General features: G+C 43.2%; 1 protein-coding gene across 7 annotated transcripts; it reads left to right on the forward strand.

Moving 5' to 3' along the window:
- The first annotated feature begins 7,600 nt into the window (after positions 1-7,600).
- On the forward strand, positions 7,601-118,157 carry LOC123591990 (cationic amino acid transporter 3-like). Of its 7 annotated transcripts, none has more exons than XR_006709526.1 (2): positions 7,601-7,697; positions 32,874-33,633. XR_006709526.1 is itself a non-coding variant. In XM_045466771.1 (2 exons), exon 2 carries the CDS (start codon positions 29,321-29,323, stop codon positions 31,100-31,102), a length of 1,782 nt encoding a protein of 593 aa, XP_045322727.1. In that variant the 5' UTR covers positions 7,626-7,697; positions 29,134-29,320; the 3' UTR covers positions 31,103-31,414. The 7 variants fall into 7 exon arrangements, 2 of the variants coding, with proteins under 2 accessions (XP_045322727.1, XP_045322726.1); XR_006709528.1 differs by lacking the exon at positions 32,874-33,633 and adding an exon at positions 117,914-118,157 and having other exon boundaries at positions 7,609-7,697; XM_045466771.1 differs by lacking the exon at positions 32,874-33,633 and adding an exon at positions 29,134-31,414 and having other exon boundaries at positions 7,626-7,697.
- Positions 118,158-144,179: the final 26,022 nt, after the last annotated feature.

Here is a 144,179-nt window from a genome sequence, read left to right on the forward strand (position 1 = left end):
GACAGAGAGGTGCACCCGTCTGGGTGCTCCCTCAGCAAATGTAGGTGATCTGAGTTGATTCAGAGCAATGGGACCAGGCCCCATACCTCAGATGATTGGAACTGGCAATGACCAAAGGAGGGAAGATGGAGGAAGACAGAAGTCTAGAAGTTTTCCATGAAGATAAGGAGACTGATATCCATTTAGTTAGCAAGGAGTGGGAAAATGGAGAGGAGAGGATCAGCTAAGCCAGAGCTCTCAGCAAGCACATGATCTTGGGACCGGAGATGTGAACCTTGGAGACAGGTGAGGAGGAAATGTGTAGGTGTGCATTTGTGTGAGTGTGTGTGTTGGGGGATGTGTGCTAGGGAAGCAGAAGGATGGAGGAAGCAGGGTCCGCTGGAGAGAGGGGGCAGAGAGCTTGGGTTGGCCCTCCAGGGGTGGCATGTGACGGGGTGGCAGTGGTGGTGGGGATGTGAGGCAGCCATGTAAGATGTATCATGGTTGTAGCTCCACGGTGACCCTGGGCTGGGCCAGCAAGATGCTGGGAAGCTAGGCTGACTTCCCTGGCCTTGATGTGTCCTCGTATGCCGCGAGGATGAATGAGCCTGGATTTCATAGGCTAGTGAGCCATGGCTGGGTGGAGACAGCTGCTCAGGCCATGAAACGTGGGGAAGAGGCCTCTGGGGGTCAGTAGACAGAAAAAGGGAGAGGAGACAGGGATAGGGATAGGGAAGGGTAATGAGAAGACTGAAGGCTTTGAGACCTTTATCCTATCTTCCTTACCTACCCCTTCCGTGGATTGAATGATGTGTTTTAAAGCTAAAAAAATCTTCAGTAAAGGATCTGGTTTCGCCTTTCGTCTTCGGAGGGGAAGATACTACATCCACTTCACAGATAAGGCCTAAACTTGGCAAAGCTTCCCTGGGCAGAATATGTTGGAAAGGGTACTAGGGAGGCACGTCTTTTGCCCTCTGGGGAGTAATGTCTCCCTTACACAACTAGGCCTCAAGCTTGGCTGCTTCCCAGGGCAGAAGCTGCAGGGGGGAGGCGCCACGATGCAGTTGTTTGATTCTTTGCTCTGCCCCTGACCAGCTCTGTGACTTGAGGCAAGTTGCTGAACCTCTCTGTGCCTTAGTTTCATGATCTGTAAAACAGCAATACCAACACCTGCTTCTGTAGTTACTTATTGAGGATAAAATGAGATTTCTGCAAAAGAACTGTGTACAGTTGTAAAGATTTGTAAATTCAAATATACTTTGCTATCTTCTCAACTTGTTCTCCACATATCCACTGAGCACGTCAGCCTCCTGTCTCCCAAGCCCTTTGTACCCCGCCCCCCCCGCCCCCCCGCCTCTGAATCTGGCATCTCCTTCCCTCTGATCTTGCTTTATATTTTCAATCTCTGTTTCCAGTCTCCTTTCCGTAGGTCCCTCAGCACTTGAAGGATGGGGCTACACTCTATTACCTTATATGCAGTTTTCCCCCCTCTGCCAGGGTTTCTTGTCTTGTGTGTGTGTCTCTCTCTCGTCTCACATCCCAGAGAACAGGGCCCTCTTCTTCTCCTCCCTTGGGATGCCTTCTTTTCCCCCTATGGTGCGTTCACAGGGCAATTCCAAAGAATGGACAGTGAGAGGTGCAGAGAGGTTGAGATCAAACCGGAGAGGGAGGCCTCAGGGGATAGGACAGCAAACGAGGTGTCTACTTGTGGGGCTCTTACCCTGTGTAATTCTTCTTCAGAATGTTTGCCATGACTGGGGGAGGGAAACAATCGTCTCCTTCCTGGAGCTAAGGGTTAGCAGGGAATTATTTTCCTAATGTTTAGAGAGACTATATTTCGTTCCCTGGCGTGGGGATACATCATCTGGAGGTCAATCCCACATGAAAAGAAATTGCAGTCAAGAGACGGCTTTCCTTTTCCTGTTTGGGGTGTGTGTGTGTGTGTGTGTGTGTGTGTGTGTGTGTGTGTGTGTTTCTCTTGTTCTAGTATTTACCAACCCTAGCTCTAAGGAAATCCTTCCCAAGGTGTATTCTAAATTTCTTTTGCTTAAATTAAGCCCATCTCTTTAGTGGGGGCAATTTCTAAAATCCAGGATCTTGTTCAATGTCTTTCATAAGAGATGTGTATACATGGGGGAGGAGGAGAGTAAAGGGTAGAACTTGGAGAAGAAATGTAATTACGCAGCTCCTGGCTTTAATTACATGTAAGCCCTGGACATTCTGAACTTTATTAAACTTCTAAGTGTCCATGGGGGTGGGATCGATCTGGTGGGTTTTATTCCCTGGTCTTCTCTGCAGGACTTCACTGGAGGGTTCTCTTTCTACCCTCACTCTCCATCCCCAGCCTTTGGCTACACATGTTTCGCCGTGCTACAGGTGGCGCTCGAATTAGCTCTTCCAGAAAGAAGGCCATCTATCACCTGTCCAGTCCAGGTGTCTCACTGGCTCTCTTTATCTTTCTCGGATTCCTTCTCCCTAAGCCCAAATGCTCTCCCCTGACACCAGGTTTTCTGATAACCCACTTAACTGTTTTGGAGAGAGGGGCTTTTTCGGCAGGGAACCCTGTCTCCTCCTAAGCTGCTTACTAATTACAAACAGAAAGCCTGGTCTGTGAGGTTAGTCCCTCCCAAGCTCCCTGGCTTGGTGGAGGGAGCCAGGAGCTGGGGGATTTAAAGTGCAATTTCCTGTACCTTTTTCATTTCCTGCTGGGGGTTGTGGAGAGCAATAAGCAAGGTGGGTGGGCAGGCCAGAATGACTGGGCAGGTGGGGGATGGGCTGGGGAAGCATCCCTCCATCCACTCTTCTGCCATCTGCCATCTCCCCCTTTCCAGCTCTCAAGGTGAGTTCCTTGGGGGAGAGGCGCTTGAGAAACCAGTACCTGGCATTCCTTCCCACCCCCATCTTCCCTCCCTGAAATAGAGAAACTGAGTAGAGAGGACTGGGAGATGATCCAGGTCCCATGATTAGTATAATAGATGACAGGACAGGAAGGAGTCATAGCTATCAGTTGGAGCTCCTCAGGTAACAGATGGGGAAACTGAGGCCTCGGAGAGGGCATGCAACCTGCTCCAAGTCACGTGTCTGAGGGTGGGCTGGTGTGACTGGGATTTACCTGACTCCCATGACTCTCACTTCAGTGCTCTTTACTCCATCAGGGTAGGCTGTGGGTGGCTGATGTGTCTGCGTGTGCATGTGCACCGGGGTGGGGATGAGATGGGATAAGGAGTAGGGGGGTATGGGGAGGTACCTAGACAGCTAGGGCTCCAGGTTCTAGAATATTCACTCTTTGGTGGGTTTTGTAGAAGAGCACCAGGGAAGTCCAATCTTGCTGAAGGCTTTTGTGAGTTGGTCCAGGAAACAGACAAGTGGATATAAAAGAGAGAGGGAGGCCCCGTGGCCCTTGGAAACGATTAGCACCGCATCTCATCTTACCCTCTCCACAGTCAGAGGTGGACGGGGTGGGGGAGGGGGCACGGCAGAGGACAAAGGAGCCAATTATTGAGTGAGTGGATTAATTGATTAATTGTCCAGAAGCTTCCAATGCTCCCCCAACAATGACATCCCCTCCCCTCCCCCCTCCCCGACCCCAGTCAGGCATGGCCTCGGTTGGCCCGGATTATTAATTAGGGCTTGAAGTCATTTAACGATGATTTCATTATCGACGTGCTGTCTGTCTCGGGCTCAGCCCGGTTGCCAGGGCGACTCTGATCGATTGTCTTCCGGTCTCCTACAAGTCAGCCTACCCCTGCCTCTCCGGAGCCTGGCTGTTGGCGAGCACTCCCTAGCGGTCCCCTCTGGTACTGCAGGGCTTCCTAGTTGCCGGCTTTTTGTGTGACCCAGCCAACAAAATAGGTGTAGAGCTGCCTCGGGGGTCCTTTGGCCGGCCTGGAGCCTGGGCTGCCCAACTTTGGTCCCTATTCCAGATATACTGGCCTACCGAGCTATTGCCAGGGACTCTGGGAATCGAGTCCTCTTTTTTCCCTGGTTTGTGGAGTCCTTCTGACTCTGTTCCCTGGTGGCCATCTGGCTATCTACCCATACCGCTTTGGAACGGGTGTAGGAAGAGGAAAGTGACCTCAGTTCTTGTCCTGAAGCCTCTGAGCTTAGCTCTGGGAGGCCCAAACCAGCTGTGATAGGTTCTTCCTGCTGCTAAAGAGACTCCTTAGGCTCTACCTATAACCAGACATCTGGCCTCTGGGACCTGAAAATGTGGCTGGCAGGGAAGGGGGTGAGTAGAACAATTCCTCTTTAGATCGCTTGAGTTAATGTTCTTAGGGTCTCCCTTGCCCCTCAGGGGAGCTAGGGGAGCTGGGCTTTGCAGAGCCCCGAGGAAGCTTGGGGGCAAAGGGCAGGGTCCTACTTGCCATGCTGTGTTAGGTCTTCAGAAATTTGGCTGGTTGCTTTCTCACTGGTCCCTTAACACCTAGATTCACTCATGTACACTGGCCTCAAGGTTTCTGCTCTCTGTCTCAGTTTCTCCTTTTGTGGATTTCATATGTATATTCGTGGGGCCCTTTAGTGAAGAGCTGCCTAAAGGCATTGATCGTGACTGCTCAGAATGTGTCTACGTTGTTGATTCCAAATTAACGGACAGTCACCAGCATCTTATTTTGCTTCTACGTTGCATGGTGCTTATGTAGCTCTCAATGCAGACACTGTCCCCGTCCTCACCCTCTCCTCACTCTTCTCCAAGTGATCCCTAACCCCAGTCTGTCCCCAACACTTTCTCCAGACCTTGTCTGCCTCCCTTGTCTGCCTGCCTCTGTTTCACTTTCTCCTTGGCCCCCACTCCCCCTGCACGCTGGTCGTGCTAGGCTGCATTCACTCTCAAAAATTTAGGGCCGAGCTTCAGGCCTCCTTTGATTGCAGCATTTTGGGGAGGAGGGCAAGGGAGGCAGTTTTTATATCCGAGTAGCGGTCTCTGGGATCCCCAGGTTGGCACTGGGAGGGAGCCTGGGGCAGTGATGGCAGCGGCTTCACCCTATCAGCTTTCTGGGCACATCCGCCACCCAGCAGCACCTGAGAGGAGAACCGGCTCAGCAGCGAGCCGAGTGAGATTGAAGAGAATCATAAAGAAAATATATATCCCCCTCCCCGGCCTCGCTCCCTCCTCCTGCTCCACACTTGCCTCCTTCTCTCTCTTTGTCTTGCTCCCTCCCCCCTCCTCACTGCCTCCCTGTTTTCTTTGTTCCTACTTTGCCTCCTTCACCTTTATCTCCGTCATGCAGGCAGATCTGTCTGTCTATCCGTCTCTCTGTCTGTCTGACTCCAAATATATTTTGGTCGGCGATTTTCCAGGACTGCGCCTGCCCTCAGCTTTTCCTTCTCCCTGTCTCCCTCCCTGCTTCCCTCCCTCAGTCTCTGAGGGTCTCTCTTCCCATCACATCTTTATGAGGTTCACCGTGTGTGCCTTTTAGTTTCTCCATCCACATCTCCTCCGGTCTCTCTAATTTTGCTGCCTCCCCCATCCTCATTCCCTCTCTGGCCCTCCCTTCCTTCTCTCTTCCTTGCTTCTCTTATCTCTGTCTCTTTCCCTGCCTCTAGCTCACATCCCTGCCTCCTCTCCACTTCCCTCCTCCCGCCCCTCAAGGTGCAGATACTTCGTGTGAAATCACCTGGATGGGCTCCAACTGCCAGGTCCCCCCATTCTGTACCCCCTCCTCTGGGAGAGATTTATGGCCCCAACCTCGCATCCTCTGCATTCCCCCCCAGCCCTGGGCCAGTTCTTTTCATTACCTGGTGATTATCTGGGGGCCCTGGCATTTCCCCCAGCCTCCCACCCTCTACCCAGCAGGCAGTGAATAGCACAGGGAGAAAGGGGAAGGGATTGCTCTTGGGACCAGATGCAAGGACACGGAGACCCTCCCCCTTCACCCGCCCTTCTTTCCCTCAAGCAGATGCACATCTGGGAAAATCCCAGCTTGAGGCAGGGGAAGACAGCCTAGGACTGTTGGAACAGACATAAATCAAACACCCAGATGCCCCTCCCCTACTGTTCTGTCATTACAGCCATCCTTCCAATTCCTGCCTGTCTCCTTTGCCCCTAGGAATTTTGGCTCCGTAGTCCTGGCTGGGCCACTCATCCACTACTGAGCATAGTGCCTGGAACAAAGGAGGTGCTCAATTAATACCTTTGGTCCATGCCTAATGGAGATGTGTTGGGCAGGGTCCATGCGGTTTTAAGGTTTTCCTCAGTTGGAGGTTCTCTCTGGGATCTGGGGCAATGCTTTCTACTCCAATTTCAATTCTCTGTCTTAGTATAGTTAGTATAGACTCCATCCCTTGACGGTCCTGCCGCTATCCTCCTCTCCCCTCCCTCCACCTCCACCCCAGTCTTTACCACACCTGATTTAGGGTGTAGAAGAATCTCAGCACCACCAAGTAAAGGCAGTGGTGCTCCCTTTCCCTGACACTGATGGCTTCTTGGGCCACTCACTTGTGCATTTAGCCCTCGGTCTCTAAATAGGCCCCACCTTCTCCATCTCTGAGAATTCTTGCTTCTGTTTAAAGACTAAGGCTCAGGGAAGGAGGAGGCACCTTCCTCTGGTCGCTCTTTCAGCATGTTGGAAGCCCTACGTTTTGAATGTCTAGAGCAGGAAGCTCTCCGGGCGGGGACTGTATCTGTTTCTTTATTTCTTGCAGCACAATGCTCAATGCACATTCTGTTAGAATATGCTATGAACGCTGAATGACTGTCTCAGGAAATCCCTCGTGGTGAACTTGTGCCAGTTCCCTTTTAGTTTTATTTCTGGAGTGATTTGAAATGCGGGTGAGGGGGTAGGGATGGATGGTGGTAGTAGAGGAACCTAGTAGGATAACCGGGCGAGGTGGCTGGTGGGTGCTTCTATCTTTGTTTAAAGGACTCTTGAGTGGGTTCCTTAGCTGGATCTGGGATCCCAACTCACCACAGGCTGGGCTCCACTGGCTCCCCACACTCTCCGGTCAACTGGGACCTCCTCCATGCCCAGGACCCTGGAAAGAGTGTTTACTTCTTCTTTTTTTTTAGTGTTTATTTTTGAGAAGCAGAGAGAGAGGGCAAGTTGGGGAGGGGCAGAGAGAGAGGGAGACAGAGGATCCGGACGCTGATAGCAGTGAGCCCAATGCAGGGCTCCAACTCACGAACCTGAGATCATGACCTGAGTGGATGTCAGATGCTTAACTGACTGAGCCACCCAGGCACCCCAAGAGTGTTTCCTTCTAAGTTCACACCTAGGGGTGCCTGGGTGGCTCAGTCGTTTAAGCATCTGACTCTTGGTTTCAGCTCAGGTCATGATCTTGCGGTTTCGTAAGTTCAAGACCCACATCAGGCTCTGTGCTGGTGGCTGGGACCCTGCTTGGGATTCTCTCTCTCCCTCTTTCTCTGCCCCTCCCCCACTCGCGCTGTCTCTGTCTCTCTCAAAATAAAGAAATAAACTTAAAAAAAATTTAAATTCACATCTTGCTGCCCAGACCGGGCCCCGCTAGTCTTCCCTTGCCCGCCTCTAGCTTTCCTCCTAGAAGGGGGCTGAGCCACCTTCTTCACACTTTTCACTCTTCCCAAAGCACCCCACCCCGCCCCGCCTGCCCGAGCCCCGCCCCCATACCCCCTCCAGGGCCCGCCCACCCCTAAACTCAGCTCCATATCCTGACTCTGCTTGGCCAAGCTTCTTACCTCTCCCTGGGTTTAGCTTGCACTTTCTTTTCAGGTGTCTCACCTCTGAGGTAGAGAAAACCCATGGGTAAGTGATTTCTCATGTTTATGGAGTTGGCAAGAACACTGGGACTGAGCCAGAGAGGAAGAAGTCTGGGCTTGGAGTGCCACTGGCTGTCCAGGCCCTGTGGGGTGTGAGCAGATGTTATTTGCTGGTGCCCAAGCTAGACTTGGACTGGGGGGTGCAGACCAGTGGCCTTGCAAGTTTGGGAAGGGCAGGTGACTTCGCTGGGGTCAGAGTGATGGGGAGGCCAAGACTCTGTTGTCTAGACCAGAAAGGTTCTTAGCTCTGCTGAAGAAAACGAGTTAGGGGAGGTTAGTCCCTGGCGCTTCTCCTTCAGCGTCCCTTCCCACCTCTTTGCCCTGCCCTCCTTCCTGGCCTTTCCTTCCTGACCTGGTCCAGAACTTGTTTTGTTCATCTTTGTCTTTCCCACAGGGCCCAGCACATAGTATGCTTAGATGTGTTCTTTGAGGGAATGAAGGTTCTTCCACCTGGCTCTGCTGCCTCTGTCATGTTTTGTCATGCTTTTTCACTGGAGATTCTGAAAGCCTCTGTGTCACATCTTCGTGGGGCGGGGGTGTTGCCGTGGGCTTCGCAGAAGAGCAGGTCCTGTTTGGTAAGGTGGCCCACCATAAAGAGAGAGGGTCTGTGGGTCTTCTTCCTCCATGCTCAAGCAGCTAGATATCTATTTTGACAGCTGTTGAAGGTATCTCCCTGCCTTTCTTATCTAATGTAAACAAGCTGTGGTGGGGATTGATTATAAGCCAAGTCAGGCTATAGGAGGAAAGATTGCTGAGTTCCACTGGGGTGTGGCTGCCTAGTGGTCTTTAAAACACTGTATGGAGTCTTGTCTGAGGTCCCAAATATATTGTAAATGAGCCAGTGCTAAATAAACCTTGCAACTTGATGGCTGTGTTCTCTCTCTTGGAATCTATCAATTTTATGTACATGATAGGCATATTTATTGATTGATAAAGGCTTGGAGGAGAAGCCTGAAATAGGACTGGCTTCCTGGGTCGCCAAGAGACATTTTGCTGTTATTGCAAAACATATTTGCACCTCTTTAATTTCTAAGGCTCTTGGAATCTTATACTGTTCTCCACCCAGGCTCCCCCTACCCCAGTCATGTACCCTGTGGGCAGTACCCCTTCGCCAGAAGCCCAGACAACACTTATCTATGCATGACGCCGGTTTTATTGATTATATGTGGCAAGTGTTTCTTTCTAGCTTGTCTTTATCTTCCCCTCTAGCAGTTTTTGGGCACCTTTTCTCCATTATCAATTGATATGTGTTATGTGCCTCCAGAAGGCAGGCTCATTTTAACCTTAGTTTAAGCAAAATCATGTGGAAAAGTGAATTTCCTTTCCAAGCATATTCCAAATTGATAAAAAATGATTTTTGGATTATATTCTCTTGGTTTATCTTTGTCCCTTTTTATTTTGTTATTGCAGAAATCACAAAGCAGACTGGGGATTAGAAACAACAAGGAAATAGGGATAAAGAGCGTCCCTTAAAAAAGTGGTGGCGGAGGCTCTTTGTTGTACATTATGATGCATGAGCTGGGGTGAGGCAGGTGGGTCTTTTTTGTTTAATTAAAAATTTTTTTTTACTCTTTATTTATTTTTGAGAGAGAAAGAGAGAGAGAGAGAGAGCACAAGTGGGGGAGGAACAGAGAGAGACACACACACACAGAATCCAAAGCAGGCTCCAGGCTCTGAGCTGTCAGCACAGAGCCCAACACGGGGCTCGAACTTACCAGCTGCGAGATTATGACTTGAGCTGAAGTCGGATGCTTAACCGACTGAGCCACCCAGGCGTCCCTTTTTTGTTTAATTTTTAAAAAAGCGTCTTTAAGTAATCTCTATGCCCAATGTGGAGCTCAAACTCATGACTCCGAAATCAAGAGTCTCATGCTCTACTGACTGAGCCAGCCAGGCACCCTGAGGTGGGCCTTGATGGAGGAGTCATATTGATCTATATTTGGATAAGAACTCAGGACTTTGAGACATGGTACAACTTTCATATGACTCAGACAATCTGGTATCTTTCCTACAGCAAAACAACACAAAACAAATTGACTGAACAAGGGAGACGGTGAGAGTGTGGGGCAGCTATGTGGGGCTATGACAGGAATCCAGCACAGTCTGGTGAGAGAGGACAAAGAGAAGGAGACAGTCAAGTACTTACATGGGAGGACAGAAGGATACATTTAAAGATATGAAGGGAGGGGCGCTTGGGTGGCTCAGTTGGTGAAGCATCTGACTTCGGCTCAGGTCATGATCTCATGGCTCGGGAGTTTCAGCCCCGCATCAGGCTCTGTGCTGATGGCTTGGAGCCTGGAGCCCGCTTCAGATTCTGCATTTCCCTCTCTCTCTGCTCCTTCCCTGCTTGTGCTTTCTCTCTCTCTCTCTCAAAAATAAATAAACAATAAAAATTAAAAAAAAAAAAAAGATATGAGGGAAGATAACCAGAGAGATAGCCCGCCTTTCCTATGCCACCTTGTGTGAAGTGTATGTATTGCTGAGGGTGTATATTGGGAGGAGGTACATGGAAGAAGGAGCCGTGTGCTATGACCACTCACAACTGCTCGTCTCAAAGAGGAGACAGGGTATAGGGATAGATGGGACCACTGGCTGGATTTCTAGATTCTGTACTTACCAGGAAAGGAAGGATTTGGGGGGGAACCAGCTGTTTAGCAAAGCATCTTGGAAAAAATGAGTGTGACTCAGTACTCATTGTAGATAAAGGCTATCCCACCCTTACAGTTGTAGTTTGGAAAATAGGTAGATAGGCAGATGGATTTCCTTCTACTGTTTTTTTCCTGAGGACTTTTATTAGGTGTTCTGGATTGACAGGATTTGGGGTTGAGAGAGGTTGGGAGTAGAGAATCTTAGGAAGAAGTAGAGAAGAAATTAATTTTCACTGTTAACATCAATGTATCCCATCACTTTGAATCCCTTAATTGTGCCTCTTTGGTGGCTTCCCCCAGCTTTCTTTCTGATTCTTGTTTGGAAAATCTGTTTTTTTTTAAAGTTTATCTATTTATTTTTTTGAGAGAGAGACAGAGAGGCAGAGAGAGAATCCTGGTCAGGCTTCATGTCCGCATGGAGTCCACCATGGGGCTCAATCTCACGACCATTAGTTCATGACCGTGAGATCGTGACGTGAGCCAAAATCAAGAGTTGGTCACTTAACCGACTGAGGCACCCAGGTGCCCCTGGAAAATCTAATTGTGATTCTTCCTGTAGCCCATGTAGTTTCTGAAGACCTCTAGGAGCAGCAGCTCAGGCTTGTCTGATTTGTCGAAGTTGATCATTTTGTTTTGGTGTGACAGAAGTGTTAAGAATTTCCAAAACTGGATTCTGACAGAAACGAAACCTGTAACTGAGGTCAGATTATGAATGAGGAACACCAGTTTTACCTCTGTCTTCGCAGAAGACACCTTGTTCATAACCATCTCAGAATGGTACTAGATGATATGGAGTCTATACAGCCTCTAGAGAAAGCCTGGCTGTCTGCTTGTTTACCTGAATAATGGTACAATATTACTAGTATCATGTCTGCATGTAGCAGGGAGTCCATAGATATTGAGGGAAGGAAGCAAAAATGTCTTAGTCTACATCTACATAGATTTTGGTCTGCATTTGGGTGGGTGGATTTTGTCTACATACATTTGGTCTGGAGTGTGTTAGTCTATGTCAGGATGGGTTTTTGCTGACTCGGAATTCAGCTTCTGCCAGAGTAGGATGGGATGGGAGAGGTGCAGTACTGGGGGCGGTAGGGTAGGTAGATGAGTTGGAGGAGGTGGCTGTGTCTCCTCTTGGTCTAATGAGAAGACAGTTTGGGGCTGCCATGCCTTCAAGTTCAAGTCTTAGTTGCCCCTAGTAATATTTACTTGCAGAATAAGGGTTTCTAGCCTCATTGAGAGAACATGAAGCAGGTTCTACCCTAAGGAGTTTTTATTTTACAAAGGATTCTTCTCTCTCTTTTAAAAAGAAATTTAACGTTTATTTTATTTTGGGAGAGGAGGAGGGCCAGAGAGAGAGGGAGACACAGAATCCGAAGCAGGCTCCAGGCTCTGAGCTGTCGGCACAGAGCCCAAAATGGGGCCCCAACTCATGGACCATGAGATCACTACCTGAGCTGGTCAGACTCTTAACTGACTGAGCCACCCAGGCACCCCTAGAAAGGATTCTTCTAAGTAACGTTCAAACAGAATATAGTACAAAGTAAGATCATAGGTGGGAAGATGACTGGTAAGTGATCCATTTGGTGAGGTTGTTCTCAGAAGACTCCTGGGAGATAAGTTTGGATATTTATTTTCTTTAGTATGAGCTGAATTTGGTTACTTCAGCTTTCTTTCCAACCTTTCAGGGAAGCTGCCTGACCTTAACTTCTCTTTTCCCAGGGGAGAAGTAACACATTTATTACTACTGAAATGGTTTCTTTCTCTTTTCCTTTTCTGCACAGACCAAGACTGAGAATTATTATTATTATTATTATTATTATTATTATTATTATTATATTTTAGTATCTAGATCTGTATTAATCTCTATAGCAAATATTTAACTGGATCTGTATAATTGAGCAAACTGGATTTGCTGTTTCAAGGTGTGGTGGATTTGTGTGTGTGTGTATGCGTGTGTGTGTGTGTGTGTGTGTGTGTGTGTGTGTGTGTGTTTGGGGGCATGGAAGGAAGTCCTAAAAGATGCTCTATTAATTGGACCATGGCCCAAGGTGAAGATGTAGCTTGAACTGGGAAACAGTCATACAAAATGCCAAGAAGAGACAATTTTCCCAGGCTGACTGACGGTGTACAGAAGATATTCCCTAATCTTGCCAACACTGGAAAATGAGGTCTTTTCTACTCTAACTTTCTGTCAACTATGAAGCCATCTGGGATCTTGACATCCCCTTGCTATGACAGTTCATTTCTGATTTAGGAATAGCCTTACCGATTCATAGTTTATGTATTTTTTACTTATTTTGGCAGGTGGGGAAATATGCACAACATGCCCTTCATTGTGAATTTCCAGAGAGGGGCGTTCTCTATTTGCCACCATTGTCTTGCACTGTGTGTAAATGAATGCATGGTGATTTGGGGGTGTGGTGGTGGTGTTAATAATTTATGGGGGAAATGTTGCTTTTGCTTAAATTCTTTTGCACAAAGAGTCTCTGTGGCGCCTAAATTTTCCAATTTGGAATTTGCCTTTGTGTTCATTTACACTTAGTTGAAATCTGATCTTCAATAGACTGAATCCAGTCTTTCTCACTTAGAAACTTTGTGTGGTTTCCATTTGCGGGACCATCCAGTTTCTCGCTTTAGACCCAACCCAAGCTATAGAGAATCCATCTGTGTAGTGATTTCGACAGTACAGGGAAAATGATAGCAAATACAGCACATTCCTTTCTCTGGGAGCTTATAGTACAAGGGCATTTCATGGATCCTTCCCCATCCTCCTGAGACAAGTGAAGTCCTGGTGTACACACCATTCTGTCCTTTGACTATTGTCCCACTCCTCCATTTTGCAGGCCAGCCTTAAATGTAGTTATTGCAGTTTGAGTATCGTGTCATGGTGCCTACTGCCAAAGCATTAGATGACTTATTTTCCAAATTCAGTAAAGCAGTGGAAGTAATAAAACTCTGTGTTGTCTGTCTGTTCAGATGTCACACATCAAGGGGATGATGCTGGAGCAAATTGTAAATGTCACAGATCATGCACTTGGTCTCAGTCGACGTGGGTTACTTCCTTTATACTTTCACTTTGTTGTGGTGAAAGAGATTTGGACCACAGTTCTTATTTCATATCTCTGACATTGCCAAGCTGGGCTGTATACCCTGGGGTACTTCCTTGGTTGTGGCCAGGTACCTCAGGCTTCAGCTGGGGAAAGAGAGGCAAGCCAAAAGCATCACCAGGCAGAAGCTGTGCTTCTCTGCTCCACCTCACCACACAACTACTCTTACCCTCTTTCCTAAAGGGGTGTTCTCCCAGTGCGAAGTTCTAGGCCACTGAGTTATGCCACTGGATAGTAATGAGGAGAGAGCAGGGGCAAGGAAGAGCATGCTGGAGAGACCAGATATCTATCTATAAGTGTGGCCAGAGAAGCTTCTGGAAGGAGGGTCATGCTGAACAGGGTTTGGAAAGAGCGTGTTCTAGGCAGAGGGGGAGAGTCTGTGTGAGGGCTGATGTTAATGCCAGCAAGATGTGCATGTGTGGGGAAAGATTTGTCCTGGTCAAGCAGAGAGACACAGAAGGTTAGTAGTAACAGTAAATGGTAGAAGAACACTGAAAAGGAAGCCTTGGAAATACAATCTTAGAAGTTTGGATTTAACAGAGAGCAGGATACTGCAGGTCTAGTTGTGGTGGTGGTGGGGAGGGGAGGGGGGAAGACAGAGAGAGAGAGAGAGAGAGAGAGAGAGAGAATCTTTGTAAGACTTGAAGAAAGTGTCATTTTCCAGAAGGAGGGTAGAGGGCACTCACACTTCAGTTATCTGCTGCAATGCAGTAGTCAGGAAGAATGTGATTTAGGGCTTTATCCTGCTTCAAGGAAGGGCAGCACTCTCTGATGGCTGCTGGGTGAATCTGAGTGAGAGCCCAGAGGATGTGATTGTTCAGAGTTACCAATTCTATGGACCAGAAGGGAGGACCAGAGACTATGGCAGGAGGCTGGCCCTGGATATACAGTACTCGTGAACTGTAGGAAACTAGTAGGTGGAGGTCTAGTGTAGACAAGGTGTGCTAAGTGTCTAAGTGAGTTCATGTCAGCTGAATTGAATTGAAGGCTGGTTGGTGATCCCCAAATATCTGAAACCAATGATTTCAGTTGGAATTCCTTAGATTTAATCCAAATTTTTATGCAATTTCCCCCAATAAAGTCAGAATCCTTAGAGGCTGCTTTGTCAATGGTCTTGTTTTTGGACATATTCAGGGTTTTCCTCCTTTTGAAACTAAAATAGAAAGGCAATCCTTTACCTTCTTTTTTTGATCTTCCTATACTAATAGCATGTTCAGAATACCCATTATTCCTTATCTTAAGTCCATATTCTTAAACAACTTGAAAAAATAATGAGGAGATACAAAAATAGACAAAGAGGTCCATATCGATGTCTGATGTCCATCAGTCTTCGTGCTTATTTCCAAGGATGATTTAATAAATACTAACAATGCTCTAGGTGCTGTGAGCTCAGGGCTGGTCACAGACATGGGTCACAATGGGGAAGGCTGGTGCTCATTTTTTATATTCTACTCGGTCAGGTGTCTGGTTATCAACAACCACCAAACCAGAATATCAACCTGACACAGCTGAAGTCTTTTTCCCCAGCATCACCGTGAAGTTTTAGCTCTGGAATGGGGGGAATCGTATTTTGGAAGTGCCTGGTGAGCTGAAACTTTTCTGGTACTGAAAAGTATCTGGGTTCCTCTGGGTTAAGGATAAAGAGGAGATTGCCATTTTCTGGCAACCATTCCCAGTCTGCTCCTGACTGGGGGCCAAGTCTGGGGAGCAAATGGCCAAGTGAATTAGGGAGCTTGAAAAGATGTTTTGTTAAACCATCCTCATTAAATTGGCACCGTCTGCCTTACTACTCTCTTTTGTCCCAGTTGGGGCTGTCCTTTGTGACAGATGTTTCCTAACGGTGTGTGCCAGCAACATCTGGAAGCCTTGGGTGATGGCTGAGGTTTGGGAAGGCCAAAACTGGAGGTTTTTAGGCTTTCAGGGAAATTGCAACCATCTTCCTGCTATTGGGTTCCCATTTTAAAAAATACCTGCTCCCCACCCCCTTCTTCCTTTATGCGATGAGAATGAAAGTTTCATTACCTTCTCTAGCATTTCCTAACCTCACTGAATATGTTTTTTTTATTCTCAAGAATGAGGTAGTGACTAGAAAATATTTGGAATAGGACAATGAAAGAGTAAAACGATGAAAGAAGTCTCAGGAGGGTGACTTATATTTGGCATCTAGAGATCTATTATCCTATATTTCTACTAAAAGCCAAGCTAAAGGAGGTGGGTTAAAGTTGTGGGTAGGAACTATAATTAGCTGTAAAATTATATCTGGGAACTATTGGGATGGCTATGGGGATGTTTGGAATCTTTCCTGACATCTAAAAATATAGTCTGGAGACATTTTGGCGCTAGATTGGGTTAGGATTTTCCTTTTTTTTTTTTTTCTAAAGTAATCTCTACACCCAATGTGGGGCTTGAACTCAAGACCCTGAGATTAAGAGTTGGATGCTGTACTGACTGAGCCAGCCAGGTACCTGCCCCTTCCCCAGTCGCTTGGATTAGGATTTTAGCAGGACATGGTTTAGATGGAGCTTTCAGATTTAATGATTCCTCCACTTCTAGCTCTGGCCCATCAGTATCTATTTGAGATGAAAGGGAAGACATTGACAGAGGGTGACCTAGACACAAAGATAAGAACTGGCTCAAACACTCCTTTAAAAGCCATGCTGCAGTCTTGACCCTTTATGGAGGCAAGGTGCCACGGTAGAAAGAACATGGTCTTTGAAGTAACGAGGAACCAAGTTAAAGTTCCAGCTCTTCTTTTTACTGGCTGTATGAGCTTAGGATAGTTGTCTCACCTCTCAGTCTTTAAAGTTGGAATAATAACACTTATTTCATTGGGTTGTTATGGGGGTTAAATGAAGGAACATATGTGCATTACAGCTTAACAAATTCTGATTCTCCTTCACCCCTTTCTCCATGTATCCCTAATTCTTTCATATATATCTGGTCCCCCTATTTGCCTGATATAATTTTTCTCTGCTTCCAGCCTCTGCACATGTTCCCCCCATGCCTCTTACAGTTCAAGCCTAGGGCCCTGATTTATTAATTTGTGTTAGTCCCACAAAATGACAATAACAGTATGTAGTTTTTATAACCGTACTAACATGAGCCAAGGTTGTGGTTTCTTTCCAGGCATTTTTGCTTGCTGACAATTTTGGTTGTAAATCAAAGACAAAGGAGTTCTATCTTCCCACCCACTCCTCTGATCTAAAGTTCCTGATTTGGGCTAGATCATTCTGGGTGGGATTTTGTTGCAACCAAAAGTGATGGCAAGCTTGTTTATAAAGGCCATTCAGGGAATAAGAATCCGTAACCTTTACTACTGGGACATTCTTGTTTTCTTCCTAACTTTTTCGTTTGAAAAATATCCAACCTATAGAGAGTTGCAGGAATAGTGCAATTAACACCCATTTATCTTTCACCAGGATTGATTGTTAATATTTTTCTACATTTGCATGCTCTCTCCAGTGCTCCTGTGTGTGTGTGTGTGTGTATGTGTGTGTGTGTATGAAATATGGTCCATAGTTTACTAACTGTCCAACTTTTTTAATAGTAAAATGTTTCTCCCTGATCCAGGTCCAATCCAAGGTTTTGCATTGCATCTCATTGTTGTGTCTCTCTCTTTTTAAAAAAATATTTTATTTATTTTTGAGATAGAGAGAGACAGAGTGTGAGCAGGAGAGGGGCAGAGAAAAAGGGAGACACATAATCTGAAGCGGACTCCACGGTCTGAGCTGTCAGTATAGATCCTGACATGGGGTTTGAACTGTGAACCACGAGATTGTGACCTGAGCTGAAGTCGGACACTCAACCCACTGAGCCACCCAGGCACCCCTGTGTCTCTTTATTCTCCATTAATCTGCAACAGTTCCTCAGGCTGTCATTCCTGACATTGACAGTTTTGAACAGTTTTATAGAAAGTTAACTTTCTGTAGAAGGTTGTTTTGTAGACTGATCATTAAAATTTTTTTTTTTTAATTTTTATTTGTTTTTGAGAGAGAGAGTGTGCATGAGCAGAGGAGAAGGAAGGGGCAGAAAGAGAGGGGGAGAGAGGACCTGAAGCAGGAACTGCACTGATAGCAGAGAGCCCGAGGCAGGGCTCGAACTCATGAACCATGAGATCATGACCTGAGCCAAAGTCAGCCACTTAAATGACTGAGCCACCCAGGTGCCCCTAGACTGATCATTTTTATCATTAGATTCAGGTTACACATTTTGGGCAGTAATATTATATAAGAACATTCTTAAAGACAAGGGGTGCCATGTAAGCAGGGAGCATGTTTTCTTCCTTCCCATTTTGTTTGTAAGATCAAGCACAAGGACTTAGAAGGTGTCCTTCTAAGAAGGTGCTTACTGTTGAATGAATGAATGAATGAATGAATGAATGAATGAATGACCAAAGACTTTTACTGCTACCTAGGTCTATTATTTTTCTACTTGAGGAGAGGAGGAAGAGCAGCCTTCTCCTATATCCTGTTCCCATTTTTATTAGACATGTTTGAAGGCTTAAAGGGAAACTAAGACCTCTGTAATGAGCCCATAGAGAAGGGAAATGAGGTGGGGACTATGATGTGAGGCAAACTGTGGAGTCTCTTTACCCTGGGGGTGGGTGGTGATCATACTATGTTGAGACTGGACGGTGAATAAGGTGGTCCTCAGATGGAAAGAAACACAGCATGCAGAACCTAAGAGTACATGGTCTGTTTCCTTGCTGAGAGAAATTAGTTATTTAGGGTTCCAGATTTTATTATACTTCCCTCCCCTAACTCCCATTTGAATCCTAAGAATGGCCTGGTGAAAATTGATTTCTGTCCCTCCTCCTTTCGCAGTGGGGACATATTTCTCTCCTTCTCTACCCTCCATCTCCCCCCTCCCCACCCACACAAGTGTGTATTTTCTAACATTTATAAACGGTGGTTGGGCGGCCATTCTCTCCGGATTATTTATTGTTGAGAAAATCTATAACTCCTTGGACTTCTCATTTTGATGTAGAAGCTTTCATCCCTGTCGCCTGGGGGAAGTGAGGTTATGAGAGGTACTCTTTGCCTCTCAGAAATGTGTTTTCAGGCTTCCCTTTGGGGCCCTTTCTCTCTCCAGCTCTGATCATCTCAGACATTTCTGACAGTCCTTCCTGAGGCATCTGGGGCTTGGGACTGGATTCATCTATTTAATTCTGCAAGGCTTCCGAGTGCCTGATGCACATGGTTCCTGCCCCCTTTCTGAGAGTCTGCCTACCCCTGTCTTTGCAGCCCCTTATTTCACCAGGTTCCAGAAAAAGGGCCCTTTGTATCCATGTCAGCTCTTGATTATCCAGTCATGGTGGGAATAACCTAAAATAGTGAATGATACTAAAATGACTTTTGTTTGATTTTTAAGTGATCAAATCCTGCTTAGAGATAATCCATAAAGTGAACAGCTTCAATGAAAGCAATCCATCATGTTATGCTCCCATGGTTGACTCTATGGCATCTCTTCTTTGGCATCTCGAGAGGGAAGCAGATTCAAGAACGCAGCTTGTTCAGCCCTCACTGTGTTGTTAGACGCGCTGGACATCTAACAACGTCTATTGAGAGTTCTGCAGAAACCGTCTCCATGTCTTGTTTTCGAACTCTGGAGGAGGCCTTTCCTTAGTTTGAGAACCAAATGCTTAGTTCAAAGAACATGAAAATAAGTAGCCAACATATAAAACTATCACTTTTTCTAGGGTTTCCATCACACCCAGAGTAAAAGCCAAAGTCCTCACAGTGACCCTCAGACCCTAAGTGAAGAATCTGGCTTCCTACTTTCTCTCTGACCTCATTCCCTACCTCTTCCCACTCACTCACTCCATCTTGGCCCCACAGGCCTCCTTGTTATTCCCCCCAGATCGCCAAGTATCACTTCACACCCATGAGGATGCCTGCTATTAAAGAAACAGAAAATAATGAGTGTTGGCGAGGATGTGGAGATATTGGGACGCTTGTGCACTGTTGGTGGGAATGTAGAATGGCGCAGCCGCTGTGGAACACAGCATGATGGTTTCTCAAAAAATTAGATATACAATTACATGGGGCACCTGGGTGGCGCAGTCGGTTAAGCGTCCGACTTCAGCCAGGTCACGATCTCGCGGTCTGTGAGTTCGAGCCCCGCGTCAGGCTCTGGGCTGATGGCTCAGAGCCTGGAGCCTGTTTCCGATTCTGTGTCTCCCTCTCTTTCTGCCCCTCCCCTGTTCATGCTCTGTCTCTCTCTGTCCCAAAAATAAATAAACGTTAAAAAAAAAAAAAGTTAAAAAAAAAACAAAAAACAATTACAGTATGATCCAGCAATCCCACTTCTGGGTATATATCCCAAAGAATTGAAAGCAGAGACTCAAAAAGATATCTGTACTCCCATATTCATAACAGCATTATTCACAATAGCCAAAAGGTGAAACCCACATACTCATCAATGGATGAACAGATAAACAAGATGTAGTATATACATACAACAGAATATTATTCAGCCTTAAAAAGGAAGGACAATTGGATACATGCTACAACATGGATGAACCTTGAAGGACTTAGGCTAAGTGAACTAAGCTGGTCACAAAAGGACACTATTGTATGATTCCACTTATATGAGGTACCTAGAATAGTTGAATTCATAGAGACAGAAAGTAGCATGGTGGTTGCCAGGGTCTGGGGGGAGGGAAGGATGGGGAGTTACTGTTTAATGGGTATAGAGTTTCAGCTTAGGAAGATGAACACGTTCTGGAGATGGATGGTGGTGATAGTTGCACAACAGTGTGAATGTGAGGCTGTCTTGGACCACCCTTTTCATTTTATTTATTTATAAAAGTTTATTTATTTATTAGTAATCTCTACATCCAGAGTGGGGCTCAATTCACAACCCTGAGACCAAGAGTCACGTGCTCCTCCGATACTCCCCTGACTGAGCCAGCCAGGAGCCCCTGGACCACCCATTAATTTTTTTTATGTTTATTTTTGAGAGAGAGACAGAGTGTGGGTGGGGGAGGGGAAAAGAGAGAGGGAGACACAGAATCCAAAGCAGGCTCCAGGCTCCGAGCTGTCAGCAGAGACCCTGATGCAGGGCTCGAACCCATGAACCATGAGATCCTGACCTGAGCCAAAGTTGGATGCTTAATGGACTGAGCCACCCAGGTGCCCTAAGGATCACCCATTTTATTTTATTTTTTTTTAATTTTTTTAACGTTTATTTATTTTTGAGACAGGGAGAGACAGCACGAATGGGGGAGGGTCAGAGAGAGAGGGAGACACAGAATCTGAAACAGGCTCCAGGCTCTGAGCTGTCAGCACAGAGCCTGATGCAGGGCTCGAACTCACAGACCGCGAGATCATGACCTGAGCCAAAGTCGGAGGCCTAATGGACTGAGCCACCCAGGCGCCCCAAGGATCACCCATTTTAAAATCCCAACACACGTCCTGAGCACATCTGAACTTTTTCTTGCTTTACTTTTCTCTGCAGCACTGATCACAAATCCAACACAATATATATTCTTATTACTTATTTGTTTATTGTCTGCTTCCTCCTACAGAAATGTAAGCATCTTGAGTGGAGGGATTTTTGTGTTTTTCTTTGCTTTATAGCAGTGTTGAATAACTGGGGACCAGTATATTTGTTGATGAATAAATGAATGACCATGGTTAGACATACACTTCTAGAGAAGGCACAGACAGAAAGAGAAAATGGGAAAATCCCATTTTTCATTTCATTTTGTTAACTAAGTTCTACATTTGGCTATGAGACTCGCCCGTGTTCATGGTGGCTTTTGCTCTGTTTACTTTTTCGTATGTATTCTGAACTGTTTCCACTTTGGAAGTGTTTGTGTTCCGCATACACCACACTTACTATTCTTTAAGGTTGTTGCCCTGAACTCAGAGCCTCTACTCTTGTATTCCTGACTGCTCCCCAGAGTTGCAGGGCTGCTTGAATTAGGACTTGGGAAACTCTGGGAAGCTTAGCTATCCAGGAGACTTTACACTTGTTTGTTTCAGAGCCACTGGTTTGAATGGCTCGGGACTTTTCATTCTCCTGAAATTTTAAGGTGGAGGAGAGAATTTATAAAATTTGGGTTCAGGAAGAAGCTATGCTTGGATGGAAAAAGATTAATATCATCTCTGGAGATGTTGTGTTTCAAGTCCACTTCTCTGAAATTTTGAGAACCTTTGAGAAAATAATTATTTAATAGCCTCATTAGCCTTCCTCCCAAGTCTTTATCAAACTTCTATCCAAACTGTGTTTGAAACTCTACAGGAGGAGCCACAGGGCCAGCTTCCTGATTGGTAGGGGTAGTAACACCCAACAATAGGCAGTGGAACTTAACTGCCTTGGAAAAATGTTTTGAAAAGGAAAGGTCCAGAGTGAGGGCAGTACCCTTCTTAGAGACAGAGGAGTGAACACAGTGACCTCCAGGATGGAGGAGAGTGGGTGGGGCTGGCTGGGAAAGCAAGACAGCCTGCAATTTAGTGGGTGGATTGTTGGATTTGACAGGAGTTCTTCTTGGCGACTTGGGATGGAACTTTTGTTTTGGAGTTTGGAATGAGCTCAGAGACTGAGAGAAACACAGGGAGGAGGAGGGAGAGAAGCAGGGAGCCGGGGGGCATTATGGAATTCATACAAGCTGGCTTCATGTTCCCTGGCCTCTCTCTGCATTTCTTTAAGTACCTCCCCTGCGCCAAGCACCTCCTTTGGGAGAGACTGTTTCCTAATTAAACTGAGATTCACAGGCCCAGGGCCCTCATTAGGAAATGTCCTCAGGAAATGCTCTTGAAATAGATGAGTTTGCATGTTCTAGTTGTTCTAGTCTCCTGTTTCCACCTCTGTTTGGCCCTTTCTCTCTTTCCAAAAAAGAAAAAAAAAATGAAAAAAACCTTACTTCTAGGAATCTCAAGATATAGCAATCAATCAATACACTATATGTACATTTCCTCTGTCTTAAATGCCTCTTTTGGTTTCTTGGTACAATTATGAGCAGATCCTTGTCCTGGGTAGTGATGGCTGGGGATAGGAGTGTGGAATTCAGAAGGAGGAGGTATATGAATCCTGGCCCTGCCCTCTGGAAGCTTTTGGACTGTAAAAGAATTTAACTGACACACCCAGGACTCCACCAGAAAGGGGAAATTAGTTTCAGCTGAACATCAGGATTGGCTGTAAGTGCTGGTGACAAGGGGAGGAAGGTTGGAAATGGGGGATTAGTCAGAATGGCTTAGGAATGGCTTCCTAGATGTGGGGGGAAAAGTTGTAGAATAGAGTTAAAAAGAGCTGGAGGGTCAAGACTGGAAGAAAGGAGTGAGGAGGGCATCCCTGGCAGGGCAGGTAACTTACCCAGGCCAAAGGCTCATCCCAGGAAGGGTAAATCAGGATGTGAGGAGCTGAGTGAGGAAGGAGGTGATGGGCCTGAGGGTAGGGGGAGAATTTGGGCAGAGCTCTGGCAGCTGGGTCAGAGAGTCTGGACTGAATATAAACTTTTGGAATGATTGAAGATTATTACAAGAGAAAGGGTATTTCCCAATCATGGGTTTGCTTCTTCTTCTACAAGTTTGGTTGTTCATTTATTTGTTCTGCTTGCTTCTGTTTGAGTCATAAGATATGATTATTTAACTTCCATGTGTTTGGTTCTTTGGGTTGCTTCTCTGGTATCTTCGTACTTCGTCTGTAGCCCACTTTCACTCATCTTCAGTAAAAGTGGGAAGAGCCCAAGGACCATCCTGCATAACAAAGTGGAGGGAAACAGAAATGATCAAAAGCATGTATGACCCTGCCATTCAGGTGGTCCTCCTTTGGGATTCTTGCTCGGGGCCCATGGCTGAACTTCAGGAGAGTGTAGGACATTTTTTTGAGAAGGGCAACGTCAAGGGAGTCTGTGATTCAACAAACGTTAAGAACCACTGTTGTGTCTTTGTTGGGAGGTAGGTGGCTGAGGATGGTTCCCCAGAGAGAGAAACATGGTACAAGCATCCCTAGGGCCAACCACAGGAACGTCCAGAGACAGTTGAAGGAGCTGAGGGAGAAAGAGAAATTGGGAAAAGAGACATGGGTTCAGGGGAACTGGTAAGAAGAGTGCCCCATCCTCCCCTGTTCTCCACCCTCTTTCTAGCAGGTATTCCTTCCCTATTTTCTCCATGTTCTGACGATGGCAGGACTCTGGTTCCCCTTCAGTTTAAGTATGTTGAGTGTCTGCTGTTTATCAATCTATGTACCAAGTCCTCTCACAATAGTACGTCATGCATTTCCTTTGTTGAACCTGAACTGCACAGAGTGGAATCAATCCCTTCCTCCATCATGGCATGTTGGCTCTATCCCTTTCTGTAAGACCCCTTTTTGATTCATTTTCTTCTTTCCTTTCTCTGTTCCCATCTCCCCTCCTCACTGGGGGCACTTGTGTAGTGTCTTTAACAAATGCTCCTCGGGGCGCCTGGGTGGCGCAGTCGGTTGAGCGTCCGACTTCAGCCAGGTCACGATCTCGCGGTCCGTGAGTTCGAGCCCCGCGTCGGGCTCTGGGCTGATGGCTCAGAGCCTGGAGCCTGTTTCCGATTCTGTGTCTCCCTCTCTCTCTGCCCCTCCCCCGTTCATGCTCTGTCTCTCTCTGTCCCAAAAATAAATAAACGTTGAAAAAAAAAATTAAAAAAAAAAAACAAAAAAAACCAAATGCTCCTCCAATCCATGCTCTATATGTGTATTTAGATACATTCATCCACTCAACAACCACACAGTGCCAACTGTGTCAGGCACAGTCGTAGGTGCAGGGAATGCAACCAGGAGCAAAATAATAAAAAAAGTCCAGTTTTCATGGAGCTTACATTCTTTTGGAGTGAGACAAATCATGAACAAATAAATAAGTAAAACATGTAGTACCTCAAATAGTGATAAGCCCTGTGGAAAAAAAAAAGCAGGGCAAGGGGATAAGATATGTTGAGGGGGATCAGGAGCCGACTGCAGTTTTATATGGGGTGATTAAGGAAGGCGTTGCAACAAAGGTGCTATTTCAACAAACACAGTTAAGGAAGAAACTGTGTGGATATCTGGGGTAGAAGTGGTCCAGTTAGAGGGGACAGCAAGTACAAAGGCCCTGAGGTAGGGTCTTGTCTGGTATGTTAGGAGACCAGAATGGTTAGAAGGTCAGTGGCTAGAGAGAAATGAGTGGGAAGAGAGAGAGACAGAAGGCTGAGAGGTAGCTGGGTGAGTGATAAATACTGTAGGACTTTGTGATGAACATGCTCACATGGGTCTCCTCATGGACTCAGCAGAGTTTCCTTGGGGTATGTACCTAGGAGAGGGATTGTGGGGTTGGAGGGGGTGTGCACTCTTAATTCCACTAAGATTATGCCTCAAGATGGTGGCACCAGTTATACTCCCACCAGCAGTGTGTGGTAGTCTGTATCTTCTCATAGAATTCTCATGATGATCCAGTAAGAGAAGTCAAGTAAAGTTCCTTATGGAGGAGGAAACTAAGGCTTAGAGAGATTAAGCAAATTACTCTAGTTACATAGCCAAGCGGAAGAGCCAGGGCTCAAATTCAAAAGTTTTGACATAATGTTCTTTGCTCTTACCACTACTGTATCCAGCACTGACTCTTTCAGAAATAAGATGAGGCATCTGTAGACAAAGATATTATTATTATTATTAATTAAAAAATATTATTATTATTAATTAAAATTAATTAAAAAAATTAACTTATTTATTTGTTCATGAGGAGTGTTTTTGAGAGAGTGCAAGAGAGCATGTGAATGGAGGAGGGGCAGAGAGAGAGAGAGAGGGAGAGATAATCCTAAGCAGGCTCTGAGTTGCCAGTGCTCTATTCGGGGCTCGAACTCGTGAACTGAGAGATCATGGACCTGAGCCAAAATGAAGAGTCAGCTTAACCAACTGAGCCACTCAAGGGCCTTCCAGAGATATTATTGTTATTATTATTATTATTATTTTAATTTTTAATTTTTATTATTATTTTGCATTTTTCTTTTCTTTCTTTTTTTATTTTTATTTATTTTTAATTTTTTTTTCAACGTTTATTTATTTTTGGGACAGAGAGAGACAGAGCATGAACGGGGGAGGGGCAGAGAGAGAGGGAGACACAGAATCGGAAGCAGGCTCCAGGCTCTGAGCCATCAGCCCAGAGCCCGACACGGGGCTTGAACTCACAGATCGCGAGATCGTGACCTGGCTGAAGTCGGACGCTTAACCAACTGCGCCACCCAGGCGCCCCACTTTCTTTTTTTTTTAAACTCTACTCTATTTTTCTAATTAAAATAAAAAAAAAAATTTAAGTAGGCTCCACACTCAACATGGAGCTTGAACTCATGACCCCAAGTTCAAGAATCATACACTCTACCCATTGAGCCAGCCAGGTGCCCCAAGACTTGCATTTTTCAATGCCTGGTCTAACTCAGTCAGCCTAGGACCCCAAAGTGTTTAGCACTAGCATGTATGTGGGTGTCTAATTAGAGTCCTTAGAATTTCAAGGTGAAATATATGGATTAAGACTGTTTTCATTTTATCATGAAGGCTAGCTAACAGCTTGAATTTTAGTGCATGATTTTGAGGCTGGACATTTATAAAGATTAATTGATTTTCAAAGTTGGCTAGGCACCGAGATAAGTACTTTCCAAGCATCATGTCACTTACTCCTGACAACAACTCTGTGAGGTGATTACTTTTACTCCCACTGAGGGGTGAACTCATTTGTCCAGAGTCACCCAGCTATGAGGTTGAGTTGAGTTTTGAACCTGAACAATTTACCTGCAGAGCCTTTATTCTTAACTACTAAACTGTGCTGCCTTCCTGTGAAGGAAGCTTTTAGAATCTCTTCCCTTTCAACTCTTAAAAACTGAGAATGAACTGAAGGTTGATGGGGGGTGGGAGGGAGGGGAAAGTGGGTGATGGGCATTGAGGAGGGCACCTGTTGGGATGAGCACTGGGTGTTGTATGGAAACCAACTTGACAATAAATTTCATATTAAAAAAAATAAAAAAATAAAAAGGAAATGCTATGTATACTAACAGTGAAAAATTTAAAAAAATCTGTGAGGCTAATAAAAGGCGGGATGACTATTTAAATAAATTACTATTACACACTTGGAAAAAAAAAAAGAATCTCTTCCCTTTGAAACTGAGGACAACTTCCTGTCAAGTGGGGTGGTTTAGAGCAGTCATGGGAAGTGAGGGGTTAGGTGGACAGGAATATCCAGAGGGAGAGGATCTGAAGTTTGAAAATGTTCCCCAGTTGTCTTCATTATGTCTCCCTCTGTCCCTGAAGTGAGAACCTCTGCCCTAGGCATCCTACCTGGATTAGAGATTCTGAACGTGATGCCTTCAAAAAAAAGGAGGACTTCTCTAACTGGGTGTGGGTGGTTCATTGCCTGTAACCCAAGGCAGCCTGATATTTTTAAAACAAGTGTCCTCAAAGGCAGACAATGTTTTATCACCTATGTATGGCTTATACCTGCCATGAATGATCTGTGGTCAAGGTTTTATCACAGTTGGTTTTCCCTTCACACTTTTCATTTTGATTGCCTTCTACAAGGAGGGTAATGCCATTTATATATTTACCTGAGCCAGGTTTATAAGGTTGCTTGGTTGCAAGGTATGTATCTCAAAGTCAAGTAGATAGGATATTCTGGATTATGTGCTCTTGCAGGTTTCTCTTCTCCGTGTGTACATTTGTTCAACAAATATTTATTAAGCACCTAACTCACAGTTAGGAGGAGGAGGAGAAGGAGGAGGAGGAGGAGGAGGAGAAGGAGGAGGAGGAGGAGGAGGAGAAGGAGACAGGTAGTTGAACTGGAATTTTGATATATTAGGATAAATGACAAATGAGGTAAGCCCGTGTGCTATGACAGTACACAGAGAGGGCAGCATAAGGGTCAGGGAAGCCTTCCTGGGGAAGCAACTTCTGAGCTGGGAATTGAAAGATAAGGAGGGCTTAGCTAATGAATGGGGCAAAGAGGGCATTAGAAGCAAGGGAACATAATGAGTGTAGAATTTCGCAGCTGGAACATGAACTGCGCAGGGGATGAGGCTAGAGGAATAAACACAGGTCAGGTTATGAAGGAAGGGCAGTAGGGAATCACTGAAGGGTTTGAAGCCTGGGGGTGGGGTGGGGACACCTCAATCACATTTATAGTGTGTAAAGGTTCCGTGAGTTAAGAATGGACCTCCTTGTCTATCTCGTGTGCTTGTTAGTAAATCAGAACATCGGAACTGGTGGGTGGCAAATAAGGAATCTTGATGGATTTGTAGATGGAAGGGCTGACCCAATAATCTAAGGGTTCCTTTTGATAATCTTTAGAGAAGAATTTTCAAATTTGACTTGATCCTTCTGTCTTTGAAACCTCCTGACAATACTCCCTAAAATTCTTTCAAAACCAAAGCCTGAGTAGGGAGGAGAATGGGGGCTGTGTGACTTTGTTTTCTCTGTTCTCCACTACTCATTTCCGGGGCATTGCTGTGAATTGTTCATCCAAAGCCTTGCTCCCCATGAGGAGGGGACCATTTGAATAGCAGCAGGGGAGTAGAGGAAGGAGGAACCACACGCCGGCTTCGTTCATTAAGAAAATATATTTGGCATATTCAGACAATGGTTTGAGCGAGTTAAAAATAACTCCTCGTGAAAAATTAATAGGGAGTTATAAGTGAGTGTTTTAATACAAGCTCACAGAGCAGGGCAGATTCTCCAGGTGGCTGGCGGCTGACATCATGGATGTGTTTATAGAGCACGGGGTGGCCAGAGAGGAGAGTTGTCTGCAGAAGTGAGCTCACCTTCTCTCCCGGAACCCAGAGAGGGAGGAGACAGAAAGAATTGTTTTGGTTGTGAGCTACTGAGCTAGGTGACTTATTTCTTTCTCCTTACCCATCACACTCTCATAACTGTGGACATAAAAATTGTAGTGAATTTTGCCTGGTTGCTTTGGGTGAAGTATATTGAATGTCAGAATTCATAAAATGGCCTTTCTGGTTCTTCTCCTTTCTTAGTAATGGACCCTTGTTGGCTGCTACACTCATTTCTCCAGTGTTTCTTCGCCCGACAGACTGCTCCTCTCATTCTTACAGGTAGTTATAAAGGCCCTGCTCCTTTCTCCCACTTCCTCTCTTCTCACAGCGCCTCTGTGGGCCTAGGTAGGTAAAGCCAAGGGTTGGACTGTACTTTCTTTTCCATCAGTACAGCTAAATGGATGATGCAGAATGAGGAGAAAGGAAACCAAAGTGATGTCTGACCTTGGGTAGCTGATTTTGGGGCTAAGGGTGTTAAGACTGGGGGACCAATATTTGTATTTTAAACTCAGATGATATTTAAAAAATGGTTCTGTAATTGCAATGAGGCCCTCTAGGCCGTGAATTAATGTGTCATAACTCACGCCCAAGCACTGCGCAAACATCCCGCGTGTGAATTATTGCACAATAAATTCATGCCCTGTTGTGTCTTACAGCTTAATTAGTACATGAAGCTACATGAGTTAGACGAACCCAAATGGGATTATGTCATGTGGTGCGTAAAAAAGCAGAATGTTGGGAGGTATTTGGCACTTTTTCTGGGGGGAAAGCAGGGCTGATTTTTCTGGAGTGTCCTCTGGTGTCAATTTCTGTGATTTGGGGCTGCAACAGGTGACATGTGACTTCTGAGCTTTGGTTGGTTGGTTGAATATGGGTTCAGTAAATATCTATTGTTTACTATGTCTTAGGCATTATGGAGGGATAGCACATATAAGATGAAATACGAAGCAGCAGCTTTGAAACCTGAGCACCCGAACTCGGCAGCCTCAACTCAACTCGGCTTAACTCAGCCTCACTGAACCCAATCTGAGACTCTCTGCTCACTGGGCTTGCTACAGCACTCCGATCCTAGAACCCTCTTCAATTCCAGCTAGAATGTTTTATCAGGCACTTCGCAGATTTGGTCAAAAGCTGGTACGGAGACATACACTGGAGCAATACGTGGCTAAGATTTCCACTGCCGGAAGGCTGAGCACTCTGGATATAGTGGCCTTGGGTGTGGTCAACACAGTGGGTGCAGGTGTGTATGTCCTGGCTGGTGAGGTAGCCAATGATAAAGCAGGACCATCCATTGTGATCTGCTTTTTGGTGGCCGCCCTGTCTTCTGTGTTGGCTGCTCTGTGCTATGCAGAGTTTAGCGCCCGGGTTCCCCATTCTGCTTCTGCATATCTGTACAACTATGTCACTGTAGGTGAACTCTGGGCTTTCATCACTGGCTGGAACCTCATCCTCTCCTATGTTACTGGTGCAGCCAGTGTGGCCCGGGCCTGGAGCTTAGCTTTTGACAACCTGATTGGGAACCAGATCTCTCAGACCTTGCATGAGAGCATCCCACTGAATATTCCCCATGTCTTTGCAGAATATCCAGACTTCTTTGCCATGGGCCTGATGTTGTTGTTCACCGGACTGCTGGCTGTCAGGGCTAGTGAGTTTGTCTTGGTTACTACAGTGTTCACAGTGGTGAATGTTTTGGTTCTTGGTTTTGTCATCATCTCTGGCTTCCTTAAGGGGAAACTGCACAACTGGCAGCTTACGGAAGAGGACTACATAATGACCATGTTTAGACTCAATGACACTTCTCCCTTGGGCCCTCTGGGCTATGGAGGATTTGTGCCTTTCGGTTTCCAGGGGATTCTCCGTGGAGCAGCGACCTGTTTCTATGCATTTACTGGTTTCGACAGTGTTGTTACCATTGCCGAAGAAGCCCAAAATCTCCAGCGTTCTGTCCCCATGGGCATTGTGATTTCAGTGTTCATCTGCTTTTTGGTGTATTTTGGGGTCTCTTCAGCACTTACGCTTATGGTGCCTTACTACCAGCTTCAACCTGGGAGCCCTTTGCCTGAGGCATTTCTCCATATTGGCTGGGCCCCTGCCCGCTATGTCGTGGCTATTGGAGCCCTCTGTGCTCTTTCTACCAGCATCTTGGACTCTATGTTTCTCCTTCGTTGGATGACCTTCGTGATGGCAGATGATGGCCTCCTGTTCGGTGTCCTTGCCAGGATAGACTCCAAAACAAGCATCCCCATTGTGGCCACTGTGGTCTCGGGCATTATCACAGCATTGATGACATCCTTCTTTAGACTCACTGATCTTGTGGACCTCATGTCATTTGGGACCCTGCTTACTTACTCCCTGGTGGCTATTTGTATTCTCATTGTCAGGTATCAGCCTGAATTGAATGATGAAGAAAATGAAGCAGAGGCACAGGAGGAGAATGGGCCTGAAGCAGAGAAGCTGACTCTGTGGAGACTATTTTGTCCAGGAAGCTCCACCCCCACTCCACTCTCTGGCCGGGTTGTCTATGTTTGCTTCTCACTGCTTGCTCTGCTCCTCCTTCTTCTTTGCTTGGTGCTGGTCCAGTGGCCAGTTCTACTGCTTTTTGAAAACCCACTGTTGATTATAGTAGTTGTGCTACTCCTGATTCTCATCACTGGGATCACTGGGGTCATCTGGAGACAGCCACAGAGCCCCACTCTCCTTTACTTTAAGGTCCCTGCTCTGCCTTTCCTCCCAATAATGAGCGTCTTTATGAATGTTTACCTTATGATGCAGCTGACACTTGGCACCTGGGCCCTCTTTGGTGTCTGGATGCTGATTGGGTTTGCTATCTACTTTGGCTATGGGATCCACCATGCATGCAGGATTAACCCCACTTGAGTTAGGACCAGAATTGTGGACCTTGAACTCTGCAGTGCCTGTACATATTTGATTTTACATCATCACACCTGGATGCTGTCTGGTTTCCTTGCACAATAATGGAGGGTACTTTGGAGCACAACATCAATGAGATATTGATGGGGAAACACTAATAGAGCTCTGTATGTATTGTGAAGGATGTGTCTTTGCTCTTTCTCATCTTTAAAAAAAGTGTTTTTTTTTTTTTTTGTTTTTTAACTTATCTGCTTTTCAATTGTGTCTGTAACTATTTACTGGTTTTAAAAACTTATTATTAAAAGAAACTAGAAAAAGTGTTTTTGTTTTCTTTGGGTAAATACCCAGTAGTGGAATTACTGGATCATATGGTAATTCTATTTTTAATTTTTTAAGGAACCTCCATACTGGCTCAATAGTGGCTGCACCAACAGCCACCAACAGCACATGATGGTTCCTTTTCTCCACATCCTCACCAACACTTGTTATTTTTTTGTCTTTTTGGTTTTAGCCATTCTGACAGGTGTAAAGTGATAACTCATTGTAGTTTTAAATTGCATTTCCCTGATAATTAGTGATGCTGAGCATCTTTTCATGTGTCTGTTGGCCATCTGTATGTCTTCTTTGGAGAAATGTCAATTCAGGTCCTCTCCCCACTTTTAAATTGGATTATTTGTTTTTTGTGTGTGTTGAATTGTGTAAGTTCTTTATGTATTTTAGATATTAACCCCTTATTGGATATATCATTTGTGAATATCTTCTCCCATTCAATAGGTTGCCTTTTTGTTTTGTTGATGGTTTCCTTTGCTATGCAAAAGCTTTTCACTTTCACTAATTTGAAAAGATACATGCACCCCTATTTTTATTGCAGTGCTATTGACAATAGCCTGGATATGGAAGCAACCCATCCATTGATAGATGAAAGAATAAAGTTGTGACACACACACACACACACACACACACACACACACACACACAATGGGATACTACTCATCCATAAAAGAGAATGAAATCTTGCCATTTGCAATGACGTGGATGGAGCTAGAGCTTATTATTATTATTATTATTATTATTAGAGTGCATGAGGTGGGGAGAGAGGCAGAGGGAAAGAGAGAGAGAGAATCTTAAGCAGTCTCCATGCTCAGTGTGGAGCCATGCACAGGTGGATTGGAGCCAGAGCCTTCCTCTGAGCACAAAGCACTTTGGCTTTGAATCCACCACCCATGCTGAGAATCCCTGGGGTTGGTTTTTCCTACTTGCTAATATCTGTATCCCTGGATTTTAAAGTTTCTCTACTATTGTCTGCTTTGGTCCACTTGTTCAGAAAGTGCGTAGTTGAGAGCCAGGTGTCCTGGGTTTTGTCTTGTTTCCACCACTAACTAGCAACATGGCCTCAAGCAAGCCACTCAGTTCCTTCAACACTCTGCTTATTTATCTGTAACACAAGAGGTCACAACTGATCATTTCTTTTAAAAAAATTTTTTTAATGTTTTTATTTTCTTTTTGAGAGAGAAAGAGAGACAGAGATCGAGCAGGGGAGGGGCAGAGAGAGAAGGAGACACAGAATCCGAAATAGGCTGCAGGCTCTGAGCTGTCAGCACAGAGCCTGACATGGGGTTGCAACTCACGGACCATGAGATCATGACCTGAGCCCAAGTCAGATGCTTAACCGACTGAGCCACCCAGGTCCCCAGAACAGGACATTTCTAAAGTTCCACTTAGTTAAAAAATTCAAGGATTTCCTCTGTTTTTTCTGTCCTGTTATTCTCTCAACTAGGTCTGTCTACTGCACGAAATCTAAACCTGTATCCTGCCCACTTTTCACAATGACCCACTGTTGGAGCAATAGAGGTACAGTAAATAACATCCCATGTCCCCCCTCCTATGTTTGGAACCAATCGATAATCAAGATACAGAGACAGGTGGTTAAACCGTCAACTTTAGACAGACTTACTCATCACGAGTAGTACTGAGCACCCCTGGCCATCCATCACAGTAGAGAGCCTGCTTTTATTAGATTTTTCTCATGTATGAGCAGGTTGAATGCATGTGTCCTGTGGGCAGGTCAGCCCTGGATAAAAAAAGAAAACCAACAAATAACTGGAAGAGGCTGAGCTGGGCATGCTCAGTGCTGTCTCTTCAGCTCACTAATCAGGTACAGTGAGAGAGGGGGTGTGGAGAGAGGCCAGGAATAGTACTCTGCTCAGTGGTTCTCAAACTTCAGTGAGTGTCTGTCACCTCACCTGAAGGGCTTGTGAAAACAAGCTTGTAACAGGTTCCAGGTGATGCTGACACTGCTGGTCCAGGGACCACACTTTAAAAACCAAAGCTCCTGCTGAAGCCCTTCCACATGTAAAGATGAAGTGAGGGGAACAAAGGTGCCCTTTTAACATTTACCTTCATTTAATGAAACATTTAGATTAAAATACCATTGTTAAATCTTTCACAGTGGGGAAATCATAGTGAATCATTTCATAATGTATGTGTATATCAAATCACCACAATGTCCACTTTACATAGCTTTACAATTTTATATGTCAGTTATACTTCCTCACTAAAGCTGAAATAAAAAAATAAAATACTATGGTTATCTGTGTGTCTTTATTTTTTCTACTAGATTGTAGGTCATAGGTAAGGAGTGTATCTTGTTCACTCCCCCAGAGCATCCAGCTGGGGGCCAGGCACATAATGAACATTTAATCAATTTATGTTAAATTGAATTAAGCCTTACATGTGTCTTTGGTGTAGAAAATTCTCTCTCTTCTCATGCTAGCACTGTGCTACTCCTTTAAAACTATCTCCTAGGACAGTCTCCTTGACAAATGGCATTTCTCTCCATTTAGAACCCAGCGTCTAGAACTGTACCCAGGCACTTCTACTTTTGCCTTTGTTTGGCTATGCCTGAGTTCTGGTGACTATCCTATCCTGTCTGTTCCATCACAGTGGAATCTTGCTCAGGGCAAGAGGGGAGGTTCTCTCCTTCCTCTAGACCTAGCAGAAAGAACAGTGTTGTTCATTCAAAGAGCAACAGGGAAAATACAGCCCTGGGGCAGGAGAATGCCTGAACCTACCTCCTCTGGTCCCTCTCCATCTATTCCCATGGGATTTGGGGAGGAGCAGGAAGTAGTGAAATTGATAGAAGACCCAACCCATTCTACCTGACTCCACAGAATCCCTGAAGTCTAGACTGTCTCCAGCGTGGGCACAACAGACATCTTTCTTGAAGCAGTCAGAGTTCTATGTTTTGGCATAGAAGGACCAGTGTCTTTCTATTTATGTATGGGGCCTGCCCTGAGAGAGGGGGATAGGAAGCTACCATCTTACTTGTGGAATTTCTCATATTTGCAACAGGGAGCAGTTGACTCCAGAGAAACCTGCTGGAGGGAGAATTACCATATACTTACCCACTCCTTTAGACGATTTTTGAGAGACTGCTGAAAAAAACTTGTGAGATCATCTAAGATTCTTTGGGGAGAGAGAATTTATACTGCATGGGGAGGAAAACTGGACTGAAATAAAAGGAATTAGGAACTGGTTAAGGATTGAGACATCATGACTTTGGAAGGGAAGGTATGAGTAGAAACTGAGAAAGAGGTATTGGCCAAGAGAAACTTCCTGGAGGAGGATGCCTATGGAGAAATTTGGGAAATAAAAGAAGGATAGGTGAGCTGGAAAAGAAATGGGACAGTAATTCTAGGCTACACAGACCTTTAAGAGTCATGAAAGAATAAGTCTTGTAAGGGATGTGTTTTTTCACATTTGAAGGGAATTTATGAGCCAGGTTTGTATTGTGTATTTGTGCCATGGAGTGAGATTTCTGAATCAGGAAGATGAGATATGATTCTTATTGCAATCTGGAAGATAGGATATAGATAGATAGACTCTTCCTGGGAGACAGTTGTAGAAACTACTACAGTCATCTATCTAGATCCTTGCTCTTCAAAGTATGGTCCATGGACCACCAGCATGAGTGCCACCTGAGAGCTTGTTAAAAATGCAGAATCTTAGACCTCATGAATCCGACCCAGACCTCATGAATCCAAATCTGCATTTTTAATAAGCTCCCAGGTGATTTGTATGCTCTTTTTGGCTTGAGAAGCACTGGCCTTAAATGATCGATAATACATGTCTGTCCTCACATGAGCACTATAGAAGGCCTCAAAACTTTGGAATTGGGAGTCTAAGAGGAGGGGCCTAGGCTGGAGAAATTGAGTTTGGGGAAGAGGGAGAAGTGTGGGCCCTGGCTCCTCTTCTGTCTCCAGGCCTCCCACGCCAGTCACTATGCCAGGGTTTGGCACTCTGCCCACTTTGGGAAAATACCTTGCCATGCCCACGCTGGAGTCTGCCTGGTCCTCAGGGGCTCCCCTGGGGCAAGCATTGCGTGGGTCATGACTGCTGCCAATTTTGTTTCCCCTACTTCATATGATGGACTGGAAGGGACTGGGGAGGTCATATTAGTCATGCTCCGCCTCAGGGTTGTACTGTCCCTTAGTCAAATGAGTGATAATTTGGTGATACTAATTGAAGAGACTATGGGGGTTGGAGGGACTGAAATAGGAGTTCTTAACTGTCCTGGCAGTTAAGATATTATCATGATATTTTCATGTCTCAAAGATATTTATTTTCATCTTTCAAAAGTTTAAGGAGAGACCGGATGACTGGATAAGGGGTTACACCCTGGTAGGGACCAAATTAATGCTTTTAGAGGGATCTTTTGATGATTTTTAATGGGTTAATAGCAAAATACATGGGACCTAAAATTTCAGAGACCTAGGGTGATAAGCAATAGAACAATGTTATCATGTGGATGTTGGAGAATTTTCTTAAGCTTTTGAGGGTTTGTGTACCTCACTCCCAATCAGATGAGTCATAAGGAGAGGCCAATGTTGAAAGAAAACAGATTGAGATTGAACATAAGGAAGAATATTCTGAGATTAAAGGGTGGCCAGGGGAGATGGGAAGGTGCAGTCTCTGGCCATGTGTATGGCTGTCTCACTTGGGTTTGGAATGCTTCAGATGGTCTCTTGCCCAGAATGAGGGAAATGCACAGAATGAACTCTCATTATCTTTTTTATCCCCAGAATTCTCCAGTCAATGCCTTAAATGAGAGGCTGAGGTGGATGTGTGGAGTACGTAAGACAGTGAGGCATGGGAATGATGAATGACGGAAGAGAAAAGCAATCTTATTAGAACATTGAAATCTGCTAAAAATTTTAAAACAGGGCTTGGATTTAAGAGAATAAATTGCATTTTAGGGCTTGAATGAGAGTTTTAGGTTTCTATGTCTTTCCATTCTCCAGGTACTTATCTTGTTCCATTGATGAGATTTTAAAAACTCATAAGGAAAAAGAGCAACTCTTTTATGTATAACTTCTTTTAAAAAAAATCACTTATTTTGGGGCGCCTGGGTTGCTCAGTTGGTTGGGTGATCGACTTCAACTCAGGTCATGTTCTCGCAGTTTGTGGGTTCGAGCCCTGCGTCGGGCTCTGTGCTGACAGCTCAGAGCCTGGAGCCTGCTTCAGATTCTGTGTCTCCCCCTGTCTCTACCCCTCCCCTGCTCATGCTCTGTGTCTCTCTGTCTCTCAATAATAAATAAACGTTAAAAAATTAAAAAATTAAAAAATATATTTATTTAAATTCAAGTTAGTTAACATACAGTGTAGTATCAGTTTCAGGAGTAGAACCCAGTGATTCATCACTTACATATACTACCCAGTGCTCATCCCAACAAGTGCCTTCCGTAATGCCCATCTCCCATTTAGCCCACCCCTCCCAACCTCCCTTCCAGCAACCCTCAGTTTGTTCTCTGTATTTAAGAATCTCTTATGATTTGCCTCCCTCTCTATTTTTATTTTATTTCTCCTTCCTTTCCCCTATGTTCATCTGTTGTGTTTCTTAAATTCCACATATGAGTGAAATCATATGATATTTGTCTTTCTCTGACTTATTTCTCTTAGCATAATACTTCTTTCTATCTCCAATGCCCATAGAGTGATGATGAAAATATAGCTATCATATGTGAATACTTTGTCCTATACTTTGTTCCAAACACTTTCCATCATCACCTATTTAGTACAGAAGTTCAGTGAGGTGAGTATTGTTATCCTCATTTTACAAAAGTTGAATCTAAGGCTCAGAGAGGTTAAGGTATTTGTGCAAAGTGAGTTGTAAAGCTAGGGTTTGTACCAAGTTTGAGCAAAGCTTTTGCTGCTAACCCCTAAGCTGTAGTCTGCATGGAATAGCGGCTTAGTAAGGGATAGATGGCCATTGAAACTTGATGGCATAGAGGTAATTGAAAGACAGCGGATAATTCCAAATAGTGAATAATGAAAACACAATTTCTATTTGTTTTGTGGCATGTAGTCAGAGACACACTTGGTGACACATGCAAGCTTCTACTCAGACATTCTCTCATTCACCTTCACCGTGCCCCACCCTGCAGTCAGGAGCTTGGGAAGGGGGAGAGGCTGCGTATATTATGTTCATAAAGCAACTCATTGAAAGTCATGTGTATGTGCCTACTATATGGACATAAATGTTTGAATTTGAGTGGAAATATGAACCAAGGAGTGGGGTACGTTTATCTCAGTAGGTCTATAAACAGGAACAAATTTTTAGACTTTTTGGGTATGAGGTGTGTGTGTGTACAAATCCTGAAGGAGTTAAACCAGCTATAAGGAACTGGCTGCCTTCCACCCCTGGCCCTGGTTGATGTGTTTGTACCAAACCCTGATATTTATTTTCATCACCTCTCAAGGGAACCTCAATGAGTTTTCTTTCTGGGAAGTTTATGGCTAAGATGCTGGGCTGCTTTGGGGCCCCTATAAATCTGCTATAATCAGAGGAGGTTTGTAGAGAAAGAGAAACAGCAGCCGCAAGGCAATCCCCTCCTGTCTTTTACTTTCTAGCCTAATACACAGCCGCCCTTGTATGTACACCACCCACGTAACCACCTCCCCTCTCCTAGAACCCCCTCATGGGAGGTACTAAGAGGAGTCATTTCATTTACTTCTTTGCTTCCAAGTAGGACTCTATTTGAGCCATCCCAGAAAAAAGAGAACTAAAAATTATATAATTAAGGAATCTAGGGTTGAGATTGTGAGAAACTGGTCATTTGTGAAACTAATTTCATAGACAGCAATGAGCTTTGACAGAAGCAGCAATGGTAAGAGGAGTTGAACGTCTCTGTTTACTTCTTTTTTTTTATTTTTTACATTTTTTATTTATTTTTGAGAGACGGAGTGAGACAAAGTGAGAGTGGGGGAGGGGCAGAGACAGAGGGAGACACAGGATCGGAAAGCAGGCTCCAGGCTCTGAGCTGTCAGCACAGAGCCCGACGCGGGGCTCGAACCCACAGACCGTGAGATCATGACCTGAGCCGAAGTCGGACGCTCAACCAGCTAGCCACCCAGGTGCCCCTCTGTTTACTTCTTTAGAAAACTTGAAGCAAAGCTTCTGGAAGCAGGAGGCAGGACACATGGTTCAAAGGCAAACACAGCACAGGAACTCCCCTCCTCCAGCTTCCAATGCTGGTAGTTGGGAGATTTTTTTATGAGGGATATTTATGACAAACTTTACTTTACATTTGACATTTAACAGCATCTCTTGTCCAGAGAAGGAGGAAATATAGATATCTATTGACGTAGAGTGTCAGAAGATCGAGGAAAATTGACTATGGAGATAGAAGGAGGAGGAGGGGGTTTCTCTCTTTCTCCAGGTATGCAAATTACCTAACTTAATTTGTGTAGCATATGCTTTTCTGTGCTTTGTGCTCTTCTCGGTAATGAGATTAAGGAATCATTTCATTGTTAATAAAGAACTCAGTGGGGGGAGAGACACATAGATGGAGGCATAATGGGTACCCTGTCCCATTTGAACCATATACCCCTTAAATAAGATCAGATGCAAGACAAGTGGGGATAAATGGAACCCAAGGTGGGGCCCAGGTCCTGGCTCCTATCTTTTCTGTTCAAAGCCTCTGGCTTCTGCAGTTTTATTTTGAGTTTTGCTGGTCCTTGCATTTCACTCTCTAATGATAAACAGAATTCAATATCAAATGATGCCCAAAGTCAAGAAATCCTTCCCAGTAGCTGTGTCTTTTCCTTGGAATTCCATCCTCCCAATCTCTGACTACTGAATCCTACATAATCATCATGGTCCAGTTTAAACTTTTTAAAAAATGTTTTATTTATTTGTTTTTGGAGAAAGACAGAGCATGAATGGAGGTGGGACAGAGAGAGAGAGACACAGACTCTGAGATAGGCTCCAGACTTTGAGCCATCAGCACAGAGCCTGATGCAGGGCTCAAACCCATGAACCATGAGATCATGACCTGAGCCGAAGTCAGATACTCAACTGACTGAGCCACCCAGGATGCCCCCATCATAGTCTGGTTTATTAAAAAAATTTTTTTTTAACATTTATTTATTTTTGAGAGACAGAGAGAGGCAGAGCATGAGCAGGGGAGGGAGGGAGGGAGGGAGGGAGAGAGAGAGAGAGATACAGAATCTGAAGCAGGCTCCAGGCTCTGAGCTGTTTGTTAGCACAGAGCCCGACGTGGGCTCGAACTCATGAACTGCAAGACAGTGACCTGAGCCGAAGTCAGATGCTCAACCGACTGAGCCAACCAGGCGCCCCCATCATAGTCCAGTTTAAATGTTACCTCCTGCCCAAGCCTTCCTGGATAATCTGCATCAGAAACAATTTATTTCCCTTGACCTCCTCCAGTCTTTGTGTCAGTCTTTCTGCACACTGTCTTCAGTGGTAGTTACCGTGTGTCTTCCCTTTCTCCCTTACTCAACTGTAAGCTACTAGAATGGGGAGACTGTACCCTGTATATTTTTATATTCTCTCTGTAGTGCTTAACACAGAGCTAAAGAATTGTTAAATAACTTTTGTGCATGGCATACAGTTGTAGGGAAAGAGGCTATGGGTAGAGATGTAGAATAGGGGCATTATGAGTATTGATTAAGGGTATTATTGTTAATAAATGGACATGATACTTTCAGATATATCATATTATTAGGAAATTTTTATCCCACCAGTAGATTTATTCCCATATAGTCGATTTATTCATCATTAATCCTTTCTCTCATTCAAATATAGAGTTTTCCTCGTGGGAAATAGACAATAAGCAAGAAAACAAATGTTCAAATAATTACAGATTGTGTTAAACACTCAAAGGAAATAAACAGGATCTTGTGATAAAGAATAACAGGGAATTTTCTTTAGGCATGGAGGTTAGGACAAAGACCTTTGTGGTCGCTGTAATATATATATCCTACTATTATTATGAGTTAATTCAATTTGTAACCTGAAGAGAAGTAATAATAAAATCAGTAACAGAATAAGAATAGCAGCCTTCCCACCAGGGGGCGTTTTTGTCAACCCAACCTTAGGTTTAGTTTCTTTGGTCCAACTTCCCAGCCTCCCCTCTGCCTTGGGAAGTGGGGAAGTCAAGGCCCTCCCCTTGCCTCGGGATGGACCCTGCCCCCTCTTCTCTAGCCTAAGAGTCGGCAAGCAAAACAGGTGTTAGGAGCTTTGATCTTATTAGAGACTTGGAGACAGATCAAGGTACAGGCCTCTGAAATAATGCCCCAGGATGTGAGAAGCTGGGGAAGAGATGGAGACAGAAGTACACAGAGAGGCAAATTGCTGTCACAGAGACTCCCTTTTACCTCCCGTCTCAGTGTCAGTGGGTTCTGGGCTCTGTACTTCATGGGGGAGCTGGTCATGGCTTTCGGCTTTTGGGGAGTGGGAAGATATCCCCTGAGTGACTTTTGAGACCTGCCCTGGTCACTCTTGGATCCATGCTCCAAAGTTGAAGACAACCAAGGCTGTGAGGAGCACAGAGTCTGCCAATCTCCCGGCAGGCTCAGGTAGTTCTTTAATTACCAGGATCTCCTTTGACTACTTTTCTGCTCCCCTTCTCATGGCACAAGTTGGTAGCATTAGTTTCTGCCTCTTGTAGAGGAGTGGTCACATTAAGAAAGGCTTGGGAGTGGGTAAGAAGAATAGGAGACTGGTGCCTGGAGCTTTTATACCCACTAACCCTTTCCTGAGCCCTGTCTCCTGTTGGGATAACACATTTTGGTTGCTGGCTCAAGAGTAATGGTTTCCTCCTCACAAAGATCCTGACCTCCTTGGTCATGCTGAGGGACACCTCAGACTGTTGAGAACGTCTTACTGAGATTACCAGAAGTTTCTCTCATTGAAATTGTAGCCCTAACCTCTCTTCAGCCTTCACCCACCCCAGCTTCTCTGCAAGTGGTATCCTGCACAAGGGTAAAGGCTGTACTTCTTTCTGCTTCAAGAGGAACCCTACCTCTCTGCTCCATAGTCCAGAATTGTGCCTAGAGGACTCGACTCACATTGCTTGGTTTGAAGAGATACTTGTTGGAAGAGGAAGAATTATACCTCGTTTGAGTTGCTCAGGGCATACACAAGACACACTTCTGAACATCGGAGATGGACAGGCACTTTGGAATTGTGGTACCCACATAGCCCTTGAAGTCAAACAGCCAAGTCCTTGTCCAAGCTGGGCTTGCTGTGCCTGAAGCAGGAGGTACATCTTCTAACATTTGCACTAAGGCCAGCACCAGAGATGAGCTGAAGTGGATTTTACATCTGGCAGGGGACTTCATGCTATGGGTGCAGGGAAATGGGGTAGGATAGAATGAACATTGCTTGAAGAGGAAAAGGGAGAGTGTGGCCAGAACATACATGGAGGCAGGGGAATGGGGAAGCTGATTCCTGAACCCAAGGTGCCCAGATTTATATACGGGGCAGAGTTCATAATCTGTAAGCTGTACTAATACTCTAGTTTCTAGCTGAAGGTCCTTTCTGGAGTCTCTCCCTCAGTGGGCAGCAGCATTATTGGCTCCCTTCTGAGGCAGACAGGATAGGGCATGTAGCTCAGGGCAGGCCAGGGCAGATTCTGGTGCCAGAGCCGACATTAATGCGGGTGAATATGGACATATTTTCTCAAGGAGCTTTGTTCAAAAGATAGAGGACAAGGGGATGGCAGATAGAGGAAGGAAAGGGCCCAATTATCTTTTCTGGGTCCATTGGATTAGGGGATGAGAGAGAAGGGGAGGCTTCAGCCTGAATCACAGTCTCCATTAACCCTTTTCTACCACAATCCAACTGATTGAAAATAGATTGCTAATAACTTCCTTGGTCCTCCGTTCCACATCATGTGAGTATATCTTGTCAAGTTTCCCTTCAGCAGATACTCCTATGACCCATCTCTTCTAGGAAACAGCTTTAAGTCCCAAGTCCTTTCCAGAATAAGGCTCTGCAACACCGAAGCAGTATGTGTATTGGGAAATTTCCCCTTAGACCTAAACTCATGTTGTTTTCCTACAGAAAAGCTGTCTGCCTTCCTCTCCATTCCTCTCCCTTCTTCCTCTTTCCCTCCTCACCAGGCCTGTTTCTTTCTATAACCACCGAGTAGAGTTGGGGATAATGTTCTATACATTTTATTCCTGCTACTCTTGCTTCTTCAGTCTTTTGATTCTCCCCCTGCAATGTCTCCCTCCTCACCTCCTATCCTGGTAACTCTGTTGTATTTACTAGTCAGTTATTTGTGCCTTCTTTTTCTCTCCTTTCCACTTCTCTTTCCCTCTCAACTTTCTTAATCTATGATTCCAACTTTGAAGAGATGGGAAGGTAAGTTTTAAGGACTGCATCTGTGAGGGAGTGGGCTTTGGGCACAGTAAGAGGCATGGTGATCAGATATCAAGAAGAAGCTGATAAGCGCTGACTTGTGTGGCCTTTGGGGCAGGTGCCTTCTCACCCATCTTCCCTAGTAGATGGGGCTGAGGTGCAAGTGACAGAGACTTAAATAAAGTTGGTTAGATTAAGGGATCAAAGCAAAGGTTCCCTTTGGTCCTATAGAACATATTCCTTTATCCATTCGTTCTTCTCAGTTTCTTAATTCAGACTTCTGTTTTGTGGGCTTATAACGTAATTGGGGATCCTTAAGAAGATAGTATGGGCCAAGGTTATGGCCTCAATTGCAGCTTGATCCCAGCTTCAATGGAGGTTACCCTCTTTGGCCCATATGGTTCCTTAGATATGTATATTCAGCCTTCTGGCTTCACTTCATTGGTAATTAGCTCAGGTTTGAAAGTTGGGTGGCCACATAAACTTCGGGTTTTTTGATGAGTTGTTCCCTATTTTGATTTATCCATTGCCTAATTTTGAGTAGACCAGAATCATCATAATAGGGATGATGGTAATAATGGCAGCAACTATTTATTGAGCACTTATGTTAAGACACTATACATATCATTTCACAATATATACAAATATTAAATAATATCCCACCTTCTGTAATTCTACAAGAATTCTACAAAATAGGTGATATTATTTTCATTTTATAGATGAGAAATGGAAGCTTAGAGAGGTGAAGTTCTTTGCTCAAGAAATTATGTCTATCTGACTTTAAAGCCTTGCTTTTACCCACCACGGCGCTATACTGTACAACTGTATTTTGGAAATCTTTAAAACTTTTTTTTTAAATTTTATTTATTTATTTTGAGGGAAAGAGAGAGGGAAAGGGGAGGGGCATACAGAAAGGAAGAGAGAGAATCCCAAGCAGGCTCTGCCTTGTCAACATAGAGCCTGACATGGGGCTCGAACTCACAAACCATGAGATCATGACCCGAGACAAAATCAAGAGTGGGATGCTTAACCCACAGAGTCACCCAGGCACCCCTGGAAATCTTTAGATAAAAAGACTTCTTATCCTTAGTGTTGCTGATCAGCCTGAAAGCAGCATCAGGAAAATTTAAGATGTATTTACTCTTGGGAGTAGAAAACTGGCAGATTCTGAAGGAGACTGTGGAATACGTTTTCCTCAGTAATGACAGGAGGACAACTGAGAGACCCTTCTGACCAAAGACAGGGGATGCTTTTGGCCATCCTGAGAACAATATCTGGCATATGATAGGAGCTGTGGGTCTAGTGAAGAGAATGCCCTTAGTCGATTTAGCCATGGAGATACTTATGAGAGCCCACGGTAATGCCCAAGTTCCCCTGAACTAGCCTCAGAGGGATGGTGACTCTGAGGTTACTTGTGAGTTTTGGCAGAAGAATGATTATCTGCCTTCTGGATTATTTGTGGCAGAATTTGAATTCTAGACTGGCTTTCCTCAGTGATACTCTCCCTGTTTACCCCTTCAGTTTTTTCTGCTGTATACATCTTCTACTCCCTTTGCAGGGATGTAAACTCCTATTTATTTGAGTCAAATGGAATTAATAAGGTAAATTTGTTATAAAATATTATGTAGTGCTATCTGGTCTATCTGCCTCAACTGAGTGCACAGTCATGAATAATCCTAATCAGCAAATCTTCTGAATTTTGAACAATTAAAATATCATTTTAGTTTGGAAATGATCCTGATGTAGGAATAGGACATATCTTCTGTTCTACAAATTTGCAGAATTTCAGATCAAATGATGGAGCTTCCCTGAGGGGTTTGGATCCTCTCAGGGAGCTGGACACAGTTTGGCTCTACACCTGGCCACCAGGTCCACCCTCTGAACTCAGACCATGACAAATAACCTGCCTAAGCAGATGGGATTTTTCTTTTTGTTAATGAAATTAAAACATTTTAATAATTTGTTTTTAACTGCGTCCTCTGAACCACACATGAGTGCCCATGATGACCAGCCCTGGGCTGGGAATGGGAGATTCTCAGTCACTGGAATCTGCAGCCCTCCACCTGAACAGCTGAGGAAATAGCTCTGCAGCTGGTGAAGGTGACAGAATCAAGCTGCTTTATAGACCTGAGAGAACTTAAGTGAGGGGAGGATGAAGAAGGGGGGAGGTTGGAATAAGCAGGCAGCTTGGGATGCTCCTTGGTACTGGCTCCTTGGCAACGGTTACTTAGCAACCCTCATTCACCTCTCTTGGTTGCCTTCTCCCTCACCAACCCCCCCCCCCCGCAGCCCTCTCCCCCACCCCCTCTTAGCTGCTGCAAGGAGCTAGAGAGCTTGGAGTGAATGACAATTTGGAGAAACAGCCGCAGCCTGAAGATCTAAGAGGCTCTAAAGAAGATGGATAAGAAAATCGATGCATAATAAAAACTGCAGGCAAAGCCACCTTGACGGAGGGCGGGTGGTTCTCTCCTCCCGCCCTCGTTAGTCTCTCTGGGCTCAAGGCTTCCATCTTAGCCCAGTGTCCTCTCCTTCCTTTCCATCTACCTTTTACTGGTTTAGGGAGGGTTGTTTGCCTTTGGGGTGGAAATAGGGAGCAAGGAACCGAGAAGAGAAGAAAATAAAGTATATGCAGGGTATATGCAGGGATGTGGGGTTAAGAGAGGGAGAAGGATAAGGTAGGGATTATAAGAAAGAAACTTTGAATGGAAATGAGTTTAAATTGCACCATAAAGTACTGCCTTTAGTCAAAAGGAAAACCTTAATAATGGAAGTAGGAAGACCCCATGTAAAATGTGTGAAGTTACCTTCTCTGCAAGATATTAAAGGAAAAAGTATAAGCACTTTTCTGGAAGGGCTGGGTTGGAATATGGCTTGCATAAATGAAATACTATATTTATAAACATGCCTACTACTGGCACATACTGGGGAGATACCAAGTGTCACCTTCCTTCTTTCTTAGAAGTGAGGGATGGAGGAAAAGACATTTGAGAGGTCTGTGTTGGCCTGATTATCTGTGGAACAATTCTGTGCCCATGAATATTTTTGGCTTTTACTATTTTCCCATCCACACAGGTAGGAAGTCATTTCTGATATCAAATTTCACCCCGTTCTGTTGAAATTAAAACATTTGATCAGTTATCGACCCTTTATTCTTTGGTGTTTACTGAGCACCAGCTATCTGCCAGACATATGAAATAGGAACTAGGAGCACTGTGTCTATTTTGTGATACAGGGTCTAACTATTATGCATAGAGGGTAGAATAGAAATTCAGTAGTGAGTGGGGGTCTCAAATGAGAAGAGACTTATGAGAGTGCTTTGAAAATTGTGAAGTATGCCACAGTTGTAAACGCTATTGGTGAACAGATTTATTTCAGGATTTGAAGTTTTGCACTCCACAAGGGAAGAGAAGGGGTACTAAGGGGTGGAACTCATTCACAGCAGGCCAGTCTTGCTGGGAACAGTGCTCTGTTCCAGGGAGCTATGGGGACCTGGGATTATAGTGCGACCAGTGTAGGATTGAGATGGGAACAGAACACGGCCCCCAACTTGCCTCCCACTCAGGCTTATATGCTATAATCCTCTTCTACTTGTTTACGTTTCACCTTCTCTCAAACAGGGTCTGTGCTCTTTAGCAAACCATCCCTTTCCTATCCTTCAAACCATTCCAAAATTTCCTTCATTTCAAGGATGTCTTCTTGGATTAGAGGAGAGCTGGTGACTTCCTTGGGCTCACAATGGCTGGACTTGGGCCCCTGACCCCAACCTCATGTTATATCCCTGCCCCACTCCCTTTCTCAAACCCTGTCCTTCCCTCTCATTTTGTATACATCTTGGTCTCTATTCGCAATTACACTTACTTCTAATTTCTGTGGGATATTATTATTATTTCATATTTCAACCTTCTGATTTTTCCTTTTTGATATTTTTGGGTTCATCTGTCCTCTATTTATTATATCATTGTGACTATATTATGAAACTTGAACGTGCAGGAAGCCTATCTATATCATTTCTTTCTGTATAACTCAGCCCAGAAATAAGTGTAGACAGATGATGGAGAAAAGCTTAATGATTGTGCTCTTATGTCGGGTTGTCTCCTACATCAATTCTACATCCCATATTCCCACCTTCATGATCTTCCACCCATCACTGCCTGCCTCCTCCCTCCCCAGGTTGCCCATTCTGGTTTTTATAACTCTGTAACTTGGGTTCTTTTTATGCTTGATTCCAAACATAAAACTCTCAAAATTATTGAGGGGGAGGAGGAGCATCAGGCTATACAAGTTCAAGTCTGACAGCTACATACACATGAAATTGCAAACGGAGTACCAGATACTAACTGTACATAGTGTAAAAGAGAGCTTGGAATGGGACATTTGGCTTACTTAAGGAAGCCTTCCTGGAGGAGGAGGACACTGAGCAGGACTTGAAAGAAAGGAAGGGATAGATTTAGGTAAAAAAGAGAAAAGGATGTGCTATGCAGAAGTCAGTGTGAAGGTTGGGAGGCAGAAAGAATAGAAACAAGTTTGCTTTGCTTAAAGCAAAGAAGGCATTGTGGAATTGCAGCCTGAAGCTTATGCTCTAAAGCTTAAGCTGAGAAATAGTAATTTATAATTTTTAAAAAATGTTCATTTATTTTTGACAGAGACAGAGACAGAGCATGAGCGGGGGAGGGACAGAGAGAGAGGGAGACACAGAATCCCAAGTAGGCTCCAGGCTCTGAGTTGTCAGCACAGAGCCCAATGCGGGGCTTGAACTCACAGACCGCGAGATCACGACCTGAGCCGAGGTCGGACGCTCAACCGACTGAGCCACCCAGGCGCCCTGAGAAATAATAATTTAAAATGAGCGAGGATTATGAGCTACCTCCAGCCCATGAGAAAAGGAAAGATCAGGATGATGGTGAAAGTCATGGTTGATGAGTGTGGAATGGTTAGACCTTAGCCAGAGGCTCTTAGGAAGCGTCTCCTGTTGTCCTGATTCTGACCAAAGACCTGGTCAATGACCTGTCTGGGGCGTGGGGAGAGGAGGTGGACGGGAGGGGGTGAAGATACAGGGAACACATTGTTTCCCCAGAGCTTGCATCATAGACATATTCCTCTTGAACAAAACCCTCTGTTTCCAGCTCCTGCTGACTCATCCCTCCCTTTCCCCTTCTCCCCATTAGAGGAGCTCTCCTGGCCCCGGTGGAGACCTGCCATGGCTGCTCAAGGTAGCAGTGATGGGAGAGGATGCCTCTGCCTCTACTGGGCCGGGACCCCTGGGTTTTATCCTTTTGTGTTTTGTTTGTTTGTTTGTTTGTATTTTGATCCTCACTTGAATCTAAAGAAAAATGGAAGGAATGTTTTAGTCATATCCCCTCCTTCTGGGATGGATGACCCTTGATTTATTTCAGTGGCATGGGGAGGTGCTAGACTTTCCTGAGCCTTCTATGGCCACTTTATTACTCAGGTCAGTGTCTTAAGATTTTTGACAGTATCTGTGAGATTCTGGGAGAGATGGGGGTTGAGGTTGATGAGGAGATTGGACTCCTTGAAGGGAAGTTAAGACCCTGTGGCCTAATACCCTAGAAGGCCTAAGCATTTTCAGAAAAGATTAATAGATGATGTCAGGTCTAGGAAATGGTAAGATGGAGAAAATAAATTCTCCAGACTTGGAGTTCTGGGATTAATTTTATAGCTTGGGGAATCCCAGGTAAAAGTAGAGTGGGAAGCTTCCTAGAAAATAGGGGTTGGGATATGTAATTATAAAACATAGGCTGAATACTGAGGATTTTAACAATAAAGATGGAGAGAAAGCCAGCAGTGATTGAATAAGGTAGTGCTTCTCTCTCTGTTAGCTTCCTGAGACCTGCACAGGCTGAAGCTGGAAGATCCAGGGAGGTTATTCCATCCAACCTGCTTTCTTACCACAACCAAACTGAAATAAATAAAGGAAACAAATATTTACTGAGCATTTATTTGTAGGTGGTAAGCACTGATCTACTCTTTCCATATGTTTTCTCATGAAGTTAAATCCTCATAAAACCTGGCACAGTAGGCTCAGAATTTAAGGTCTCTAATAACTGGTGGAGCTAGAAAGCAAACTCACTTCTGGGTTGAGAACCATTGTTTTTTCCATAACTCTACAGTGCATTTCCATCCTGGAAGTCTGTTTCTTCAGTTGGCCAGTATGGTGTCTCCAATCATATTATATGCACAATCATGTGCTTAAGGCACTGTACTAAATGCCTGGGGGTGACAATAAGAAAGGCAGAGTCCCGGGGCGCCTGGGTGGCTCAGTAGGTTAAGTGTCTGACTTTGGCTCAGATCCTGATCTCATGGTTCGTGGGTTCGAGCTCCGCATCAGGCTCTGTGCTGACAGCTCAGAGCCTGGAGCCTGCTTTGGATCCTGTGTCTCCCTCTCTCTTTGCCCCTCCCCAGCTCACGCTCTGTCTCTCTCTCTCTCTCTCAAAAATAAAATAAACATTAAAAAAAGAGAAAGCCAGAGTCCCTACCCTTTGGTGCTTGAAGTCATTTGGGGTGATTATATGTATATCATATATAGTGTATATAAGCAATATATAAAACTTATAGTGTATATTTAAGTATAGCATTGGCAAACTATACATCAAGGCAGTAAGACAATGACTAGTGAGTGATACAGACAATTAAGTGCTACTAGAATTCTGAAAAAGGAGGGGAAATCATGATGGGATGGCTAGGGAAGGCTGCATGGAAGTGGTAGGATTTTAAAGACAAAATTTAAGACTAGACAGAACTTTCTGCATGAATGGAATGGCACAAAGTTATGGAAGCAGGAAAGCCAAAGATATATTCTGGGGATAGTAAATAGAGCCTTCTCTGAGCTTCTTAAGGTCAAGGATGATATATATTCACATTTGCTTTCTCAACACACCAAAGATATAGTGGCTAGATGTTAAATGCATATTTGTGGAAGGAATGAATGACCCATTTATCTAGCACAGAACATTCACGTGAGGATCTTTTAAGAGATACGAATTGAATGGTAGGCTGTAGTGGAGCCGATGAAATGACATGCAAAGTGGTTTAAATGAGATTATTCTTGAGGCAGTGGGAAGATAGCTTGGAGAAGAGACAGAGGCAGAGAGACCAGTTAGTATGCTAATGAAGTCTAGATGAGAGGCACTACAAGACTAAACTAGGCCAATGGCGTGGGAATAGACATGAAAGGGTGGAGGTACCAGCATTGTGAAAGCATGATGGACAGACCTGGTCATTGAGGGACTTTGATGGGCTAGTGGTGGGGAGGGTGTGTAAGATGGGAGAAGAGGGAAGAAGAAAGAGGAGTCAAAGATGAAGCTAGAGGTTCTCAGCTTTGGCGATTAGTAGAATAGTGGTGATTCTAACAGAAAAAGAAGAAGTTAGAAGAAGAGGCTGGTTTTGGAATATGAATTCTGTTTTAGATTAAATTGCTGGTAGAACCTCCCCACCACCAGGAAAATTCATCATACATTGGAAGTGGAAGGCTAGAGAGAATGGGGTCAGGTTTGGAAGGACGGATTCAGAATTCACCCACATAGAAATAATCATTGAAGCTGTGAAAATAGATGGATGAGATAATTGAAAAAAAAAAAGGTGTCTAGAGGGAAAAGTAGAAAGTTGGAGGTGTCATCACAAAGGAGAGAGTATATTATAGGACCACCTCTAATGTCTTCCGGTGTTGTCACCAGCTCTTTACTTGTCTTGTTCTTGAGAGGTGAGGTTAAATAACTCTCTGGAAACATAAAAGACCCTAAGCTCAGCCCTCTGTAAGAGTTCTCTTCTCCACTGAATTCTGGATCTTGACCAGGACAATAATAGGCTGGATTTTCATGGAAAATTTTTAGCTCATCTGGCTGAAACAGAGTCTATCCTAAATAAATGTGTCTGTCTTCCCAATTTTCAACTCCCTAGAGAAGAAGTAAATACTTGGGCAGTTCTGTTTAGGTTAGCTTAAAGTACTCATGCTTCAATGCAAACCTGTCTTGCACCCATTTATGAAAGACTAAAAACCTCAGTCTGGGAAGTGGGTGGGTGGGGTGGACAGTGATTTGCTCCTGAGCCCCAGACGCTTCAGTTTACTTTTTCACAATTCCCCACCCTTTTTACTTTTCATCCAGAGATCTCAAAGCTCTAAACAAGCCTTGATCCTCCCTGACCCCCTGAGTCATCTTCTGCTTCCATTTTCCCAGATGGGGGCGGGCAGTGAGATACTATGTTTGGGGATGGGTACATGGTGGGTGGGTAGGAAGGTTGGGGGACAGCAGTGGGGATCTAGGTGCCCCTTCCCAATCACAGGGTGGGGCTGAGGGCAGGCATCAAGGTGGTTCTATGCAGTTTGGTTTCAGCTTGTCCTTTTGAGGTTGTTTTATGACTGAAGAGACTCGGATAAAGAGTCCGAGCTGAAGAAATTGAAGAACAAACAAAGCCATAAAAGACGCCGATAAAATTCCTGCCAGCTCAGTATAGTCTTTGGATCTTCTCTCAAAAATCTCAGGGTAATCTGGGAAGGCTAATTAAGTCTCACAGCCCCCACTGGGGGCCAGGGCTGGACCAGGGCAGAACCAAGGTTAGGAGAAGGGAGCACCGAGAGATTTCTCTTCTCTCCCTCTTCTCTCAAGGGACCCCGCTGTTCAAACATCCAGTTTGGAGGTTGAAATAGGGCCATGAGGCAAAAGGGGAATGGATAATGGGAAATATTGATATTTTCTAAGAACTCTTTATTACAGAGTGCTTGAGAATCTGGGGGCAGGATACGTGATGAGGAATCTGAATTGGAGGATATTAAGAATGGAGGCTCTGGAACATGAAAATGGGGGTAGTAAAATGGGGGTGGTATGAAAAAAGGGCCTAGATGGGGGTGAAGGCACATGGCCTCAGAGAATGGCAGTCTGAGGGTGAGTGGGTCTGCGCTGGGGGGCTTATGAAGCTAAAGGATCTGTATTTTGGGACCAATAGAACAGGGAGTTCTAGATGGGGACAACTGTGTGAGAATAGGGAGGAGGGCTCAGAGGTGTGGTAAGAGAGCAGAAGAGGAATGATGATCCGGGAGGGAACCTCAGCTCAGGTGAGAGGTTAGAAAGCCAGAGGTCAGCCTTTCCCCTGCAAACCAGTGATTTTTCTGTTCTTTGTTTCAGATGAATTGGTGTATTGGCCACAAAGAAACCTTATGAACTGATGTGACATAAAGGTGGGAGGGAAGGAGGTGCTGGGGGAGTGAGTGTGTAAGGAGGAGACAGAGAGACTGCCTGTTTCCATGGTGATGGCCAAAATCTTCATTTCTATTCTCCTGGTTTCTGCAGTAGGTCAGGAAAAGCTATAAGGGAGAATGCTACCTTTTCACCTCCCCAAAAGAATCAAGATCTAGGGCTGGGGAGGTTGGTGAGAGTAGGGGTTTTTGGTGGGGGTAGAGTCTCTAGTTCCAAGATTAATTGAGTTATCTCCTTATATCTCTAGTTATATTTAAAAAGTCTGTGGATAGAAGGAAGCAGCAGAATCCAGAGACCCTTCTTGCCAGTGGAGTGGTCTGGGGTTTCAGGGAGTCCTTCAAGTAGTGCCATCTGGTCTGAGTGTAGCCAGCTGGACCTCTCCTCTGAAACCAGAGACTAAGTTTGGGTACTCATAGTCCAATGATCCCTCCTGAAATTGCCTTCGTGGCAGTAGGAACCTTTTTCTGAGTCTCTTCAAGAACCCTCAACACAGTCTGACTGCTGTTAGGCATTGGGCATTGAATCATGGGAGAAGAGGTTGATGATAGTGGGTGGGTAAGAAAGGCCAGTGAAGAAGCTGTAGCTGCAACAGCTCAAGTGTCACATGTGTAAGGCCTGGATATTGTAAAACTCCTGGCTATAGAATTGTTCACCCTCTCTGTGAGGACCAGAGAACTTGAGTGACTTACCAAAAGATATACCCAGCATACTAAGGATTCAAACTCACTTCCTGTCCCAGAGTACCCTGACTTTTGCTCCAGTTATACCCCTTCATAATCAGCTCTGAATTTAAGTGGGTGCCCAGGTCCCCAGCATAATGAGATCATGTCTTAGGCACAGTAGACTCTGTGTGCTCCCCAAATTCCTTCCACCTGCCTGACTTGTCTAGTGACTTCAGACAAGGCAGCTGCCAAAGCTGGCTCTTCCATTCTCAGAGATTTGCTACAGGGATGTTTGCTGAAAAAATATCTGTCTCCTGCTTGTCTGTCCTGTGCTCAGTTTTTCTTAGTCATCATGTCTTTGGCACCTAACTTACAGGGTCCCTGAGAAGGTACCTCCTCCAACAGTAGGCACCAACTGTGAGGCTATAAGGGAATGCCCCTTGTGCAGATATTTCCCCCCACCTTCTTTTTTTCCTGTGACCCTGCCACATTCTGGTTCCACTAGTATCATGGTGGCCCCTAGGTCTCTTGCTTCTATGCCCCCCAATGCCTATTTCTTCTCCACCGGTAGTTCCTGCACCTTTTCCTATGTCCCCTTAGCTTTTGTCTCCTTCCCCTAGTTTCCTGTCAACCTCTGCTCATGTCCCTACAATGTCCTTAGCCCTGTTTACGCTCCTTTTCCCTCGCTCTTTCCCCTTCCTTCATCAAACATTTACCGAGTACCTATTATGTGCCAGGTCCCCTTGTTGGTTCTGAGGGCACACAGGCTCTAAGCAATTTGAGAAAGCACAAAGAACTCACTCAATTTTGATATAATGTGACAAGCGAAGCCCCTTGGCCTTTTTCCAGAGTCCTCTTTCAGCTGTGACAAGTTGGATTGACTCACATCCCTTAGTAGTGCATTCCAAAGTTTCACAATTCCTACAGATGGTAAGTTCTTCTCAATGTCTGGCCTTAGTTTGTCCTGCAGGTAAGATCATTTCCTGGGCTTCCATTTACTCACCTATACTTTTGTTTCCAAAGATTTATTTTATTTTTAGGGACAGAAAGAGAGGAGAGAGGAGAGAGGAGAGAGAGAGAGAGACAGAGACAGAGACAGAGAGAGACAGAGAGAGAGGTCTTAAGCAGGCTTCATGCTCAGACTGGAGCCCAGTGTGGGGCTTGATACCATGACCCTGGGATCATGACCTGAGCCAAAATCAAGAGTTGGACACTCAACCTACTGAGCCACCCAGGCACCCTTACTCACCCACACTTTTTAATTAAAATGGGCATCATAATACTGATGCCTACTTTTCCCAGCCCCATATGGGATGTTTGTGAAGGTTGGTTGAAATAATGGGTGTAAAAGTTCTCTAAAAACTTTGTGAATGTTAGATTGTGATTCCCTCTTCTCAGTGGAAATAGAGGACAGTCTTTTCCTCTTACAAACAGTACAGCTCAAAAGATAATTTTAAATAATTATGAGTTGCGTCAACCTTTAGTCTCTTTTCTACTTACTCATTATTTGCAAATGGAAATTCTTTGACCTCTGATGCCAATAAGATCCATGTCCCAGAGAAAGACAAAAATCATATGACTTCACTCATATGAAGACTTTAAAAGACAAAACAGATGAACATAAGGGAAGGGAAACAAAAAAAATATAAAAACAGGGAGGGGGACAAAACAGAAGAGACTCATAAATATGGAGAACAAACTGAGGGTTGTTGGAGGGGTTGTGGGAGGGGGGATGGGCTAAATGGGTAAGGGGCATTAAGGAATCTACTCCTGAAATCATTGTTTCACTATATGCTAACTAATTTGGATGTAAATTTAAAAAAACAAAAAATAAAATTAAAAAAATTTTTTTGCCTTGAAGAGAACAAATGCTTTTCAATGTAGTACTAGGGATTGAGGGCAGACTTCAGAAAGGAGTCCTTAACCACCTACATATGAGGACATAAATAACAGAAGAAATCCTCCCCATCACAGTGCAATTCCTTTGCGTTATCGTTGGAGACAGGGGATCGCTATGATGACTGGGGAGGAGCCCGAGGATTACATGGGAGAGTGGTATGACGCTTGATCCCAGATGATGGATTTCCAAAAAGAAATTAAGGGTCTGACGAGGCTGCCCTGAGTCAGAAAATATCATCAAGCTCTGCTCCTATTAATGACTTAAGAGCAGCTGCTGGATTCACCCCATTACCTACAGAGGGTGGAGGCAGAGAGCAGGGACAGAAGCTGCTTAGGGGCAGAGAACTTCCCTGAATCCTAGGGTGGGAAGCCAGACTCTTCCCAGCTCGGTGGAGCCCTTGCTGACGGGGGCTCACCCTTATGGATAGGGTGCAGTGGGGGATCATTCTGATGCTTCCACACTGGATGGGTCAGCCTAACTGGCTTCAGGGCAACTACCTGACTTCTCTAGAGTTGCCTTTCTCCTCTGTCTACCTCCAGACTGACCCAAAAAAATGTTTTTGGTTTTCCAAACTCCCTTCTCTGTCCCCCACCCCCCAATAATCCTGTCAGGAATTTCTTCCTATTGTCTGACTTGAGGCTTATCCTGTATTTTCAGGCCAGCGTACCTCACAGCCTGTGCCTGGTAGAAACGTTTGCACATTGTGCTGGCATTTTGTTGTGTGGTACCTTTGCTAACCTAAGTGGCACTTTTGGGTTTTTTCCACTCTTGTTGGTCTGCGTCTCCCATGTCTCTGACTTGAGGCAGAGCGGTTTCTTTGCTTCTCTGGCTTCTTAGGGCAGACACCACCATTTTCTTCTTGGGAATGTTTCCAATTTTGATGGTTGGTGGGTTCTTTTCAGTTTATTTTCATTCTCCACCAGTTCAGCTTATCCCTTTTCTCCCCAAGTCCCTTATGAAACCAGAAAACAGCTGTGTGTTCCCCGGGACTCCAAGCTTGGGCATTTGCAGAGCTCACCTTTCCTCTTCATAAGCCTGCTTCTGCTGGCTGCTGGGCAAGGAGATGCACACATGGCACCCGCAGAGCAGTGCCCGGTGACTCAAGCCGAGCAGGTCTAGCTCAGAGTCACAACAGAAAACCATTTGTAATGTGGTTGTTTCTTTCAAATCCTCAAGAACATAAGTGACCTATCTTACGGTGGAACAGTGAAATGGAGGTGGGAGTTTGGGGGCTGAGAGGTGGTTCCAGATTTTATTTTGACTTCAGGAGGCCCATTTTTCAGCATCTCCTTAGCCTAGAGGGAGCTTGGATCTTAGTCATATTTAGATTATAGCACCAACTTCTTATGGCCCCTGCCTCCACTATGATTTTTCAAAAAAGTTTATTTATTTTTAGGGGGGGGAGGGGCAGAAAGAGAGGGAGAGAGAATCCCAAGCAGGCTCCGTGCTCTCAGCGCAGAGTGTGACGTGGGGCTCAAACCCATGAACCTCGAGACTATGACCTGAGCCAAAATCAAGAGTCAGACACTTAATAGACTGAGCCACCCAGGCGCCCCATCCACTATGATTTTTTATTTTGGTATGACATACATAACATAAAACTGACCATTTTAAACATTTTTAGGTGTGCAGTTCAGTGGCACTAAGTACATTCACATTGTTGTACAACCATCACTACCATCCACCTCCAGAATGTCTTCATTTTCCCAGATTGAAACTCTGTGCCAGCAACTCCCCATTCCCCTGTTGCCCCCAGCCCCTGGCATGCCTGCACAACTACGATTTTACTCAGTTTCTTAAAGTGCCATTCTCATCACAGAGGCTCTATTTTATCTTCTATTAAATCTCAGCTCCTCTGACAGAATTTCAAGACCCTTCTCCACTGTCCCCTATGGACTCACTCCGATGAGCTCCTATCATTTCTTGGCCCAGAATCTCACTCTGAGAGGCAAATTTAGGCTCATGCCCTTGTGTGAATATCCTTCTTTCCTACCTGACCCTTTGCACATGTTGCCCCTGAGTCTTCCCCTCATTCCCACTGGCCCTTATCTTCATATTTCTGTTTTAAGACATCCTCCCTGATGTTCTAAGATGTACCAGCCTCTATTATATGCCTCCTATTCTTTTTTTTTTTTAATTTAATGTTTATTTATTTTTTTTGAGAGAGAGGGAGGGGCAGAGAGAGAGAGAGAGAGAGAGAGAGAATGGCAGAGAGAGAGGGAGACAAAAAATCTGAAGCAAGCTCCAGGCTCCATACTGTCATCATGGAGCTCGACATGGGGCTCGAACCCACGAACCGTGAAATCATGACCAGAGCCAAAGTCAGACGCTTAACCGACTGAGCCACCCAGGAACCCCATATGACTCCCCTTCTTAATCTCTGTAGTATTCTGCCTGGTTGCTCTTACCCTGTTCTTGCCTTTTTATCTCTGTCTATGTTCCCTCTCAGACTGGAGGCCACCTCAAGGCAGGAGGTGAAATCCATTCTGGGTTCAGGTACTCTGTTCTAGGTCCTCAACACTCACAGCGTGCTCTGGGCTCTAGGGACATTAGTCTAACTCAGGACCTTGCTAGAAATGCAGGATCTCAGCACCCCCCACCCCCCACCCCCGCCAGACCTACTGAACCAGAATGTGCATTTTAACAGGATCCCAGATTACTGACATGTACATTAAGTGAGAGACGCACCTCTGTAGGAGGGGGGAACAAGTAATTTATATTGCAGGTAAGTGTGAGTGAAAGCTACCTAAGTAAAGCTTCTAGGCTAGATTCAAACTGTGTGGCTATTTTCGAGGAGGAGGAAGGAGGATATTTTGTGTCTTTTGAATTTATGAGTCTCTATCAGAATTGCCTAGAAAGCTGAAAAGGAACAGGAGTCAGTGTCCTCAAGGTTAAGGGCCTCAAGGGGAAGAACCTCCCTAGGTGTCTGTCTCATGGTTAGGCAGACCAGGGGCAAAGTTTCCCATGATTCACTTTGAGATTCGCTGGTGGTGTTCCTCTAGAATTAAGCACTTGTTCCCCAGCAGATATTTGTCATCGAGCGCTAGGGGAAGCAGAGCTTCAGCCTTCAAGATAGCCTTCCTTGTTTCTGTCTCCATGGCTGGTGCTGATTCATATTTTGTGGGAGGTTTGACCATAGCCCAGAATGGCTGAGGAGCTGGTGTAATTCTCTCCTTCCTCACCCCATGGAGAGGGAGTGAGGAGAGTCATGAAGAACAGAGACAGGGTGTGGGAGTCAAACCTGTTCTTCACATAGCAAACGCCTCATCTCACTCTTTGCTCTCACTCCAAGAAGTGGAGTCCACAGCCCGGAAAACTAGGAGCCAGTCTCTGAGTCTGCTTGGTTCTTATTCAGCTTCCCTCTTTTTCTGTTCCTTCTCCCTACTGGAATTAAAGGGAATGGGTAACATCTCCCCCTGCTCTCCCACTTCCAGATGTAGGACAGCTGTAAGGCACAGAAGCATAGGCCAGAGGCAGGAGTTTGAAATTCTTTAGGCTAGTGCCTTGCCCTCCTTGCTTATCTCCAGAAGAGGATGGCAGGATCCATTGGCCCTGCTGCTTACTCTTTAGGGCATGAAGGGATTATAAAGGAGCTGGAGGGCAAAGCAGCTTAGGGGAATTGGGAAGACATGGTATGTTGTGTGGGAAAATAATGTAATGAGAGGTTTTTCCCCCAGAGTTATGGAAAAGATTACTCTGAATCTTTCCCCAATTTTTCTAGGTCTCTGGATTTTGCTGTACTGGTGGAGACATGTATTTCTTGGTCTTCTCCTAGAAGTGATTTCTAGAACAGAGGCCTTCAGATCACATCCAACCTGAGCAAAGAACTCATGTGTGTCTCTTGTCATCTCTGCAAAAGCATTTACCCTCAGAAGCAGTGTCCTTTTACCACATGCTATAATCTAGTCCTTGAGTGTCATTGCAAAACTGGGGGTGGCAGGGTGAGGCCCTGGGCCTGGTGTCTAGGACCAGGAGGAGAGTGTAGCCCAGACCTTTCAGAATACAGTTAGTTTCCAGCATTTCAGTAAATAATAATACCTCCTCACTTCTCTCTTCTCGGGGGTGTGGGGAGCGGTGCAGCACGGGGTTGGTCATTTCATCTTTCACCAGGATAGCTCACTCTTGTACTTTGTACCAGATCTGGGAACTTAGAACCACTGCTCTAGCATTCAGTGCACTATTTCAGCGTTCTAAACGTGTCCATTTTCTCCATCAGACTGAACGCTTCCTTTAAGGGAATCCTACCTTCCTACTTGAAAAAGTACTTAAGATGTTGACTTGTTTACACATAGTTCCATTATGAGAGAGGTTACTGGCACTCTTAAAAAACCCCTCAACTTCTGGGTCAGGTCATGTTAGTTTAGTTGGGCAGAACTTGTGACAAGGCTGTAGTTTTGAGCCTGTATTCTATCTCTGACTTCTTTCTGGAGGAGACTCAGTGTTTTGAATATTCAGAGGTGGGGGGATATTGCTGATGACTGGGAAATGGAGAAGTCATGAAATTTTAGCTAGGAGAAATATCTCAAGAATCTTTAATGACTGTGTGTGTGTGTGTGTGTGTGTGTGTGTGTGTGTGTGTTGTTATTACTTTTCCAACAGGCTGCATAATTTTTATGACCAATTATTCCATTTGTAATGATGCTGAGATAACAGAGATCCCATCTCATGCTCCATGGCACATGCCAGGCACTCATGGGAGCTAGAAGACACCATCCCTTATACAATTGGATGACTGGAGTGCTATGAGCAAGACTCAGTTCTAGCAGGAGAGAGAGACAGGGGTTGCTAAGGGAAACTGTGACAGGAAGGGTGTGAAGTACTAGAAGGGGGGTGTGGAGAGGACTGTAGTTTTAAAACAAAAGAGATTTACTGGGGACAGATAAAAGACCTGTCTTCCAGCCTGAGAATTTTGTAATCCAACATAGCTTTGGTGGTGTTATTTATGCATAACAAATGGACAAGTGTCTTTGGCTGTGGAGATAGTGTCATCTCAAGCCACGAGGAACCAGATCTTTCCCAGAAAGGATTTGAGGGCTCAGTTGAAAAGGACTGATTTTAGGAGGTTTAGAAAAGACTTGGCTCAGACAGGGGGGAGGATGCTCCTTTTGGGGCTAGTGGTTCTCTTTTCCCTTCCACCCAACTTTTGAGTTAGGGCAGGGCTGATAATCTCCCTGACAGATCTGGTAATTGGTCTATCAGGCTTTAAGGAATGCAGGTTAAAGACTGACACCTAGTTGCTCCTACTGATTGGTCTGGAACACTTACTTACTCCTGCCTTCATAGTGTTTTCCAGGATCTTTCCCGTATACTTGCCCTCTTACTATTTTTATGCCTGTTTTTATCTTTTTTTCCTTGCCCATTAATTGTTAAGGGTTTGATATTGGAAGTCAGCAGGCGTAAGTTTGAATCCTGGCTCTACCACTTACTTAGAATCTTTGATCTTGTTTTCCCATCTGTAAAATGCGAATAATAAGACCTACTTCTTAGACTAGTTGTACGGATTAAGTAAGAGACTGTTAAGTGAGAGCTTGAGTACTCAGTAAAAGCCAGTGAACAATTTTCTTTAGAACTCCCTCTCTGTGCTCCCTGGCCACTTTTTGGTAGAGTGGAGATTCAGAGAAAGAGTGATGGCCAAGTAGATCAACGTAAGAGGATGACTGTAAAAAAAGAAAACCAGGAGGACAACAAGAGGGACAGACACCAGGGAGACAGGGACACAAATACAGTTAGAGTTTGAGGAACAGATAGTGAATACCAGGAGGAAGCAGAGAGACCATGATAGATATGCAGATGGACACGGAGAGAGGAGCAAGGAGAGGAAAGAGAAAGAAAAGGAGAGATAAAGTCAGGTGGAAAGGCAAGGACATGAGTGGAAGCCAGAGAAGACTGCCAGAGGACAGGGATGAACGATTCATTTGTGGAAGCTGGCATAAGATCCCTGGGCCAAAAGCATTCCTGCTTTCTTCTTGCCCCTTGCTATTGCGGGACACAAGTTCTAAGTCCCTGGTCCTCCTCCTATACTTCCCTGCAATCCGGTCACCAGAGATGGTTCTACCCTGAGGCTTGAGCAGCTTTGCCCCCTGTTCGTCTACGCACCTTGGCCCGCACCATCATAGTTACTCAAGTCCACAGGGATTTTTCATTTTGAACACAACTGTTTGGAGTGCAAAAGCATCATGGTGTCAGCCAGTCAGTGCAATAACCAGGTGTAGTTTTACAGTCAGTCCCCCCCGACTGTAACAGCGCTTTCATATATCTCTAGCTGCGACAGGCAATTTTCTTTCAAAGATTGTTTTTTCTGGAGCCTGTGATTTCTACTCTCGCCTCCAACCTCTGGGATATTAAAACGGGGTCAGTGGCTCTTGGCAGGCTGACCGATTTGTGGTCATTTCCCAGCTCCTCTGTTCACCCCCCTCCTTGTTGTCTTGTCTCCAATCTTGGCATCCCTCTGCCTCCGCACCCAGTCTAGTTGGGCTAGAGGGAAAAGGCTTCTGTGGCTCTCCATACTGAGTAGTTTTGTCATGTTGTCTCACCTGAAGAGCGGAGGCTGGGTGGGGTGCGGGTGAAGAGCCGGGAGAGGATTCACCTTCCAAGCCTCACCCCTGTTCTCCGTGGTCCCTACTCTTGCCATGCTGTTCTGGGATGGAGCTGTCGGTTCATTTCCATAAAAATATTGTGGCTTATTTTCCAGGGGGAACATTTGAAGAAATTGGTGAATTGAGCTAAGATTTAACATTAAGAAATTTTTCTCTGCTAGAGATTGAGGGTGGGGTGGAAAACATAGTGTAATCTCTCTCTCTTTTTTTTTTTTCTGGAAAACTCAGAGCGTCAGAGGAATTCCCATAGAGATTAAGGGCTGGGTTGGGGAAGATCTGGCATACGGGGAAGAGATACGGCAACCTTTGGATCCCTGCTGCCCTAAAGAGAGACTCTACGACTCTGCTCTTGCTACCAAAAGCAGTCTCTTCCATTGTTTGCTGGTATGGCAGTTGCTAGCCAGCAAAATCGCTTTCCTATTCCACCCAGGTAGGGGTTCTTTTCTTAGAAGAAAGATTTAAACCTGCTTTTGGGGTTGCCCATTTTAGGATTTCTCCATTCCCTTCCTTAGCCCCTGATCTGATGCAAAAATCCTTCCTGAAGTCTAACTCCTGCTCCTCTTGCTTTGCTAACAGATCAAATCCTCTTGAAAAACAACACGACACCACATACTCCCCCCTCCTCACTCATACCATCCCTTGTTTTTATTAAATAAAAGTAAGTGGAGCTATAAGATGTGACTGGCCTGGATCCCGGCTTCATAAAACAAAACTAACACCCTCTTTATCAAGGGGCTGAGGCATCCAGAGAAGATTTCTTAGGCCATTTTGCTGTCACGTAAATGGGAATCAATATTCAATAAGCCCTTGATGCACTACACTAGCGGTTCACTTAATACCGGCTTCCAGTACAGTAAGTGGCGTTGATATAGGGAGGGCTTGTTTGTAAAATAACACTGCAGCCCTCACCTTCTGGATATTGGATCTGGCTTCCCCTAGGAGAGAAGATTCAAGACTCTGAGCAAGCAGAAGAGTCATCTTGCCAGGCCTGCTGCCTCAGGACAGACTCTCTTATGACCTCGCTGGAAAAAGAAAACAGATTCTATGCTTTTAAAGCAACCAGTCTAGGATCCTAGAGGTTAATAGGCCTGCATTCCTGTTAGGAAATTTTCCACCGTGCCGGGTCTGATTGCCTCCCTGCTTCCAATAAATTAGTCAAATTGAAAACCAATTGAAGGATAGAATTGATTCCACCATTAACAGATGAGAGAAGACTCTTCAGTGCTCTCAGAGTCTGCTGTAGTTAGTAATAATACCTCATTTGCCTCAGCCCCTGTGTTGGCTGCAGGGGAACATTGCGGGCCGCCTGGCCCCCTGGTGGATGCATGGTACGTCTGGGTTTCTCCATGCTGAGTGATGGAGAGTTTGGTAGGAAATGACCATTTAAACGTGGTCAATTATTTCGTTTCCATTCTAGGACATTTTTGCAGGGAATTTGTAACCTTAGACTTACCTCTCCCACACAGCTCCAAGCAAGCATGTGTTAAGGAAAAGCAATCTCATGTCTGTCTAAATAACACAGATAAATCTTGTACAAAAATTTTGCATAATACATTTCAGGGCCAAATGGATTTTAGAAAATTTATCAAACATTTTTGGATTGCCTATGTTCTCCATTTCCAGTGTTTATAGAGTATATAGGATTCACAATCTGGGGTGGAAGTGGAAACTTACAGAGAGATTTATTCTGCATTATGGTCTTGGCTATTTCTTATCCCATTTAGGCGGTTTGACAGGAGGGAGCTGGGGACAGAAGACTTTTCCGTTCATTACTGTTTGGGGATACACTGGAGGAGGTCATATCTGCTCTCTGCAGTGACCCTGTAGGTGTCCCTACAGAGAGATGTCCTGGCTTAAGTCTCTCCTAGAGCCATTTGTTTATTTATTTATTTATTTATTTATTTATTTTTAAAGTTTATTTATTTCTTTTGAGAGAGAGAGTGAGTGCAATCAGGGGAGGGGCAGAGAGAGAGAGAGAGAGAGAGAGGGAGAGAGGGAGAGAGAGGGAGAATCCCAAGCAAGCTCCGCACTGCCAGCGCAGAGATCACGAACTGTGAGACCATGACCTGAGCTGAAACTAAGAGTCAGATGCTTAATGGACTGAGCCACCCAGGTGCCCCTCCTAGAGCTATTTATGTATTTACTAATTTATTGTCATGTTAGCTAACATATGGTGTATACAGTGTAGTCTTGGCTTCAAGAGTAGATTCTTGTGATTTATTACTTACATACAATACCCTGTACTCATCCCAACAAGTGCTCTCCTCAATGCCCATCACTCATTTTCTCTGTCCCCCAACCCCCCACCCCCATTAATCCTCAGTTTGTTCTCTGTATTTAAGAGTCTTTTATGGTTTGCCTCCTTCTCTGTTTGTAATTTATTTTTCCTTCCTTCCCCTATGGTTTCCTAGAACCATCTTATACCAGACCTTTAGAAAGTTCCCAACTTGTTGCAGACAGCTTTAGTGAATCCAGAGCAAGAGGCTGGCATCTGGCCTCTTTGCTTGGGCGCGAAGAGCAGGAGTGAGCTGTCCCACAGCATTTGCTTGTATAAAGTTGTTTTTATGGGGTGAGCCCTCCAAAGAGTAAGGGTTCATATTTTGAAGGAGAAGTGTAAATAAACTCTCGTGGGTTTCTTGTCTTCAGAGCTCCTTGCTTGGTATACCTGGTATTCTTGGGAAAAGCCCAGCAAAGAGTACCCAGGAGTGCTGAGTTTAGAACAGGTTCAGGGGTTTGATGACGTGGCTTGGGCTTTTACAAGTGGTTTCTGGGGTAGCTAAATGAAGGAGAAGGGTACTTTTCCAAATAAGAGGAAAAGAGATAATCTGAAGCTGGCTTAGCAAAGGACTTGCTGACAGTAAGCACAACATGACCAACTCATTTGGTGTAGAGGCCATTCTGGCCTTCCTCCCAGGCCTTATTTTCTGCTGCCCTGCATCTGGTGCAAGGCCCAAGTGTCATTATGGCATCTCTCACCACTTCAGTTTCCAGGGTTGACCAGATGGGAGTCCCTCCTTCACTCTCCCTTTCATGCCCATCCCTCTTGCAGCTGCATACTTTAAAAAAAAGGTGGGGGGGGGGATGTGCTTGTCTTTGGTTAGAAGTGTCTTCTTTGGTTATATGAGAGGAGTCTTCTCTGCTAAGCCTCCAAACAAGCTCTCTTGTTTTAGTGAGGTGCATGCACAGGATGAGGTCAGACCAAGAATATGGACTGAGAGCAAAGATTCTAGGGGATAGACGTCCTAGGGGATAGTGAACCTCAAGTTACTTTCCTAGGGAAAGAGGTCATGGACAAGACTTAAACTTTCATCACTCTCTGAGATGGTTGGGCTTCTCTCAGCAAAGGGATACATGGCCACATGTTTTCTTAAAGAGTCCTACCATGCCATATGCTAGACTTTTCCTTTGCAGTCTGCTTTATGCTAGTAATGGAGCAGTTATCATGGAGCAAGAACATCTCAACATAGGGTGTTACTGATGACCAAGCCCCTCTTCCCCTCTGGTTAAACTTCTAATCATTCGGTACCTCTGGTGGTTTGTTCTTGCCACAACTTGTGTTCTGGCATCAGTGTTCCCCCACGCAACAGCTGATGACATCTCTTGGCCTCCCCCATCCATTCAGCAACACCTCTCCCCCCAACCCGCCTCCTCTGCCTGCTGTTCCAGCCTGTAACCCTGATCTCATTTCCTCCTACCTCTCACACCATTCTAAGACCTCTTGCCTCAACCTGTGCTTGCACTCCTTTCTTGGGAGCCCCTCTCATTCTTTTGGAGAGCCTACTTCTCTCTGATCTAGAGTCTTCCCTGCAATTTTGCCTTCCCCAAGACTTTCAGGAACCAGAGGATTCTCCAGAGAGGAAAATGGCTCCTATCCTTGAAGTTCCAGCTCCTCAGTGGGATGGATTTCACGCCTGGGTTGTGTGTTGTTTGTCTGTCTCAGACTTTGCAGCCCCCGAGGCAATGGCTCTGTCTTTGCAGGCTCAGGGAAGCTTTGGCAGCCAACAAATAATAAATAATACCCTGGTAACACCACCTGCAACTTGCTAATGAGTGTCTTTACCCTGCCTCCCTCACTTCTTGGAGGTTGGGGGTGGGGACCCCCAATTTCTGGGCAAATGGATGCCTTCTTCTTTTTAAGGTCTGGGAGAATTGAGTTTGGAGGGTGGGGTCAGGTTCTTTCTTTGGGGCAGAAGAATGTAGAAATGACCTTGAGGAGTATACTAAATAAAAATAGTATACTCCTAATATTTCTTCCGACTGCAGAGTTTTGGAGATGGAAACCTTCAGGAGTGGGACAACAGGTCTGGGGCTCTTTGGATTTCCGGGGGCTTCTGGGCTTTGGTTCCAGAGGCAAGCTGGTGAGTTATCACTTGACCCCATCTCTTCCCTCAAGGCATATTTTCCTAAGTAATTGGTTCTCTGAGTTTGATACTCAGGGAGTCATCTTCCTCCAAGTCCTTAGGCCTCCTAAGGCCACTAAGTGACTACTGTCTTCCTTCATTTTTGGAGTACTAAAGTTAGCACACTGAAGGTAGTTTTCTTGAAGGCACCTATACCTGAAATTCCAGCAAGTGCCACCAGGTGAATCAGTTGTGATTTGGCTTTGGGTCATCTAAAGAAAGCAAGACAGGTATGCAATCTTGTCCATTTATGCATTTCCATATTGTCACCAAAAATGCCATTATTTTAAAGTATATTTTTGGATGTAGGTTTGACCCTACACAAGTCACATATGCCATCAGGCAAAAGCCCTTTCAATCTTTGGTTGTGGTAGGTGTAGTAGAAAAAGAAGTGAGGAGAGTATATGATTTGCTGAGATTGTCTAATGACCCAGCTAAATGGTTCATGGAATTAGTTTGTGGTCCATTTTTCTAAAGGCAAGCTTTGTGGTCTATATCAGAAAGAGCCATTCAAAATAATTTTGGCTTCACTCCAGTGTGGTGATCTCTCTGGAATTGGGCAGGTTTGTTGGGATGTTTTCATTTACTTGATCCATGTAGCTTTTGGCATTGTGTTACAGAGGCTGTAAAGTGGGGCAGGAGAACAGGAACACTGGTAAACAGAAATCATATTCTGATGTACAAACTGTGGGTTTGCATTCAGTGTTTGTATATAAGCTACTTCGATAGAAAAATTGGTGTTGCCTCTTTTTATACCCAGGAAAATGAAGACCAGCCCTTCCCTGCTTGGCCATCCAGTGCCACTCCAAAGACTTGAGTTTCCCAGAACCATCCTCCTCAGATCCCTCTTGATTTAGGGAGTGTTTCTTTAGCTATTTCCCATCTCCTTTGAGTGGAGATGTTTCCCTCATTTCTGCTTCTCTCTTCCAAAATTGCCCTTGCCTATGCTCACTCCCCCATGCCTCCCACCATTTCTTGGGGTGTAAACAGTTCTGTCTGGTATTTGGGGTAGACGAGCTCTGTGTTGGATTAATTCTACATGACCCTACTTGTAGACTGCTGGGGGAGGAGCTAGCCTCCTTTTCATTTCTCTGGAGTCGGCTCCCAGACCTGGGCCAAGGAGGCTAATTTTCCCACGTGTAGGAAGCTGATGGGCCCCCCTCCTCTGCAACATTTGGCTCCCTAGGTTCTCTGAGTCACCCCCTGACCCTGACCGTCTGTAGCTAGGGCTCAGACCCATAGAGCCAACCTCATCCAAGAGGGCTTAATGAGCACCTGGCGGCTAAGTGCTTTGAGATCGTTCAGATGAAAAAGGCTGTCAGTGGTTCGGGGTTATTATTGTCAAGGTGGTGGCGGCGGCAATTACTCTAGATGATCAGGGCATCCAGCTTCCTTTGTCCCTCATGGGAGCGCCAGGCTTGGAGGAATGGCAAATTGTCTTGCTCTATCTGCCTTGGATTCTGGTAGGGCATTAGCAAGGTTTCTTTAATGATCTGCCATCTTCCCTCTGCATCCTGACAGGTAGCACCGTGGAAGCTCAGGAAACTCTGAAATGCTCATTCTCTAGGAGGTGAAGTGGTCTGAGGAGTGTAGAGTTACAGCAGCTAGACTCTGTTCCAGCTCTTGCATCTCAAGAGGGACTGGAGGAGCATTCGGGACTTAAGGATGGAGGATGACCACCTCATTTGACCTCCTGTCTCTAGGACTGAAAGGGGGAGGAGAATGGTTGGTACATGGGAGCTTGAGAAAACCAATTAGATGGGTAGGCATGAGAAGAAAAGAAAACGGGTTCCCACTAAAGCTGCTCAGGACTTAGGTTAAGTTTATAGGAAAGAGAGGAAACATGTCAAACCAGGGAAGTGGTGGAGACGTTCCACCTTCTCTGAACCGTTTTTTTTTAATAGATTATTTTTTTAAGTTTATTTATTTACTTTGAGAGAGAGAGGAAAAGAGAGCAAGGGAGGGGCAGAGAGAGAGGGATAGAGAGAATCCTAAGCAGCCCGGAGCCTGATGCAGGGCTCGATCTCACGAACCATGAGGCATGACCTGAGCTGAAATCAAGAGCCAGTCGCTTAACCAACGGAGCCACCCAGGAGCCCCCGAACTGGTTTAAATAAAGAGAACTTTTATCTCTGACTTGGATGGTTGAAGTGGAAGAGCTTTCCACAGACAGAAAGATACTGGGGATAACCCTAAGGGGTATGTGCTCCTAAGTGAATAAATCCACAGGCCACGATCACATCCCACGTTTCTGCCTGAGAGGAGTGGGGTTTAGTCCCTAATGATAGTGAAAGATGGCAGAGTATTTTGAGGGGGTCACTCAAATGGAGGTGCCGCTCTATTGCTCTTGCAGCCACCTGGATGGGGCGGGCAAGTAGGAATGTCACTGGCACAGGGACCCAGGGCCCTTGCTGCTTCCCGTCTTGCCTGCATCTTTACTCTGGGTGCAAACACCATTCCTTTACCATTTCCACAAAGCCAATCATTTTCCTTGGGAAGAAAGAAGCACAGATTTTCCTTGAGAAGTTACTTTGTCCTATTTTCTCGGAAAGTTAGTTTTACCTCCTAGAAAATCTAACTCAAACATGAGAGATACCCTTTTATGTTTAAAAGTTTGAAATGAAGATGTCACACACTCTAGCATTTTAAAAGTCGCACAATAGTCCTCTTTTACCTCACTTTCAAAGCCACAAATTATGAATAACGCCATCTTCTTCACTCACATTCCTCCCAGAAAGACCCTCTCAGTCACAGGTCCTTGGGGTCTGGCTTACATCTCTGCACTGTTTGCTGCCAGAAATGATGATTGTTTGAATTGTATGTTTCACCCCCTCTGATTTAAGTGATATTCATTGCAATGATTAAGGATTCTAGAAACATCTTTTTAAAAAGTCACATGGCTTTGGTGAAAGATTATAAATAAGAAAGTTGTGATTGGATGATGGGCATTGACGAGGGCACTTGTTGGGATGAGCACTGGGTATTGTCTGGGAACCAATTTGACAATAAATTATATTTAAAAAAAAGAAAGTTGTGATTGATATGGAGAAGAGAAAGGTCGGGAAAGGAGGGGAAGATAGTGGAAGAAGGGAGGAGAGCGAATATTGACCAGGGGATTTAAAGTGTTGAGGCTCGAGAAAAAGAGAATGCTGGCCTTCCCTGAGACCAGAGCAGAAACAGCTGGACTTTCAGCCTGAAAGATTAGGAGTAGACTTGGAGAAGCACAGCTTTGCGGGGATGTTGAGGATCTTCTCTCTGAGAGACTGTGGAATCTACTGCTGTTAGGAGCCCTGTGCAAAGGAACAGTGAAGGGGGGCAGACAGTGCAGAAAGAGGGCTCACTATGGTGATCCCCTGCTACCTTCCTCTTGAGCTGTTTGCTGCCCTCTCTTATCAGTTAGGACTGTCCAGTCCCGCTGCCTGAAACAGATTTGATGACTCAACAATGACCAATTAGGCGTTAACACATCTATCTCTGAGGCTATCTAGCCATCTTTATGGAGAACAGGATCTTAAATCTCTGCTCACTGGGACAGCCAGAGGCTTTGCCTAAACGGTGGAAAGAGCCATAGACATTTTTCATAATTATAATGACTTTTTACAGGGAAAGCCATAACTCCTGCTCCATAACTTTAGTGTGGAGAGGAGCCCATCGCAGACTCCATGATGCGGGGAATGGAGCCATCTGATGGCTGTCTTCTTCAGGCAGTCTGTGCTTTCCTACCATGAACAACTTCTGGGAGCAAAATTCAAAAGGAGGATAATGTGATTTCTATTCCAGGTGCCCTTCTACTGAAAGCAGGTAGATTGCAATCTCCAGAGGTAGACAGTGAGTGACAGCAGGTCCGGAATTGAATGAGTAGTACATAGCTCGGCCAACCTCCAAATAGCTATGTGTGGAAGGGCATGGGGGGGGTTGTCATTTGTTCTGGAAGGCTTCCTGGAGGAGGCAAGTGTGCAGAGGAAGAGGTCATTCTTAGAGGAAAATGGCCCTTGTGTAGAGGTGGGTAAGATGGAGATGTAGAGCAACTTGGGAGCATAGATCCCATTATGCATCATCAAGAGTCATTTCAGTCTTCAGATCCATTAATCAGGTCATATTCAGTCTCTCCCAGTGATCCCCTATGTTTTTATAACAATTTCATGACACTCCATGAATCAGGCCCAAGAGCTTCCTGTCTCATCACTCCTCCTCTTGGCCCACCTTATTTATTGACGATTTGGTCTCTTTACTCTTCCCCTGTAAGACATATGTAAGAATATGAACATTGTTTCATATTGCACTTTGGTAGTTTGATTTCCCCCAAACTACTAGACAGTCTTTTTCTCATCCTTCTAACAGTCTGTGCTTTCCTCACTACACCTCAGAAGCTCTTTTGGGCCAACGAGAGGGCAGCTTGTCAAAATGTGAATGACCGGCCACTCCTGCTCATTTCCCAAGCCAAGTACCCCAGAGCCGTACCTTGTCTGATGACTTTCTTTGGCTAATTATACAGCATTAATGGTTTTCAGCTTCCTGCTGTTCATCCTCACTGATGTGTTTCAGTCAGGGCGTCCCTGACAACAGAGCCTGCGTTGGCACTTTTTGCTTCATCCCACATCCCTCTTGGTGCAACTGAAAGCCTGATTTCATAATAATCCAAGGTGTTGGGGCACCTGGGTGGCTCAGTCGGTTAAGTGTCCAACTTTGGCTCAGGTCATGATCTTATGGTTCATGAGTTGGAGACCTGCATTGTGCTCTTTGCTGTCAGAGAAGAACCTGTGTCAGATTCTGTCTCCTTCTCTTTCTCTGCCCCTCCCCTGCTCGCACTCCGTCTCTCAAAAAAAAAAAAAAAAAAAAAAAAAAAAAAAAAAAAAAATTCAAGGTGCTAGAGGTAAATAGTTACCTGGGTAATTTAATCCATGTAGACCGTTTTCCTTTTCTTTTTTCTTTTCTTTTCTTTTCTTTTTTTTTAAAGACTGTTTTTCTGAAACATGGTTAAAGAATTTGAGTATCCATGTGATTGCTTCTGCAAGCCTCTTTGGTCAAGTAGACTTAATGTTATGGGTGTATCTTTTGTCATAGAGATTGACCTGTGACATCCTCCTGAAGGATTCTTTCTTTTGTCATAACACTGGAAAGATAAACTAGTATGCTTCTTGGATTCAGTCGAGAAATGTCCTTCTTTGTGATTGCTACTACTCTGGATAAGGGAGGCAAAAATGAGTAAGACAAAATCTCTACCTTTTGAGTGGAGTGCTTTGAGGTTGGTGGGAAGATAGACAAGTAAACCAGCATTTATAATACAACATGGTCAGAGCTATGATGGAGGTGTGCATGGGGTCTGGGGATGAAGGGCATACATCTAACTCAGGTGCAGGGGCTATCATTTACTGGTTCAGGAGGCAGAGGGGATGAGTGGTTGTGGTAGCATAAAACTAAGGCTAGACACTAGAAAGTCTTTCTCAATTAGATTACCATTTTTTATCTATGCACTCCTGCACTGAACAGTCAGATGCAAGTACTAACCAGGTGCTAGTCACTATGCTCGGTTGTATTTGAAGACAAATAAGCCAGCAGGGAGCTTACAGTCTAGGGTGGTGGACAGAAACAATAACCACTTAAAATCCAATATGGTAAAGCCTGAGGTAGAAGCTGACACTTTCTCAATTAAAGCCAATTGAAGCATTGCACTGTGTAGGAATGCTTAGAAGGGGAGGAAAAAAAAGAGGGCACTTTCAATGACTTGCCCTTTTGCTCCCTTCTAGTCTGTGAATAGGTTGATTCAAATTCCACTGTGCAGTTTATTTATCATCTGGAATCCCAGCAGTTGAAGGATCCGGAATATATCAAACTTCCTAGGTCTCTGCCTGGACACCCTTCCTAGTTCAGGAAGCAATTAGTCTGAGAGAGACAGAAGTGAGAGTGTAGGAGCAGAATATATATCCTTTTAAAATAATTTAGTAACAACCCTAGGTAAGTGACCAATAATTTATAGAGTCTATTCTTTTTATAGAGATATTTCCTTGCTGCTCAACCAGCGAGCTTGCCGGGTTTAGAGGATTAATCTTTGACGTAGTAAATATGCTCAAGTTGTAATTCAGTCGCAGGGATAAAGGGAACTTAGACTTGTCTTGTATAAGGGAAAAATATTAAATGGATTTGTGGAGGAACCACCATGGCAGTCCTTACTGGCTCTTGTATCTCAGCATCGAGAGTTTTCAAACTGCAAGGGACCCTCTCTCTAGGTCCTCTGATCCAATGGCCTTGTTTTACAGATGGGAAAACTGAGGCCTATGACACCTGAGATGGTAGTAGACCCAAGACTAGAACCCACATCTTTTGAGTCACACACACCTCAAGAGTTTTAATACTGCAGCATGCTACTACCTATCACATTTGGACTCTGGTTTACTGGCAAGACTCCTCTGTCAACTTCCTTCCACTCAGATCTTTTCTGTCCCCCTCTATTCCTGGCCTCCTGCCCATGAAACACCTTTTCTGGCCTCTGAAACATCCTTCACACACTTCCCCTCCTCAGGCCGGAATGCCTTCACTTTTCTCTCCCTTCTGCCCCTTTCTTCTCTAGCCCAGCTTCCTACTCCCTCTTCCAGGAAGCCTTCCCTAACCATCCTCCTGGCTCTTCCTCCTTTCAGCCCAGTTGTTGGTTTGTGTTTGCTGCTTTGTTGTTTTGTAAGCATTTTGAAAGAAGTTTATAGAAATGTATGTTCTACCAACAAACTCAGATGGCAAGGGCTGGAATGCACAGGGAGGATCTTATACTGTTACCTGACAGTTGGGATTGGACAGTCTGAGAAAGTTAAATTATTTCTGTATTTGGGAAGAGGAAAGAAGGAAATGAGACTGTCTTTGAGGTGAGTGGGTATGCTAGAGACAGGGAGGTATTCGAAATGACTTCTTAAGGTTATTTTCAGTCCCAGGATTCTGTAACCTTGTGCACCACCTTGGATATGCCAGAGACTTAGGCTGATGCTGTTACCAATTCTGTGGCCTGTGTTAAAGAACAAGACATCCTGCAACTAGTAGGTGGCAGATTGGTGCATCCATTGTGCGTTACGAAGAAAAAACAGCTTGGTGAAAGGGACGTCCCATGTGGAAAGCATTGTTAGGTGGAGCACCTGGCTGCCCAGTGGATGACCTCAGTTGCCGCCTGGAGGTCTCTACCTCAGGGAAGGGAGGCCCTGAGAGCCATTTTGACCCAAGTTCAAATTCTCTAGAACAAACAAGCTGATCTCTTGCTCCAAGGCCCAGTCAAAGAGGCTCCAGTGTGTTTATTGACTCTTGCATGTCCCTGCCCTGGAGAACAAACAAACAGCTCAACCTGACTCATTCCCTCCACAACTGCACTCAGTTGTATTGCTGGGTTTTGCCCGGAAAAATCCCTCAGACCCTATGGAAATAAGAGAGTCCGTGCTTGTGGGTCTCTGGTCAGATATTCTTACTCCTCTTTCCCATTGAAAATTAATCCTTCCAAGAGGTGCAGAAGACTATCAGTAACTTCAAATTTGTTAGGCTTGGGCTCTCTCCATTGCTTGAGGCAAATAGACTTGCTTCATAGATTCATTCATTCAACAAATATTTGTTGAATGCCTACTATGAAAAGAGAGGCTCTCTCTTCTCGTGATGGGGGCTTGCTGGCTCCTACTTTGGAGAGTGCTGATGCTTTTCTTTTGACTAAATGATTTGAAAGTCCCCCTTTCCTAGCATCTTGTTGTAATAGCAGTAGTAGTAGTCAGTAATAGTGACAGCTTTTCTCTCCTTTTCCACCATTGGGAGAATTTGGTTTATGAACCCTAACCATCTCCTTTCATTAAGCCTTTGGTGGAATTGTTTCTACCTCTTGGGATATTCCCACCTTGCTTTTCATAGAAACCTCCTCACATTTTCCTCCACAGAAAAGGAGGCTGTCTTATGCTCACATCTCTGCTCAGCTCATTGCCTCTCTTTTTCAGAAGAAACTCAACTCAGACCTTCCCCGTTGTTGTGTTTCCTAAACTGTGTAATCCTCAGAAGGTTCATGTTAATAGGGGTTTCTTAAAAACAATCACACGATCAACTCAGTTTGGGAAATATAGGACTAGACAAACCAAAATGTTAAACTGCAGGACTTCTCAGAACCTTTAACATATTAATATTCATTTTGAATCTCCAAGAGGGGACTGATATGCGATATCATTAGGCCACAGAACCCCTTTGAGAGAAAAACCTCTTATCAATTTTGGGGACATTTGCATTTCCTGAAATTTCAGTTTGAAATGCTGACGTCGTGGAAGGAATATTGGACTAGGAGACAGGAACTTGGAATTGCTTCCCTCTCTGCCACTCACTTTTCTAGGTGACTCTGGGCAAGTCAACTTCTCTAGACCTCCATTCCTTTACTTGGAAAATGAGGAGTCTGACTTAAATCATCTCCCAATCTTCTTCTAGCTCTGATATTATAGAATTTTTTTTCTTTATTATCCCATTTCTTTCTTAATGTTTGTTCCTATGGTCAGTCTGAGAACCCCTAAGATGGATGTTATATCTCTTTTTCTCTGTATATCTTCCTGAAACACCCAAGACAGGGCCCATCTAAAGATAGAGTGGAAATAGAATGAAAATACACAACAGTGTCAGCACTGTGCAAAGGCATCCACAGATAGGCTCAATATTCTAAGAATCAGAAACTTAAAATCCAAGATAGTTATCTTGACGTACTCATAAATGACATGCAAATAATGGAATAGAACATTAAACCAATATGTAACTAAAGACAGCTGGAATAAATGCATTTTAGACATTACTGGAAAGGAAAACCATTTGTGGAAAGAAAACATGGTTGTTCCATGTGCTGCTGAATGTCTTAAGGGAAAGATTGGAGAAGCTTCTTGGAAGAGAGCTTCACTGATATCAAGCAAGGAAAGAGGATATTCTCTTCTTATGGGGCAGGTGAGGAGAGGGGGAGTATCTCTGGTCTATGGAGCAATCTCCTTGACTGAAAATTCAGAGAATGGAAGAAGGTTCAAATGGGAAGTATGATGGGACAGACCAGACACTGGATGTCAAGGAGGGGAAATAGGAGCTTTATCTGGAGCACCTGGGAAAGTAGATCAACACATTTCACTCCCAGCAATCTGTGGTGAAGTCAAAATCCCCGGGTGTTTGAACAAGACACACACATACATGGATGGCCCTAGAGACAGACAGATTCCCTAGTGGGTGGCCCAAACCTTTTTTGCCTTCTCTTGCTTTGGGTGTGATGGGCTAGAGCCCTAGATTAAGTTCATGCCTCTGGGCACTGTCATTTAGAGAAGATAAGAGCAATGAGCAGAGACGCTTATCTTTATGGCTGTTCTTATTTGATTTACATTCTGTTTGTGTGTGCACACGCACATGTTTTGATCTCTATGCGCCTGTGTGTGTGAATGTGAGTTTATGTGAGTGTGTACCTCTACACATCTGTGGAAATGCGTTTTATATGTGTATATGGGTTTGCAAAGTGCTTATATGTCTAGGGCTGTGTCTATTGTAAAAGGGTGAGGCTCAGTTTTATGTGTGTGTGTATAAAATGGTGGGTGCACTCCATGTATATATGGATAGTGGTCAATTTTATATACATGAGGACTTTGTTCACATACCTATTGTATCCATGTTTATATGTATTAACAGGCCTATATCTTAGGCTGTATCTATTTGGGTTACTTACTTTTGTATTTCTTTGCTTTAAGGGGTGAGTTTGTTCATTAATTTACTAACTGTAGAGAGCATACAGTAGAGTAGAAGTACATTTGTATACATGTATGGAAAGTGCACATGCACTTTTGTATTATGTCAACACATTTATGAAATGTCTGTGTGTATCCTGATTTTCTCATCTAATTTAAAAACCTTTGCATTTTATAACGTTTATTTTGAAAGAGAGATAGAGAGAGTGCTGAAGGAACAGAGAAAGAGGGAGAGAGAGAGAATCACAAGCAGGCCCTGCACCATCAGTGCAGAGCTCGATGCGGGGCTCCAGCACATGAACAGTGAGATCATGACCTGAGCCGAAATTGAGAGTCAGAGGCTTATCCGACTGAGCCACCCGGGTGTCTCTTGCTTTGCATTTTATTGTAAGCTTTCCCAAATGTTTTTGGAAAAAGCAGGAGAACCTAACTAGATGTAGTACAAGCATCTAATGTAGGTATGTCCATGTGGAGTGAAATACATGCCCTGCTCTTTATCCTCTTGCGATCTCCTCCTTGGAGGCATCTCACCCTAGACATCCCTTATGCCTATGGAGCTTGGAAAACTACCTGAAACACCCCTTCACCACTATGAATAAATAGCCCATCTCCCTTCCTGGGCTGTCCAACCAGGAAGGAGGGGTAGGAGATAGCCAACCACACATCTTAAGGTCTAGCTGCTTGAGAAGATTTTTCTCTTCTTTTGTCTCTTCCTGGTTTCATCTTTTCTATCCCTCAACCTGTTCTAATCCCTCGAAAGAGAGGACAAGGTTTTCTTTTCCCCAGAGAAACCAGAGAGAGAGAGCAAAGGAGATTTTGCTCCGAGGGAATCTGCTCCCATTTTATGGGGTTTGTCAATAATGTTCCTTCATTAAGATAGCATCTCAGCAGAATGAAAGAGGCCTCTGCCCTTCATGAAAAGAGTTGTTTTCTCTTGGGGGTGTGTGAGGGGGGCATTAAATAAACCTGTTTTTTAAAAAAGTACCTCTGCAGCAAGGAAATGTGTTATTATTGTAATTGTCTAATGCTAATTATACTTATTACTATAATAACCATTTTGTTGTAACAAATGATGTAATCCTCTTTATTTCTGTCGCTGCCAGAGGCGAGTGGTGTGTCTACAGCAAGAGGGTACCTGGGAGTGTTCTTAGTGGGGAAGTGCAATCAATCCTGGGACAGTGAGGGAGCCTGTGCTGGTGAATGGCTTTGCTGCTCTAGGGGTGAGGGATGCAAGGCAGAAGATGTGCAGATTGTTTTCTCCCCACCTTTCCTTCTCTCTGAAATTCTTCATTTTAGGCCCTTTCCCGAAAAGTATTCAACCATTCAGTGAGACCTTCCTTTATTCATTCAACAAACATTTATTTAGTACCTGCTATGCACCATATGTTAGAGTCAGTCATAGCGATATAAAGTAAATAAGATGGGACCTTTACTTCTGAGAAGCCCATGGTCTAGTGGTGGAGACTGATATCCGAACATGATTTTCAATGCAGTAGGATAGGTGAGACACAGGAATGTCTATTTAAAGTGCTGTGAGGACATGTGTGGAAGTCATGATTTAGTCTATATATGGAAGCTCAAAAAGCTGGGTGTTTTGGAGGCACACTAGGAATTTGTAGCACAGAGAAGGGCAGCTTGTCATACCATGGGGAGGAAACTATTAAAGGCATGAAGCATGCTAAACCTGTTTGTTTTGTGATATTAATACTAATACCAATAATAGCTAATATCACTTCATGTCATGCATTGTTCCAGACACTCGTGTGTGTCGGCTCACTTAATCTTTGCAACACTATGAGGTAGTGCTGCTGTGAAGTAAGGTTAAGTTGAATTAGTAGATGGAAAGCACTTGGAACAGTGCTTGATATGGAGTAGTACTGGCTATTTTAAAAGTTTTATTTTTATTTTTTGAGACAGAGAGAGAGAGAGAGAGTGCGCGCGCATGCACACACACATGTGTGAGTGGGGGGAGGAGCAGAAGGAGAAGGAAAGAATCTTAAGCAAGTTCCATGCTCAGCATAGAGCCTGACGTGGGGCTTGATATCATGACCATGAGATCATCCTGGGCCAAAATCAAGAGTCAGACGCTTAACTGACTGAGCCACGCAGGCACCTGTATTGGCTGTTTTTTATTGTTTCATTAACAGATGCAAAACCTGAGGCTTAGGTTGAATAACTTGTCCAGTTTCACACATACAGTAAGCAAGAAAGCTTGGATTTGAAGCCCGGTTCTGAACAGAGCCCCAGTTTTTAACCACTCTTATAATTAACAGGTGCATACCGGGGATAGGTAATAATTTGTGATGAGGCTGCCAGATAGTTTGGGGCTAAAGTGTGAATGGCCTTGTGTACCATTAGAGGTTCCTAAACAGAGATCAGGTCTGTGTTTTAGAAAGATTATTCCAGAAACTGGGACTCTGTGGACAAGTGGCATCTAAGACAGCTGGTTCTTACTCTTGATGTGTTCAGCTCAGCAGCTGCTATGACCAATGTGAGCTACAGAACTGCCTTAACTGGCTGCCTGTAGGACATGGAAGAAAGACAGGTTGAGGAGATTATCAGGTTAACAATATCTAGAGAGAGGGCTAAACCAAGTTTCCAAGGCCCCATAACTGGGTTGTTTAAATGGGCCACAGTAACATAATGTCGATAGGCCTTCACTTCCCTCGGTGTTAGTAGACACTTCAGGTCTTCTCTATTTCTGGGCTGGGGCCTTGTCTGTCTCATTCACCACTCTATTTCCAGTACCCAGCAGAGGGCCTGGCTATAGGATATGTTCATAAATCCATCATATGAAGGACCATTCACTCTTCCTGGAGCTCTATGTACCCCAAGCTTGGCCTAATGCTCCTACAATTGACTTTTTCACTAACAATCAAAAAGGTTATGCCTCTTGTTCTCAGGGCCCTTCTCTCCATCCCACCATACACACAAACTAATAATCCCCTTCTTTTTCCTCACCTGTTACCTTAAGTTCAGCCAGTTCCCCTTAGCAGGATTTGAGGAGTGCAACAAAGGGAATAGTGATAATGGTTAACATTTACTGCATGCCTGCCAGGTGCCAGGTACAATCCTAAGTATTTTACATGTGTTACCTAAGGTCTTACAACACCAGTATGAGGAGATACTATCATGATCCTAACTTTACAGATAAGAAAACTGAGCTATGAAGAAGTCAAATAACTTGTCCAAGGTCACATGGCTTTTAAGTAACAGAGCCATATCCAATACACCAGTGCTTCTTAAACCTTAATAAGAGGGTCTTGTTAAAATGTATATTCTCATTTGGTGAAGCTGTCGTGGGGTCCAAAATTCTGTACTTTTTAATAAGCTCCCAAGTGATGAACATGCTGTTGGCCCATGTCCCACATGTTAGGTACTAAGGCTCTACACTTGATTACTTCTCCATATCAACCATTCTCTGACTCGTGCTGTCACGAACTGTCAGAGTTATTTTCTGAATAGATAGGACATTTGCTTAAAACAGTTCTATGAACCATAGGAGTTACCATCCTCCCACACAAAAAAAGGGGGATTGGCAGATGGATATTGTATTGACACATCTTTGTGCTTCTTGTGCAAAGAGCTGAGTGTGAGCAATGGGCAGACTTCATGGGTGTGGGCCCTGTCTCCTGCAGGCTCTGAGTGCACCCTAGTTGATGGCCCAGTGGAGGCACTTCTGCCTCCATTCCACTGAGGTCACTAGTTGAATTAGACCTAGGTATTTCTGGTGAAAGTGTCCCAGCCTCAAGGCTTCTACTGTAGTCTATTGATTGTGCCTCTGGAAGTCCCCAAGCTCAGATGTCTGGAATTCTTTGTTAGCCCCTTCCAAATGCACAAACTAATAGGAGAAGGCAGGAAGTATAGGAGAACAAAGCTTCATGAAAAGAGTAGATCAATCAATTTATTAACAAATATTTATTGAAGCCCTGATATTAAAATACAGGGATTTTACCCTAAACCCCAGCCTCAGATGAGCTGCAGGAATAGTGTCAACTCTCATCTAGTATCTTTTCCTAGTCAATGCTGCCTTCTCCTTTATTTCCCAGCCAGACATAATCCCAAAGACAATTCTAAGGGCAGAGATACATTTTTGGAAGATTAAAAAAATGCTGCATTAAAAGTCCAAAAGAAATTATTTTATTTTTCTACTGACTTGGTGAGAGCTGTGTCACAGCTCTGCTGCCTCAGCCAGGTCCCTGGTAGTTGGCTGTAACCTGAACCTCAAAGGTCCCTTCTGATTCTCTGATTTCATTCCAATCAGGCCTGGAGGCCTCTTGGTGCTCAGGTGAACCCTCATGGACAATTATAGCTCCCCGACAGCTTGGGCTTACTCTTCGTAAATCTTAGGTAGTTCAGCTCTTGGAGAGATGGAGCTCCCAGTGGGAGAAGCAGAGACCTGAATGTTGTGGAATTTCTCTGATCCTTTCCATTGCTTCCTATCCCCATGGCCATCCCTGAAGTCCAGATCAGCACCAGCCATCTGAATGAGGGTTTGCTTTCAGACCCTTCTTCACTTTTCCTATTTAAGTAAAAATTTCAAACTAGGTCATTAATTCATTCAACAAGCACTTGAAAGTGCCTGCTATGAATAACACATTGGGCTAGTTGCCCAAAGGAATATTTAAAAAAATGAATGAGACATAATCATTAGCTTCAAAAATAGCCTAATAGAATAATAATTGTGAGCTGGAGTGTGCACCATGAGAGAGGCACAGACAAAATTCCCTGAGGTCCGAAGAAGAGAGAGCAAATAAAATAATGTGTGCAAAAGGCATTTTTTTAAATGGTGAATACCCCATACATGTAAGTTTTTAAATTCCCAAAGCAAGGAAAACAGAACAAGGTTGGGAATCAGGAGGCCTGGCCCCAGATTAGAGGTTGGCAAACTATGACCCAAGGCCTGTTTTTGTACAACCCTCAAGCTCAGAATGTTTTGTTGTTGTTGTTTACATTTTATTTATTTACTTTAAAATTTATTTATTTTGAGAGAGAGAGAGAGAGAACACGTGCATACGCTCACACATGAGCAGGGGAGGGGCAGAGAGAGAGTGATAGAGAATCCCAAACAGGCTCAGGACTGTGAGCACAGAGCTTACTCGAGGCTCTGTCTCATGAACCCTGAGATCTTGACCGGAACCAAAACCAAGAGTCAGATGCTCAACCGACTGGCCCACTCAGATGCCCCTGTGTTTTACATTTTTAAAGGGTTATATTAAAAAAAAAAAAAAAAAACACCAAAGAAGAATGTGCAACAGAGATCACATGCAGCTTGCAAAGCCTCAAATATTTATTGTTTGGCCTTTTACAGAAAAAGCTTGCCAACCTCCTGATCTCAACCAAATTTTACCCTAATTGTATTAACTATGTATAAACCTGCTAAAAAGTTGGAGCTCATCATGTAAGTAAGGGGGGGACTATTCATTAATTGAATAAGATGGCTGGATTTGGTCGCAGTAGGAGGATGAATTGGAATAGGAGAGTGTTTAAAATCCCAATCTTGGGGCAGCTGGCTGGCTCAGTTGGTAGAAGCATGCGACTCTTGATCTTGGGGTTGTGAGTTTGAGCCTCACATTGGGTGTAGAAATTATTTTTAAAAATTGGGGTGCCTGCGTGGCTCAGTTGGTTAAGCATCCAACTTTGGCTCAGGTCATGATCTCAAGGTTTGTGAGTTCGAGCTCTGTGTTGGGCTCTGTGCTGACAACTCAGAGCCTGGACTCTGCTTCAGATTCTGTGTCTCCCCCTCTCTCTACCTGTCCCATGCTCATGCTGTCTCTCTCTCTGTCTCTCAATAATAAACATTAAAAAAAAGAAATTACTTAAAAAATAAAAATCTAAAAATAAAATAAAATAAAATAAAATCCCAATCTAGGGTCTGGAACTAGTGGGGGGATATAGATTTGGGAGTCATCAGCACACATCCAGTGATTGAAACTCGAGTGGATAAAATCATCCAAGCAGAAGACCAAGGATGAAAACTTGGGAGTATCTACTAGTTAGTGGAGGCTGAAAGGATGAGAGAGCAGTGAAGGAGCCTAAGAAAGTGATCCAAGCGGTAGGAAGAGAGCAAGAGATGAAGAGTATCATAGATAGAGTGGGTTGTTGACAGTGTTGGATGCCAAACAGGGGTAAAGTGGAGCAAAGACTGAAAAGAAGCCATTGCATAGGTCACCGGAGACTCTGTGAGGACAGTTTCAGGAGAGAGGTAGAGTGGAGATGGGCAGTGCCTTTTAGGATGTTGGCAGTGGAGGGGAGGATGGAGATCAGCTAGTGGGAAGAACACCCATTTTGTCCACCATGCAGGGGTAGTGAGGATCAAATAAATTATGCATGTAAAAGCACTTTGAAAACTGTAAAATACTTACAAATAAAAGGCATTGTGTTATTATAAACTGAGTACTTTCCAGTTCTAAATTTTATTTATTTTTTTTTGAGAGAGCAAGCGCACGTGAGCGGGGGAGGGGCAGAAGAACAGAGAGAGAGAAAATCTTTTTTTTTTTTAATTTTAAGTTTATTTATTTATTTTGAAAGAGAGAGTGTGAGCAGGGGAGGGGCAGAGAGAGAGAGAATCCCAAGCAGGCTCCATGCTGTCAGCACAGAGTCTCATGCAAGGCTCTAACTCACTAACTGAGATCATGACCTGAACTGAAACCAAGGCTCTGATGGTTAACTGACTGAGCCTTCCAGGCACCCTCTAGTTCTGAATTCTATGAAACTATTTTTCAAAGTTTATAGCTTAGAACCAAAGACTTTCTATTCCCTGTTATCAATTCTAAACACTCCCTTCTTCAAGGCCTTTCTCAAAGCTAGCTCATCTCCCTAGTGTCTGACTTCCCAGTATGGGACTACCTGTACCAGTTAGCAAATCTGTTGCTCATCTTCCCTGAAAACCTTATTTTCCTTCTCTTCTGAGTCTTCACCCAGGCCATTTGCTTTGCTTTAAGGTTTAAGAATTGCTTGTTTTAGGGGTTGACAGATTTAGCAAATAAAAATGCAGGATGCTATCCATTCATCTATCGATGGACATTTGGGCTCTTTCCATGCTGCTTCCTCTACTCTCTTAGTTTATCCAGATGTGTCTCTTCCTTTAGAACTTAACTCAAAGCTCATGATGATTGGCATGATAATTAATGAAAAGAATATAGCCTTGTTTAGACAAACAGATTTGGATTCAAACCCTGGCCTTCTACTCACATGTTGTGTGAACTTGATTAAATCTCTTCATTTCTCTGAATCTGTAAGTTATCTTTCAAGGCTTTTGTAAAGATTAAAGTAAACAATATTTGCTTGGTTTGTTTGCTTAGGTCTTACGTATTTATTTAAACCTCCCAATTCCACAGGTAAATTCTTTGCTCTGTGTGCCCTCTCAGCTTAAATACTCGTACCTCCTTCATCTGCATTGCTGCTTAGGTTTTCAGCCTGGGTCAGAGTCCTGGGAGGAGGTCTCATTTGTCCCATCAATCAGGGGATGATCTATCTGGGCCATTCCTTATAGAACCCATGGCAGGGATCTACCCACAGGGAGTTTCAGGATAAGAATAGACTGCCGGGGGGCACCTGGGTGGTGTCCAACTTCAGGTCAGGTCATGATCTCGCGGTCCTCGGTTCAAGCACTGCATCAGGCTCTGTGTTGGCAGCTCAGAGCCTAGAGCCCCCTTCTGACTCTGTGTCTTTCTCTCTCTCTGCCCTTCCCCTGCTCACGCTGTCTTTCTGCCTCTTTCTCCCTCAAAAGTAAAATAAACAGTAAAAATAGAAAGAAAGAAAGAAGGAAAGAAAGAAAGAAAGAAAGAAAGAAAGAAAGAAAGAAAGAAAAAAGAAAAAAAATAGATTGCTGGGCTCTCATGTGTCTGTCCTTTTTCTCTGGACTACTTGGAAGGAACTCAAGGTAGAGTCCCTAGGAAGCTCAAGGGTGAGTCTTACAGCCCACGTTCTGTTGCTACTGCTGTGCTAGCTCTGTACAGGTTTTCTGAGTGGGTTGATAGGGAAGAAGGGCATGGTGAACCCTCTGTGGTGAGGGATGGGGAGTGGAGGAGCCAGAGTAATTACTAATGCTCTTCTCTGTGATTCAGATCAATTATAAATACTGAGATTCATAAGAATCATAGTGATGGGATACAGGCAGAAAGGTGAAGGCCGTGGATTTCCCCTTTAACTATCAAACTCTCAGCCAGAGGGCTCAGTTGGGCTTCCCTGCCTGCCCTCAATACCCCCAGGTGGCAGGTGGGAGGTAGAGTCTGGTGCCCTTGCTTCCTCTTGCCTGAAGCTCACTTGCAACCATTGCTATTGTAATACTACCCACTCTCTCTCACCCTAGCTGCTGGGGGTATGGGTAAGCAGTCAGGTTAGCTAGATTTCCTAGCTCTGATTTGTATTTCAAGTCCAGGAAAAAAAAAAACCCGCAAAAAAAAAAAAAAAAAAAAACCCTACACCTGACAAAACTCAGTAATAGAAGGTGTTTTCTCCCCCTTCCCTTCTCTGGTCCCCTGGAGCTTATTTCACTGGAAGGGAACGCAGGTTGATGTATTTTTAAATGGCTTTGATTTTATCACCTTGCTTAATGATTTGGCACGTTATTTATTAGATGGGGAGCTTCCCAGAGGGGCCTGGCCCATTAACGTATAAATAATGTGGCAAATAGTTCAATAGAGCCGTAAAAAAAGTGATTTAGAAATAAATTGACCTCTGTTTGTTACATGTAAACGAAGGCCCAGGGTCATAATGTATTTCGTGCCCTTAAGCTGGGTTGGTGGGGTTGGGATGGGAAGGGATGAGTAGGGGGCTAGTGCAGACACTGGGGAGATTTTTTTTTGTCACAGCTCTTTTTTCCTCTGCCATGTTGAGGGTGTGGCGGATATGATGTGGGCTGCATGTGGTGTGTCTGTGGCAGAACGAATAGATTGATACCTATGGTCTGGGGCAGCAATGCGGTTGGTTGGTAGGGATGGAGATGGGTGGTTTGAGATGGGGGTTTCCTTCAGGACAAAAATCCGTTTGTAATTTTATTATTGAGGAGTTAATATTTAACCCAGGTGTGTGGAAAGTGAAGTAGATGGTTTAAAAAGCAGGCTCTGTCTTGGTGCATCCGGGTCACTGTAGTAAGCACCTTTGATGGGGATTTGTTGTTCATCTCTGCCTAGTACAGCATGCAGCACGTAGTAGGTAGTCAGTAAATGTTTACTGAGCACATATCCACATATCTCCAGTGATTGTGGTAGGGAAAGAACAGTAAAGATCATTTCTGAAGTAGAGATGTGAAAGAATGGGTACAATAGCTAACATTTACTAATCACTTCACATATGTAGCCTAATTAAATTTTTTTGTGTTTAAGTTGTTAAATGACACATATTCACAAGAGTGTATAAAAATGCATGTGCATTTTAATGAATTAATGTGGCACTTAGAAATGCCCATGCAAGCACCATTTATTAAAAAAAAAAAAAAAAAAAGAACGTAGCCAGGGCCCCAGAACCCCCCTGCATGTCCCCCCATTTTTTTAGAGAGAGAGAGAGAAGGCAGGGCAGAGAGAGGGAGAGAGAGAGTCCCAAGCAGGCTCTGTACTGTCAGTGAGGAGCCCGATGTGGGGCTTGAACTCATGAACATGAGATTGTGACCTGAGGTGAAATCAAGAGTCAGATGCTTAACTGACTGAGCCACCCAGGTGTCCGTGTTATGTCCCTTTTTGATCACAATCCTGTCCCTTCTCCAAAGGTAACTATCTTGTATTTTGTAATAATAATTTTCTGGTTTTTCATCATGGTTTTGGTACCAATGTATGTATCCTTAAACAATATCATTTTGCTTGTTTTTGAATCTTATATAAATATACTTGAACTGTGTGCATTCTTTTGTGTCTTACATTTTTTTACTCAGCATTTAATTTGTGAGATTCAACCATGTTGTTGCTCATCACTGTAATTTGTTCATTTTCATTGCTGTACACATTTTATAATATGAATATAGCATGACTTATCCATTCTACTGTTGATAGACATCTTCATCTTTCAGTTTTTATCACCTGAAAACAGTGCTGCTCTGAACATTCTTAAACATGTATCCTAGTGCACCTGTAGCATGTTTTATAGGGTCTATATCTAGTGGTGGAATTTCTGGGTTATAGGGTATGTGAACATTCAAGTTTACTTAGTAATATCAAATTGTTTTCCAGGTAGTTATACCAATTTTCCCTCTCACCAGAGTATCTGAGAGTTCCTGCTGTTCTAGCATTCTTGCCAAACTCTTAGTAGCCCTAGAATTTTCCAATTTAAGTTTTACAATATGATATCAAATTGGAATTACTATTATTCCCATTTTACAGATGATTAAACTGAATATCATGGTGTTTCAGCAACTTGCTCCAAGTTGTATAACCGGTAAATGGCAGAGCCAGTATTTGAACTTGAATTTGACTCCATAACCCAGCTTTTAATCTCTATGTTTATATTTTGTCTTGATGATGGATACTTGATAGATTTTGGATAAATTACATAGAAAATATTTTCTGCACATTTAATTTTGTTAAACAATTGAAACATTTTTTGTTATGTGTGAAATGGACTATCCCTCTTATGCTTAGTACCAACTTGTGTAGTGGGAAAAGTGGCTTCTTTCAGATTTGGGGTGGGATAACCATTTAAGATTAAATATTTAATCTTGAATATGAAATATTTGTCAGAGAGTATCTGACATGGAGTTGACTGGAGGATGTCCAGATGAAGCTTCCAGAGATGATCCAGACCATCCCTCTCTAAAGGCAGGTGAAATATCTGTAAACAACTCTTGGGTGAGGGACTCCATCCAGGAGCCAGAAAGTCCTTTTTTCATGCTACTTCAATTCCTGCTGCTGTTTCAACTCATTCCCTCTAGTTCATTCTTCCAAAGAGAACCCTTAATACATGATCAAAGGCCCCCTTTCTGGTTTCAGGGTATCATGTTGGCTGGGCAGAGTTTCCAATAGAGTCAGGGCTTTAGGATGTCTTTCATCCCAAGAGCTCAAAGCCTCCCACGGACATTAACCCATTAATCACCATGCTGCTCTGTGAAGTTGAGAACAAGTCAGTGGGAGCCTCCCCCGCTTCCCAGGTAGAGAAACTGAGTCCATGACTTGTCCAGAACTGCCCAGGGAGTCAGGGTGGAGCCAGGAAAGGAACTCAGGTGTCCAGAGAGACCATCTCCTCCACTGTTAGTGAATCAGAGCTCCAGTTTTCTGCACATTCAGCAGAAAAAAGGACTCATGATTGAACGGTGAAAATTGAAGCCAGTGTTACAGGACATCAGAATCCTGGGATCACTGAGCCAGACAGCCTTGCCCAAGGAGACATGCATTCTTCAAGACCAGGGCCAGCGTTTTTACTTCTGTCTCATTGATGTGCCTGGTAGACTATGTCCAGTACATGGAAGGCCCTTGATAACTATTAAAGCTGAGTGAGTGTAGAAACAAGCAAGTGGCAAGATGCCTGAATTTGTCTTATTATCTGGGCCTCCTCCCTACTCCCAATTTTTCCTTCTAACAAGAACATCTTTGGGAAGGGGCATGAGGAAATGAACCTTCAGCCCAATGTCGCTGGGTGACACATGAGCCTAGACAGAGCAGTGGGTAGAGAAGCCTTAGGTCCACAGGCTGGGAATGGAAGAGAGAGGGGTGGAAGGAGTTCCTGAGACTCACTCTTACTTTGCCTAAGAAGATCTACAAATGAAACTAAATTTTAAGCTTATTTCAAGAATTCTGTGAGTTCCTGCCCCTCACCTGCCAGTGTAGTCATCTGGGACGGACACCTTTGCCAATTATAGCCTTTATCCATTCCATGGCAAACAACAGAGCTCTGGGCCTCGTGACCAGATAAAAACATGAATTTTGTTTTCTCCATGTCCTCATCATTTTGTTGACATTCTCAGTGGATTGCTGTTTAGAGGAAGCAGTGAGCATATGTCACTTTAAAATATGTCGTTCTCAGGCACCTGGGTGGCTCAGTGGGTTAAATGTCTGATTTTGGCTCGGGTCGTGATCTCGCGGTGTGTGGGTTTGAGCCCCACATGGGGCTCTGTACTGACAGTGCAGAGCCTGCTTTGGAGTCTCTCTCCCTCTCTCTCTCTGCCCCTCCCCCACTTGTGCTCTCTCTCTGAGTGAATAAATAAACTTTAAAAATTAAAAATAAAATAAAATAAAATATGTCATTCTCGGGGTGCCTGGGTGGCTCAGTCAGTTAAGTACCTGACTTAAGCTCAGGTAATGATCTCATGGTGGGTTTGAGCCCCGCGTTGGGCTCTGTGCTGACAGCTCAGAGCCTGGAGCCTGCTTTGGGTTCTGTGTCTCCCTCTCTCTCTCTGCCCCTCCCTGGCTTGTGCTCTGTCTCTCTCTCTCTCTCTCTCTCTCTCTCTCTCAAAAATAAATAAACATTAAACAGAATAAAATAAAATATGCCATTCTTAGTGTGCTCAGAAATCACAAAATCAAAGACTCTTCTAGGACTAGAGGACCTCCCTGGTCATGGCTTATGCATCCCTGTGTGTCAGTAGAAGATGTCTACCTCAGTTATGGGATGAACTGGAGGAGAGTTATCTGTTTAGAATGTGTATGTGAGACTCCTTAGGTACGTCTCTACACATGACTGGATGTGTATTTGCAAATCGATTTACCTATTATATGTAGGAATCTCTGTGAGTGAATATGTCAAGAGAGGGGACATCCACATTTGTGTAGGCGACTTTGCTCCCTTTGCTAACACCTCGTGTAGCTTTTCTCTATCTTCAGACCCTCCTTCCCTTCACCTCCCCAGTAGGTGCTAGTTGGCAGCTCCTGAAGAATCTTGAGGCTGGGGTTGAGGATATTTGCTCCCAATTCTTCTCCTGGCATGTCTTTATTTCAGCCACCCATCTGATCCCATCCCCATCCCTAGAAGGGCTTCCCGCTGCCTGCGTTTATCTCCCTGTTTTATGATGTCATTTAATTAGCTCGCACATGGTGGTTTTATGGGACAAACACGGCCTTGTTTGCCTTATAACTGGATTTCACAGCTCTGTGGGGACAGGTCAGGAAATCTCAGGCCTGTGGTGTGTGGAGTTCAAGAATACTGGATCTTTAGGAACCCTAGGAATTTTGGGAAGGGTCTGACTTGGAGTTCTATCTTCCAAACACTAGAAAAAAGTCCCCTGTCACTTCTCCAACTCCCCATCCCATAGCATGTGAATTAACCTTGCTGGGGAAGTGGGAAGGCTGTGCCAATCACAGCCAAGGGGATACCAATTCTTTTGCTGTCCTGAATCTCTGTTGCCTGTGTGACTGTCCTACTACTTGTGGCCCATAGATAGAGTGACCGCTCATAGGGTAGTTATCAGCCTTCTGAACATCAACTTTTGGGGAATGAGATGTGGATACTGTAGGGCATATTCTAAAATAGGGACCTGTGAGCTCAAGGTCCCCAAATGAGAAAAATGGAGAGAATCTTATTCCTTTAACAGAGGGCCTAGTGGGACAATTAGGGTGTTGAGGAAGCAGGGTTCATCCACATGTTAACTAGGGAATTGGGGCTACTCTTCATGCAAATTTATATTGGGACTGCCATGTGCTGGTTTTCGTTTGTGGTTGTTGTTTTGTTAGCTTCTTAGGTCTGGAAGGCCTGGGAATATATAAGAATGAACTATCCAGAACCATTCTAGAAAGAGGAGTTCCATCTGATTTTCCTATATCTCCAGTGAAGGAGACCCTGCCCTCTGCTTCCATATATGCCTTTTGTGGGAAGCAGCTTTTCCTTCTCCTCTTGCCCACCTCACCAAAGTATCTATACATGCACCCTTAGAAATGTCCATGAGCAATTTCTTGGTCCATACACTATTCTTTTTTTATTTTTATTTTTTTTTTACACTATTCTTTTCTCAGCCTTGGACAGCACATTTCTTTGGCTTGATGTTGGTGAGTAACCAGGTACGTGTGTGTGAAATGTACATGGGAGCGAGGGATGGGCTGGAGGAGCCCCGGGCAACTTCTGCTTTTTCATTCCCCCATTGCCCTCCTTCACCTCTCTGCACCTCATGGATGAGATTCTCAACCTCAGGCCCTCACTCTTGCCCTCCCTTTACTGTTCTTCACCCTCCCCTCACTGTGGCTCCCATCGTTCATGTCTCCTTCCTTGGCCTGTCCCTGCATAGGACATCCCTTTGGGCCCCTCATTCTGAAACCCATCAATCTTGTTTTCTCCAAAACCACTGCAGAAAGATGGATAAGAAAAGTAGCCTGGAAACAGGTAAGCAGTGCTTCTAAAAGGGAAACTGAGGCAAGTACCAGTCTGGGGTTGGGAAGAATGTTAAGATAGAGTAGCAACTGGGGGAAGAGCACACCAAATTGTAACTATAACTAAGTAGAAATTTAAAAATCCTAATCTCAGATACAGAGACTTATTTGAATATGATATGTCTTAAATGGGGTATTCTAAACATCACTCCCCTGCTGGAATCGCCTGATCTAGTTCTGCCTAGATGCAAAAGGTTAGACCAGATGAATCCTAAACTCTCAGAGGAAGGAAGGACTCAATCTCTCTAGGGCCTCTGTTTCCAGAATCTTCCTTGTCAGGATAGCTTCAGAAAATGTAGCCAAAATCCCTCCTGCTGCTGCTTGTAACACGTTAGGAGTCTGATGATGAATATAGTTCATCTTGACTGTCCCCTCCTCCCTGGGAGCTTGTGACAGCACATCTCACCAAAAAACCATTAGGTTCTGAAAGTGTTGGGACTGGCCCTGGCATGTCTTTGCCCTTCTGTGCTGTCCTATCTCCGGATGACTTCAGAGAAGGTGAGGGTGGTGTTCAATGGATGCTCCCGCCTCCCCCTCCTCTTTCCTCTCAATCGCCAATATATTTTCTCTGACAGTTTGCACAGATAGTTAAGATACCGTGTAATTACTGTTGCATTTGAAAGCCAAACATGATTTATATCTGACAAGCTCAGTCATCTTTGGGATGACTTGGGATGTGTGTGTATGTGTACTTGTGTGTGTGTGTGTGTACATATGTTGGTTATGTCTTTCTGGGGGAGCAGAGTAGGTATTGGGCCCTCTGCCTCTCTCCCCCACTCAGTTACCTTCTTTTACTGAATCAAGAAACTGGAATATACAGAGCACTGGAAGGAGAGGCAACATCCCTATTATCAGGAGGCAGATGGGACTGATATGATACCAGGGACAACAGCAAACACACAGACAGAGGGGATGAGGGCATTGGTGGACAATGGAGAAATACTACTGGAAGCAATATGGGTGACTTATCGACAGAGGACTTCCTTCAGGAGGGGCTGGTGGGGGGATGTTTGGAAGAAGTGGATTAGCACCCAGAGAAAGGAAAGGTGGGTGCCTTGGAGGAGAGAAAGAACCACCTTTAAGGTAAAAGAAGAGAACCTTGCAGGGAAGGAGGCAGTTTTGTCTAGCTGGAAGGACATGTCTGAATGAGGGGGTCACAGGGAAGGGGGGGGGTTGGGAGGAAGCGTATACCAGTGGGCAGGGGGGTGGTCAAAGCACTGTTGATTTTTCATCAAACTGTTGTCGGGAGGCATTTGGTCAGCACCTTTGAAAGCCCAGATCCGGGGTGATGGGGTTCTGAGGTGGGAGACTGGGCTTGAAGATAGCAGGGGTTATAGCAAGTGGGGAGGGCAGCTAACAGGAGTGGGGATAGAAGACTAGAGAAGCCACCACCAGGGCCTTCCTGAATATTGCTTCTGAGCTTTGTGACAGGGAAAGGGTAACTGCTTCTTTTCCACTTCCCTTCGAATTTCAGTAGGAGAACTTCAAGTTGGACAAGAGAAAGGATTGTATAATTTCCTAAAGCAAAATGCACCACTGCATCATTTCTGTGCCCTAACACAGGTTTGGCCCGTGAGGAGGGTGCTTGGCTTTAAGGCAGAAAGATGCACAGGGATAGATAGGGCTCATCTTCAGCCCCTGGGGTAGAGTGGGAGTGGGGGTGGTTGGTGTTCTTAAGTTTTGCTCTCGGCGTCTCTGGCTCAGGCTTCTGTCAGTACAGACCTGCATCCCGGCCCCGCCCCAACTGCTGATTATACCCCTTGGGATGCATCATTGCTAGGAAAGCAGATGTGCCAGATGTGACATGTTTGAAAGAAGAAAAAATCCTTTACCTCTGAGCCTTGGGGAGAGCTGCTAATCACCGTCTTGCTGCTGCTCATGGAGAGGGCGGGGCTCAGGTGGGTTTTATGCCAGCTTCGAACTCTCCTAGCCCCTCTGCAGGAGGATCTCCAAGCACCTATGGAGCCAGATGTGGAAGAAGGAGACTTGGGAGAGGAGGAAGAGAAACTGAGGCCCATGCTAAATGGAAAAGATTTTGGTTGCTCAGTAGCGGGTGGGTGCCAGCTAGTTTATTGTTCTGGGTTGAGCAATTTATGTAAGAAGGTGTTGGTGTGTGTGTGCATGTATGTGTGTTTCTAGGAATTCAACCCAATGGCATCACTTCAGTTTATCTAGCGACTTCTCCTGGAAGACCTCTGTGACTTGCTGAGAGCCCTCCTGCTCCAGGCCCTCCTACTGCTCCGCAGTCTCTCCTAGTTTTATTTTCCTCCTCTCCTCAGGAATTGAGCTCAGAACTTGCAGTATGTCTTGTCCTTTGCCTGAGGGGAGCCTCCTGAGCCTTGCTGACAGATGTCTCAGTCTGGGAAGCTCCAGCATGCTTTGCTTAGTGTCTCTCCGCCAAGACGGCGCCCGAGGTACCCAGATGTCAGGGCCCCAGTGCTTCAGCTATTCCCCTAGCCATTTCCTGATGCTGATGGGATAGAGGAACAGTTCCTTTGATAAGACTAGGAAGGGCTTAGGAGAAGAAATACAAGAAAGACTCTTGGGTGCACTAGAAACTTCTAAGTCTGAGGTCAAGGTAAAGTCACACAGTACTGCACAGTGCCTAGAGAATGGACATAATTGTTCCATGGTATCTACAATCCTTAGGAATGTAGTTGACTCCAAAAAAAAAAAAAAAAATCTCTGCTCAGATTCCTAGGAGGTGATTCTTGATTACATCTTTCCTTAGGTGTTGACATTTTCTATTTTCTAAACCAGATTATAACTCTTCTAATCTGAGCCCAAAGAAAGTGGACCCACCACTAAGACATCTAGGCTAACCCTAGGACCTTAATGCATGTAAGTAAAATAGCAGAGTTCTATTGTCTCTACCAACTAAAAGTCCACTGACTAAACCAAATTCCAAAGTAGCTCTATCCCAAACCCAATCCTTAATCCTGATCCTGAAATTAAGCCTAACTCAAATCCCAATTCTGCTCCCCTCCCCCGCTTTCACTGCATAGAATGATTTCAGGGGAGGAGGGGTTGGGGAGGAGAGGGCAAGATGAGGAATGCCTCTGGGGAGAAGGAGGAGGAGGAGATCCAGCCAGAGCGACCTAGAGGAGCCAGTGTGGTATCTGGAAGCCTGGGGCATGATCCCGGTACCTGCCAAGCCATGAGTCACGACATCATTCTCCATGGCATTTTGTTGGGGGTGTGTCTGGGCTGGCACCTGGTAAACAGCCTTGCTTGGAATGAGGTGCTTCCCCTCTGCCCCTCTCCCTAATGTGGGGACAAGAGAGAAGTCTTCTGTCCTGAGGGTCCTTCTTTTCTCTTTTCTTTGAGATTTCGCAAGACTCAAGCAAAGCAAGAGGAAAGACTTGGCACTTTGTCATTAGTTGCAAAGAGATCATGGAGAGACTAAATTACTGAGAATGCAGAGTCTAGAAGATTCCAAATGTGAGGTGACCTCGTCCAGCTCCCTGAGCGTCATCCCCCTCAGGGACGCAGAGTTGCTCCACTTTGCCCTATGCCCTCTCATGACAGGGCTCATGCTCTACCACACCTCCCTTCCACTGTAGCTATTGCCCAAATCCAGATAGGCATCCAGGGTGGCTGGATAGAGATCTTTATGGGAGTAAACCTGTGCCTGTGGATGAAATAACAACCGGAAACACCTGGAGCTTTTTCCTGAACCTGGTACCTCTCCCCGGCTAACTTGAGTCATGATGTGTCACTTTTCTGTCTATCTGACCCTTACTCTTGGGAAGGGAGAGAAGGAGCAGGACACTAATGACTGTTTCCTGATGTTAAGGCATGATTAGGACCATTATTGTTTGGTCCTTGGGGAAGCCAGACAACCATCAGCCTGACTCTAAAGACATGTAGTTCAAGACAGTTGCTATCCTCAGGGCTCATGGAAGCTCCACTCTTCCCCCCCTCTATCCTTAGCCCACAACTGCCAATCCTGCTGTAACCACTGTAGACAGGACTTGGGGGAAGGGGGGTGGTGTGCCTGGTTCTTTGGTGTATTCCCTCTAGGCCTCATTTTCATGCCTGGAGCAGAATTTACACTCCTCTCCCATTGCAGGTTTAGCTCTTGTCCCAGCCTCCTCCACAGGGTTTGGAGGCTAAAAGTCCTCTAAAACTAACTAGGAAGTGACAGTGGTAGGTATTAACATACAGTTCTTTATGAAAGACTGCAAAAGCTCCATTCTTTGAATGACACACAAAACTCACTTTAACCAAGCCTGACTTCCAGGTGCAACCCACTTGGAAAAGACCAGCATTGCAGTTTGTTGAGGATTTCAAATATGTAATATGATTTAGAAAAAAGTCAAAATATGGGAGTCAAAAGGGGCTTGGGGTCAGAGTTCCTGCCAGCTGCCTCCTTTTTCTTTCTTATAATGCTGAAATATTATAGTAATAATAATAACTAACATTTAAATGGTATTTTACAGAGGTACCTTGGGGGCTCAGTCGGTTGAGTGACCAACTTCAGCTCAAGTCATGATCTTGCAGTTTATGAGTTCAAGCCCCATATGGGACTCACTGCTGTCAGCGTGTCAGCGCAGAGCCTGCTTTGGATCCTCTGTCCCTCTCTCTCTGTCCCTTTCCCGCTTGTGCTCTCCCAAAAATAAAATTTTTTTAAATGGTATTTTACAGTTCCAGGGTATTTTCATTTATAATCATACAATAACCTTGTATGCTTGGAATTCTTACCCTCATTTTACAAAGAAACAGAGTACTTACATGATTTCCTTAAGGCTATGGAACTAGTAAGCAATAGAGGTGGCATTTGATCAAAGTCTAGTGACTGTTGTCAGGTTGTCGAAGATCATATGTCCAACTATCACAAGAAGAGTTAGGGAACCCTTTCTGAAGAATTTCCAGGGTGGGGAATACAGTTTCTAATGAAATCATAAATGCGTTCCTAATTCATAGGTTCAGGATAAGATGGTCTTGGTGTGCCTCCCCCCACCCCCCCCCCCCGCCAAATGAGGTATAAAAAACTAAATCTAACCCCATTGTCAAGACAATATTAAGAAAACTGGGGAAGACGTGCCATCATATGCAAGCTAATAATATTTTATTGATGAAAATTTGGATGTTCTAATGAGTGTGATTTAGAAGGAAACCCCAGAGGCTCTAGGTCACCATTTCTAGTCCATACAGTCAACATGTGGATGCCCTGTTGTTAAACAATCAGAGGAATAGGAGCCCACTGCAATTTTTGATCCACCTGCCAATTTTATCTTAGCCTAATCTAAATCTCTTTTACTACCTTCTCACTAGATCTGTTAGTGGGATTGGGGGTAGGGGGGATATTTCTGCCTTTCTGTCTATCTCTCTCTATCAAGATTTGGAAAGCTGTCTAGAAGCTTCTAGTGTAATATCCACTTATGGGTTTATAAATAATTCATTCTTTTCAGGCTTCTTCAGCCTAAATAATGTCAACTCCCCTGGCCTTTTCTTCTCACATCCAGCTTTTGAATAATACTGGTTGTTTCAGGTCTTTCGGAGAGGTCAAGTCTCCTAGAATATGAAATGCTATTATTTCCTTCCACTCTGATTTGGGCTGTTCTTGCTTTTGCTTCCTTGTTGTAAACACTTCCCAACAGGACTTCCCTCCTTCGATTCTCTCCCTCATAACCATCCCAAACTCTGTTGTCGTCTCCCTAAAACATGGTCCTAATCATGCCACTTTTCTTCTCTGCTCCATAGCTACCTTGTTGAGTGCATACTATGTGTCAGGCACTATCACTATACTAAGTGCTCCATATGCATCATCGAATTTTTTTTTTTTTAATTTTTTTTTTCAACGTTTATTTATTTTTGGGACACAGAGAGACAGAGCATGAACGGGGGAGGGGCAGAGAGAGAGGGAGACACAGAATCGGAAACAGGCTCCAGGCTCTGAGCCATCAGCCCAGAGCCTGACGCGGGGCTTGAACTCCTGGACCGCGAGATCGTGACCTGGCTGAAGTCGGACGATTAACCGACTGTGCCACCCAGGCGCCCCTGCATCATCGAATTTAATCACCACATCAACCCTATGTTGTATGCACTTTTGTTTTCTCTGTTCAAAGTTGAGGAGACAGAGGCATAGAGTAGTTATAGAACCTGCCATGTCTCATGACTGGAAAGAGGAGAGCTTAGATTTAAACCCAGACCTTTGCAACCCAGAGTTCATGCTATCCTGATACTGTCTGTATATTTTTAAATGTATTTGTCATATCTCCTGATGACAGGACCTGTGATATCTGTCATATCAAGTGCTCAGACACCACCCTATTTAGTGATGTTCAATAAATGCTTGTTTATGATTATGATGATGTAGGGAAAAAAGCAGTTCTTGGTGAACATGATAAGGAGGAAGGGAGAATTTTAATTGTGATTATCCAATTTGCTAAGGAGAACTTAGACTTCTTGTTTCATATGGACTTTGCTGAATGCATTTCAAGAGCCCCAACTGTGCACAGAGCTCTCAATTCAGTGGAGGAATCCTCTAGGAACAAGACTTAGTTTCTGTTCTTGGGGAGCTTCCAGGCTAATGAAGCCCCCAGACACAGGCATTTTTATTTAATTTGCATGACTGTTGCAGGTTCAGACACCACCTAACAAGAGGTTGGAGGCTCTGTTTTGCATGATGATAGAGAGAGATGGTAAAAGAGAGACTACAGATACACTTTGGTGTCTCTAGCTGTCCTTCAAGACATGTAGCCTGGCTGCAGCACAGAGAATTTGGCTGGGCCATGTGGATTGCCTCCACTGGTGGTCTCCAGTCTGCCACTTAGCAAGGTGAGGGGAAGGGCAGTGATGATTTACTCTAGAACAAGGTAAAGAGGCTGAGGGGACAGGGAGAAGCTGCTCAGTCGCAGGGTAGCAGAACCGAAACTACAGCCAAGGTCTCAAATGAACCCACCTGAATGTCTTGGCTTCACGGGGGTAGTGGAGATAGAGAGGTAGCCCCATTTCCATGTCAGAATGGCTCCAAACCCTGTGTGTCCTCCTAGCTCTCGCCACATGCACTTTGCTTCACTGCCTGCCCTGAAGCAAGAGCTGAGGTCTCAGGTTTTGGGGAAAGTGAGGTGCAGCGTCGCCTGACAAATGGGTGGGTCCCCCCCCACCCAGTTTACAAGCCCAGGGTGGCTCCCTCCTAACACCCTCCCTCTCTTTATGGCTCTGCCGCAATCTTTGATGTCTTCTTCTGGTGAAGTGGTTCTGGGGTAGAAAGAAGCCAACCTCAGCCAAAGACGCCCTGCGCACAGTGGTGCTCAGGCCAGGGAAGGGGCTCCAGAGAGGAGGTCAGGGATTTAGCATATGGAGCCGTCAACCGGACAAACTGACACTGAGTGTCTTTTCAGATCTGTGCCTCTTTGGGAAATATCAGTGTTATATTCAGTCTCTTTCATGGTGATAGAAAGAATATGCTTGGGCTTTGGAGTGACCCAGACATGGTTCAAACCATAGATCCTCCATATTTGAGTTTTTTGACCTTGGGCAACTTGACCCTTTGAGCTTCAGTTTCCAAATCTGAGTTGAGTAATAGACAATTCATCTCACAGGATGTCATGAGAAAGGACTAAAATGTGTACAGAAAGTGCACAGTAGTGTCTCATATCCAAACTTGCTCTGGTAATTAAAAGATAAGCTCCTCTGTGTGCAGGGATCTCACTGGCTTGCTCTCCTTCATATCCCTCTCCCTTCTCCAGCACCACAGGCCTCTCTGCCCTTTCTCTGCTTGGGTGGAATGGCGTTTTCACTCAAGCATCCCCCCTTTCCTCAAAGATGCACAAATCCCAGGATCTGCACCGATCTTCTCTGTCATCAGCAGGCCCCCATCTCGAAAGCCATTTACCTGGAGAATCCTGTAAACAACCTCCTCTTCATAGTTGGCAGTTTTTCCTCTTCTCTGCCATGCTCCCTCTCTCCTCCATTAAAATGATTTTATTTGCTTTGCTCCTATTCTTATCCATCTATAATTTTTATTTTATAGTCACTCCATAATGGTCTGGGGCCATCCCTACTGAATCACCAACTGGTCTTACTTTAAGATTTAATTTGGTTTTATTAAAATTACCAAAATTCTCCCTGGGCAGGTGTAGACCTGGCCAGGGCAAAGCTCTCTAGGCTGTTGACTATGAGGTCCCTCCCCACTGGTAGATTTCCAGGCTCTTCAGTTTTTCATTCAGCCACAGCAGGTGAATGTTCCTGGTGCAGGCAGAGAGAGAGAGAGAGAGAGAGAGAGAGAGAGAGAGGGAGGGAGAAAGCTCACACACTTGCTTTACTTTGCCTTATAAAGTCTCAGAAAATGGGTTTCCCACTCCCACTACTTTTACCTATCCACTTCTGCATTTTTTGAAGGAAGAAAATGTTCATCCACCTTCCTTTTGCCTTTCTAAGATCATAAATGGGTGCTCCTGGGTGTCTCAGTCAGTTGAGTGTCCCACTCTTGATTTTGGCTCAGGTCACAATCTCTAGGTTAGTGAGATTGATCCCCACAACAGGCTCTGCTTTGACAGCACAGGGCCTGCTTGGGATTCTCTCTCTTTCCCTTTCTCTCTCTGTCCCTGCCCTGTTTGCAGGCGCTCTCTCTCTCCCTCAAAAATAAAATCAATACACTTTAAAAAATCATAAATGGATCCCAGGGTATCTGATGTAGATGCAACTAAGATCAGTGAATGCATCTCAAGTGTCAGGATTATAGAGAGGAAACATGTACATGGATGTGTGTGTGTGTGTGTGTGTGTGTGTGTGTGTGTCTAAATGTAGCTTGGAGTGTAGATGTCTCCCATTTAGCTGTGAGAACATAGATCTACACTGCCTAGGGAAAGAGCTTCAATGTATTTTAAGTGGCTAAAGAAGCTGCCCACTATTAGCCACTATGCCTGCCCTTGGGAGTATAGACACATTCTATGAGAATGTAATCTTTGGTGTGAAGTCAGTGACAGTAATAGGTTTTAGCTCCTTTACATCTTTACTTTTTCTTTTCAGGGAAATGGGGTAGGAAAAGCTTGGGAAAAATAGGATTTTCATTTAGATCTTCCAATACATTACTTATTCTCTTAAAAAAAAAAGAGAGAGAGATCTTCGTTAGATGCATAAATTTCAGTGATAGGGCTGTTGGACCCAGAAAAAGTAGAAGAGGAAATAGGATTCAAAGAAAATGAAAATAACAAAAGAAACGTCCTGAATTGGATGTCTTCTATTTACCTTGGTGGATGATCATGGACTGTCCCTCAAGGCCGCCAATACATGTAGATCCCTTTGAGAGGTAGAATGCAGGATGAAATCCCTCCCATCCCAATTCCATGGACATCTCTGTTTTGTTCCCATGGCTGAAGAGAGACATTTTCAGTTAATAAAAGAATGTGCCTCTGTCTACCTTCCCCTCCCTGCCCCCTCCATAGTCCTAGGATGCAGGTGAGTATTTGCTCACTTTTGTCTGTGTATCCACATCCCAAATACCTCCTAAGGAGCCAGGGAAGAACTCTACAATGGGAACCATGAACAGTGCATGAAGCATGAGGCATGAACAGTGCATGAACAGAACAGTTACTAGAGAATCTCATAAAAGTTGGTCAGAGGGCTGTTGGGCTCAGAGCTCCGTTTTGGTCTCAACTTCTGCTTCCTGCCTGCAGTTTTGCTTGGCTGGCATCAATCGACGCTGAAGCTGCCTGTTGCTTTTAAGGGAAGAGGGACTACAGCTGGGGTGATGAAGAGTTAGCTTCCCACCCGGAACAGTGGAGGGTTTCCACCTCTCCCGTAAGGACCCAATTTTGAATCTAGAAGATTGAATGAGAAACAAGACCGTTTGAGGTAGCCTAACACCAGGCATTTGAAAATAGACATTTTTCTCACCATCCTTCTTTTCCTTTAAAAAAATAATGTAACTTGGAAGAATATGATTATCCTAAAACATTTTTATTTTTTAATTAAAGAGGGTTCATTATGCTACCCGTCTCATCTCGTCCCAGAGGAGGGAAACCCTGTGTTCAGCAAGTTTGCTAAGAAATAATTATAGGTTCAGATCTTCCCCAGGCCCCGAAATTCAATTAAAAAAAATTTTTTTGTTTTAAGTTGCTTGCAGTCACATGGTGTGTATGTGTGCACGCGCGTGTTCGTGTGTGCGCGCACGCCCCAGTTCTCCTCGTAACTGCTCTGGGAATGGGTTCCCGGATGTGAGGCTTCTAAAAGACAAGCATCCCCCTCCTCCCTCCCTGACCCACTTCCAGCCCAGTTTCTTCAGCCGTATCTTTGTAAGCGGATATTAATAGGCTGAAAAATGTTTCTGTGAAAGGAACCTTACTTTGTTTTGTGTTGGTTTGTTTTCGGGTAGCATTGCCCTGATCGTCTCCCAGCCCCTAATCCCTGGGATACCTCTCTGGCTTATACTGAATTAGGTCAGTGTACATAAGTGGCTCTCAACGCTCACTGTGGATCAGAATCAGCTAAGGGAACGTTTAATCAGCGTAATGCCTATTTAGGGATGTATGGATTCAGCTGGTGTGGAGTGGGGTCTAGGCATCAGCATTTTTTAAATGTTTATTTATTTTTGAGAGCAAGAGAGAGAGAGCACGAGCAGAGAAGGGGCGGAGAGGGAGGGTCAGAGGATCTGAAGCGGGCTCTGCACCCTACCAGGGAGTCCCTGGACGTAGGTATTTTTTAAAACTCCTTGGTGCTCGTGTGCAGCTAACATGCAGGGTTAGGGACCCAGTGGTGGGGATTTGGTGATTAGTAAAGACACGCAAACACGGTCATGAAACCCAAATTCAACTGCCTAATTTGACTTTTTGGCTCATTGTATAGTTATTTTAAATAATGTAAGTGTAGGGGCAGAGTGCTTATCTGTCACTTCTTTTTTTAATTTTTTTAATTTAATTTTTTATTTTTTAAAATTTACATCCAAATTCGTTAGCATATAGTGAAACAATGATTTCAGGAGTAGATTCCTTAATGTCCCTTAACCATTTAGCCCATCCCCCCTCCCACAATCCCTCCAGTAACCCTCAGTTTGTTCTCCATATTTATGAGTCTCTTCTGTTTTGTCACTTCTATCCAAACTCTGAGTTACAGTTAAACTTGGGTGGGACGGAAAGTCATGGTTGCTCCCCTCTTCCATCATTCCAAGAGAGGGGGACGTTCTATTGTAGGACTGTCCCAGTTTACATAAAGAAAAAAGATTATTTTTTTTTCAACGTTTATTTATTTTTGGGACAGAGAGAGACAGAGCATGAAGGGGGGAGGGGCAGAGAGAGAGGGAGACACAGAATCGGAAACAGGCTCCAGGCTCTGAGCCATCAGCCCAGAGCCCGACGCGGGGCTCGAACTCACGGACCGCGAGATCGTGACCTGGCTGAAGTCGGACGCTTAACCGACTGCGCCACCCAGGCGCCCCGAAAAAAGATTATTTAGAGAGGTTATTGTATAGAGGACAGACCCTGCAGGAACATTCCAGGAACTTGGGCAGCATTTATGGGTTCATTTAAGCCATGCTTAGCCTTCTCCCCAGTTTAAAGAAAGTAGCTAAAAACCCCAGGCTTCAGGGTACAAACCCTCCTGGCAGCCAGGAATATGAGAAGAGAGAGGGCAGGACTGTGTGAGGCCAGATTCACACTAGATAATAAACCAAAACAGACATGTCTAATAGAAATCCAATAAATGAATTAATAAAATAAATAACATAAATGTGCCTATGAATCCCCATATATCTCAGCATATAAACATATATAGGTTATATATATTGGTGGCTTACCTAATGTTTATGTGCATGTGCATAGATTTAAGTAGAGTGGTATATAAATATATATAACCTCACTAGCTCTGTGGGGCATGGAGGTAATTATGCAGATTTCTCAGGCATAGGTTTTGGAAATTGTAGCTATTTTCATATTTTGACTGAAAATTTCACTGATATCTTGGTGCTTCCAAGTACTTAGATATATCCATTATGTATATATTTTCTATTTTGTAGATAGATGTTTGTTGTCCATGTAAACTTTTTTCAGAGAGAGGGTACTGAGTCTTTATGGATAGCCAGAGTGAGCAATTCAGACTCAAATAATCTACTTTGGGTCTTAGCTAATCTGTGCTTACAAATTATGTAAAATCCAGTTCTAAAATCTTTACTTATTTGGTGTTACGTAGAGGTTCCCCCTAAAAATGTGAACCAGTTGAATGAACTTCATTTTGCTTTTGGGGGTGCAGGTGTGTGGTCAATAGCTAGTAGGACCTGTTGGGTCCACTTTCAATTATTTTTGCACTCTTGAAGGGACAAATAGCGGACAACTATCCAAGAGAGAGCTAAGAGAAAAAATTCAGTTTGGCTTTGTGATGAAGTCAGAATCGAATCTCTCATTCTTTATCATCCTCACACACATAAGCGCAGGTGCGCACACATGCAGGTGCAGGCACACTCCCTTTTGTCAGACTGTACCTAATGTCTTTCCAGGCTGGACTGACAGAAGCCCGATGGAGGAAGCAAACCTAAGCAGTCTCCAGAGACAAGAACAGACTAGCACACATTATCCACATAGGAGATACATGCTTACATATGTAGAGATGTGCTTTTGTCCCAAAAGGGCTTGCCTAAGACATTGTTTACAAACAACTACAAAATCATTATCTAATTTCTATGACATTTCTGCTTACCTCCCAGTTTGATTCTGTATCTGAAGCTGGGACAGATATTGGAACTGTGTGTCTCCAAACTGCCTCCAGAGTCACACGGTGGAGAGCAGGAGGGAAGCCATCCACTACCACCTTCCTGTCTCCCGCAGACAGACTGGGCTGAGCCAACTACAGAGTCTTCCAAGACACTGCTTTAAAGGTCCATTTATGACTATTTTTTATGAAAAGTAACATAGATGAGTTTTAATAAGATTCCTCTCTCTCTGGGTTGGCTCAGCAACAACTTAGCTTTAAATATGCATCTCATTCCCCTAACTGCTCCTTTTAACTTGTTGGCAAAACCAAAATGATAAGATAATATAGAAGAGAGTTTTCTGAATTGTTTGGTCACAAACATCCCGCTTTATTAAATACATCCACATGAAACAACTTTTGTTGTTTTATTTGAATCCGCTTTGGCTTGGGTATGTAGGAAGAGTCAAATTGCTCTGTTAGTTTTCATGGATGCTGTTCTATTTCATCCATACTACTGGTGATGCCATTCATCAGAATGTGGACATATCAGATTTCCAGTTTTTACCTGGGATGTATGTAGTCACATACCAATAGGTTTGTACCAGCAGAATGAAGTGGGGCAAGGAGTCCTGTACCAGCTATTCATTTACTCATTCAGCAAAGATTTATTGAGCTCCCATTATGTGCTAGGTGCTGTGTGCAGTTCTAGGGTAGCAGAGAACAAGGTCCTGTCCGCAAGGTACTCACAGTATTCATGGAAGAAATGGACATGTTGACAAATAGGGATAATACAATGTGTAAGGCATAGTGAAAGAAACAATGCATGAGGTATTATGAAAGCACAAAGGAGCAATCGGGGTGGGGGCAAGGTGAGGGTGGATTCTCAAGGGGGAGCAATTGATGAGAGTTAGAACTTTATTTCATTCATCGTTGTTATCTCCTACTCCTTCGTATGATACCATGCTCGTTGAACGAATTGATCAAGGATTGGTTAAGTCTCTCTTTTTTTAATGTTTATTTTTGAGAGAGAGTGAGAGAGACTGCTAGTGGGGGAAGGGCAGAGCGAGAAGGAAATGGAGGATCCAAGCGGTTCCTGCTGACAGCCGAAAGTCCAACACGGGGCTCAAATTCACGAGCTGTGAGATCATGACCTGAGCCAAAGTAGGACGCTTAACCGACTGAGTCACCCAGGTGCCCCGATTAAGTCTCTCTGCAGTGGCAAAAGCACTGTAATAGGAGTCAGTAGGTCTAGGTTTTGGTCCAGGGTCTGCAATTGCAGTTTGTGACTTGACCTTATCACTGTTTGTCAAGAGGAAATTAGGAGAAGATCCTGGATGAATTCCACATCTCCACTTCCCTGGCTAAATAAAATATACTGTCCCTCCACCCAGTGTATGAATAATACGTAAGAAATAAAGCCAAGATTTTCATTCTATGATCCATTCATGAAATGTTAGCTCCCTATAACCTTTATCCTTTCCCAATTTTCTGTAAATCTTTTTAAAGATATTTTAAAATTATTTGGAAGAGGATTTATAACTTCAGACTGATTTTTTTTTTTTTTTTTTTTTTTTTTTTTTTTTGGCAAAAGTTAGGACAGATTGACTAGTACAGAGAAGGCTGGAACCTGGGGAAAGTGAAATATTATAGAACTCATTTGACTTAGTTCACCCAGTGCTGAAAAACAGTTTAAAACCATGCAGTGCTTAGAGCAGAGAAGCAGCAGGCAGGGTTCAGAGACCACATAGTGTCCTACTTCATAGAATACTGTTTCTCTCTGCTTGAGTCTAGCACAGAAAGAGACTGGTGGCCAAAGGGTCCTGACCTGGTTGCAACAGGACGACTCATATCCCTGTTGATCATGTTGCCTCTTTCTTTCCCTTACCACAGGCCAAAGGGAGGAGACAAAAACTAAATGTTGTAGGTCTAATCAAACAACTCAATGATAAAGCTGAAGGGTCTAATCCTTCTTATAGAATTCTTACTCTTTCTGTCTAGAATACTCGTTTACCTCAGTTTTCTCTTCTGCAAAATAGGTGTAATAATTCCTACCCTACTTACTGTTCAACCTACTTGCTTCCTTACCTACTTTCTTTTATGATACTTATCACAATTTGTAATTTGTATTTGATTAATATCTGTCTTTCTAATTTGACAGTAGTACTCATGAAGATGGGGACTGTTTGTTTTTTCCTCTCCATTTAATTGCCAGCATCTAGCAAAGTGCTTCCATGCATTAGTCATTCAGTAAATACCTTTGAATAAGTGAATGAATGGTATTTTGGGAATCAAGTAAGATGAAATATTTGAAATACTTTCAAAAAAGTTTACAGGTGAAACCTGTGTAAAGCATTGTTTCTAGTTAGGTAGGTTGTACATTCCTTGAATTTAGGAACTAAGTCTTAATACTGTTTATTTCCCATTCAACCTGGCAGCGTACTTTTCACATGGTAGGTGCTCTGTAAGTAATTATGCTTATCACTATATTATTTAAAATAAAATTATAATACTTGCAATAAACAATCATCTGAAAGTGAACTTAAGACAAATAATTCCATTTACAATAGCATCAGATATAATAAAACACTTAGGAATAAATTTAACAAAAGACATATAAAAATTATACTCTGAGGGAGGCCTGGGTGGCTGAGTCAGTTGAAAGTCTGACTTCGGCTCAGCTCAGGTCATGATCTCATGGTCCATGAGTTCGAGTCCTACATCAGGCTCTGTGTTGACAGCTCAGAGCCTGAGCCTACTTCAGATTCTGTCTCTCTGTCTCTCTCTTTCTCTCTGCCCCTTCCCCACTCATGCTGTGTCTCTCTCAGAAAATAAACATTTAAAAAAATTTTAAAAATACTTGTAATCAAGAGAGTATGGTCCTGGCATAAAGATAGACCTACAGATCAATGGAATACAATGAGAGTCCAAGAATAAATCCTTACATTTACAGCCAACTGATTTTCAACACAAGTGTTAAGACAAACCAGTGGAGGAAGAATAGTCTTTTTAAGTGGTCCTGTGACAACTGGCGAGCCACATGCAAAAAAAAAAAAAAAAAAAAGAATTTTGACTCCTACCTCACACCATATATAACAACTAGCTCAAAATGGATCAAAGACCTAAATGTAAGAGCTGAAACTATAAGATTTTTAGAGATAAACACATGCAAATCTTCATGACCTTGGGTTAGGTAATGGTTTCTTAGATAAATGCACAATAAGATAGGAAAAATAGGTACACTGGACTTCATCAAAATTTAAAACTCTTTTCTTCAAAGGACACTATCAAGTGAAAAGACAACCCACAGAGGAGGAGAAAATATCTGCATGTCATATATCTGATAAGAGACTTGTATGTACAATATACCAAGAATTCTTATAACTCAATAATAAAAAGACAAATAGCCCAATTAAAAATGAGCAAAGTATCTGAATAGGCATTTCTCCAAATGCCAATAAGCATATAAAAATAGGCTCAACATCATTAGCTCTCAAGGAAATGTAAATCAAAACCACTAGGATGGCTATAATAATAATAAAAACAAGATAATAATAACTGTTGGTGAGGATTAGACAAATTGTAACCCTCACACATTGCTGGTGGGATTATAAAATGATACATCTGTTTTGCGAAACAGTCTGACAGTTTCTCAAAATGGTACACCTAGAGTTACCATGAGACCCCAGCAGCTCCACTCCTAAGTATATGCCCAAGAGAAATGGAAACATATGTTCCTGTAAAAACGTGTATATGAATGTTCATAGCAGTGTTATTCATAATAGCTGAAAAGTGAAAACAACCCAAATGTCGATCAACTGAAGAAATAAAAAGGGGACTATTCATATAATGGAATATTATTTGGCAATAAAAAAGGAACGAACTACTGATACATGCTACAACATGGATGAATCTTGAAAACATGCTAACAGAAAGAAGCCAATCACAAAAGACCACATATCATATGATTCCATTTACGTGAAGTGTTCCAAGTAGGTGAATCTATAAAACGAGACAGTATATTAGTGGTTGCCTAGAGCTAGGAGTGTTAGGGGCAGTGGGAAGCTAACAGATACAGGATCCCTCTTTGGGGTGATGAAAATATTCTAAAATTGATTGTGATGTGGTTGCACAACACTGTGACTATGTTACAAATCACCGAATTGTACACTTTAAATAGGTGAATCATATAGTATGTGAATTATATCTCAATAAAGCTTTTATTAAAAGAGAAAATTATAATATAGTGCCTGCCCTTAGGGAAAATACAAGGTAATTGAAAAAAATTTTTTTTGTTGATTCTCCATCTTAAAAACACCAGCTGCTCCATTTTGAAAGTTTATGTGTTTATTTTCTATGGGCGACTATAACTTAGTACTTTGGAGTTTAGGGTGAAGTTGCAGGAAGACATTAGAGGAGAAAAAAGGGCAGAGAATAAGGGCGTAAAGAAACTCAAGGAGCTAAGTCTTTTGGGAAAATGTCTGGGAAACCTGTTCACTTTCCTAGTCAGTCTAATAGTTAGGAATGGCATCGTCAAGGCTCCCTAACATGAATATTTTTTATTGAGATTTCTAGTTTTGGTTGTGGTGTTTGGCCCAGCTACCTTCTTTTGGACGAAAGCCACTAAAAATATGAAACATTGACCTCCTGTCCTACTCTAGTCTCTCACATCTGTCTGAAGATCTGGATAATTGGTGGGTGTGGATAGAAAGCCATGGAGGACTTATATCCATCTGGAGAGTGGAAAGGTGAGAAGGAGCTGGGGAATGACTCAAGACTGGAGTCTAGAACAAAACACTCCAAAAACCTCCCTAAGTATATAATGGGAAGGAAATCTGACATCTTGATGACTGAATTGACTCCTACTATGTTGTAGTTTTGATTCTAGTCTTTGTTTCCTTCCTTTCTCCAGAATCCAAATTTCAGTAGCTGTTACACCCACATGTTCAGAACAGCCCCTTTGAACAGAGCCTGTCCTGACTGAGAGGAGAATAGGTAGGTGTCTGAGGCAGAGAGATAAAAAAAAAAAAAAAAAAAAAATCTCTGGTCTTCATGAAATTCTCAGTCTGCTGAGGAAAATAACATCCTTATCTTGAATTTTTTTTTGAATTTTTTTTTCAACGTTTATTTATTTTTGGGACAGAGAGAGACAGAGCATGAACGGGGGAGGGGCAGAGAGAGAGGGAGACACAGAATCGGAAACAGGCTCCAGGCTCTGAGCCATCAGCCCAGAGCCTGACGCGGGGCTCGAACTCACGGACCACGAGATCATGACCTGGCTGAAGTCGGACGCTTAACCGACTGCGCCACCCAGGCGCCCCTTTATCTTGAATTTTAAAATAAAGAATTAACAAATAGGAAGACTTTCCTTATTTGAAAAAAAAAAAAAAAAAAAAAAGCTTCCTGGATGAGAAAACATTGAGCTAGATTTTAAGGTAAGTTCAGAATGTGGTTTGGGGAAGCATTCCCTCCATGTTAGGACCCAACCACAGGAATCGCTCTGCCCAGAGCTGGTTAGTCATAGCCCTTTGCCTGCATATCCTGAGTGATTTGATGTGAATAGGGAAAGTCCAGTTAAGGGATGACTGAGTGGGCATGGTAGGGGATACTTAGGAAGTAGAGTTTTGGTTTGACTGGAGAATTCAGTGCATTTGCAGTTGCCTTTAAGGGGAGCTAGGAGCTCTTGTGGACATGTGGGTTACTTACACCAAAACAGACTTGTTCTGCTCTCTGGCCAGCCCTATTCTCTGCTCTTCTTATCCCAACTTGCCTAATTGATACCTTGGCCGATGGTGTCATTAACAATGCTTGAATAATACCCTGACCGGCTGATTTCAAAATGGGAGAGGTGATTAATATGTTGGAAATCTGGCTGGGGGGTGCAAGGAAGGGGATGTCCCCTGAAATAAAAAAAATGGGGGAAGGGTCTGTTTGTGCCCCCATGGCGCATCTGTGGACTTCGACCAAAGGGAAGAACTTGGAGATAGGAGTCTGATTTGCAGCTTGTTTCTGGTTTGCTGATCCCTCTCCATTTCCACTCCCTTACCTCCCCCAACAGCACACGTTCTGACACCTACAAGCTCGTTACATGATGATGACCTATATTTTTATCTTTTTTATGAGCATCAAACACACATCGTCTTGCAAGCACATGTGTTTTTTTTCCCCTATTGACGTGTGAGTGCCTTTGATGGTAATTTATTGTAGGGTTCAGCAGCCAGGTCTTAATTGTACCCTAAAATTGCTTACCATTTTGATGCCTCCAAACCATCCCAAAATGTACCTTTTTTCTGCAGAAGGGTGTGGGGCAACCTCCTTTTTACTGTCTTCTGTGGTAGAATGTGGAGCTCAGAAAGAACATGAGGGAGAGATTCCCCAGCTGGGTTTCAGGGACGCCTTAGTCCCCAGCTTCTAATTGCAGTTGGGCTGTACGATAGTTTTGCTCTACTCAGCAAAACTGAACTCAGTTTTTCTTCATGGTTTAGGGCTAACATGGCTTCACTGATTGTTCAGAATGGTCAATGAGCAGTTTCTTCTCCAGCATTCAGACTTTTCAGGAAATTTCCATGGTAGCCACTTGCATCTGTGAATGCAGATGAGATTAGAAATGAGACTAGGGAGTCTGGGCTATGGCAGGCAGCTAACCCAAATCATGGAAGTCATTCTGTAATAACCTCTGCTTTGACATCTAACCACTCCCTTACCTGGCTTGAGTAGAATTCAGCATTCCCTTAAGGGATGTTCAGCGGAAACAGAGGAAAAGGAGGGTGAGGACTGAGGTTCTAATAATGTAAATTTAGCCCAAGCAGAGCTTAGTTCCTAAGTATAATTTGAATTTGGTTCCAACAGTCTTCTCTTCCCTGGCCTCACTTTATCCCTCAGTACAATAGACAGCATCATACCCTAGGACACTCAGATTCATTACAGGAGGATGAGTCAATGTCCAGAACAACCAGGAATGTAACCCACATCTCATGAAAGTGTAAGGGGAAAATGGAGACTAAAACCCTTACCTCTCTTTCTAGAGAGGCCAAGAGTAGCATTCAGTGTTGACTCTTGCTTTTGTGCTGGAAACTGGTCTACCTATAGACTGAATCCTTGTTAGCTCTTGTTACAGACTGTCCATTCCAGCTGAGTTCATTTGTTCTGTGTCTCCCACACATGACACTCACCACATGTGCTTGCTGGGACTTGTCTCCAAACGTTTATACAGGCAATTCCCTCCTCCTTCAAACTTAGGAGCTTTCTCTGTCCTCTCTGTTCAGCCCTGGCCTTTTCCTCTTTGTATAATTGGCCCTAAAGTCTCTTCCACCAGAGAGCTGCCTTATTGGCCTTAGGTGGCCTCTAGGACTCCATTATTCTATAGTTCCTCAACATTGTATTATTTGCAGTTAGTATCTGTCCTATTGTCTGCCTGTATCCATGAAAAGACTTTTTGTGGCCAGCTGAATGAGCCTTCTGACCGAAAACAAAACTATTACCATCACCTTTGAGGTGAATAAAAATTTCTTTTCTATTAAAGCCCTTTCAAAGTGGGAGATTTTATAGTCCTCCTTGACCCCCCGTTTTTATGTCCAGTGAAATTATATAGGTGCAGATGAATTTAGTAAAGACAGTAGCTTCCATGGTGGAGGCCATGTGAAATGTCATTTTCCATATGATAACTTGAAGTTTATTTGTCCTCAAACTTCAAAAGTTGAATCAGTTATCTGGGAATTTCAAAGAAACATGGATCGTCATAATTCATTGATTCTCTGTTATACACTGAATAAAATCCAAACTCTGTTGTGACACTACTTATATTTATGTCTCCATCCCTTCATATAACCTGGACTATCCCTCATGGGTCTATTTGAGGTTCTTGAACTTGTTCTATGCTCTTCTGCCCTCAGACCTTTGCACATGCTGTCCTTTCTCTTTAGAATGCCATTCCTTTCCTTATCAACCTATCAAGGTCCTATCCTTCATTTAAAGCCCAGCTGAAAATCTTATTTTCCAAGAATACTTCTAGAGCTCTCTAGTGACAATTATTTCTGTCTCTCCCCCAACTATGATGTCACATTATTTGAACCTCTATGGTAGCACTGTTTTGTACTGGAGTAATGTATGTATGTTTTTGCCTCTTTTACTAGATGGTAAGCTTTTGGAAGGTGGAGTTTATATATACTTTAACTTTAAATTCCTTTCTGTGTTTAGCATAATGCTTTGCACAGTGGGTCCTTAAGAAATATCAGTTCACTGGATGAAAAAGCTGTGTTTTTATGTTTATTTTACTCTTACAGTTTTTCCCCAAACATGTCACCATCTTGCGCTGTCCAAATCAGTCTTTGGGTATTCTCAACTTCTGTCTATGGTAAAAACAGAGCATATAAAGTAATCTAAGTTAGACTGCAGGTAGAGCTGAAAAGTTTGAGAAGGCCCTGAAAACAGATTCATCCTTGGAAGGTTTCTGGACTGGGTTGAGATTAGCTTTCCTGCTTGACAACGGCCTTTTGAAGGGATGTCGTGCAGAGACACTCAGGGAGAAACAAGGATCAAGGGAGAAGCAGCTGAATATTGGAAGAAACTGATTTCTAGGAATGAGATTAGTTTAAGGATTTTGTATGTCGCCAAAAAGGGCTGTGTCTGCTTAGAGGTATTCGCTTTGCTCTTGGTGCCAAGCTTGTTTCTTTATGCTATGATAACGTCGCTGAGAGCACTTTTCCTATCAGGTGTCTAAGGAAGAGATCACAGCTCTGTTCCCATTTGCTTGTTGGTAGGACGTGAAGAATGGGCTACTTTTTGACTGCTTATGTTTCATATACTTAAGAGAAGACAAAACTAAACTTCCCAGGCCTCTTACCAGTTCCTCCCATCAACTTCTCACTCTCCCACCCCATTAGTTCTCCTGACTTCCAACAAGGCCTTTCTCGTTTTTGTTTTTGTTTTTTAAGTTTATTTATTTATTTTGAGAGAGAGTGAGAGAGCGAGTCAGGGAGGGGCAGAGAGAGAGATTGAGAGGGAGAGAGAATCCCAAGCAGGCTCCGCCCTGTCAGTGCAGAGCCCGATGTGGGACTCAAACCCACAAAGTGTGAGATCATGACCTGAGTCAAAACCATGAGATCATGACGCTTAAGCAACTGAACCACCCAGGTTCCCCAAGGCCTTTCTGATCTAAGATAAGCTGATAGCCTCTCTTGTTGCCAATGGCCCACATGGGTCACTTCTTCAGTACTACTCCTCGGTGCTCAATTCTGTAGCTACCTTCTTGCCAAACTCTGGCTTACTATCTCCTCTTTTTCCTCCAGAAAGTATCCTCTGACTCCTTTCCAGGAATGCCCTTAACCTTTCTTCATCTTCTATAGCATAGATTACTAGATCTCAGCCCAAATCTTTTAGTGATGTTTCTGTTTATTTTCTGTGTTTATCTGTATCTTATTTCCTGTCATACAGCACATTTCCCCACATTGATATTACTTTTTTTTTTTTTAACTCGGTACCCACCCCATAGCCTCCAGTTTCTCTAGTCAGAGAAGTCATTGACCAGCTTTCTCTTGCTTGGAAAGTCAACCAACATTAACAGGGGACAATAAAGAGAAATTTAGAATCTGCTGACTTTCTTGATTCCTCCCTTTCACAAATACTGGCAGAGTGTCTACTATGTATTAGACGCTGCTCACATTACCATGCCTTTCTCCTGTATATAGCTTATGCTCCATGTTCTTTCTGAGTGGGAGTTTGGATATTGACCTGATTTGGGAAATTACTTAATCAAATGTTCCCAAACAATATTGAAAGTTTGGAAGTCTCTGATGGAGCACAGAATTAGGATGTCTATTCTTTGTTAGCCATTCTCTCCATTCTTGATATTGCTTTCATTATTTGTCCATCTCTCAGAACTTGATACAAAAAGGTTATTTTGTGTCTCATTCTGTGATGAGCAGTTAGTCCATCTCAACCATAATTTTAGCATTTACTGAAGAACTCTAAGGATTGGAGTGGGGAGACTAGATTTTTTTTTTAAACAAGATGGGGCTCCTGGGTCCTCAGTCAGTTAAGCGTCTGACTTCGGCTCAGGTAATGATCTCACAGTTCATGAGTTTGAGTCCCGCATCAGGCTCTCTGCTGTCAGTGTAGATCCCACTTCAGGTCCTCTGTCCCCCTCTCTCTCTCTGCCCCTCCCCTTCTGGTTATTTCCTCCTCTCTCTCAAAATAAATACATAAATAAACTTAGGGAGGCTGGGTGGCTCTGTTGGTTAAGCATCTGACTTCGGCTCAGTTCATGATCTCATGGTTTGTTAGTTCAAGTTCCATATCAGGTGAGCCCAAACCCTGCATTGGGTGAGTTCAAGCCCCGCTTCTCTCTCTCCTCTCTTTCTCTGTCTTTCTCTCTGCCTTTCATGGGATTCTCTCTCTCCCTCTCTCTCTGCCCCTCGCTCCCTTGTGCCATCTCTCTCTCTCTCTCTCTCTCTCTCTCTCTCAAAATAAATAAATAAACTTTAAAAAAAAGAAAGAAAAAGGAACCATGGTCCTCACCCTCAAGGAACTTATAGTATAACAAATGAGACAGAAAACGTCATTTCTCAAGCTATCCTATAAAACCACACACATGTGCTAATTTATGCAATTAAATATTTTGGAAACTAAATACTGAGATGAAACAGGGACAAAGAAGTCATTTAGATCAGTTGGAGTTAATAAAGAAGACTCTTTCGAGGAAAGAGTTTTGAGCTGGATTTTGATGGGAGACTGTGGGAAGTAGAGGTCAGGAAGACAACATTCTTGGGGATAGGAGACAATGTTCAATCACAGGCTTGGATGTGGGGATGAGTCAAGGTGTGGGGCTTGGTGAATGGGTTATCTTGGTTGAAGCACAAAGGTCTAAGCAGAAAAAAATCAAAAGACATGGGTCCAGTGAGAGATTAAGGTGGAAATGGTAGAGAAACTAGATGACCAACACAGCTGGAGGCAGGGGAATAAATAAAATAACTTTAAGAACACTAAAAATTTTTTATGTTTATTTATTGTGGGAGAGAGAGAGAAAGATAGAGAACAGAGAGAGAGAGTGGAGGGGAGGAGCAGAGAGAGAGAGAGTGGAGAGAAAGAATCGAGAGAATCCTGGGCTGAAAATCACAGATCTCATGAGCTGTGAGACTTGACCTGAGCCAAAATCAATAGTTGGCCACTTAACCCAGGCTCAATTTTGGAACACTAAAATTTTTATTCTTTTCCTTAGCGTTTAAGAAAAAGGAATGGAAGTTTGGGAGACTCTGGCTACTATCTACTAAGGTCCTTTAAATGTGGTAAAGAATAAAGGCCAGTTATATTAATAAGGGCTACACCTGTCTCTGCTCTACTCTTAAGGTCTAGGGGTTTCTTTTTTTTTTTTTTTTGCTTGTTTTTTTTAAAATATTGCTTACATATCAGCTGTAACTATCCAAATGGACTCTGTACTTCATTTTGCTTGGTTCTATTCTGGAATCCTAGAATGACTCTGCAGAAGTTAACCTACCCAGTCACATTGCTTCTTGCATTCTTTAGTCTACCCATTTTTCCTATAAAACAAGATTTAGTGGTAAAGCAAAGAAACGTTCACACCTGCTATCTGTCCATTGGCCTTTTAAAGTTTTTTTTTTTTAATGTTTATTTTTTATTTTTGAGACAGAGAGAGACAGAGCATGAACGGGGGAGGAGCAGAGAGAGAGGGAGACACAGAATCGGAAGCAGGCTCCAGGCTCTGAGCCATCAGCCCAGAGCCCGACGCAGGGCTCAAACTCATGGACCATGAGATCGTGACCTGAGCTGAAGTCGGATGCTTAACCGACTGAGCCACCCAGGCGCCCCTCCATTGGCCTTTAAAAAATTTTTTTAAGTTTATTTATTTATTTTGAGAGAGAGGGAGAGTACAAGTGGGGGAGGGCCAGAGAGAAAGGAAGAGAAAATTTGAAGCAGGCTCTGCACTGTCAGCACAGAGTCTGACTCGGGGCTTGATCTCACAAACCATGAGATCACGACCTGATCCGAAACCGAAGAGTCGGACACTTAACCAACTGAGCCACCCAGGCACCCCATGTCCATTGACCTCTACCTTTCTGGATGGATCATGCTTGAAGGGAGGAAATATACACTGCCTCTAGATCTTCCCAGCCTGTTAGAGGGAGGTCTTCCTAATATGATTATGTAAACTAACTAATGGGTTATGTGAACTAACCACTTGGAAGGAGAGTCCTGGCTCTAACTTCCCAGACTTAAATATTTCCACCTTGGATGTCTTCTGGTCTCTCCTCTGAAGCAGAAGGAAAGGGTGACCACTTTTCATATAATGTTTAAATATGAATGAGGGGGGAAAGATAATAAATAAATTTAGGTTTAAAATTTGGCTTAAAAGACAAAATACCAGGGTTCCTGGGTGGCTCTGTTGCTTGAGTGTCTGACTCTTGAAGTTGACTTGGGTAGTGAGATTGAGCCCTACATCGGGTTCCATGCTGAGCGTGGAGCCTGCTTGGCATTCTCTCTCCCTCCCCACCCCTCCCCTGATATTTCTCTCTCTCAAAACAAATGAACATTAAAAAAAAGACAAAATACCAAGAAAGAAATTAAATTTTATAGAGAAAGAAAAAATGCTATTTTTTTTCTATTTCCAAAGAAAGAACTTCCCAGTAGAGTGGATTATTGAGGTGACAGAAGGAAATTGTGTAGTTTATCTGGGGAGCTACAAGAATTTGGTCAAATACCAACTATCTGTATGATTTTGGAGGCAATGGAATGGATGAAACTATCTCCAAAGTTCTGCCTTCAGACCTATACCTCAATGAATTTTGAATAGGACATGGGGAGAGGAAGCTAGAGTGATTTGCACTGATCTTTTCAGGCCTCTCTCTTCCCTAAGACTGCATGACTCTCTGGTTCCTCAAAGATTTTTTTGCCCTTCTGCTTCAGAGATGGAAGACCTTGAGGAATTGAGGATGAAATGTATTCAACCTAGATGTGCAAATAGAATTTTGTGACCACTTTTGATATGATTTTCATATCTAGATGAATAGCCAAGGTGAATTCTCATACTAACATTGGGTCAACTCTTCATTCCTGACTTGCAGACTCCATACTTTTACTGCCTTGGGTTTGGCAGAAACATTGTGTTAGGACTGGGGATGGACACAGATGGAATGTTTGCACATGTATGTGTATGAATGACTCTGTGTAGGTAACATAATGTGAATTTACTTCACTTTTTAAAATACCAATTATATTTGAGCTTATATATTTATTTATGAATCTGTTTAATTGTGGTCTCTGCCACTAGACAGTAAGCTACACAGAAGGCTTACATCTATTTTGTGCATCATTGTATACTCACCACTTAACACAGGACTTGACACATGGTAGGCAATCAACAAGTGAAAAAATTATGTGTGCCTCTGCTCTTATCCATTGACTAGGATAATGAGAATCGCCTACTTCTCAGGGGCTTGGAGGATTCTGTATTATGGCAAGTGGAGGAATCAGAGGTGAACCACAGAGACTGATCAGATCTCTGCAGATGAGGCCAGCAGCCCTAGGGTAGACCTCTTGTTGACTGTCCTTTGCCCATCTCTGGCTGCATCTTATCATAATACCTGGGGCACAGGCCACAGAGTGATCCAAGGCTGGGGATGAGAGGAGGTGTGTCCTGGCTATCAGAATAGGCATCTTATCCCAGCTGCAATTGTTCCAGATGTGGCAGGGTTCCCAGCCCACTGACCTGCAGGGCATGGTGGGGGTTTGGTGGCATGAGTCAGAGAAGAATGTGGGGCTGGTTGTTTGGGAGTTTCACTTTGCGAGGAGAAGCCAGTTCCCCATACCTGCCAGTTCTCTAATGGCATCTCCAGGGGCAGAGCCTAGAAACAACTAGTTGAAGAAGACAGACTGAGCACCCATACTCTTTTGAATCCCCCAGGATGTTGGCAGTAGAGGAATTTAAATGGATTTGAATGGGCAAAGGACAATTCATAGACCAGCAAAGTATCATAGTTTCAATTGAAGTTTGAGAGATAATCTTATCCATGCTTCTGCCTTCATTCCAGATAAACAAAAATCTCTCCCCTTGAAGATTTTCTAGCCTATAACACGGAGGCTACATCGCGGCAGTGGAGGCTCAGCATAAGTTCTCCAAGATCCCATTTCCTCTCATTCTCCTGGTGGGAATGAGTGGACACACCAGAGAGACCCTCACTTCTACTTCCCTCAATTATGTGCATCTTCATCGAGCACACAGCGGTGGACATGTCAGCAGGTGCAGAGAGGCCCTCATTCTTGTGTCTTACAGGAAAGGGGACCTATGAATCTTGTAAATGTGATGACATCGGCAATGACAGACTCTTCAGCCGCCTAGTAGTCTGTAATTGAAGCCAGGAATTCAGCACACGCTCTGACACACCCTGCCTTCACTGTGGGTTCCCAGAAGCAGGTTCTTACATAGCCACTAGGCTGGGAGGACCCTTAACCAACCTCCTCTGACAACTATCAAGGCCTCAGAGCCGAATCCGAAATTCCCAAACCAAGTGATAATTTTATCCCTCTCTCTGTTTCCATTCCCAGTTGTGTCTAAACTGTTCTTGCAAGTTATTCCCAATTGCTAAACTTCCTAGTAAGAGAGATCCAAGTCTCACTGCAGTACCGTAGGAGTTCTTTCAATTTTGGCTTAACTGAAATCTTTTTTTGTGAGAATCAGAGCCTAAAATTGATCAAGCCAGAGAGCTTCTACACTGCTTTGAAGCCCCAGGCAAATAGGTTGGGGATTTTTCCTGTTGTTCTCCACCTCTCTCCATAATGAGACGCTTTGTTTCCATGAATCGGCCCTGATCCAGACTTCTAGACTCTGTGACAGGACATTTCATCCCTCCCTCTGCCTCCAGGCAGGACTGAACTTAACCCATCCCAGACTGAAGGGTGTCTCCTCCAGACCTTATTTCAAGATTTCCTGAATTTTCAGGGTCTTTTGGTTAATGTGCACATCTGTTTGCCCTGTTGTCCTGTTAATTTCCTATGGCAATTCTAGCCATTACTTCCCTTTGTGGAAAGGAGATCCATGTCCCTCATATCTTTCCAGATAAAAGTGTCTTAGTTCTTTTATAATGTTTCTTGAATGTTAGTTTGTTCTCATATCTTCCTTATGCCAAAAGAGGAAAGTATTATTTGAAATTTTCCCCGTTAGCTGAGCATTGTTGACTTGAATTAGAATTCCATATTTTTATCACTATTGTTATTGTACTCCACCCCCAACGTATCTCATCCTTGCTTTGGACTGAGATTCCAAATATTGGTTTTCTCCACCTGGAATGCTTTTCCCTCTCTCATCAGTCCTGACCTTCCATTACTTCCTAACCCTGCTCCATTCTCTCTCTCTAGCCTGCTTTCTCTAACTCTGTAGACCTTCTATATTCCCAATGCTTCTGATTCCCCTAGCAATGTAAAGAACTTCATTCAGCTGGCCTCAATATCTGCCCTCACCTTACTGTCTCCAAGTATGAAGTCCAGATGAGAAAAGCCCTGAGGTGCATATAGGGAACTGGCAGCATAGTGTAGAAGGATATGTAGTGAATGGCAAGGAAGTCAAGAAGTCCAGGAGTCTAGTGTGGACCTGTAACCTTGGAAAATTCATAACCTCTCTGGCCTTTCGGTTTAATTATTTGGACAAGAAAGTATTTAATTAAGTCATCTCTAAGAATTCTTCAAACTTTAAATATGTTATGAATCTTTTTTTTTTTTTTTTTTTTTTTTTTTTTTTGGTCTCCTCCAATATGGACAGAACTCTGCAAGCAGGGAAATCACAGAATAGAAGAAAGAATTAAAAGACATCATGGGAACTTACAGAAGAAGGGCCATGTGAAGACACAAAGAGAAGATTGCCGTGTACAAACCAAGGAGACAGGACTCTGAAGAAACCAAAACTGCCAATGAGTTGATCTTGGGCTTCTAGCCTTCAGAACCGTGATAAATATTTTTGTTTAAGCCAGAAATAAAAAGACATAATTGATTTTTTTAAAAAGCCATTTTAATGTGTAAGTTGTTCTGGTGATAACAATTATGAATCTTTAGTGAGGATGGGGGAAGGCTCCTATGCCTCCTTATCCTCTTGCAATCTTAAAAATTGCTGTGATGTGTTTTAGATGATGGTGAAGTGGCTATGGCCTAAGCCTTACATTCTCTGCCCAGTGGCCTGGTATCTAGACATATGCCTATTCTACCGTGGAAAGTCTGGCCCACCCTCACTAAATCACCGAAGAAAGGCACTACATTAAGTTCTTACTCATTTCTTTCTTAAAACTTCACAAGTCCTGTATAAGTGAAAAAAGAAGACTATTTCTATTTGGAACTAAAAATTTTATTTTCTAAATGAAACTCAAGTTTCTTATATAATATATTGGTTTTATGCTTCCTAGAGTAATCCCTGTAAAACTCGGTAACTTATAAAGTTATATGGCCACATATATGTATGTGTGTGTGCGTGTATGAACAATTCATGTGATTACCAATGTGGACTAAAAGAGACTTAGAGAAATGTCATACTGACCATGCTACTTACCCAAAGCAGGAACAGTCTTACATTATTTTAAACAACTGGACCACTTAGATTTTTTATAAAGGGGAGTTCCTGAAGAGCTGAAGAGAGGTGGGAAAGACTAATATTTATTAAATACTTGCTCTATGCTGGGTATTGTGAAAGAAACTTCATATACCATATTTCCTTAAAAAATATAAGGTGAAGTTTTATCTTCTCCAAATAATTACTCAGAAAAGAGGAAGTCGCTTTGTATTTGAATTCTTACAGAGTCTCATATTATATTATAGAATATGTTCTCAATTACTTGATTTTGAAAAATTACATTCTTTTTGGAAGGATACATTAATTGGCAAAAAGAACAACCAAAGAAACAAAAACTCCAAAACCAAAAAGTGAATCAATGCTAGTTTGGATTGCTTACAGAGGCAATTTGATGGAATCTGTTTTCAAAAAACCCCAAAACCACTTTAATTTTTGGGAACATGACAAGGTGTGTTATTCGAATCAACTTTCCTGCTGAAAACAACTAAAATGCTGGATAAAATATTTAAAGCACCTTAAAAGCATCAAAAATCTGACAAGATAGTAAGGAAATGCCGGGCCAAATTTAATGGAAATTGAAAACTCAAACTGGTAGGTAGAACAAATAGGCCACTTTTCACCAGAGAGTATTTGCTGATCAAGGCAAACTTGAACTCTGGTTTGGATGGATGGTCTCAGGAGTTAAAACTCGGTGTGATCTCAAAGTGGGGAGTCTAATAGAAGATGTTCCCCACATTAAACTGTAGAATCAAAGGGTTACACCTTTAAGGTAGGGGTGAAACAGAAGTAAACCTAGCCCCTCTGCTTCCAGCCTAAGGACTGCAAAAAGGTTTCTTTGGTGCTGAGCAGAGCAGGGGGAAATTTTCCAAGCCAAACTGGTTTGCAGCCTGAATTTGCGTTACCTAAGTAGTTGGGGAAACACCTCAACTCTTGAATTTGGTTTAAAATGATTCCAGTCAAGCATTTCCCCTCAGCACCTGGCAAAGGCATATATGAGAATCCTCCCTCAATGAATGCACCTTCATCCTAAACTTCAAATCCCCACAAATAATCTTCAAAGGCAAAGAATAAGCAAGCACACAGGGAGAAAAGGCAAATGAATGAGAATCACCAAAAACAATAGAGAACAAAAACAGGTTCACAAAGGCTTTGGACGATATCAAAATTGTCAGGCATGTATTATAAAACAAGCTTCAAAATAGTTGCAAGGAACAAGAAAATATGAAAAATGACCTAGTGGATTTTAAACAGAACCAAGTAGATTGAGTCTGACAGCATACTGGATTCAGTTGAAAAGAGAATTAGTAAACTAGAAGAAAACCAGAATGCAGCACAGAGGACAAAAATATGAAAATATGGAACAGGGTTAAAAGATATGGAGGACAGAGTGAAAAGACCTACCACACATTAATTAAAGTTCCAAAACAAAAGGAGAGAAAGACTAGAGCAGAGGCAGTATTTGAGGAGATAATGACAGAATTTTCTAAAACTGATTAAAGTTACTAGGAAGCCCGATGGACTTTAAATAAGATAAAGAAAAAAATATCCACACCTAACATGTGAAATTGCAGAACATGACAAATGAAGGTGTGTGTGTGCGAGGGGATGGTGAAAGAGCCAGGTAAGAGACTTCTGATTCTGGTTACAAAGAGGTAACTGATATGGAACTTGTCTTCCTGCTATAAAAAAAAAAAAAAAAAAAAAAAAAGAAACAAAAAAACACCTAAAAAATCTATATGAAAAGTTGTTTTCAGACATTGGAATAAGAAGCGGTGCAGGACTGTGATTCTTGAGAGAGAGAAAACAAACAAGATGAACTCTATAATTACTCTGGATTCTAACCTGGAGGCAATTTTCAAACAATAGAGAGGAAGCATCAAGCAGAGTAGAGTGGTCATTCTAAGTTGAGGAGATAGAAATTGGAGTTCAGAGAAGCAAAGGAAGCTAGAACTGGTGGGTCAGAATACTTGAGAAGAGGCCTCTATGTAGGGAAGGAGCTTTAGAAGTCTGAATACAGTCTCCTGGAGTCTTTGGCTGAATACTAATCTGTGCATGGGCAGGGTGAAACTCCTTGATGCTGAACAAAGAACAGCAGGTAAGTTGAACAAATCCTAGAGTTTACATGGGGCTGGGAAACATTCCAATTCCATCCACTCAGAGTAGAGACATCATTAAACATCTGGAGTAATCAGTAGAGGCTCCAGAAAGGTGATACCTTAGTATTAAGGCCAAACTAGCCCAGGCTCATCCCTAACAAAGCTTAAAAACAAGCTTCAAAAAGGTAAAGCTTGTCTGTAAGTAATTTAATATTTATCAAAACAAACTTCAACATTTTTTTAAAGGAGGAAGCAAAATCCAAATGTTCAGCAATGTAACATTCACAATGTCAAAATTCAATGCAAATTACTAGACACACACAAAAGGAGGCAAATTTTGATCCATAAACAGAAGGAAAATCAGTCAACAGAAACAGACCTAGGAATAACAAAGATGATGGAATTAATAGACAATGACCTTAAAAGAGTGATTATAAATATACACAAGGATTTAAAAGAAGACATGAACATAAAGAAGACAGAAGTAGATTTTTTAAATATAGTTTCTGTAACTGAAAATATAATATCTGAAAGGGAAAATTTACTTGATGGGCAGATTAGACACTGCAGAAGATAAAATCAGTAAGTTAAAAACATGGAAACCATACAAACCGTAGCACAGAGGGGGAAAAATGCTGAAAAACAAAAAGAAAGAGCCTTAATGACCCATGAAGCTATATCAAATAGTTTAGCATCCATGTAATGGGACCAAAAAAAATATTTGAAGATACAATGGCCAATTTCCCCCCAATTTGATAAAAACTGTAAACCTACAAATTCAAGAGCCTGAACATCAAGCTGGCTTCATACAAAGACAAGTAGGGATGTCTGGGTGGCTCAGTCAGCTAAATGTCCAACTCTTGATCTCAGCTCAGGTCTTGATCTCAGGGTCCTGAGTTCAAGCCCTGCATTGGGCTCCACACTGAGTGTCAAGCCTACTTAAAAAAAAAAAAAAAGAAAGAAAGAAAAGAAAATTACACCAAGGCACATCATAATCAAATTGCTTGAAATTTGAAAGTAGCCAGAGAAAAAGACATTAAATATAAAGGAACAGGGATAAGAATCATTAGAGATGTTTTCCCAGAAACAGTGAAAGCCAGGAGACATTGGAAGAACATTTTGAAAATGTTGAAAGTATGTGTCAACGTAGAATTCTATGTCTAGTGAAAATGTTTCTCAAAATGAAGATGTAATAAAAAAAATTTTCTTTTTCCAAACAAACTGAAGCTGACTGAATTTTGAGTGTTAAAAGAACTTTTTCAGATTGAAGAAAAATGATACTGGATGGAAACTGGGACCTATAAGAGTTCTAGAAATGGTAAATATGTGGGTAAATATTCAAAGACTTCTTTCTTCTTAAAAAATTGCTTTAAGGGGCACCTGGGTGGCTTAGCCTGTTAAGCGTCTGACTTTGGCTGAGGTCATGATCTCACAGTGTGTGGGTTCGAGCCCTGTGTTGGGCTCTGTGCTGACAGCTCAGAGCCTGGAGCCTGCCTCAGATTCTGTCTCCCTCTCTCTCCTCCTCCCCCTGCTCATGCTCTGTCTCTCTATCTCTCTCTCAAAAATAAATACACATTAAAATTTTTTTTAATTGCTTTAAAAGATAACTGGAAAAAATAAAAATAAAAAAAGATAACTGGATGTTTATTTTTTTTTAATTTTTAAATGTTTTTATTTATTTTTGAAGGAGAGAGAGACAAAGCATGAGCGGGAGGGGAGCAGAGAGAGAGGGAAACACAGAATTCGAAGCAGGCTCCAGGCTCTAAGCTGTCAGTACAGAGCCCGACGCGGGTTCCAAACTCATAAACCATGAGATCATGACCCAAGCCGAAGTCGGACGTCCAAGCCACTGAGCCACCCAGGTGCCCCAAGATAACTGGATGTTTGCAGCAAAAATAATAATACATGATAGGGATTATACATAGAAATAAAATGTATGAGAATAACACAAAGGAAATGGAAGTAAACTGTTGTCAAGTTCTTACATTATATTTGACATGGTATAATATTTGAATATAGACTTTTAAAAGATTTTTATTTATTGGGGCACCTGGGTGGCTCAGTCAGTTGAGCGTCTGACTTTGGCTCAGATCATGATCTTATGGTTCGTGAGTTCAAGCCCTGCATCTAGCTCTGTCAGGTTCTGATTGTTCAGAGCCTGGAGCCTGCCTCCAATTCTGTATCTCTCTCTCTCTCTGTCCTTCCCCCGCTCATACTCTGTCCCTCTCTCTTAAAAAATGAATAAATGTTTAAAAAATTAAAAATTTTATTTTGTTTATTTATTTATTTATTTATTTATTTATTTATTAAGTAATCTCTACACCCAATGTGGGGCTCAAACTCACAACTCCAAGATCAAGAGTTACACACTCCAAAAACTGAGTCAGACAGGCATCCCTGAATATAGACTTTGATAGTTAAAGATGCATATTGTAAACCCTTAAGCAACCAAATAAAATAATAACATAAAAAGTATAGCTTTTAAGCCAGTAGAGAAGGTAAAAATGGAATCTTAAATGAAATTAATTCAAAAAGAAGCAAGAGGAAACAAAAAACAGTTGGGAACAATAGACTTCATCTCAATTATATTGATAATTACATTAAATATATATGGCCTAAATATTCCAATTAGAAGATAGGAATTGTCAGAAAAAAATAAAAGATCATGACCAAACAATATGTTGTCTAGAGAAAATGCATTTTATTTACTTATTTTTATTTATTTTGAGAGAGAGAGAGAGAGAGAGAGAAAGCAGGGGGGGAGTAGAGAGAGGGGGAGAGAGAAAATTCCAAGCAGGCTCTGTGCTGGAGCTCCATCCCACGAGGTGCGAAGTCATGACCTGAGTTGAAACCAAGAGTCAGATGCTCAACCAAGTGAGCCACCCAGGTGCCCCCAGAAAATGCATTTTAAATATAGGGACACAGACAGGTTAAAAGTTAAAGGGTGGGAAATGATGTGACATGCAAATGCAAATTACAAGAAAGCTGGAGGTACTATGTTAATCTCAGAGAAAGTAAACATAGAATAGTATCAGAAATAAAGAAATATTTTATAAATAAAATATTTAGGTCATTGGAAGCACATAATAATAATAATAATAAATAGTTGGCAAATTACAGAATATCAGAATGCATAAAGCAAAAACTATCATAACTATAAGGAGAAACAGACAAATACACAATTATAATTGAAGATTTTAACTCTCATGTCTCAGGAATCAATAGAACAAATGGTCAGAACATTAGTAAGGATATAGAAGGCTTGAACAATATTACTAATCAATTTGACCTAGTTATTTATAGGATATTACCCTAGTGACTGCAGAATATATATTATTTCCAAGTACTGGCACATTCACAAAGATAAACCACTTACTGGACCATAAGACAAGTCTTACTAAATTTAAAAAGATTGAAATCTTACAGAGTATCCTCTCTGACTACAACAAAATTAGATTAAAAACCTAACAAAAAGTACATCTAGAAAATCCGCATATTTTATTTTTATTTATTTATTTATCTATTTTTAAAGTTTATTTATTTATTTATTTTGAGAGAGACAAAGAGAGCAAGAGCACGGAGGGGCAGAGAAAGAGGGAGAGAGAGAATCCCAAGCAGGCACCACACTGGCAGCACAGAGCCCGACTAAGGGCTCGAACCCATGAACTGTGAGATCATGACCTGAGCTGAAACCAAGAGCTCTCTACTCAACAGACTGAGCCACCCAGGAGCCCTGAAAATCTCCACATTTTAGAAAACTAAATGTGATATTTCTAAATAGTCTGTGAAAAAAGGAGACATCACAAGATAAAACAGAAAATTCTTTGACTGTAAGAAAAGGAAAACAATATATTAAAATTTGTGGGATCTAGCTAAAGCAGAACCTAAAGCAAGATGTATAACTAAATGTTTATATTAGGAAAGAAGAAAAGTCTCAAATCAGTGTTCTAAGATTCCATTGTAAGGAGCTATAAAAGAAGAGCAAAATAAACCTAAAGTAAGTAGAAGGATTAAATAATAGATTAGAGTGGGGATCAGCGAAATAGAAAATAAACAATAGAAAAAATCAATGATACTAGAAGTAGATCCTTTGAAAAAGTTAATAAAACTGATACACTTTTAGCTAGATTGATTAAGAAAAACAGAGGGAAGGGACACCTGACTGGCTCATTCGGTAGGGCATGTGACTCTTGATCTTGGGGTCATGAGTTTGAGTCCCACGTTGTTTGTAGAGATTACTTAAAAAAAAAAAAAAAAAGAAAGAAAGAGAAACAGAAGGAAGACACAGATTATAAATATCAGGAATAAAACAGGAGATATAATTATAGAGTCAAGAGAATTTAGAAGGCTAATAAGGAATATTACAAATAACTTTTATATCAATAAATTTGACAACTTAGATAAAATGGACAAATTCCTGAAAGACACAAGTTACCAAAACTGACCAATGAACACAAAATGTGAATAACTCTAGTTCTATTAAAGAAACTGAGTGTTGCTGGAGGGAAGGTGGGGGAGGATGGGGTAACTGGGTAATGGGCATTAAGGAGGGCACTTTTTGGGATGAGCATTGGATGTCATATGTAAGAGATGAGTCACTGGGTTCTACTCCTGAAGCCAAGACTGCACTGTATGTTAACTAACTTGAATTTAAATTAAACAAAAAAAAAAAAGAAAAAAGGAACAATTTATAATTAAAAACTTTCCTCTGAAGAAAATACCAAGCCTGGATAGTTTCATTGGTGAATTCTATCAAATACTGAATGAAGAAGTTATACCAATGCTAAAAATTTCAGAAAATAGAGGAGGAGGAAACACTTTCTAACTCATTTTATGGGGCTAGGATTACCCTGATATCAAAGCCATACAAAGACATAAGAAAAGAAACCTACAGGGGCGCCTGGGTGGCTGACTCAGTTAAGCATCTGACTCTTGATTTTGGCCCAGGTCATGGTCTTACAGTTGTAAGATCAAGCCCTGCATCGGGGTCTATGATGACAGTGCCAAGCCTGCTTGGGATTCTCACTCGCCTTCTCTCTCTGCCCCTCCCCTACTCGTGCTATCTCTGTCTTTCTTAAAATAAATAAACTTAAGAAAAAAAAGAAATCCATTAGAGGGAGGGATTAGAGTTGGGGGGAAGGGGGAAGCAGTACAAGAGGTGAGTTAAAGCCAAACTGAGGAGCTTTGATATGATATGATGAACATTACTCTACAGCATAATGAGGGGACCCCATTAAAACAGCTTTTTTTTTTAAGTACGAAATATATTGTCAAATTGGTTTCCATACAACACCCAGTGCTCATCCCAACAGGTGCCCTCCTCCATATCCATGACCCACCCTCCCCTCCCTCCCACCCCCCATCAACCCTCAGTTTGTCCTCAGTTTTTAAGAGTCTCTTCTGCTTTGGCTCCCTCCCTCTCTAACCTTTTTTTTTTCCTTCCCCTCCCCCATGGTCTTCTGTTAAGTTTCTCAGGATCCACTTAAGAGTGAAAACATATGGTATCTGCCTTTCTCTGTATGACTTATTTTACTTAGCATAACACTCTCCATCCACGTTGCTACAAAAGGCCATATTTCATTCTTTCTCATTGCCAAGTAGTATTCCATTGTGCATATAAACCACAATTTCTTTATCCATTCATCAGTTGATGGACATTTAGGCTTTCCATAATTTGGCTATTGTTGAAAGTGCTGCTATAAACATTGGGGTACAAGTGCCCCTATGCATCAGCACTCCTGTATCCCTTGGGTAAATTCCTAGCAATGCTATTGCTGGGTCATAGGATAGATCTATTTTTAATTTTTTGAGGAACCTCCACACTGTTTTCCAGAGTGGCTGCACCAGTTTGCATTCCCACCAAGAGTGCAAGAGGGTTCCCGTTTCTCCACATCCTTGCCAGCATCTATAGTCTCCTGATCTGTTCATTTTGGCCACTCTGACTGGCATGAAACAGCTTTTATGGATTGTTGAGTTTTTACCGGTGACTGGTTAAAGAAGAGAAAGACTGGATGCGTGAAAGGTGGTTAGGAGTCTGTCAGGATAATCCAGACATAACCAGTTTGGTCTAGACCACGTTTAGGACTAACGCAAATGTCAGATTCAGTTGATGGGCCAGGCCAGGCCAGATCTATGTCTTGCTCTGCCTTCTGGCTGGGGTGTCTGCTGTTGCTGGAGGGTCAGGCAGCTTGATTACAGTTGAACAAGGTCCCTCAGGTAATTTGTGGGCATGCACAGACTGGCCTCATTTCACACCTATGCTATGCATCTTTTGTCCCCCACCCTGCGTCTTCCCTGTTGCCACTGATGCGTAAGAAGCTTGTGCACAGTACATATGTGTAAAACACACAGAAGTGTAGGGTAGTCAGTTAACACCTCAAAGAACACAAATTGAATAATAGCTAGAAGTTAAATCTTTCTCCTACTTCCCTCAAATACAGTTTGGCGATGCATTGCTTCATGTGGCCTGTAAGAAGACACCTTTCCATGTGAAGAAACCCACTTTTCAAGAAGCTCTGGCCAGCTATGTAACACATTCCTTTTGATTTGCTCTTTCTTTTTTCCTGCATTGTTTTCCTTTTCCTACACTCTTGCTTCCCTGGGATTGCATTTCTCAATAAGGTATTGTCCCATAAACTTCTGCTCCAGGCTCTGATTTCTAGAGCCAAGAAATCAGAAGAGTAGAAGTCCAATGGAGAATACGATGGAGGAATGAGAAGGATTTGGTAATAGCTTGACTATATATTGCAAATATTAAGGTAAATTTAAAAATTAGCTCCAAGTTTGTGGACCTGGGGGCCTGGGGATGGAGGTGGGTAAAGGTATTCTTTATAGCAGTGAGGAGATAAGCGTCAACCCTAGTGCTCCTTAATGTGTGGTGACTTAAGTTGTCTGTATCACAAAAAAGGTGGTTCAAAAGTCTCCAGTCTCCTGGATCAGAGTCCTTCCCTGTATCCTTGTATTACTATTTGATATGTGTACATTTGCAATGGGGTTTGAACAAGCTGGGTTTGGTTCTCGATCCATTTTGTGGCATAAAGTTGAATAAAAAGAAATGCAGTCAGGATGACAGACTTATGAAATCACCTTCCTATCTTCAGCTTAATATCTGGTTTAACAACTTAAAAAACCCAATGACTAGATACACACCATCTCAAAAAAGAAAATGAGCAGACCAAAGCAGTAAAGCCTTTTGTCTAAACTGAGCTATGCTGGGTCCAAAGAAACACTCTCCCCTGAGACAAACAAACAAGCAAACAGACAGACAAACAAAGGATTGGAGCTGTGAGGGAGGAGGCTTCCCTTTAGGGTCATTCAAATATTTTTTTCCAGCCTATTCATCAACAACAAGTATTAGCTCCAACTGCAAGCTCTGAAGCTGAATACTAAAGAAATATTAGCCCTCTGACTTATCCTCTGAGGATGTGAAGCATGGTAGGAGGGCCAGACCATGTGAATGAAAGGAACCCGAATATGTACACAGAGCAAGCAAGTCTCGTGCAGACTGAAGTATCCAGCTGCTGTCCACCCTCAAGTAGCTCAGATTTGACGGTGCTCAAAAGCACAACGTCTCTGCTTCCTCTAAACCTGTTCTCCCTTTTGACGTCCCTACTTCAGTAGGGCACATTCAGTTGCCTGTGCCAGAAACCTGGTCATCATTCTTGACTCCTTCTCTCTCTTTCCACCATTACTTAAATGATGAAACCCTCTCGGTTTTAACTCTTCATTGTTTCTCAAATCTACTTCTAGGAGAGGAAGGCTGTTTTGATGGGAGTCTGTGCTAAAATCTTCCAGCTTAGAGATCCCCATGGTGAGGACTCACGTTCCTCATCTAGGTGAGTAACATACATTGATTTTCAAACCTAGCAGATAAAACCAGGAGCTTGTCTGCACCCTTCCATCTGTGGGACATTGACATAGGCTCTTGAAGGTTTCTGTGCATATCAGAACAAATGACAGAGAGAAAAGGGGGTTGAGGGACCCAAAATACCCCACACAATATCCACACAGCCATGTTTTATTGCAGGTTGTTAGGTTGTCCAAGAGTTTGTGCTTTGTTGCTGGTCTCAGGATAGTTAGCTGCCAGGGTTCTGGGAAACAGAAAATTGGATGGAGGAGCTTGATTATTCAAATAAAGTAGTTTGACACCTAAATTACCTGGATAATTGCCTCATTGTGGTCTAGGGCAACCTGAGCCCTAGAACCATTGGAGCCACAGAAAATCTGAGAGCCATAATTGTCTGTGAGAAACTGAATGGGGCATCTGAGGAGGTGTCTGCAGCATAAGAAATGAAAACAGACTGTTCAAAGTGGCCAATGAGTAACATGTTCATTGTGGTAGGCAAAAAATCAACCCAGGTTGGAAGTGAGTCAGGGGGACAAATTCTGGCTGGTCTCTGACAATTTTCTCACTCTATTATTTGACCGTGGGTTGATTCATTCCCAGGTAACTCTATGTGGTGTACACATACTCCAGCATTTCCAATAATTAAATTTCCATCATCCAGGAAGCAGCCCCTAGTCCTCCTCACCCAATTTTGGTTTCTTGTGTGTTCCATGTTCACTAGGGGACTCAGTATGTACTGTATTTATTTACACTTACTTATATGTTGCTTTGCAAGTGTTTTCAAGCCATTTTTCTACCGTGTCCCATGTACCCTTAAGTGAATTTATGTTCTTTCAGATGGTCTCTATGGTAGCCATTTCCCTTGTTCCTTTCATTTGCATTTTATAACTCTGTTCATTTGATATTGTCTCATAAAAATCACCATGTAACTTCTTAAAACCTTTCTGCACACATTGCTTCTTTCTGCTGTTGACTCCAAGTATGAAAGCAGTGTCATGTGCAGCTAGGATAGAGCACATGTGCTGTTAGGTTTTTGCTTTATAGATAATCTGACTTCAAGACAACATCTCTAGGAAATCTTTGCATCTAAAAACCTAGGTTCCTGGTACATTCTCTGTGTCATTGCCTCCAGCACAATAAGCTGAGCCCCTTCCTGCTGGACTTGGCCTTACTCTGCTTGGAAAACCCTTTCCCTTTCTATACTTGCCAAGTGAAGGAGAACTCATGCTTCAAAACCTAGCTTAAATAGTTTAAAGCCTGACTCCTCTCCCAACCTATCTGCTCCTATGACACTTTTTACAAACCTCTGCTAAGGTCTATGTCCATTTTTAAATGGTTGTATGTTTTCATATTGGTCTTTTCCAAAATGCATACCTCAAGACCACAGCTTTTTCAGGGCACCTGGGTGACTCAGTGGGCTAAGTGTCCAACTTTGGCTCAGGTTATGATCTCATGGTTCATGAGTTCGAGCCCTGCATCAGGCTCTGTGCTGACAGCTCAGAGCCTGGAACCTGCTTCGGATTCTGTGTCTCCCTCTCTCTCTGCCCCTCCTCCACTTGTACTCTGCCTCTCAAAAACAAATTAAAAAACAATTTAGGGGCACCTGGGTGGCCCAGTCGGTTAAGCGTCCAACTTCAGCTCAGGTCATGATCTCACAGTTCGTGAGTTCAAGCCCCACATCCGGCTCTGTGTTGACAGCACAGAGCCTGGAGCTCACTTTGAGCTCTATGTCTCACCCTCTTTCTCTGCTCCTCCCCTGCTCGCACTCTGTCTCTCTCAAAAATAAATAAACATTAAAAAAATTTTTTTAAATAAAAAAACAATTTAAAAATTTTTTAAAAAAGACCACAGCCTTTTCATCTTTATAACCATACCACCAAATACTGAGTCCTCCACACCGCAGATACTCATAAATGTTAGAGAATAAACACTCAGTGGATAACTTGTTGCATAGAATGTTGAGAGCTCTCTGTTCTATCCCTCCATCCCTCCAAGGTGCCTGCCTGGATTGATTCTTCCAGCTTCATTCCTCGCATGCCTTCTCTTCCTCAAGGATCAGTGTTCATTTGATTGTAGTCTGTCCTTGCCATCATCCCAAATGCCCATTAATTGGCAGGGCTGGAATGGGCCCACGGGTGGTTTAAGTAAATAATGTGTTCATTTATAAGATATTTATTCTAATATCTATCTCAATATTTATCTCACATGTACTATGTGCCAGGTACTCTTGGTTCTAGGTGCTGAGGATACATCAATTAACGAGATAATCAAAATCCTTGCTTTCATGATGCTTTTATTCTAGTGATTTAGTCTGAAATTAGGTTGAGAGACAGACTGAGAATGGAAAAGTGAGTTTTTTTGCCTTTTGTCTGATAAATTTAATTCCAGGTCTCTCTCTCTCTCTCATTTCTCTCTCTACATATCTTTGTCTTTCCACTTTGATTTGTTAATTGAGTTCTATCTCCATGTGGCCTTCTGTCATCATATTTCCCAGTAATGAACACTGACATATATGCCCATGCCATGCTAAGTAGACAGTGGTATCTATATACACACACTACACTTCAATAGTTACCTAATGTTTTCACTCACTAATCATCCATTCACCCAAATATCAAACCTCCCAAGATACAAATTACAAGATATGAGATACAAACCATGCCACCTTCTCTCCCCATTCAGATGCATTTTCTAATGTGTGTGCATGTGGGTGCACCTGGAACACACCTGCAGACTTTGGCTTTTCCTCCACTTTGCCTTCCTCCTTTCTCTAGCATGAAATGGGATATGCAAACATGGTCCATTTTTTCAGGCGCAGAATCTCAGAAAAGTATCATGTACTCACACTGGAGCAACTTTTTAAAAAATTTATTTATTTATTTATCTATTTATTTATTTATTTCAATATATGAAATTTATTGTCAATTTGGTTTCCATACAACACCCAGTGCTCATCCCAAAAGGTGCCCTCCTCAATACCCATCACCCACCCTCCCCCCACTCCCACCCCCCATCAACCCTCAGTTTATTCTCAGGTTTTAAGAGTCTCTTCTGCTTTGGCTGTCTCCCACTCTAACTTTTTTTTTCTTCCTCTCCCCCATGGGTTTCTGCTAAGTTTCTCAGGATCCACATAAGAGTGAAAACACATGGTATCTGTCTTTCTCTGTATGGCTTATTTCACTTAGCATAACACTCTCCAGTTCCATCCACGTTGCTACAAAGTGCCATATTTCATTCTTTCTCATTGCCACATAGTACTCCATTGTGTATATAAACCACAATTTCTTTATCCATTCATCAGTTGATGGACATTTAGGCTCTTTCCATAATTTGGCTATTGTTGAGAGTGCTGTGAAGCAACTTTTAAAATGAGATGGTCAAAGAGAAAGAGAAAGGGAACAAATACTTAAAGACCATTCCCAATAGACCAGGCCCTTTATATATTTTATTTTATTGAAACTTCAAAACTATACAAATGGTAGATATTACTTATCACCATTTTGTAAATGCAGAAACCAAGATTAAAAAATATTAAGTAATAGCAGTCATGGCAGGGGTTGCTTGGGTGGTTCAATCTGTTAAGGGTCTGACTCTTGATTTTGTCTCAGGTTCATCTCACAGTTTGTGAGTTTGAGCCCCACATTGGCTCTGCACTGGCAGCATGGAGCCTGCTTGGGATTCTCTCTCTCTCCATCTGTCATCCTATCTCTCTTTCTCTCAAAAAATAAATAAATAAGCTTAAAAAAAGTGGTATTGAGATTTGAACTCAGACCTGACTGACTCCTAGCTTATGATCTTTCTTTTCCCATGCTAGGAGTGAGCCACCTGCAGAGATGTGTGAGTTTTTGGTCTGGTTTTTCTTCAGCAGTGCAGGGGTGTTGTTCTGAGCCAGTGGAAAGCATTATGGATATAGCCCACATTCATGAAACAAAGACACTGACCTGTAACAAAAGGGGTCTGTGTATTGTGGCAGCTGGTAAAACACTGTCACAGAGATCTAAGGACAACATATGCCTTTGTGTGCGGTGGTTTACAATTTCTAAATGTTTCCCATCCATTGAGCCCCTTTGATCTTCATACCAAGCCCTCTGAAGGATATAGTCCATGCCCATTTTATTTAAGAAAACTGAGGGGAAACAAAGAAAAAGGATCACTACTTGCTGAGGAAATGATTTTTTCCTCTGTCACACATACGCACGCACACACACACACCTTACTGGGGCCTCTCGTAGAGTTATGCATTTTCTCACACATCATCTCTGTGAAAAGTTATTATTTTACCCATTTTACAGATTTTACCCATTTTACATGTGTTTGGATCATATGATGAAACATTGAATTTAACACTATTTTCTAATAAGCTCTGCTAATTGGTGTCTAAGTCATCCTGATAGGTGGCTGTGATGACTGCCCCATAAGCTACCAAAGAGTGGGGTTGTTTCACTCAGAGAATGTTTCCTCTAACTCAATCCCTGCTTCTACAGCTTTTTTTCTATTTCCTTATGATTTTTATTTCCCCAGAAAGAATGAAGAATAGCCGCTGGTGGTCCTGTGAGTAATAATTCTTCAGAGTTCTGAATCCCATTGTGCTGTTGAAGACCGTTGTCCCCCAGTCCCCATGATTTCACATGAGAGTGGACTTAACTCCAAGTGTTTCTCAGTGGAGGCTAAGAGGCATAATGTAAGTGGGTCCACTCTTTTTCATTCTCTGAACCCAGAAGACATACTTCACATGGGTCAAATAGCCTTGCGAAAAGCTACTGGCCTGCCCGCTGGCGGTGAGTGTGGACTTGAATAGACAGTCAAGGAGGACAGAATGTTGGTGACCTGGTTTTCCCCAGCCTTTTCAACTTGCCCTCCTGTCTCGTATCTCCTAGCTTTCTTCCCTGGACATAGGACCCTTTCCTTGCTTCTCTCTACAGATCTAAGTTCACTCATTTTTCACTGCTTTTTCCTGCCACTCCTTGCAAAACACACATGTAGACATACACATAAAATCTTGTGCATAGGCCTCCATTTTAATCCTTTACTCCCTGACTTGGCTTCTCTCAATTTAGTTTTTCCACAGCTTTCCAGCACTTATCTCTGGAGCTCAGTAAGGTGCCTCCTGGGCTGTCCTTGTCTCCCTTTATTGTGGTCCCTATGTCATGAGTGCCATCCCATCTCCACCATAGGACTGAACTCTGGTGGAAGGGACTATATCCTTGCCTACCGCTGGATTTCCCTCTACTCCCTGAACACAAGGTGGTCATCTCAGAAGTGACTGGCCCACACATCATCTGATGATTCTCCAAGTCAGCGAATTATTGCTGAAATTCTTATTTAAGTTCTGGCTCTAATTTTGGATATGAATCTAGCATTTGTCAAGAACAATTTTTCTTGCTTATGACATTAGCTCAGGGTGACAGGGGAAATGTGAGAGAGAGAAAAATATGATTCTAGGGTTGAACACAATTTCTTGGGCCAATTAACAGAGGCAGTTCACATGTTTATTATGTTTAAACTATTGGGTGATTAATTTATGGAGTTTTATAGACAGTTTAATACTCTACCAGCATAAGGAATAAGCCAGTTTATATAAAAGAAGACAGAAAGAACACTGAGATATATCTGCCTCTGATGATGGATATGACAAATGAAAGATGGGGACATTAGAAAAATTTCTATAAATTATATAGTTCAGAATGTGGGTACAAATAGTCAACTCATAAATATTGGCATATAAATTATCTTTAGAAAATTTAAAATCCTAACCTGACTGTTCCTTGCCTGTCAGCATGCATCTTGGCTACCCTACTCCGGTCATTCCCAAATTGGCATTGCAAACCCTTTGCAATGATGCTTATGTAAAAATCATAATTGCTCTGGTAAACTCCCTGGGCAAAGCCAAATTTAAAAATTAGTCTGATAATTTCTAATATTTTGTTGTCCACTTCATTTTTTTTGAATGATCAAGAGTTGCCTGAGACTAGGGCACCTGGGTGGCTCAGTCTGCTGGGTGTCTGGCTTTGGATCAGATCATGATCTCACAGCTCATGAGATTGAGCCCCTCTGCACTGACAGTGTGGAGCCTGCTTGGGATTCTCTCTGCTCCTCCCTCTCTCTGCTCCTCCCCACTTGCAATCATTATCTCTCTTCTTCAAAATAAATAAACATGAAAAAAATTTTAATCCTATCTTAAAAGAAGTAAAAATGCCTTTTAGTGTTGTCAACTCTGTCATGCAACTGGTAATTTTAGTAGGGGAAAAGTGCTTTCCAGAAAGGGCAGCTTGATTCAAGTAGCCCAACATAGATCCACTGTCAATTTGCTTTTTGTATGCTTTTGCCTCTTTTATTTTGTTTCTCTGTAATCTTTCATTTATTCAACAAATACCTATTAGGTGCTTACTATGGACCAAGAATTATATTGTACTCGTGGTTTGATAGTGACACAATATTGCTGTTTCTCCTAATTAGCAGATATTTAAAAAGCCTAATAAAGGGACGTCTCGGTGGCTCAGTCGGTTAAGCATCCAACTTCAGTTCAGGTCATGATCTTACAGTTCATGAGTCTGAGCCCCACATCAGGCTCTGTGCTAACAGTTCAGAACCTGGAGCCTGCTTTGAATTCTGTGTCTCCCTCTCTCTCTCTGCCCCTCCCCTGCTCACACTCTGTCTCTTTCTCTCTCAAAAATAAACATTAAAAATTAAAAAAAATAAAAATCTTAATAAAGAAGGCTATATTAGGAAAACAGCTATAAGAAGAAGTTGATTAATTTTCCCTATCCCTGGAGGTTTTGCTATTTGGGGGGCAGGCAGTGGTGAGAGGGCCAATATTGCTGGGCAGAAACTTCTTCCTCACCTTAGCTCCTGCCCTGGATAGCAGGAGTAGGGGGGTTGCCTGTACTCATAGTTCCCTCCCCCATACCTTCTCACCCTTATTTTCTTGCCCCAGCTCCCCCCTCACCCCCCCCCTCCGCCAACAAGAGGGAAGCTGTCACTGTAATTAAGCAGTCTGTAATCAACAAGGTCCCATTAAGAAATAATGAGGCCAGTAATGCAGTGGGTACTATTGATGGGGGATTAGTGAAACTCATGTGGTTTCCTCTAACTCCCCCACTTACTGAGGAAGTGGGAGTGGAGAAACTGTTGACTCAGCACTCTTAGCATTAATGTCTGTGTTCCCCTTACACTCCCAAATTAACTTCCTTGCTGAAAGTGGATGTGTTGGATGGGACACAGCTCCCCACTGTAAATGGGAGCGCCTTGCTGGTAGGGTCACATCACAGTCATATCTGTATTCCCTGTACTTGCACACCGTAAGTGCCCAGTAAATGTTCCATGAATTCTGGGAGAGGGTGGGCTTAAAGCACAGGACCCAAGTGTCCTGCTTTCTTACTCAAAACTTTCTCAAATAGATTATGGCTCCACTGGCATCTAGGTAAATATCATTGACTAAAGGGGTTGTTGGTACTAAGAGCCAAGGGCTGTTTTCATACTCTTCCCATATTGAATCCTGCCTCTATTATAATTACCCATGTATAGAGGCATACATTCTTGGACAACGACTATTTTACATAGTTTTATATTTCATGGAGTGTATATTGAGTAAAACTCTTGTGCTTGTTTTGCAGCAGCAAGGATTGGGACTAGACATAAGGAAAAACTGCCTGCTAGAAAGTCAATGGACAGATTCCTAGAATATCCCTTTCTGTTAATTTTCCTGAGTCCAGTGGAACAATGAAAGCTACACTGAGGACTAATCAATCTAGTGGTTCGTGAAATGTTCTATGTGATCTTCTCTGTCAAAGGAAGTTGCTCTGTATTAGGATGTAGTTCATCCACTTTCCTAAAGTGAATACCATGGAGTCTAAAGAGGTTTTTATGTGAAAGCAGGAGAATGATTTCTCAAAGTGCCTTTTAGCCCAAAGCTTCTGGAAGCTCATGCAACCTTAATAACTCTTGAGCTTATAGTTTTTTGTTTCTGTTTTTGTTCTTCCCTCAGCTCAGGGGTTAGTGCTGGGTGGGCCCATCAGGCAACTAGAAGATAGAAGCTCATACAAAATATTTCTCTACTTTTACACTATTGCCTCAGAGTTGTACAGCCTCTTCTCAAGGAAAGAGTTTATGACTTCTTTTAAGGTAGGAAGCTCCTCTGAAGAAGGAGGCAATGCGGCATGGTGATTAAAGGCATAAATTTCAAGTCATATACATCTGGATTTCAATCCAGGAGAGCTCCAACTCACATTCCTGGGCAAGTCACTTAATCTTATCTCTGAAATGGTGGTAACAATACCTACCACAAAGGTTTGTGAGGATTAATAGAAAAGAAGGACATAAGGTACCTCCTAGCACAGTGCCTGGCTGATGGTGAATGCTCAAAAATGATAGTTAAGAGGAAAAAACCAAACTAGCTTCAGTCCCTCCTTTTCTAGTGTGCATTATGTAATTTTGCCTAGATTTGTATGAGCTTTGTGATTGTTCTCATGTACCTTTGTGTTTTGTTTTCCCACTTAGACTGTAAGCTCCTCTAGGAGCTGGTATGCTTTGATATTATTCTTTGATATATTTGAATTACACAAAAGGTTTTAGGGCAGGGTTCCTGCCCAGGTACCAAATAATTATTATTGGCCCACCTGCCAGTTTAAATCCATGAAATGTGTTATTTTGATCTATATCAGAGGATCTTGCTCTGTATTAAGATACAGTTGATCCACTTTCCTAAATGCATCTAGGGGAGTCCAAAAATCTTATATGTGGTTCAAAGAAAACAGAAGGTAGGAACATACATGTACACTGGTAGGGAAGAATAGAAAACTTGTGCAGTAAATAAGGGTGGATGAGAAAATCTGGCCCATTAGACTTGGCTGAGCCCACACACTGAATGGAATCTTCTCTTCCAGGGCTACAGGCATGAGCTTTGCCAGTCTGAAAACATGAACTCTGGCCTGAAAACACAGCTTCAGGGTAATCCTGGTGCTGGGGGTCATCTTCTTAATCCCTTTCCCTTCCCCAAACTAGACTTCTATTTTCCCTTGTTTCTTTTTCTGATGAGTTTCCTTTTCTCCTTGTCTGTTCCTTTTTTCCCATATCTGTGGGTGTTCTCCATTTTTGGAATCTGTGTGTGTTCTCCATTTTTGGAATCATTGACAGCAAATGTCTTGTCTTGGTCCAGCTTGTCCTTATTACTTTGCGTCTTCGAGCTTGGCCGTCTGCTTACTCTATCATGTTGTGAGCCCACAATGAAACAAATCCCTCCTGATATCCATTACTAGTAGAGAAACACTTCTTGCTAGATCAGACCCTTTCCACACTGCATCAGAGATCTCCTATCTTGGCTATCAGTGTTGTAGTTTGCCACCAGAAGTGTGGACAATTGAGACAACAGAGAACCCTTCCTAAAATAGTGAAAGGCCTTGGAGGCCTTTGGCTTAAAGAATGTGGAACTTAATCCCTGAGAATTTAGGAGGTGTAGACATCTCTGCCAGCCTTAATCCTCCCTGCCCCATGATGTCAGCATTTGTACATTTGAGACATGTAATAAAGAATATTAAATGATATTGCTCACCTGGTAGTATACTGACAAGTTCCATGACATGTCCCACAAAAGGGTATTTTGATTTGGATAGTAGAAGGCTTTTGCTATTTGGGATATGGGAAAGGGGTAAATGAAGCCAGAAAATGTTTTATAGGACAGTGAGAGAAGAAATGGCAGAAACACCCAAAGTACAGTTGACCTACTTAAAAACTGGACATAAGGCCCTCCAAACTGAGGCTTTTGTAACATAAAATATGTTAAAGCCAAAATTCTCCTGCCCATAACATTTTTCTAGATATGTCTCCTGAAGCAAGGGAAACAAAAATAAAAATAAACTATTGGGGGGCATCTGGCTGGCTCAGTTGGTAGAGTATGCATCTCTTGATCTCAGAATTGTGAGTCCAAGCCCCATGTTGGACATAGAGATTACTTAAAATTTAAAAAAATCCTTAAAAATAAACCATTGGGACTACATCAAAATAAAAAGCTTCTGCACAACAAAGGAAACAATCAACAAAACTAAAAAACAACTTACTGAATGGAAGAAGATATTTGCAAATGACATATCTGATAAAGGGTGAGTATCCAAAAAAATATAAAGAACTCCTACATACAACTCAACACTAAAAAACAAATAATCCAATTCAAAATGGGCTGAAGATATGAAAAGACATTTCTCCAAAGAAGACATCCAGATGGCCAACAAATATATGAAAAGATGCTCAACATCACCAATCATCAGGGAAATACAAATTAAAACCACAATATACCACTTCACACTTGTCAGAAAGGCTAAAATAAAAAACTCAAGAAACAAGTGTTGGTGAGAATGTGGGGAAAAAAAGAATCCTTATTCACTGTTGGTGGCAATGCAAACTGGGGAAGCCATCTGGAAAACAGTATGGAGTTTCCTCAAAAAGTTAAAAACAGAACTACTCTACATTCCAACAATCACACTACTGGGTATTTACCCAAAGAATATGAAAACACTAATTCAATAAGATGTATACACCCCTGTGTTTATTGTAGCATTATTTACAATAACCAAGTTTTGGAAGAAGCCCAAGTGTACTGATAAGATGAATGGATTAAAAAAAAAAAAGTATGTGATATATATATATATATGTATGTATATACACAGTGGAATATTATTTAGCCATTAAAAATAATGAAATCTTGCCATTTGCAATGACGTGGATGGAGCCAGAGAGTATTATGCTAAGTGAAATAAGTCAGTCAAAGAAAGGCAAATACCATATGATTTCACTTATATGTGGAATTTAAGAAACAAAACAAATGAACACGAGGGTAGGGGGGAAGAGACAAACCAAGAAACAGACTCTTAACTATATAGAGAACAAACTGATGGTTACCAGAGGGGAAATGGGTGGGGGGATGGGTGATACAAGTGATGGGGATTAAGAAAACACTTACCTTGATGAGCACTGAATAATATATAGAATTGTTGAATCACTCTATTATACACCTGAAACAAATACAACAATGTATATTAACTACACTGGAATTAAAATAAAATTTTAATTTTAATTTCAAAAAAGCCAAAAGGCTCCTGCTTTCAAGTAGGGATATTCCTAAACCTACCAAACAAAGAATCCATAACACCTGTTATGGGTAGGAAGTTCTTCTGGAGTCTAACCTTAATCCTTCCAGTGCTTTTTCATTTGCCTATAGTAATGTGTTGCTTTGTAATTGTTCTTGGGTTGCTTTTATTGTGTGTGTTTTGCCTTCACAGGTAAACTCCTGGGTAGGGCCTGACTCTTCAGAGGAATTTTTTAATCTCCCCCCAGAGGTGCCCATGTCAAGGAGATGCTAGAGCAGAAGCTCAAGAGCAGTGATTAACCAACCACAGCTGAAAGCCCAGAAAATAAAACAATCAACATCCTGCATCTGAGGACTTTGCTCCAGTCTAAGACATAATCCAACCATTTCCTTTTCCTAAGATAAGTGTTGACTTAAAGGGTCTGTGTGTGATTTTAAGGAGAAAGGGCAAACAGAGCTGCAGAACTCAGGTACCGCTTTGCCTTGTGTCTGAGGCTGTGAAAAGGGAAAAGAAGTGAACTCTTCTTTGAGATGGCTGAACAAACAGGAAAGAAAGAGCCTTAAGATTCAGTGGAGAGAGGCTTATTGGAGCCTTCTGTAGTGCAAGTCAACTACCCTAGTTTTAGTTTGTTCACATTCCTTGCCATTCCCACCTGTAATTCTGTCTTGGCAAGAACCACACACTGAATGTTCTCAAAGTACTTTGTAGACTTTAATTAGTTCTGTGGGAAGTAAGGCAAAACTTAGCCTTCATTCTGCCACAGAGATGATGGCAGTGGGGGTGGAGGGAAGGTAAGTAGAAGATGGACAAGCAGAGCAGCTGAGCAATTACTGAAGCCCACGTGGTACAGGAGGGGCTGGGGCTAAAACCCCTGAGTCCTGAGTCCCGAAAAATATTTCTCAGCCTTCCAGATTCCTAAACAGGTAGTGGGTTCATCCTACTAACCTACTTTGTTAGGGTGTTGTTGACGAATCTATCCTAGATGATAGGTTTGGAAGATTGTTAAGGAAAGCATGTCATTAAGTCCCTACTCACCCCCTCCTCGACAAATAGCCCTGGAGGGAAGTGGGTGTTAGCCAGAAATGGAAGGCCTCCACTTCAATGAAGGACTGAGATTCAGCCACAGGAGGAATTTTCCAAGAATGAGGGAAATCAATGTTGAGGGTGATGAGTAGGGGTGGGGAAGGCCTAGAATAGGTAACACATGGTCAGATAGTCCAGAAAAGATCATCAAGAAGTGATTGAATTCCACTAAAGTCATTACGGATGGCTGCTTTCCTAAAATTCAGGACAGTTTTGGTAGTAGTTTCTTTTTCTCCTTTTCTTTTTTTTTTTTTTTTTCAACGTTTATTTATTTTTGGGACAGAGAGAGACAGAGCATGAATGGGGGAGGGTCAGAGAGAGAGGGAGACACAGAATCGGAAACAGGCTCCAGGCTCTGAGCCATCAGCCCAGAGCCCGACGCGGGGCTCGAACTCACGGACCGCGAGATCGTGACCTGGCTGAAGTCGGACGCTTAACCGACTGCGCCACCCAGGCGCCCCTCTTTTTCTCCTTTTCTAAAGGAGGAGCCTACCAGAAGAGAATTGAGTGTTTTGCAAATTATGGACAAGGTTTAGGCCTGGGATTGCTCTGTGTCTCTCTAGAAGTCATTAAGTGTTTGAGCTCTGAAATCAGAGACCTAGGTTTGAATCCTTCTTTGCCATGTCCATCTATCTATTTGAACTTGAGTAAGTTACTTCTCTAAGCCTTGATTTCCTCATCTATAAAATGGGCCCAGTAATGGTAATTAACTCAAAGGTTTGTTGTGAAGGTTAAATTCAGCAGTTCAGGTACAACCTCAGCACAAAGCCTGGAATGTACCATCACCTCACTCTCTTTTCTGTGTGGGTTATCCACTTTGGAGTTTATCCATGGTCATTTCTTTGGTCAAGTCCCAATCTTTTCCTTGGCCTCTTGGTTATCTTCTCCCACCCTTCATCAGGGAGAAGTCAGGGAACACTAATACCAAATTCTTTCTCATGTCATTAGGACGGAGCAGAATTAGGAAGGTCAACCTGCCGCTGTAAAAAATATTATGTAGATTAATACAGCTCTGCACCCTAGATATGTTCTTATAAAGCTCGGTAAGTGGCTATTTTTATGTTGGGTAGTTTTTAGATGACTTTCTTTATGATTCTGAAGTAATATCCTCATAGAAACAAGAATCACAGTTAAGGGAAGAGGAACTAATATTTGAATGTGAGACACTTTCCATATCCACGTCTAATTGAATCCTCCCAGTCACCCAATAAAGAGGTCATTATTTTCCCCATTTTATGGATTAAACAACTGAAACTCAGAGTGGCTAAGTAATTCATTCGGAGTCATTCTTGTATAGCTAGGGGAAGCTAAATGTGAATGTAGTTCTGCCTCCCAAACGTGTTCACTTTCTACTCATAGTCAATCCTTCAAAATCTGCACAATACTCACACTCCAAGTAATTCACTTTTGCCAATGGTTCATTTACATACATTTAAATTTCCCACACAAATTCCAGAAGAACTTGATTAATCAGTTCTCATGATCTTGAGTATTAATTTATTTTTTTAATATTTTCCTTATGATTTAAAACAACAGATATCTACTTTAAGAAAGTATCCATGGGGCGCCTGGGTGGCGCAGTCGGTTAAGCGTCCGACTTCAGCCGGGTCACGATCTCGCGGTCCGTGAGTTCGAGCCCCGCGTCGGGCTCTGTGCTGACAGCTCAGAGCCTGGAGCCTGTTTCCCATTCTGTGTCTCCCTCTCTCTCTGCCCCTCCCCCGTTCATGCTCTGTCTCTCTCTGTCCCAAAAATAAATAAACGTTGAAAAAAAAAAAATTAAAAAAAAAAAAAAGTATCCACACTTCCTTCCATTAATATGGTCTGTCAAAGCTGACTGTTGCCAAATAATAAAGAGAACATACTGTGTGATTCCATTTATATAAAATTCTAGAACATGCAAGTTATTCCATAGTGACAGAATTCAGATCAGTGGTTGCTTGGGCAGGGGCTGAGGCTGGAGGGGAAGATGGCAAAGAGCAAGAAGAAGAAACTTATGGTGGTGGGGGATATGTTTTATTACCTTGACTGTGATGCTGGTTTTGCAAATGTATACTTATGCTAAAATTTATAAAATTTTTAAAAAGCTATATATTAATAATCTGCACACAGATGTAACGCTACATTAAAAGTAAAAACAGAGGGGGCGCCTGGGTGGCGCAGTCGGTTAAGCGTCCGACTTCAGCCAGGTCACGATCTCGCGGTCCGTGAGTTCGAGCCCCGCGTCAGGCTCTGGGCTGATGGCTCGGAGCCTGGAGCCTGTTTCTGATTCTGTGTCTCCCTCTCTCTCTGCCCCTCCCCCATTCATGCTCTGTCTCTCTCTGTCCCAAAAATAAATAAACGTTGAAAAAAAATTAAAAAAAAAATAAAAGTAAAAACAGAGTATCAATTTCACTAGATCTCATTGTATGTAAAAACATACTGCTTCCTACACACCACAGCAAAACTGCTCCATTAGGCTGTAAGCTGCGGGAGGACAAAGGCTACCTCTTACTGGTCCTTAATCTCTAGCATCTAGTGTGGTGCCTGGGACAGACATTCTCAATAAATGGCAAACAGAGGTCGTTGTTTCTTAGGAATTCCCACTGATTCATTAGAATTCAAACGTTTAAGCAGTTTGCTAAACACTCATTGGATTGCCCAAACTGAAAGAGCCACATCAAGATGCTTTTGCAAGTGTCTCAGTTCTCAGTGGTTCCAAATTTACACTTAATCATACAGCTGGGAAGAAATCACACTGGTATGTTAACTAAACTTGTTCTGGTGTCAACTAACTTTGTGAGTGTCTGTGTCTACTTTGAAGACAGAAGTTCTAAGAGAAATGAAGACTGATAAGCCAGACATCTATGAGAACAGTAAGCATTTAAACTGTAGGTTGTAACTACAGGCTTACAATTTCAATCTTGTTAATATATTCAGATGGGGAAGTCCATGCAATAGTGCTTTCTCACACCTCCTATGCATGCACCCTCAACACATGAGCTCCCGTCCTACTCCCCCTCCACCATTAAAACCTTCTAATGCTAATTCCTACAATTTCCCTCCCCTTGACCTCTAACCTGTTATAATCATGTGGCTTTGCCTCCAAGTCTCATGTTAATTAGAGGATTATATGGCCTCTCTACCTTCAGAACAAACTCTCCACTTTTGTTCCCACTCCATCTTCCTTTTTACCCATTCTTGACCCATGTTCTCATTTTTCTCACCCAAAATAACCTTTCTTTCAATCTCTTTCCCCTGAAACTTCTTCAGTTCCCTCTCGCCCTTCACTCCATCATCTTTCTAAAGCCTCCTTCTCCTGCATTCCTGATCTTGGTTTATGGAAACACCATCCACAGCCTTTCAAGCTAAAACCTTTTCAGTTATCC

This window comes from Leopardus geoffroyi, chromosome B4 (genome assembly GCF_018350155.1).
Source record: "Leopardus geoffroyi isolate Oge1 chromosome B4, O.geoffroyi_Oge1_pat1.0, whole genome shotgun sequence".
NCBI lineage: Eukaryota > Metazoa > Chordata > Mammalia > Carnivora > Felidae > Leopardus > Leopardus geoffroyi.

What these genes read in the sequence shown, in the direction of transcription:
- LOC123591990 (XM_045466771.1), top strand. Translation starts at nt 29,321, where the DNA reads ATGTTTTATCAGGCACTTCGCAGATTTGGTCAAAAGCTGGTACGGAGA.